This window comes from Diadema antillarum, unplaced genomic scaffold (assembly GCF_040938485.1).
Source record: "Diadema antillarum isolate AM-2024a unplaced genomic scaffold, OU_Dant_1.0 seq00001648_RagTag, whole genome shotgun sequence".
In the NCBI taxonomy this organism is placed as follows: Eukaryota; Metazoa; Echinodermata; class Echinoidea; order Diadematoida; family Diadematidae; genus Diadema; species Diadema antillarum.
This window is the reverse complement of record NW_027272349.1, coordinates 211,658-345,516: the sequence shown is the minus strand read 5'-3', so window position 1 is coordinate 345,516 and position 133,859 is coordinate 211,658. Positions and strand designations below refer to the sequence as shown.

At 38.6% G+C, this 133,859-nt stretch overlaps 4 protein-coding genes across 4 annotated transcripts; 1 reads left to right on the top strand and 3 right to left on the bottom strand.

The window, feature by feature from the left end:
- Window positions 1–2,407: 2,407 nt before the first annotated feature.
- Window positions 2,408–12,718, bottom strand: LOC139711345 (proteasome subunit beta type-4-like). The gene is made up of 7 exons (XM_071623244.1): window positions 12,571–12,718; window positions 10,704–10,910; window positions 8,969–9,115; window positions 8,467–8,548; window positions 7,460–7,576; window positions 6,059–6,147; window positions 2,408–4,537 (listed from the first exon to the last, which is right to left on the bottom strand). The coding sequence occupies exons 1-7, from the start codon at window positions 12,687–12,689 to the stop codon at window positions 4,525–4,527; spliced, it is 774 nt and encodes a 257-aa protein (XP_071479345.1). The 5' UTR covers window positions 12,690–12,718; the 3' UTR covers window positions 2,408–4,524.
- A 23,763-nt stretch (window positions 12,719–36,481) lies between these two features.
- Window positions 36,482–76,765, bottom strand: LOC139711349 (uncharacterized). The gene is made up of 30 exons (XM_071623247.1): window positions 76,724–76,765; window positions 71,558–72,122; window positions 70,623–70,802; window positions 70,079–70,158; window positions 69,714–69,814; window positions 68,915–69,030; window positions 68,384–68,487; window positions 67,732–67,857; window positions 66,630–66,771; window positions 65,844–65,972; window positions 62,084–62,298; window positions 60,320–60,410; window positions 59,168–59,322; window positions 58,550–58,690; window positions 56,496–56,618; window positions 55,774–55,960; window positions 54,755–54,973; window positions 53,967–54,219; window positions 53,237–53,290; window positions 47,839–47,947; window positions 45,638–45,787; window positions 44,567–44,687; window positions 43,898–44,054; window positions 42,125–42,145; window positions 40,042–40,094; window positions 39,481–39,635; window positions 38,906–38,962; window positions 38,203–38,307; window positions 37,294–37,489; window positions 36,482–36,724 (listed from the first exon to the last, which is right to left on the bottom strand). The coding sequence occupies exons 2-30, from the start codon at window positions 72,080–72,082 to the stop codon at window positions 36,482–36,484; spliced, it is 4,308 nt and encodes a 1,435-aa protein (XP_071479348.1). The 5' UTR covers window positions 72,083–72,122; window positions 76,724–76,765.
- A 3,780-nt stretch (window positions 76,766–80,545) lies between these two features.
- On the bottom strand, window positions 80,546–110,918 carry LOC139711341 (sulfide:quinone oxidoreductase, mitochondrial-like). The gene is made up of 10 exons (XM_071623239.1): window positions 110,792–110,918; window positions 107,891–108,013; window positions 103,341–103,526; window positions 89,994–90,218; window positions 88,272–88,469; window positions 86,058–86,264; window positions 85,512–85,695; window positions 84,911–84,978; window positions 83,350–83,528; window positions 80,546–82,765 (listed from the first exon to the last, which is right to left on the bottom strand). The coding sequence occupies exons 2-10, from the start codon at window positions 107,978–107,980 to the stop codon at window positions 82,705–82,707; spliced, it is 1,398 nt and encodes a 465-aa protein (XP_071479340.1). The 5' UTR covers window positions 107,981–108,013; window positions 110,792–110,918; the 3' UTR covers window positions 80,546–82,704.
- An 8,182-nt stretch (window positions 110,919–119,100) lies between these two features.
- LOC139711342 (cathepsin L-like peptidase) lies at window positions 119,101–130,427 on the top strand. The gene is made up of 7 exons (XM_071623240.1): window positions 119,101–119,180; window positions 123,290–123,560; window positions 124,718–124,873; window positions 125,849–126,055; window positions 127,488–127,680; window positions 128,292–128,400; window positions 129,207–130,427. The coding sequence occupies exons 2-7, from the start codon at window positions 123,312–123,314 to the stop codon at window positions 129,304–129,306; spliced, it is 1,014 nt and encodes a 337-aa protein (XP_071479341.1). The 5' UTR covers window positions 119,101–119,180; window positions 123,290–123,311; the 3' UTR covers window positions 129,307–130,427.
- The last annotated feature ends 3,432 nt before the right edge of the window (window positions 130,428–133,859 follow it).

The window sequence follows — 133,859 nt, the reverse complement described above, 5'->3', positions numbered from 1 at the left end:
ATACATGTATTCGTTGTGTATGTACGCATTGTGGGGGATTTACTTTGTCTACGCATCAGGAGGCCGTTCTAAGTTCCATCTATTGGTATATCCATCTACGTGTCTTCAATACTCCGTTATTGCTATCCAAGGTACTTGTACAGTATTTGTTTATCAAAACGAAAAGAACAATCATGTAAGGTGTCCTTGGTACAAAATTCTCGTGATGTGGGATTTACCACCTACTGTTGGTTGTATAGAATGTGTCATTCTTTTTCCGGGTGCACGTCACGAGACCGACACCCACGAGTCATACATCTCACAAGTCATACAGACACCAAATGTTAACAAGGCCCAAGAGACCGACACATTAAGCCCCGTGTTGTATCTGCCGAACTCGTGGGCTGTTTTTACCTAGTGTCGAACTCATGGGCTGTATGACTCGTGAGCTGTATGACTCATGGACCCCTTTTCAATGTCGAACTCGTGGGCTGTATGACTCGTGGGTGTCGGTCTAGTGGGATGACCCCTTATTTTTCCCATAACGCAGCATCCGCTCCACAAATTGTTGTCGGCGGGCTGCAAGCTGCGACCAGCGGTGTATATGTTAGTAAGAGCAAGGGTTAATGTTACGCAGATGTGGTGCAGTGTAAAGAGATTACTGTGTAGAACGTAATACTGTATCGATATACATTGAACTTGTAGGACAGAAGTAGACTGTAATTTGTATGTAAAGTCTTTCCGGCTCTATGTGAGATCAAAATGATTGAGTTTTACAGTGATCGTACAGTGAATCTAGTAGAAAGTTGTTCCGAATAGTGCATATTAATACAGAGTATCATCGCATATATGTAGAGATTTAAGCATCTTCACTTTAAATTGGTAGATTAAGAGATAATTAACATAAAATCCCATCCGATTCTTCAACTGCGATCAAAGAAATTTGAACACTTCGTCAAACCAGCAGTTCATTAGACAAAGAATAATGAATTAATCACTCCATTTAGATTCGTATTTTAGATATCTTGTTACTTGCCTATGTGATATATATGTCTGTAAATATGATATGAACTCTATCAGATCTAATCTCTATTTTGTCATCCGTGCTCCGAAAGGACAACTATTTTTGCAAAGACACTTTCTGTAATATATTCAACAGCTTTCATGTACATGTAGTTGTTATAATGTGAGTACCATTCGGTTTTCCTGTTGACCACTGTGAAGTCTTACCTTTGTTATCAACTTCTGTTTGTACAATTTGGAGAACAAGACCCTCACGAAGAACAATGATCAATAAATACAAATAACTTGAACAAACTCTTACCAATGTAACTCTATCTTTTATACATTTTGTATACTTTCAGTTCTGTAATGCGTATTTACCCTTCTGGGCATGACATGTTGAAAGTTTACATGTGTAACTAATGTTTTGCTGCTGGTGTCAAGGAGAGTAAGGGAATCTTTCTAGAGAACAAGCGTACTTTGTGAAGAAAAAAAAAATACGAGAAGCCAAAACAGCCAATGATCGGCGAATACTCAGTATATAAATTTGTGCCGCAGGACCCTCCACAACTGAAATATTTTTCTTTCCTTTGTATTGGAGACTCGTTTTCTTGTCTGAATGGATACGAAACGTCATATCTAGAGCAGAGTCATCTGTACAAATAGTTCGGTTATTTTCTTTGAAAGACCGCTAAGCATGTGGATTAATACTAGTAGAAAAACTTGGTGTCCACACAACGGGACAAATGACAAGAGTGCCAAAGCCCCCTTCTCTTCATCCCGAGAGCTGTATAGTGATTTAAATATCCAGTTTTCATTTTACTGTTGTCTTCTCCGCCCATTTTAAATTTCAAGAAAATTAATCAACTGTAACATCACCATACCCATGACTGTTTTTTATCCTAAATGTGATTTCTAATGCTCACTTTAGAGGCTGATCAATCAGGAAAGTAGCTAAAGCAAGGAAATCAATAATGAATTTATTTTAATGAAAAAAGACAGTAAAGCCCGTATAGAACGCTCACATTCAAATGACTGTTCAGTAGAGATGACAAAATTCTGGAATTAACGATATGACCTACCTCCTAAACACAGAAAGCAAACTGTTGTTCTTTTTTTCATAACATTACAAAAACATTACATGGAAGAAAAGGAATGAACTTCATCGCGGTGATCTCGACATCATGATATGTACATACTCAAATACATGCATTATTGACGTGCCCTATCTGGTCAGTCTGCTGTCTTTTTGGGCAGTCCGTTAAGTTTCCATCAAGCACTTTGAGTTATACCTGTACCTACAGTTGAAAGCAGACTCGCCCCTGGACTGAGTGATGAATGGATGTATGGATGGATGAGTTGATAAATAAATGAATGGATGAATAAATTATGCATCTATTGGTGGATGAGTGTATAAACTAGATTGATGAATCGATAGATTGTAGAAGCTGTAGTCATTGTCTATTCTGTTAAGCTTTCCATTTTGTTACACACACATACATGCATCACACAAACGCGATCTGAAGCAACATGTTCATATAGAGAACTAACTTTTGGCAATTACAATGCGTAACACTCTTCTCATATTTTTTTTTTCTTGAAACATTTTTCACAAACTACATGTAAGTCACATGAGAAGCAGAATAAACAATGCCTGCAGAAGGCCCAATTCACACTTCTTGTGAGATTTTACTCAATGAAACTGAAGACAATAAGATACAAGGGTACATTTCATACAAACATGACATATCTGGGCCCCGTTTTATCAAAAGATATAATCAATTATAAATTTCCTTACCACACAGGCTGCCATAGACTTATCATAGAAACCAACAATATAATCAATTATAACTCTTCATAAAACAGGGCTCAAGGCTAACAACTCTGCCATAAAAGAGGATTGATGTACATTTTTTTTTTCCTTTGTCCTCTTCACACACCCCAATTGACAATGTTCTTAATTTAATACAAAGTGTTATACATGTACATTGCATCAAGGTTGCTACAGTAAATTTAAGACATCTTTATCAATGTCTGGTTTCTAGGAATTCTGAGAGTTTATGTGCATCTATGGTGCAACATGTGTTGTTGAAGTCCATAGAATATATTCCCTGTAACTTGTAACTCAACCATTGATACAACACTCTTGAAACTGTAAGAGCCTGCATAAGAAGTCATATTGTGATTTGTCACAAAACATGCCAGAAAATTGTGTTCATTGTGTTCACTCTACACAACACCAGTCTTTGATAACACATGTCACACTTGACTATACACAGCCCAGTTACTGTCACACAGCGTCTGGATGGGCTAGTCATACTGCAGGCCGCTATTAGCAATCTTTAGATATGCAACACTCCTGGTTTTGCTGCGCCTCCTCCCCAGTCAAACAATAGGAATAGCTGTTCCACCCATTTGCAGAGCAATATCTGCTGATTTATCTATTTTTTTTTTAAATTTAAATGTTTTTTTTTTTTTTTTTTGCCTAAGAGCCGCATCATAAGATAAGTGTCACAGATGAAATGCTCGCTACTATTTACACCTGAACTGCATCTTTAGAAAGTATGCATTGATGTCAAAGGAGACATGAAGTCTTAAATGAATTTCCATTATATCTATCAGTTTAGGAAAGCTTGCTTGCTTTATTAGCATCCCCTAGGGAATGTTTTTAATCGCCCTACAGTGTACAACCAATGCACTCTGGAAATCAGGGACACTATACTATTTACACTTGGATTTTCTTACAAGTGAAAACATAATAGGCAATGGTAATAAATTCACATTTGTGTATTTCCAAAGATGCAACACCGTAATTTCACCTCCATATTGTACAAAATTGTTTGTCTATTTCGCTGTTATGCTACAAAAAAAAAAAACAACAATGAATATGACATACAGCAGCATGTCACTTTGGGATTTGGTAATGTGGTAAACAAAAGTACACAGTATCTATACAGAGCACATTTATTATTTATCACAATCAATAAACATTGAGAAGAGAACATGATTTTAAAGAGGTTGAAAACAAATCCTGGATATTTGTAAAGCTACAGTCTGTTAAATCGATCTGGTTTAAAAATATCACTAGCCTACGGTTAGTGCAGATATGCTGTCAGAGGGGTTATCTGATCTAAAATTGACGCATGTAAATACATTTCTCATTGAAAACCTGCAACGTGACCTTATCCTGCAGCCACTGAAAAATATCTGAATTTTTATAAGCAAAGTGTTCCCAAATTAAGGCTTTTTTTTCCCTTCTTGCTCAAACATTCACCTTGAAGCACTGGCTTACTGATGATTATACAATAAAACACAATGTAACTTATTTTATGTATTAGAAAAGTTTGACAAACACATACCTTACTCAACAAAGATATACCGCAATTAAGCTCTGTTTTTCAATATACCTGTACAAGTGGTCTGGTCACGAAATCTTGCCAGGTACAGACAAACTTGGTTTTATGGAAACAGCAACTATCTATGAAATACCACCTGCTTTAGCTTGCAGAAACCCACTTGCATGCCATCCACAGCCTGACAGTGTCATTCATACCCCCTGGCGGACAGAGAGAGAGAGAGAAAAAAAAAATGTGAGCTGAGGGCCAAATATATGCACTGATTTACATGTACATGTAGATCAAGGGGAAAAAAAAAAGTATAATATAAAACTGCAACTGAATGAGAAATCCTCAATGATAAAAGTGAATTGCTTAGCTGAACAGCAACTATGCTTTTACCACATGGCACAGTGGATGAATTTATTCCTTAGTAATTTGGTGATGGTAATGCAATTTGCAGCAGTTTGATTGTGCATGCTGTTTGAAGGATTGTACATTGGTCCAGATTAATTCTGACGAATATAAATCTTTTCTGAAGGAGCTTAATGAGTCTTATTTCTTTTTGCCAATGCAAAGGATGTTATTCTCATGGTCGGACATCCGGGTATTTTGCGTGTCACGGGGTCATGGATAGCGGTGGAGTGAAAACAAACAGTCGCGTGAGCCTGGAGGGGTAACGCTGTACGTGTTTTCTGCCGGGGCGCCCCGCGAGCATAGCGCTAGCGCAAGCTGTACTACTGTAGCTGTGCGGGCAGCAGGATTAGGCCCCAGGCCTACCCTAAATTAGGCCCTACCCCAGCCTACTACAGTACTAACGTTAGGCCTATAGACCTACCTGAAGTTTCTATGAGGTACTAAGTAAACGTAGATATCGGGGTAGGGCCTACTCAATGAGGTTCTACTGCACATCTGGCCATTTTCGGGTCGTTGATCCAGAGTCCTGCCGCGATTTCATACGGGCACAGGTCCAGTCCGGCTGCCTTCAACTTGGCAAAATACCGGGATCCGACCGATCGATCGACAGGATCCAGATTTTTAGAATATTGCTGGCAAGACATGATGCATGTATCTCATGAATAAATGACAAAATGAATACTAGTATGTAGTAATGAAAAACGGTCCCCATGTCTGCGTAGAGTTGCACATTAAACGCGTCGCACATGCAGGCACAGCATGCAGTATGCGCATTATGCAGGCTTAGCGCGTGCAAGCTGTTTGTTTTCACTCCAGTCAACCGGAAGTGACGTGTAGCCGACCGCAAGAATTGAATAAGGAATAATTCTTTTCTTTTCTCTTTTTTTTTTATTTATCTATTTTTATTTATTTGTTCCAACTAGAGTACTGCATACTATCATACAACAATTTTGTAAAAGTCAATTCTCCCAAATGGATAGCTAAATTGCAAATATTGCAGTTTTGATCTCAAGTTCTGAAACCACTCCATAGAACAAAAACAAAACGAAACAAATTGGCAGCCATATATACCTAAACATAGGTCATAATTCTACAAGTGCAAAAATATTTCTGACTATTCCACAATTAATATCGATGACCTTAAAGGTTAGAATTGGCACTACCAATGCCCCTCAACAAACATAATACAAATGAAAAATGAACACACATCAAAGTATAAAAGCTAAGTGTGGCTTCTGAAAAGAGACAATAACTTTCAAACTTGATAAAGCCCAATGACGCTCAATTACAAATAGAGAACACTATGTAATGCAGCTGATACTCACTCTACCATGGGTGCTATATCCCAGTTTGTCTGTGAGGATGCTGGTGGGTCTATTGTCACTCCCTTCTCTGTGATGACAGCAATTTCATACTGAGGAAAGCAAAGACAAGGCAATATGAAAGCCATAAATGCATGTGAAACTCTGAAAGCTTGAACAGAGTATGGTGTGGAGCTACTGCTATGATCTTTCTTCAAGTTGTGGCTTGCATTTTCATGATTTCATTCAACGTGGTGGTCACTGATTGCCAACTGCTGAAATTGGTCTTTTTACCTTAGAATTCCAGAAGGGGCTGACAAAGGTTCAGTAAGGCTACTTGAACTCCTGAATAGAATATAATCAGGGCCTTACTGTCTACATGATGCATGAGAGTATGAATTAATAATAAATGATTTCACACAGAAACTGTTCAAGGTCTTCAAATATAATTTCTTCCTAGGAAGACAAACAAAACTAGAGAAGCACTCTGAGAGTGCAGACCTCAGCCATGCAGCTTATTTCCACCACTGATCTTGTCTTCCATTAGAGATCACTGATTTCCACCCATACGTATGCGCCCTGAAAGTCGCCCCATTTCCCAATATAGAACCCTTTTGTTACGTCATCAACTTCCAGCTGCGCAGCACGCCTCACTTTAGCAGGAACTAGAGGATGCACTTTAGTGTGCGTATGAAACCTCACAAATGCGTAGCTTGAACTCCAGAGTTCATTCACCCTACCTGCTAGAATATCGAAAATACTTCACAAAATCCACAATTACCAGATCACTACCAAAATCTATTCATCTGTTACTTGTGTAATTCTCAACCTTTCCTGTAAGTTTCATCTAAATCCATTCACAACTTTTTGAATTATTTTGCACACGGACAAACCTAAAACAAACAAACAAACAAACAAATGTCGAAGAAAACATAACCTCCTCCCTTGGCAGAGGTAATAAAAACTTCAATAGCCTAGTACATGTATTTCAAACTGCACACAATATCAACAAAGTGAGTCATAATCTCTATGAATAAAATTCACTTGCAGACCCTTTTAAAATGCAAAACAAATATCGTACAGCTTCTACCTTTCGAGAGTATACCATATTCACACAAGTTTATCATCACACGAAGGAGACACTACTGCTATGGACCAGGTGGTACAGTGATAATGCCCTGCTATTTCTTTGCTTACAGTACATGTATTTAATTTTGTTGACAATGAATGATCCAACTCTGCGGGGCTCCATTTCATAATAAGTTGGTATGACAGCAACTCTTGCTGCACTGGCAAGTGCCTTCGTAATGACAAGAATTCTGCTTCCTGATTGACTGTTGCTACAGGAAGCTGCTATTCTCGCAAGAATTACTACCTTACTAACACCTTTTATGAGATGGGACCCTGGTTTCTGTAATGACTCACCCTGTTGAAGGACCTTGCATCCCTGTAGAAGAGAACTTTGAGGCATCGCTCCATCACTGCTCGTGCCTCCTGCTCTGTCATGCTGTTGTTTTTCTCATACGCTTCTCGCAACATGGGCTGCGGGGACGCAGGAATATTGAATGATTGAAAGTGATATTTCAAGAGAGACATCAAGGACTGTCTATAATTATGTGATTCAAAGGGTGAGTCCCAGTATGACAAAAACTTCATTGGGAAGAACAAATATGAACCCTCTGATATCGATCGCTCATATTTATCTTCAAGAGCTGAATACTCAGGAACAAATGAAAAAACCCAATTCAAATTAAATCCATGGTTTAAATTTAGTCTATGGATTAAAACAAGTACAAGATAGGCACACAATATTCATAAGAGAGTCAATGCAAATGCATTATTGGATGTCTCCTCTGATAACATCCTCAATATGCAGACAAAATTTCCATAATCCATGGACTAACTTTACACTACTTGTCAATTTGGGCCAAAGAATCCCACTGTTAATATGTGTATGTCTGAGCAATGTATAATTTATTCATGACTGACGGGTAACAATTAAAAAAATGGCATTTGTAACACGAGCTGAAAAAATTTTGTCCTTTATTCAAAACTTAAAATGCAAAACATGTACAAGGTTCTCACATTAAAGAGTGCACTCTTAACACACACAAACAGTTTTAATAACTAAAAAAGAATCATGAATAACACAGTAAATAATACACTGTTTTTAGCCTACATTTTATTTATACAAAATTTGTCTACTTTGCAAGCATTCATATCACAATGATAAACTAATTATAAGAAAAACTGGCAATGTCACTTAACCCGTTGAGGACGAGTCCCGAGTATACTCGGGCAAGTGTCTATGGAAAATGCGTGTTGTAGTAAAATCAAACCGTCCTCAACGGGTTAACACAAATTTATAACTGAGATGCATCACAGTGCTATGTGATGTTCAATAACAAATGATTCTCTTTCAATATACTCACCAGTGCTACGTATGCCCCAAAGCCACTAGCTACATGGGGGGATTCATAGGCCACTCCAATCTTGTCAACAAAGCCCAGAAAACTGGAAATAAGAAACAAAAGAAGTATGACAGCTTATCATGCACAAGAAATGTGAATGTGCTATATGTGTGTAACTACTAAAATGTGGCTTTTTTTTCTGCTGATATATTTGAATGAAAAAAGAGAGTGTTCGCTGTGTATAAAAGAGAGCAACACATCATACTGACAACATGACAATGGATGCAAACTTGAATACGAAAATTACAAATGATTGTAACGTAAGATTGCAGATTCACACTTTGTGCATCTATCAATAAAAATATAGAAAGGAACTCAGACAAATTACAGAAAAAGAATCACATTTTATTTCAAATATGGACCAATTCCTACAATTAATCTGTAAATTCAAACATACATAATGTGTCCTATTTATGAATGACCAAGAGATACACATTGAAACAGAATAAATGGAGATGCATACCTTTCTCCATTGTGGAAGCCACCTAGAACGAATGCATTCCAGAGGGGATTGAAGTTTGTTCTCCGGTTGTACATGACTCGGGTAAGCCACGAGAACAAGGCCTTGGGTGTGAAGCTATGTCCATCATTCAGACATTCATCATCGATGCTGTGGAGAGGGATGGGTAAGGGGAAAATGTTATTAATTTCATAATGAAATACACATAGCATGTTGCTTTGTAAAACATGAAATGCTTGACAGTGTACAACATGTACTGTTAAAGTGGAAATTTTCGTGCTCAGCCCAGTAAGAAGAGTTTCACATGTTTGTTTTTAATTCCGCAGAATCAAGACAGTAAGTTCTGGAACATACACCCGTATGGAAGCAAAAATATTCACATGCTTTTATTTTTGCGCTAGTTTCTGGTGGCGCAAAATGCGTGATAATTTCAACACCATGAAAATTTCCACTTTTACTGTACATGTGCATTGTCCTGTAAATTAATTTGCCTGGTATAACAATATTCCAAAAATTAGACAAGGCACTCACCTGCCTGCCAACAGGTAGAAATAATTAAATATGACAGCTATTCAGTGAAACTAATTGGTTTACTGGTGTATTGAGTTTATAAATATTCCACTGAAAGGTAAGTGTAGCAAGATATTCACTTCACATATTCTCAACATTGTATATTTGCACTTTCATGAATGGAATCAAATTTGAGAGCATTTGTTTTGCTAAGCTGGTCAAAATGGCCAAGCTTTCTTGTTGCCTGGTATGTTTAGAATTTGAGTACATTACAAACAAATTTATATCTACATGTATATTTTTTAAGACTGATTTAACAGGGCTCAAAAAGTCCATCAGGCCAGTAACGAAGCAGGTATTAGTGTACATGTACACGTAGGTGCACAAAACAAGATGTATAAGGTGGTGTAGTTCAGGCGTCCTTGTGCTGTAGGTGTGAAATTGATATCTATATCATACAAACGTTGTACGTATGACAGCTGGGGTGTCATAATCAAAGAATTGCCACGTCCTGTGGAACAAACCGATATTGGTGTGAATATTGTTCACTGTTGCAAACCACATTTGAAGGGATTATTTGCCAGTTCTTGGAATCTGATGTTATTTTGTTGCTGGTCTCGAAGATTATAATTTCAAAGGTGTAGAGGTACAATTTCTTCATAGTCAAAGGAACATCTCATTGTAGTTAAATGCAAAATGAACTGATTTTTAAATAGTTACAAGTATGCATCACACATACATGGTTTGTTTTGAATGTGCGTAGTAAAACTAGATGTTATTGGAAGGTATCACAAATGACCCCCTTTAAATCACAGTTCCTTCGGTATAAACTATACATTTCCCTTAAAAAAAGAATGGCATGTAATATAAGCACCAATTTTCTCAACAATACACTGTGAAACACAGAGTGCATTTCCATGACAACATGACATCACCAATAACAATCCTTCTAGTGTGCAAAGCTGTGGTTTACCTGAAACTTCCATTTTTTTTTTATATATCACTTACACTAAATGCTGCAAACTTATGAAACAGCAAGAGAGATTGTCAGCATCAACAGCTACAACAGAAAAGACCGATCTCATCAGTTACAATGATTTTCCTCCATACACATTTGAATTCACCAACTGGTACAGCACTCAAATACTGGCATGGGCACAATGTCTTTAATACAGCACTTTGCTGCCACATGACTTCATCACTCATTATCCAGATGCATCAGTCTTACATCTTTTGTTCCAAGATCTCTGTCAGGAACTGGAAATCGGCATAGTCCCCAGCTCCAGATATGACTGTGTTGTCATTGACCTTTGACACCCTGGAGATGTTTCTGAAGCGAGCAAGTGAGCCGTATGAGCCCAACATATCTGCAGCAATAATCACTCCTCCATTGAACTTCAATCCCAGAGTAGAAGTACCTGTTACCATGGGGTTCCTGCAGGAGTGGCGCAAAAGACACAGAGGTAGTGTATGACTATTTTTTCACCATGGATACTGGGGATTAATCAGACAGCCAGCTTTCAGAACTACACTAGTCTAGTCTTCACATTGAAGTTTAGTTTCTGCACTGATATCAGATTTTCTTGTGAATGGTTTGGTCAACAATCAGGGGCCTGGCTTTTGGGAATGAAGTAAGCTTTCTTTATAAAAAAAAAAAAAAAAAAAAAGACTTGCAGTCAAACAGATAAACATTTAACAGTTTATGACAAGACAGCTGGAAAAGTGAAAAAAAAAAGTTCTAAGAAAAGACAATGAGAATGAACGGGAAACCATTTAAAGGAAATGAATTTGTCTAAAATGGTAAGGAAAATTAGGTTATCTTTATCGTAACACTACAGCAGTGCATGATACAGTACTTCTAGCGTTATGGATGATGACATTGGCATTGCAATATTGCATTGCATTGTGTGTTGAAGTGGCTGTATCCAGCAGGCCACACAATCACACGCATGTGGCTGTATCCAGCCAGCGACTTGAGTCATGGATACAACCACACACACGTGTGGCTGGATGGTAAAGACACACATAATTTTACATGTGTGTGGCTGTACATATAGATACACTGCATGCATGATTGCTTTCTAATGTTACAAATGAAGTCTTTTCTGCTCATAAAAGTCATGCTCTGGCATGGCCGCAGACCTAGCCAATGGCCTGGCTGGGTTGAGATAATGAGTCGAGTTAGTCAATTTCCACACTAACATGTTAACAGTTAGAATTTAAGAGACGGTAAACCTGCTTGCTGGTAGCTGGTGGGAAAGGCAAGAAGGCTTCATTCATAATCATATTTGCCCAGTTAACTGTTACTCGCTAATTTATAGTAAACCGAGAATGAGTCACATTGCATTTGCCTTGGGATTGTAGTATAGTAAACACAAAGAGATTTTCCCCAGTGACTGCTAGAGTGCAGGGTCTTCATACGCCCTGGCCCTGTACCATTGTTTTGTGAGCACAAGGGGAGCATTGGATGACAACGAGGCGGTAGGCTCACCCCTTGTGCTAACACGCTAGCAAACGAGGAACTGAGGAGCTGCCAAAATCAAGTGCGTACTCGCGTAAAAGTTCAGAAGTTCGCGTAATACGCGCTGTAGAAATGATACTTAGTACGCAAAGTCCGCCATTGTTAAGTGGTATATGGCGGCCCCCATGAAATCACCGACTCCATTGTAGAGTACGCCCTCTAATGGTGGGGAGGAGAAAAATCTCTTTGAGTAAACATTAGTAGCACCCTGCTAAAGCTACATTGTCATTACCATTAACGTTAGATTCTAGGCGTTTTCACATCAGCCTGATGTTTTGAAATAGCGCGCTATTTTGCTGACCATTTTCTGCGAAAAATATCTCGAGCTTGGATTTTTATCGGGCTGATGTGAAAACGCCTAATGTAACGTTAACTTAAGCCCGCTGGGCGCACTAACTGCTAATTCACAGCACAATCAGACTTTGCACTTCAAGTTGGTGTAAGTGACCGGTTACCACATCTTCACTTGACGTAATACATGATGTAGAAATATGCAGAGTCATATCAAGAGCGTAGCGTACAGATGCAGTTATCACTTGAACTCGTAACTACAAAGATAGTTAATGTTCCTTACAGAGTACGTTTAGCTGGGCCAGAAGGTGTGCACTTAATTCCTCCAGGAGGATCGTAAAAAGCTCCGGGACGTGGTCCATTAGTCCAGAAACTCGAGCCATTCTCCCCTATCAGATCCATGTTTAGCTGCAACAAAACTGTACGGTTTACAATAAATAATCTTGTTTCAACTCTGATTGCTGCCCTCAACGATCAACTAGCAGGGTACGGTAAGATAGGAGATTTTGCCGAAGCATAACTCACTGGTTCTTTTTTTTTTTTTCTAATTCAGTATTTATTAGTAAAAAATAAATGCCATTTACAGCAAAGAATAAAAAATCAAGTGAATTACAGAATCACATAATAAAGGAAAAAATGCAGCATAACAAAATGGATACATGAAACATGCTGGTTCTGTTGCTACTGTTATGACAAGGGAGGCACTGGGGGCACACCTCAGTGGTCAACAGAAACACTGTCGAACAAGACCATTTTTTTGGCCTTGGTGGTGTATCTAAAATAATATAAAATCTGTATGCATTATACACCTACTAGTAGCTCTTCACTTTAAGCTGAAATAAAACAATCTAACTGAAACAATAAAGTTTGACAATGTTGCTACTCTGCAACTGATTGACAACTGTTAGTAGGCAGCATCACAAAAGATTATCCAATAATAATCCGCTGCTAAGATATGAGGCTGAAGGAAGCACAAACGATGTAAAAGGAAGGTGATGATAATGAGGGTGCGGATGAGGATGATAACAACAATGATGATATTGCAGTAAAATGATAATACTGTTATTTTCAGTGTGAATGATTCTTCTTCTTTATCATCTTCTACTATCATTACTTTACATGTAGGCCTATTATCAGTATAATCATCATCATCACCATAACGATAGGGCGTAATGGTAGTGAAATGATAATTAAGATAAAAATTAAATGGTATAATCACGGGAAAGTAATAGAGATGATTTGATAATGATTGATCCCATAATATAATCATTATTGCTTTAGTCGTACTGTGAAATTTTCTACCACATTATCATTGATGCTTTATTCACAGTGATGTCATTGTAATGTGAGTGTGTGTGTGTGTGTGTGAGTGTGTGGGTGCGTATGTGTGAGAGCGAGAGAGGGAGAGAGAGAAAGAAAGAAAGAGAGGAGAGAGAAGAGGGAGGGGAGAGAGAGAGAAGTGGAGAGAGAGAGAGAGGGGGGGGGAGAATGGGCCTTATATACAATGTAGAATCAGAGATATTTGCGCGGTAATGGATTGGATTTGGAGAGGGTGCATGTGGGTGTGGAGGGGTTAAGGTGTTTTGAGCAATAATGGAATTGGTAAATGTATATAATAAGGTTAGGAAGGATGGCTAGGGAGAATTTCATGGTAATGGGCGGGTTTGCCAGTTTCAGATATACCCAGAGATTCATAGAATTTCTTTGAATATAAAATATATTGTACTTCCATTTTAAGTTTTGCATTTTTGTATAGCAGCTGTACTATTTTCATTCCATTATTACAATCAAAAATGAAATGTGTGTTTAAATTATTACCTTGTTAAGTTTTATTTCCAAAGTGCAAATATATTACACACTGGATAAACTATTATTTTTGTTCATTGTGACCAATGATGTACGTTGTAGGCGTACAGTAATACAATTATCCCAGATCCAGATTGAATTTTTGGTGTTTGCTGTTGTTATTTTTTTTCTTCAATCAGATGAAATGCATCATAGGTTACCAAAGAGTCATCTTTCTGCTTATTCTTGGCAACCGTCCTGTAAGGGAAATTGTAATGCATGTGAGTATGTTACAGATGTCTGTGCGCAACTCAGTACATTTCTGTATGACTTAACAACAGTAGCAGCAGCAGCAGCAACAACAGCAACAGCAACAACAACACCACCAACAACAACAATCACAATCGGCTGCGATGTAGACAAACAATTTGAAAATTACTCAGAGCACATGAAAGAAGCATATCCACAGATTTTAATGCATGCACGGACAGAGACTCCTATACAACAATTTATTACAAGAATTCCACTACCTCGCATACAAATAAGACTATCGTAGATTATCGGTAAATAGAAAAACTCGTCCTAGGGTATTTTCCTGTAATTACAACAACAGTGATCAAGAGAGAGAGAAAAAAATGCAGCAATTTCTGTACGGATTTTGATACAAGTTATGTCTGATGGTACACTTCGGGAAGAGAATTGATAACAGTGGTGTCTCTAAATAAATAGTCTACTTCTGAATAGGTTGACATGTTTTAGGATTGCATTTTAACACAGATGCTTCTCAGTGAATTTAAAAATGAGCACGCCTGAAATCACAAATGATTTATTTTTCTGCTCGTGCGCAAAGTGGAACTGGCTAATTGAAGAGCACTGAATGTGTACAGGTGGAAGAAATAGCTTATGTATGTATACTATAGGTCCATAGAGGAAAACTATCCACAGCTGATCCATATCCATGCATTTGACACGTTGGTGAACTTGTTATCGGATCATTGAAAGTCTTTTGTTTTCAGGGAAGAATTTCACATAATACCTGTTAAACCAATATGCCACTGACCACTGACGCGTGGTAGACAGCAAGGGCGTACCGAGGGGGGGGGGGGGGTGTTTTGGGTGTTCAAACACCCCCTTTTCCAAAAGGGGGGTGTTTAAGGTGTTCAAACACCCCCCTTGGGCAAAAGGGAGGTGTTTGAGCTATTCAACACCCCTCTTCAGCAATGCTTAGATGTTGACAAATGAAACAAAAGCTGTCTTTACCGCTTTTATTTCCGTTTTGAATTCCGCCTTTCCTTTCTTTTGCGTTCATTTTCTCTCTCTCTCTCTCTCTCTCTTCCTTGTTATACATTATGGAGTTACATAATATCATACGCACTAAAGAACTCGTGTACAGTACGTGTTAATACTACGTTACTGCACCGCGCGCGAAGCTGACGCGCAAACAGAAAACCAAATCAAACAAGATAAAAACAAAACATGAATTCCATGAATTCCATGTTTTGTAACGCTGAAATATAAAAATTTTCGTCTCGCTCGCTGCGCCCGCTCACTAAAAATTTATCAAAAAAAAAATAAGAAGAACAAAACGTAATGATGACGTGGAAATATAAAAATTTCGGCTCACTCACTCGTAGTAATTCAGAGTATTTTTCCAAGTCCTTGGTTTGTTGGCATAAATCGTTATCTATGAAGCCGTCACTATATCTTGATTAGAATTGTAAGATTTAATAACCAAAAATTGATAAGAATTCCATGTTTTGTAAGGTGAAATACAAAAATTGTCGGCTCGCTCGCTGCGCTCGCTCGCCAAAATTTATCAAAATTTATCAGATTTTATATCACCCTCAAAAAAACCTTTTAAGTGCTCGAAAAAGCATATCAAGTGGACTTTTTTAAAGTCCCTACCGGGATGGGATTGGGGTTGAACACTGTTGGTATAAATCGTTATCTATAAGACCATCACTATATCTTGATTAGAATTGTCATTCGAAGATTTAATAACCAAAAATGACAAGAATTCCATGTTTTGTAAGCTGAAATACAAAAATTTTCGGCTCGCTCGCTGCACTCGCTCGCCAAAATTCTTCAATATCTATTACATTTAAAACACCCTCAAAAGACCCCTTCTATAAGTGCTTTAAAAAGCACATCATGTGGACTTTTTTTTAGTCCCTACCGGGATGGGGTTGGACACTGTTGGTACAAATCGTTATCTATAAGGCCGTCACTATGATTAGAATTGTAATTCGAAGATTTAATAACCAAAAATGACAAGAATTCCATGTTATGTATAAAGCTGAAATATAAAGATTTTCGGCTCGCTTGCTGCGCTCGCTCGCCAAAATATATCAAAATTTAGGGTTGCCTATTTATACATTTAAATCACCCTCAAAAGACCCCTCTAAAGTGCTTCAAAAAGCATATCATGAGGACTTTTTTACAGACCTTACCGGGATGGGGTTGGGGTTGAACACTGAGTGACTTTTTCAGAAATTAGGGGCGCAATTTTCGCGCTTGTCACGGGCGCCGTTTTCCCTAGATACGCCACTGACTACCAAGATACAGTCAGTATAGTAGCCTACTGGAAGCAGCAAGCTCTGGAAGCTCTGGGAGTAGCAAGTTACTTGCTACTCAATGTAATTAGTAATAGCACATGGACTTGGTAATCTTTAGTAATTGTAGATATGAATTTTTTCAATGACTGAAAGTTAAAACTGAAAGATAACTGAGTGTGAGTCTACAAATTGTGGTTGGATGACTTTATTGCGCCTAAAATTCATTAGATATCTAGGTCTAGGAACAGTGGCGTAACTACGGGGGCATGGGGGGGGGGGGGCACGTGCCCCCCCCCCCCCCATCCGCTGATTTAAAAAAAAAGAAAAAAAAAGAAAAAAGAAAGAAAAAAAACCTACGAAAATGGTAATTCAAGGGTTAGTAAACTGCTTTTGAAATCGACATGAAACGATGATCAAGAAAAAAAGATATTTTTCTAAGATATATATATTTTTCTAACCATATAATTAAAGAGGTATAACATTGTTCAAAAAGCCCGGAGACGACAAAAGATTGTGATTCAGCGTGATTCCTGGTTGGCATTTTGAATACAAGCAGGATGTGCGCAGTGTACTCAGAATATCGGAATGGCAAAAAGAGTCGCTGCAACGTTGCGCAATGTTTGATAGGTTGTACACATTAAAAATTGCTATCAAAGCTTGATCATTGATTTTGCAGTGTTGCTTTACATACTAGTCTATATCAAAATGCCTTGCATTGCCAATAATAAGACTTGCTATTTCCTAACTTTTCCATCTATATGAAACACACACACTCACAAACACAAACAAATTAGGGGATGCTCTATATAAAGTGCAGATTTTGGACATCCTTCTCCCGCTTGGTCACTTCGACGCCCCCTCGCTGGTCATACCTCCCCCAATCATGAACATAAACCGACACCCTTGACTACCAGTGGCGGATCCAGGGGGCGCACCGGGCGCCCCCTCCCTCCAATGCGAAAAAAATATACATGTAGCTACAAACGACAGTTTTTGGACGGTAAAATGTCAAAATTTTTAAGCTCGCTCGCTTCGCTCGCTCGCATTTAACCGTTATATGCCATTCTCCTGCATGTTACTGCCAGTAATTGCCAGCAGTTGCGCCCGGTGCGCCCCCCCCCCCCCGAATTTCCAAAGCGAAAAAATATAGCTACAAACGGCAGTTTGGGGACTGTAAAATGTCAAAATTTTCAAGCTCGCTCGCTTCGCTCGCTCGCATTTAATCGTAATGCCATTCTCCTGATGTTACTGCTAGTAATTGCCAGCAGTTGCGCCCGGTGCGCCCCCCCCCCCCCCCGAATTTCCAAAGTGAAAAAATATAGCTACAAACGGCAGTTTTGGGACTGTAAAATGTCAAAATTTTCAAGCTCGCTCGCTTCGCTCGCTCGCATTTAATCGTTATGCAATTCTCCTGATGTTGCTGTCAGTAATTGCCAGCAGTTGTGCCCGGTGCGCCCCCTCCCCTTAATTTCCAAAGCGAAAAAAATATAGCTACAAACGGCAGTTTTGGGACTGTAAAATGTCAAAATTTTCAAGCTCGCTCGCTTCGCTCGCTTGCATTTAATCGTTATGTCATTCTCCTGATGTTGCTATCAGTAATTACCAGCAGTTGCGCCCGGTGCGCCCCCTCCCCTTAATTACTAAGGCGAAAAAATATAGCTACAAACGGCAGTTTTGGGACTGTATTAATGTCAAAATTTTCAAGCTCGTTCGCTTCGCTCGCTCGCATTTAATCGTTATGCAATTCTCCTGATGTTGCTGTCAGTAATTACCAGCAGTTGCGCCCGGTGCGCCCCCTCCCCTTAATTTCTAAAGCGAAAAAATATAGCTGCCAACGGCAGTTTGGGGACTTAAAATGTCAAAATTTTCAGCCTCGCTCGCTTCGCTCGCTCGCATTTAATCGTTATGCCATCCTCCTGATGCTACTGCCAGCAACTGCCAGCAGTTGCACCCGGTGCAACCCCCTTAATTTCCAAAGCAAATATATATACATATATTACGGCAGTTTGGGGACTTAAAATGTCAAAATTTTCAGCCTCGCTCGCTTCGCTCGCTCGCATTTAATCGTTATGCCATTCTCCTGATGCTACTGCCAGCAACTGCCAGCAGTTGCACCCGGTGCAACCCCCTTAATTTCCAAAGCAAATATATATACATATATTACGGCAGTTTGGGGACTTAGAATGTCAACATTTTCAAGCTCGCTCGCTTCGCTCGCTCGCATTTAATCGTTATGCAATTCTCCTGATGTTGCTGTCAGTATTTACCAGCAGTTGCGCCCGGTGCGCCCCCTCCCCTTAATTTCTAAAGCGAAAAAATATAGCTACAAACGGCAGTTTGGGGACTGTAAAATGTCAACATTTTCCAGCTCGCTCACATTTTATCGTTATGCAATTCTCCTGATGTTGCTGTCAGTAATTGCCAGCAGTTGCGCCCGGTGCGCCCCCCCCCCCCCCCCCGAATTTCCAAAGTTAAAAAATATAGCTACAAACGGCAGTTTGGGGACTGTAAAATGTCAAAATTTTCAAGCTCGCTCGCTTCGCTCGCTCGCATTTAATCGTTACGCAATTCTCCTGATGTTGCTGTCAGTAATTGCCAGCAGTTGTGCCCGGTGCGCCCTCTCCCCTTAATTTCCAAAGCGAAAAAATATAGCTACAAACGGCAGTTTTGGGACTGTAAAATGTCAAAATTTTCAAGCTCGTTCGCTTCGCTCGCTCGCATTTAATCGTTATGCAATTCTCCGGATGTTGCTGTCAGTAATTACCAGCAGTTGCGCCCGGTGCGCCCCCTCCCCTTAATTTCTGAAGCGAAAAAATATAGCTGCCAACGGCAGTTTGGGGACTTAAAATGTCAAAATTTTCAATCTCGCTCGCTTCGCTCGCTCGCATTTAATCGTTATGCCATTCTCCTGATGCTACTGCCAGCAACTGCCAGCAGTTGCACCCGGTGCAACCCCCTTAATTTCCAAAGCAAATATATATACATATATTACGGCAGTTTGGGGACTTAAAATGTCAAAATTTTCAAGCTCGCTCGCTTCGCTCGCTCGCATTTAATCGTTATGCAATTCTCCTGATGTTGCTGTCAGTAATTACCAGCAGTTGCGCCCGGTGCGCCCCCTCCCCTTGATTTCTAAAGCGAAAAAATATAGCTACAAACGGCAGTGTGGGGACTGTAAAATGTCAACATTTTCAAGCTCGCTCACATTTAATCGTTATGCAATTCTCCTGATGTTGCTGTCAGTAATTGCCAGCAGTTGCGCCCGGTGCGCCCCCTCCCCTTAATTTCTAAGGCGAAAAAATATAGCTAATACAAATGGCAGTTTTGGGACTGTAAAATGTCAAAATTTTCAAGCTCGCTCGCTTCGCTCGCTCGCATTTAATCGTTATGCAATTCTCCTGATGTTGCTGTCAGTAATTACCAGCAGTTGCGCCCGGTGCGCCCCCTCCCCTTAATTTCTAAAGCGAAAAAATATAGCTGCCAACGGCAGTTTGGGGACTTAAAATGTCAAAATTTTCAAGCTAGCTCGCTTCGCTCACTCGCATTTAATCGTCATGCCATTCTCCTGATGTTACTGCCAGCAACTGCCAGCAGTTGCACCCGGTGCAACCACCTTAATTTCCAAAGCAAATATAATATATACATACATACATTATTATACAGCTGTATATAGCTACAAACGGCAGTTTGGGGACTGTCAAAAATGTCAAAATTTTCAAGCTCGCTCGCTCCGCTCGCTCGCATTTAATTGTACAGTTATGCAATTCTGATGTTGCTTCCATGAGGTGCGCCCCCCCCCCCCCAATGTCTTGACCCACGGTACGCCACTGAACACCCCCCTCTAAAAAATCCTGGGTACGCCTATGGTAGACAGTATAATCGGGGATTCCAGTTTTTTATATTACATGTATACCAGTGAACATCAAAGACTGACTTATCCTAATATTATCACATTGTCGTTGCACAGATACGTGTACTAAAATTAGAAACGAAAAGTTAATGTATTATGTTTGATGTAAACTCTTCAACTGGAGCAGATGCGGGAAATGCATCTTCAAATGCACCCTTGCGGATCCAAGCACATTTCCCACCATGACATGAGGAGAGGCTTACCCCTTTTTTTTTTCAAATGCAATTAAAGACATTATTGAAGCGCACTTTAATTTTAGACGTGTCATACGAGGTTGTACAACGACTTCAACCTCAGTCAAGCCATAGAGCTGCCATCAATTTCTTAGCTCAATCCGCTGATAAAAAGCACAAGTTCCCCTGCCATCGGAAACTCGGTGACGGATGTTGCTGACAGTCATGGTGTAGAAGGCGCAGACGCCATTTCTGATGGCGAAAGAACGGCAGGTTCTGTCACCAGCGCATAACATGGAGCAGCCAATCACGTTCCCCGTATGCAGAGAGAAGTGGGCGTGGTCCTTGAGGCACCCTCCGGTAGACTGGACTCCGTTGGTGTCGGGGATGAAATAAAATAGAGTAGACTCAAACTGTTTCCTGCTCCCAGATGGCACTATGGATGTAGGCGGAGGTTCAGTTGTTGTTGCGAGTGTAGTAGTGAGTGCTGCAGATGTAACCATGGCAACTGTTTGTGCAGGTGTCGAAGCAGGTGTGGTCGGAGCTTCATATGGTCCTGTTTGTGATCAACGTAGCGATTACTTTGAATGTGTTTTGGCAGCAACAATTACAATACAATGTAGTATCAATTCATAGTAACAAATGAGATTTATGTGACCTTTCTTTGCGAAATTAAGACGTCATAATTTTCATAATTACATTCATGAATCAAATCTATGCAAAGTGAAAATATTCCGATTATGATTAACGACGACATATACGCACACTAAGGGAAACAACTTTAGTGGTTCATGACGCTTTGTGTGCTGTGTGCATATGAGGTTCAAAGAAAGGCTACCTTTTCTTTTCTTCTGTTTCGTAACTTTCAGACTTACATGCACTCTTAAAGACCTATCGTATTTCTCAAACAAAAGACAAAAGTACGTTATAACTGTGCTGGTGGCGCCACCCCCCCCCCCCTCCCGATTTTGCGGCCCATATATAATAGGCCTAATGTATCATTGTATGTATATTATACGTGTACAATGCAGATGCATATTCGATATGCACAATGTATTATCATGTACACTGTTGGAGGGCAACTATTTCATAATTGTCAGATATGGAGAACGCAATGTTGCTTGTTAGGAAAGAGGAACTCTTCGTCTTTCCATTGATACCTTTTTATGTCGACAATTGCCATTCTTGACTGAGCACATGAACTTTAAAGACAACAATCATAAATCTCACTTTTTCCAAGTTTGCGCGTTATTGTGAAGGAACAAAGAACGTCTTAAACTGCATGGGTAAGATCTGTAAATGAAAGTGGCCAGATTGGTCAGTCTGTACGAATGTAGGTTTGTGTTTAGGGTTTGTGCTTAGGGTTTATCCTAACATTTTATGGTTCATAACCTTTAAAGTGGCCACCTGTCTGATAACGTCGTCACTCCCACCAAGGAGCTTCAAACACCTTGCTCCCACAAAGGCGAACACATAGTTTGCAGCGATAAACCATATCTTGAATAATTATGAAGAAAAAAAATGGATAATGGTTTAGCCTTTATGGGAAAGACCAAGTATTTAACAACGTGACCATGCTGAAATTTATTAACCATAAAAGGTTAGAAGAAACCCCTAGGTCCGAATTCACGAAGGTGGTACAAATGAAACCATGGTTTAAGCCATGGACAAAAACCATGGAGCGCCAAGTGTCGCACGGAATATTTCGTTACGAAATTGGGCATTTCGTCGACAAAATGACCGTTGCGTTAACGAAATTATCATTTCGGGGACGAAATGTTCATTTAGTTACAAAATGTTGTCATTTCGATACAAAATAATCATTTCATCGACGAAATGACTGATTTCGTAACGAAATATTCCATGCGACACTTGGCGTCCCATGGTTTTTGTTCATGGTTTAAACCATGGTTTCATTTGTACCACCTTTGAATTGAATTGAATTGAATTGAAGTTGAATTGAGAAGGTGTTTTATTCATCAATATCTATCGCAACCCGGAGGCTTAATTATACAGACATTGTTAACAAAGGGCCATGAATACATTAAAAATACTCACAAAATACAGTGTAGCAATGAAAAAAAAATGCAAAGAACAACAAAAGGTCAATCTTATTCATCTTAACCATTGCACAATGAGATCAACCTATGATACAAACAAAAACAAATATTACAAATACAATATCTCGTATCACTATTCTCAATGATTATTAAATAATAAAAATAACCTTCGTGAATTCGGGCCTTACTGCCTAAACACGAACCTGCAGTCGTGCAAGCTGGCCTGATGATAATATTGACCACTGTCATTGACAGATCTCATCCATGCAGCGAGACATGTATTGTACCTTCACAATAACACGCAAATTTGGAAAAAGCGCAATTTGTTATTGTTGTCTTTAAAGTTCATGTGCTCAGTCATGCATTGACATTTGTCAATATAATTAGGTATCAATGGAAAGAGCAAGAGTTCCCCTTTCCTTTCAACCAACATTGCACTCTCCATTGCTGACAATTATAAAATAGTAGCCTTCCACAGTTGGATTACTTAGTACCTTTTTTTGATACGCACTGCACGATATGATTATATATAATATATTATGATATATATATAGATATAATTATATATATGTATGTATATATATATATATATATATCACAACAGTAGGTCAATATAAAAACTCCGTTAGAGACGTAAATTTGACAAATTTTATATATATGTATATATATAACAGAAGTATAGGAACAAGTTCACGCGGTTGACTGCAGGTTCGTCCGTATTTATTGCAACTCTGAGTTTCATGCAACCTCCATGAGGTGCAATCATCAGGTTTCTGTCTAAAGCTCTTCCTTTGAGAATATCGAGCACTCTTCAGAGAAGGATAGAATCACCAAGTGTATATATATATATATATATATATATATATATATATATATATGTGTGTGTGTGTGTGTGTGTGTGTGTGTGTGTGTGTGCGTGTATTATGTGTATTATATATATATATATATATATATGTATATATATATGTATATATTTGATTATGTATATGTATGTTATACACGACTTTGTGATTTTAAACTGTGTTTAGCACCAGAATGTGGAGTTTGATTCGAATTCTTTACCTTCACATAGTACCTGGTGGCTGTCACTGCACTTATCATCGTACAGTTTATTTACACCCATTAGATATTTGACGCAGTTCCCGCCTCCCTGTGGCTTTCCGTTGGTCCACCAGCCTTGGTGACAAACAAGAAACAAAACATCGAGTATAGCAATTGCGTACGATGTTCCTACGGGTGCACGTCACGAGACCGACACCCACGAGTAATACAGCCCACGAGTCATACAGCTCACAAGTCATACAGCCCATAAGTTATACAGCTCACGAGTCATACAGCCCATTAGTTCGACACTAAGCTAACAAGGCCCACGAGGCCGACAAATTAAGCCCCATGTTGTATCTGTCGAACTCGTGGGTTGTTTTTACCTATTGTCGAACTCATGGGCTGTATCACTCGTGAGCTGTATGACTCATGGACCTGTTTTCATTGTCGAACTCATGGGCAGTATGACTCGTGGGTGTCGGTCTAGTGGGATGAGCCCGTTCCTACTTGGACCAACTGTAAATGCGTGTTACAAAGAGAGGAGGAACACACACTTTCAAGTTTATGTAAAAATACACATGGGTACGTGAACATCCGAACTAGATGAAATATTGATTAATTCGATAAGCAAGAGAACAATTTCTCACATTGATATGAACACAACAGTGAAAATTTGATCAAAATCGGATAAGACATTGAGATCCGAAAGTTGTGAAATGATGAAGTTTAGCAAATTTTCTCAAAATGCTCATTGAAGAGTCAATATGAATGATTATGCAAATGAGTGATATGATGTCATCGCCTAACAACTTGCCAAATACCCTGTAGTTTGCACACAAAATCTTAAAATTTTCAGTCTTTTTTTTTGGGGGGGGGGGGAGGGGTTAATGCGATAATGCCCCCACAGTCGCAAAATAAAGCTATAAAAAGTTATCAAATTGTTACGTAATTTCTGGTCGATGATTGGTTATTATTCAGTCACGTGAATACTACAGAGAGGATCAAAATGATTGAACAGATAATGTTGCGAGTAGTGACATATCATCTCGAGTAATATAATACAAATTATAATTTGAATGGTTGCCGAGGGGACGTATGTGTATTTATGAAGACCGATAATTGGCTATTGTTGTATAACACTTTGCAGTCCCTTGTGAGTTATATTTTCCCTCAAGACAGTATTTTGAGGAAAATATAACTTCCGCGAATGACAATGATCGAGAATAACTGGTTGTATTCATTTGTGTTGAAACACCAATGTATAAAAGAATCAAACATCTCACAGCGTCCTGCTGCAATGTAACTTTTCTACGATTATATTTCGACTTGAAAAAAAGAAAGATTAAAAAAGTACGTGCCATACCTCATGCTACGCTATGATATGCTATATGCTTACACCGTGTTCCCGGCGGCCACGGCAATCACGATTCAGGCCACCGTGGACAAAACGGGACGGACGTGAGACAATGTCAATTGAATGTGTGTATGTGTGTGTGTGGGGGGGGGGGGGAGGGGGCAGGGCGGGCAAACATGGCAGGCCATGATTATCGTGGATGCCGTGTCAGATTATAAACAAACAAACAGACAAACAAACAAACAAATCATCACGACAGCCTTATGGCGCTAATGAGAAACCTTTAGTAGGTCGTAGTAAAACGCGGTGAACGCAACAGAACGTGACGGCATGTAACAGGCCTTTGAAGTAGTTTACAGCAAGAATTTCGCGTAGGTATTTTTATTTTGTGTGTTTTTATTGAAGTTTTATTTCATTTCATGCAACTGGAGCTTGAGAGTGGGAGTGAGAGACCAACCTGCCGCCATCGATAGCTGAGTCCCGTCGTTGCACTCGAAGACGTCGTCTACCGCCTTATCGTCGCATCCTATCCATATGGCGTAAATATTTCGAGATTGTCCGCCAAGGTTGATGACGGGATTCTGCTGGACTATTGATTTGAAGAAATTCCACTCAGCTGGAGTGTTGGGTACGAAGAGCCGCGACCCCCCGCACCGGCCAGCAGCAGCGCCGCGACTCATTCCATTCACGGAGGCGAAGTAGTAGCAGCTCTCCCCGCGGATCCATGAACGTTCCGGGCAAACTGTTAGAGTAACGCACGAAATGAACGAACGTTTTTCAAAATCACCCCACATTTTGCATGAAAAACACCATTGATAAAATGGTAAAAGGCAGGCCAGTTCCTCGGTAGTCAAATAATCGATCATCACTTTTGACTGCTAGGTCCCCGATAAATGGGAATGTAATATTACTATTACTATGATTTATGACTGTATTCAATTTCTGTGGGTTGTTGGAAGGGAACACTGAACTAGGCATTTACTCTCCACAAATAGACACATTATACACACACTCTTCAATGGCATTTATTCATTTCCATTCAAACGATAATGACAATAATGTAAACTGTACAAACTGACAAAATCTTCGCATGATAGGGACACAATTATTCATGATTTCCTGTTAGTGCTCTATTTTGTTCAGTCAATACAAGAAAAATAAAATCAAAATTTGATAATCATAAAAACACTTAGTATCTCATTTGCTTAGTTGATAACAATATTGAAATGAAAATAAAATTGTCCTGCAAAATGGAATTGAATCACATTACATACAGCACAAGCTACCCCAATTCCGCACCCTATTGCCATCTTCCCCCGAGCCCGGCAGGTGTCTGACAGAGGCTTCTCCTTACCCTGGTGTAGTGAAATGAAAGCAGGTTCGTTAATAAGAAAAAAAAATTAGGGTGCGTACTAACGAACCTTCGGAATTAAGATCAGGTATACATTGCAGTCGATGCATTTACATACCATTCCCTTCCGACAGTTGATAAAAGTGAGACAATAAGAACAGGCCAAGGACTGCTTCGCCAAAATATCGGAGTACTGGTAGAGATGTAGCCATGTCAGATGTGACGATCGTCCACCTAGTCAAAGAATTAATCTTTCTTTTACTATTTTTTCTTTCAACAAGCGATGGGTGGGTATTGGTAGTAGCTCACATGGTGTATACTTCTTTCGTGATTGTGCTTCAACAGAAACGCTGCATCACCTGAGCCCGAAGTATACAGCAGAGATCGACAGGTGCAATTTTTAGGTTGTAGTGATACGTGCGAAAAATGGCAACTCCATGCATCTCGGCTGCTTTATACCCATCACAGTTACGTAAAGTAATGTAAAGGTCGAATGAACAAATATCTGACACAAGGGCAAGGACATATACTTTTATTAGCTTTCCTTTCAATTTTCTCCAAAGGTGAGTCAATAGCACCTTTGTTTCGTTAGTCTTTTTTTTTCCTTTTTACCTTAGAGTTGAGCGGACAATAGCTGGAGGGAAAGAAACAGGGAACTGAGAAAGGAACGCGTCCACCGTAACTCGCATAGAAACGCTCAAATGATTGCCAGATCCGTAATTACGCTGGCGGCTACGTTGATTTATTTTAGTAAGCTATCAAGCTATTTCTTTCAATTTGTTTCAATTAGTCACACAATCGTAAACACGATCAAAAGACGGATTTTTAATCGAACCCTGACTGACGCAGGTGATATTTCAAATTATAGGGAACTCATAGATGGAGAGAAAGAGAAAATGCACTTTAATCATAAACAGGATGCGCCAGTGTCCTTGGATTATGCCATTACCAATCAAAATCAGATGTGTGGCGTCAAGAACCATCTGAGTGTATTAGAAAAATTGGAATGCTTTTCGATTGGTCACCATGAACTTCATTAAATTCTCCATTGTGTAAATCATTCAATTATGTTTCGCAACTCTCACGTGCCGCAGAATCTTTTTTTTAATATATATATATTTTTTTAATCTTTGTGAGTGGGCCATCATCATTGGTGATACACAGTGTAGACCTATATACAAACTTGCATGAATTTGGAGAAAGGAGAAATAAATCCGAGGTTTTTCAAACATTACCTTCTAAGGGGCAGAATGATTTTCAATCAAAAGTTTTACATTAAAGTGGCATATGTCATGTACATCAGATTTAAGATGAACGATGTAGGAAGTATGATAACCCGCTTTCGAGAGAGACAAATTCATGCATGTAAGCGAAATTTGGGAGTTATTAACCACTACAGCCCTGTCGCTGTACACTTTAGTGCCCTGCTTCCCACGGCGTCTAGTCGGGCTAGGGAGATAAATGAAAATAATATTCAAAGCAGAATATGAGAGAAAGAATAAGAATACATGTATGTGTATTTGTATAGTCGACAATTTTAGTTACAACATGGAGATGACTAACAATGTACACTGTAATGTTTAGAAATGCACTATGTGGGAAGATTTTACAACCATTTTGTCGCAAACTTACAGCTTTTTTAATATTGTATAGGCCTACTCTACAAAATAATGCGCGATTGAAGGCTACAGTTATTGACTTTCCACGAAATGTGAAAATGCAGATAATTATATTTGCGAGGTCCAGAACTACTACATTTAGAGAAAAAATAGGAAAATTTCAGTATTAACAATAACGTGAAGTTGCGATATACGAACATACTTTTTGTGATACAGCTACATGTACGTTGAACGTGATAGCTGTTCCTTTTGTAAAATGCAAAGCGAATCTTGCCCATATGCATTCTGAAATTGTGTAGAGATATTAAACTTTTTATGACAGAAAACGATACAAACTTTAAATTTGACTGAAGCTGAAGACGTAAATTTGCCAGACGTTCATGAGGGATTATCTAGGAATCAAATGACCAGGCAAGAGAACGGAACTACGAGAGATTTTATGACAATCATCAGAGCGTTGAAAGAATAAAAGGAGGGGAAAGATTATACCAACGAAGAAAAGGACGATTAGGGTGACATTGGCAGAACTGGGAAATCGTACGATGTGACAAAATGTTGACTGTTGTTATTTTTGTGGGCCCCTACTTATTTTTCTCTTGTCAACCCCAGGAATCGCTCTTTAATGTGCTATCATAATCAAAATGTATATACATACTGTAGATCAAAATTCACACCAACTACACGGTGTAGTAGTGGTTTGCAGTTGGAGTGTAGACGGGACGTGTGCGGTATAAATTTAAAGGCACAGGGCAATATATTTCCGAACACAGGTACACGGGTGTGTATGCGTCTGCGTGGTGTGCATGTTCATATGCATGTGTAAAAAAAACCAAACAAACACACAAAACAAAACAAAAAAGCACAAAAAGTGTGCATGCGTGGTGTGCATGACATTAAGGGTGAAGGAAGGGGTTATCAGTTGGGTTTAAAAATAAGATGGGAGTATTTCATGGCATGTGGTTATATAATTAGGGAGCTTGACGATTAGACTTCATTTTTTTGTATCTTTCCTTGGTGTGCAAAACACACACACACACACGCACACACACACAAATATGTATATCATATACACATATTGACATATTTATGTATATGATATAAAAATACAAATGCATGTATGAATTGTGTATTATATAGGCCTACGCATCAACAATTTCCATAGGTGCATTTATTGCATATAGTAATACTCAATAAAGACAAAACACAGATATGCTCTTTGACAAAAATCACTGATTGGATTTTTTTCTTTGCACACATAGAAAATACAAATAACTTTATAGACATATCAACACTATAACATAGAAGAAAAAATATAACCTATGGCAGAATCTCTCAAACATTTTGGGGAAAATGGACCATTTTGTATAAAACATGTCGATTGTCATCACTGTCATCTAAGAAAGTTCATGTAAAATCACTTCACAGTTACACACGGATTACATGCACGCAGGAGGGGGATAAAAAGAATAGTATGTAAATTGCAACTGAATAGACTCGATTGGTAACATCCACTGTTAAGAATGATTTAAATCTATTTCCAAGGTCTGGTAAAAATTATCACAGATTCTACATAGACTGCTACATTGATGAATAAAAATGTACACATATAATTACATTGTTTAGATCAAGTTTAATAGTATAAAAGAACAAGAGACCCGCGGGTCTAGCGCTCACCTGAGTATCGCAAGTTCACCTTTCACGCAGTCACTAATCTAAATTATTCACAGCTCTACCAAAATTTGACCAGGCATTCTCAAGTAGAAGATGAAAATGTACAATAAGGGCCCAAATTTTTTTAAGATTCCTTAATTTGGGGGATTGGGGCCCCCTGGGGCCCTCTGGGTGGGGCATGGTGCCCATTTTGATAAATTGAGATCCTGACCCCCTAGGGATGCTACCTGCCAAGTTTGACGAAAATCCATCATGGGGTTTTCAGGAAGAAGATGACGATGTACAATTCAGGCCCCCATTTGGACCTTCCCAACCACCCACCCCTGCCCCCAAGAGGGGCACCCCTGGATCTCCTATGAACAAACTCGAAACTACAGTCATTAATGTACTCACTCATAGTATTATCTTAGCTCTATAACTTCTGATTCTAGAGAAAATTTTTGAAGATTCCTCCATTTGGGGGGTTTGGGCCCCCCTGGGGGCCCCCTGGGTGGGGCATGGTGCCCATTTTAACAAATTGAGATCCTAACCTCTTAGGGATGCTACCTGCCAAGTTTGGTGAAAATGGGTCACGGGGTTCTAAAGAAGAAGATAAAAATGTACAGTTTACCCCATTAGGACCCCTCCTCACCCCCTCCCCTGGGTCCCAAGGGGGGCACCCCTGATTCTGCCATGAACAAACTTGAAACTACAGTCATCAATGTACTAACTCATAGTATTAACTTAGCTCTATCACTTCTGGTTCTAGAGAAGAAGATTTTTAAAGATTCCTTGATTTGGGGGGATTTGGGCCCCCTGGGGGTCCCCTGGGGGCCCCCTGGGTGGGGCATGGTGCCCATTTTAACAAATTGAGTTCCTAACCCCCTAGGGATGCTACCTGCCAAGTTTGGTGAAAATGGGTCATGGGGTTCTCAAGAAGAAGATGAAAATGTACAATTTAGGCCCCATTAGAACCCCTCCCCACCCCCCCCCTCCCCTGGGTCCGAAGGGGGGCATCCCTGATTCTGCCATGAACAAACTTGAAACTACAGTCATCAATGTACTAACTCATAGTATTAACTTAGCTCTATCACTTCTGGTTCTAGAGAAGAAGATTTTTACAGATTCCTTAATTTTGGGGGGTTTGGGCCCCCCCCCCCCCTGGGGGCCCCCTGGGTGGGTCATGGTGCCCATTTTAACAAATTGAGTTCCTAACCCCCTAGGGATGCTACCTGCCAAGTTTGGTGAAAATGGGTCATGGGGTTCTCAAGAAGAAGATGAAAATGTACAATTTAGGCCCCATTAGAACCCCTCCCCACCCCCCTCCCCTGGGTCCGAAGGGGGGCATCCCTGATTCTGCCATGAACAAACTTGAAACTACAGTCATCAATGTACTAACTCATAGTATTAACTTAGCTCTATCACTTCTGGTTCTAGAGAAGAAGATTTTTACAGATTCCTTAATTTTGGGGGGTTTGGGCCCCCCTGGAGGCCCCCTGGGTGGGTCATGGTGCCCATTTTAACAAATTGAGTTCCTAACCCCCTAGGGATGCTACCTGCCAAGTTTGATGAAAATTGGTCTTGGGGTTTTCAAGAAGATTCATATTTTTTTCGCATTATGACCACAGTGTAATTCGCATGCATACAGACCTCGTGTTTATACCAAATCAAACTTCTGTACATTCTGATGAAGTCTCATCTGAATTATGTTTTGTATAATTTTCGTATTTATATACTTTATTGTGATATATGTGAGAAATATGAAAATAAATTGAAATGAAATGAAATGAAAGATGAAAATGTAAAAAGTTTATGCACGACGGACGACGCACGACGCACGCCGGACGCCGGACGAAGGGCGATCGCAATAGCTCACTGGAGCCTTTGGCTCAGGTGAGCTAAAAATAATAAAGAGCACACCAGATTTGCTAATATTTGAGCAACATCACACAAAGAGAAGAGTAAACAGTTATGATGCTGTTGGAAATGTATGCGGATTTGAGAAGCCAGAGTGGTGTCCAAATCATACCACCAGATAACGGGTCATGAGAAGATGCTGGTTCTTGCATAACATTTTTTCTTTGTGTGCGCAAAAAGACCAAAACTTTTGATGACCCTAACATTCACTTCAAGAGTGTCATTATTGTAGACATGAAGGGACGTTGCTTTCTCCTTATATTTTGAGAACAAGTCCCATCTCTGAGACAGATTTGAACTTTGTGACACTGATTAAGAAAACAAATGAGAAGTTCTTGGTATACATGTACACTAATCATGTGACATTATCAGGGCAACTCAACTGATTTTATGGAATGCCATAACAGCTTATTAACTTTCAAAGTTGTAACTTTCTTGATCTCTGTCCCATTTCAGAGAAATTTTCATATACCTGTTACCCTTCATTTCACAACTGCTATCTTTCTGGCAGATAGGCATATCATTTCTAACATGGATTGATTTCCATCAAAGTAAACTTTGGATAAACTTTTTGATTAGAGTGAGGTAGAATAAAATAGAGATAGAAGTAGATACATGTTAGTTCTGACATAAGAATCAGCTCACTGCTAAGTCTTCAGACATCATTTGCAGATACACAAGTATTCAGATAGATTCTGTGAACAGCACATTCTATTTGAATTAACAAACTGACACGAGGCAGATGCCTATTAAAAAAAAAAAGAAAAAAAAGAAGATGAAGTTCACTATTTATAGGATTGGATCTGACACACAATTTCAAGCACAGACCAGTCATGGGGAACTTCCCTCAAACATCCTCTATCTGTTTCCATTTTGAGACTAAGTTTTCATCTTTTCAAATCTTTCAATTGATTTGTAATCACCATCATGTGGATTCATCATACGATTTCAAGGACAGACAAGACATGAGTTAACTTTCCACAAGTATCCCTCAGTTGTGTCCTATGGTTCATTTAGAGGCAAAGTGTTCAATTTGTATCTTTCAAGTCAATTGATTTTTCATTATCTTCAACCATCACTTGGCTGGGTTGACTGGCAACATGAGTTTAGCAACATCCATGGCCATGCTCTCTCTGAAAAATGCTGTAAAGCCACAAATATTCGCAGCACAGAACTTTCACAAATCGGAATTGACAGAATTTTTCGTGGCATGAAACTCCATTGAATTGCCACTGACATTCATGTCATTTTGTAGACAAATAAACTTTTGTGTTGTTTGAAGGTTTGCATGGTGAAGCAAATGAGGGAGAAAGATTTGCGGTGACACCAAGTGTATGTAGTCCTTAACCGGATCGTTGTTTGGCAGAAGAGCCTAGAAAGAGGAGAAACTAGAAATGTCGCTACAGTGACTGGTTATACCCCCGCCAAACAACATTTCATAAGCTTTGGTCAAAACAACATTTCATAAGCTTTGGTCAAAAAACTGAGGAAGTAGTTAAATCCGCAAGATCTTTCCTTGATCTTCTGCCATTAATATGCCGTTACCATGGCAACGTACTTTCGGGTACTGTCGAAAAATGCGTCTTGCACATCTACAACCAAAGGCACACATCTGTACCAAGTTTAATGGAAATTGGGCAAAAACTGACGAAGTAGTTTGCAACACAAAATTTTCCATCATTTTGGCTCATAATATGTGAGCTGTTACCATGGCAACATACTTTTTGTCACTGTCAAGAAATGTGTCATGCTGACCTATATCCTAAGACAAACATTCAATATGAATTCCATGAGAATTGAAGAACACTGATGAAGCAGTTTTGCCATGAAGATTTGTACCCATTTTTGCCCATATGCCGTTACCATGGCAACGTACTTTTGGGTACTGTCAAAAAATATGTCTTGCACATCTACAACCCAAGGCACACATCTGTGCCAAGTTTTATGGGAATCGGTTGAAAACTGAGGAAGTAGTTCGCGACGCAAGATTTGCAACGGACCGACCGCCCGACCGACCGTCCGCTGATTCCTATATACCCCCTTCAAACTTCGTTTGGCGGGGGTATAATGAAGAGGGAAGCGACATATGGGGGTTGTGAAGAGGGCAAAAAGCACATTACTGTCCCCCACTCTTCACTTTTTGCCCTCTTCACAACCCCCATATGTCGCTTCCCTCTTCATTTCTCCTCTTTCTAGGCTCTTCTGCCAAACAATGATCAGGTTAAGGACTACATACACATGGTGTCATCGCAAATCTTTCTCCCTCAAATAAACTTTTGTGAGCACTTTACTTTCGCAAATCTTGGCTCCTTGCGAAATTTGCAAAGTACTTGACATAATATTCAAGACATATGATATATTCAACTCGTTAGAAGATACATTGTATATATATTACATCAGCATATTAGTAAGAGAATACGGGGTTTTCACCACATGTAGAGCATTTAGTGAAGTATAAAATTGAAAGCACAATCGGATTTGGTTAGGCTTTTATTTACTTGGAAATGATGTTTCGAAATATTCAGAGTCTGCATAACAAAAGCATACAAAGTGAAAATATTAACATTACCACTGCAATATATACAAAACTATGATCTACAAACATTATATTTATGAGACTACTTTGGAAAAATATATTTCTATCTATGTCACAACTCATCCAAGGGAATTTACACTGGAATCCTGTCCTAGCCAGCTAGGATAAGTGCTATATAAAGGAATGTCAGATAATTAACAAGAGGTACTATGCACATGGGGTGGGGGGGGGGGGGGGGGGGAGGGGGGGTTCAGGTCCAACAGAGGAGGTATGAGGTGAAACTGTAAGTGTATATGGATGTCTGTTTTTGGAATTAAAAGACACAGGTTATCATAGAATGAATGGAATGTTAACCCTTTTATTTTCGGGCATTCAAATTAAAAGAAATGCTTTGTCATGCAAAGAAAAAAAAAAAATTAAAAATCAGTCTGAATCATGAGTGCATGTATTACATATCCAAAAACCTGCACAAAGAATAGAGAGAATAGACAACATGACCACCAGAAATATCTTTTTCATATGGTGTGTCATAAGTTAAATAATGAAGTTTTAAATCTGCATACAGATATTGAGATACTGGCAAAAAAAGTCGGCTACATACACTTACAACAGATACACTGGCTAAAAACAATGGGGAGACAGTATTTAGTCGCTCAAACAGTCATGCAGTCACAAATTACAGAAAACAGAACATACTGACGACCATTTTCTTTTTTTCTTTTTTTTTCCAGAATGGGAAACACACGAAAATGTAGTACTATAAACATTAATCTTTGGACTTTTTTTCAACACACTGTCATGTTATCCACAGACGTGATACATATTTTACAAGGAACACACAGACAGACAGACAGACACACACACACACCTGCTGTAACACTGAATTTGTGCTTATTAGATTAGATCTCTAAAAAGATATTCAGGCACCCGTTATCCCATTTCATTATCATATCCTAATACTCTGAAATCTGCAAGGTGAAAATGTTTTGAGTTGAATAAAATACAAAAAATTGGACCCTGCTTCTATCATCAGCACTTCAGCCGATAATGATGGGACTCTCAACATGGAGGAAAATAACAATTGGGTGTAGGCAGTATCAACACACACATAACATTGTCAACTGTAGAAAACAAAGGGGAAAAAAAATCCAAATTGGTATATTTTTCAATCTCAGGAGAGAGAACCTAGGCCATGCTATTGGCTCTGGGTAAGGTGATTAAGTAGGGTAAAATGTTAATGTTTCTGTCAGTGGGCACTTGCCTGGTGACAGTACTATCACACAGACAACAGAGAATGTTAAACAAAAAGAAACAAATTTCATTTTTACCCTGGTATCACAGAGTGAAATATGTGAAAAATTTTTACACTGTGAAATATCCAATGTTTGTAGTACATTTCATATGCTGCCATCTGAAAATACTAACCCTTCCTGCTTAGGGGGCAATATACTATCAGGCATGAAAGTTTCGCACGAGGCTGCCCATACCACTGCCACTGATCCCCGTGCAGCACCACCAAGCACTTTGTCCACAAACTACTACACTGTGCAACTCTTCACCAGAGGTCGTCACCAGAGAAGGCAAACCCACAAAGCAATGGGTGCAAACTGGACTCTCCACTCCAAGAGATAAAGCTATTCAAGCAAACGGTATTGGTCATTCAAATGCCACTAAATATAAGGCACTGAAAATGTAACTATGGAAAGACAATGGAAAGAAGTGAGTTTTGCTGGTGGGCAGTGTTATAAAAAAAAGAAAGTTCAAGGTCCATTAATTAAAAAACGGGAAAAAATAACATCATGAGTTGATTTATATGTCATCAGCTTTAAGGCATTTCAAGCACTGACAAAATAACAATATATCTGTACACACAACATCATATAATGCTTCTCTTAATGCACATAATGGTTCCTGCACCTAATGGGAAGTATCATCCAATTTGTCAGTTTTAAATAATAGTCATGGGAATCTAACAATAGATAGCATGTTACAACACATAACAAAGAAAACAAAGCACACTAAAACAAGAGAAATACAATGCAGAAAAATCATTGAATGGCTATGTCCAGCAAACTTTCTTATTCTCAAATCTTCTTGGAGACTGTTTCCACTAATGCAGCCATTAAATTAGCAGAAACATCATGAAGTCCATAAATTAACAATATTATATAAATGCCTGGCAGTGAAAGACTATGCCCAGATAGTGAGCAAGAAAGGGGGGGGGGGGATGGGGGAAGGCATCAACTGAGGGTGCAGATCTTGCTCTGTGTCCGTGGGGACGCCGGAGAGGATTTTGGGCGGGGTGACATGCTGGAGGTAGCCCTCTTCTCCCGCGCACTCATCCTCAGCTGCTCTGACTGCAGCCCCAGCAGCTGCTCCTGTAGGTTCAGCATCAGCTGGTTGTTGTCGGCCATCTTGCGGCTCTGGGAGACCAGCTCCGTCCGCAGCTGGTTGATCTCCGTCCGCAGCTCCTGCTCCCGTTTCTGTGGAGACACACATAGCAGCAGTGGGGAGGTTACCTTCTTGCCTTGTAGCCCTATCCTCATACTCTATACAAACTAACTTTCACTCTTTGCATTTGATATTTAAATTACAATGCTTGAAAACTTCCAGTTACTCATGCCATGACATGAGAGCCATTGACCGGCATCCACATTGTTGGCAGAATTATTTGTATATCATTATCCAATCTTGGGAAACAGCATTTATTTTTATTCTTATTTTTCAGGATTTGTTCTTGGCAAACTAAGTATTTCTCCTCTGTTAGTCTGTCTTGAAAATATAAAGTTTCTTGAAATCAAGCAGCAAATATCTATATCTTGCAGATCATAAAGGGCAAGCCTAATATCTCTGCCTTAACATACTATCTCTGAAGAAATGATCTAAAACGCTACGCTTGCAAAACACATTGTAGCAAAGACTGCCATATCAATTACATTTTGAAAATGAATGTTATGTGTCATGTTGAGATATCAAACAGAACAGAACATTGCAGACATTTTTAAGGATTTCCATCTGCCTAGGAAATGAGAAAACCGTGGCTAATCCTGACCTCGGCTTCCTTCTTGGCCGCCTCCTCCACTTCCTCCATCTGTTTCTTCTTCTCCTCCTCCATCTGATGGAGGCGCTCCTCCGTTTTCTGTTTCTCTTCCTGCAGCCGCTGGACCTCCTCCTGCAACTTGACCTCCTTGACCCCTTCCCCGGGCTTCTTGGGTTTGTCCTTCAGTAGCCCGTCTATCGTCCATGAGCTGTCGGGGGAGAGGATTGAAGGTTTCAGGCTTGGCATTTTTAATAGACTCTTTGGAGTTTGGACAGGAAGTTTTGTGTGGTGCTGTCATGAGCCGGTAAATCAAACTGACTGATATTGGAAAAAATGCCATAGAATGGTGTTGCTGTCATGCTTGTGATAACATGTGATAACATAACACACAGATAGAGTCCAATGAGAAGAGACATTGGGAATTACATTAAAAACAGTTAAAGATGAATAAAAAGGGTGCCATGAAAGATATTGGTCTGTTTCTACATGTACGAAATAGTACAATTCTTCATTGACATAACCATCTTGGCAAGAATCATTTTGCTGTGATTAACAGCTCCAGTGCTCATAGGCATGAAATTAACACATGTATGGCCTCCATTAGTTTTCAATTCTGTCCATAATTCATTTTTGGTACATCAAAAATAAGAGTTTGTCTCCAACTCCAACTCACACACTAGGCTGAATGGGCTTAACCTACAGATGTTTTTATCGATACCAAGACTTTTTCACTCAGTTTAATTTGTTCGGTTTTGCTTTCTTTTTTGCTTAATAAAACACATAATCATAACCCAAAAGAAATAACTACTGTAAAATGTCTTGTTAAAAGAAAATAATGCCTCCGGTGACACTTCATGGCAGAGGCATTAAAAAAAAAAGGAAAAAGAGAGAGAGAGAAAGAAAATATTAAATGGTATTAACCTGGTTCTGGCCCTGCCCCGACCTATGCGTAACCTGTTGAGCTGGCGTTGGGTTCCGGGAACTGGGGGCTTCTGTTGTTTGTATGGACTGGCTTTGCTGGCATGCCTGTATGGAAGAAACATCGTTAATCATAGAATAACCTGATGAGCCACATCCAAAAGCAAATTATTTAAAACACCAGGTTCTTGCACTACATAATCACAACATTCCCTGATACCATGTCGTGATAAAAATGAATTGGTATTGTTAGCATACAAGAACATTCAAATTTCTGAGTGATAACAACTGCAAAATGATATCCTAGATCACCCAATGAATGTGCAACAGGTATAAATAGCAAGAGATTCACCAGTGAAGGGCAGTCTCCTTTAACCCTATGAATGCCACATTCATCCCCTGTCCATAGGTATGTGTGTGCAATTTGTGGAGATTTGACCAATTGGCATAGAAAGAGTTAAAGAGGAGTATCAAATAACTTAGAAGGCCTTCTTACATCTACACGACATCGAAAAACCATAAGATATGACAAGGAAAAAAGAAGGCTTTGTGTTATGCATATCACGATTTTCTAGATCTTGCTCCTTTCATTTGCATCACATTAGGGATAGTTTTTTTCACAAATGCAAGAAGCTGAATAGAAGGTGCGATTACACAACAAGGCAGAGCTCTGTGTGTGCAATTGTGTTCCCTTGCCGAAACTTACATTGCTGCTGTGGCTACGTATGCAAATTTCTTCCCAGGACTGTTGCCATCATCAGGCCTGCAAAATGTCAATAAATATTGGGCAGAAATGACGATGAATATCGAAACAAGCACTGCTCTGTCAGTGTTACACAATCTCCCTTGATAAAAGTGCAGCCTCCTTACCACACACTTGTTTCTCTGCATTATATGAGAATGTATAACACATTGTCACTTTATAGTTCATTAGCATCACATCACATCTATGCTGCAGGCTTACACTGTACTTAGCAGAGAGAGGACAAACATTGCTTTTACAGAGTCATCAACTTTTTTATATTAAAAAGAGCCAAATAATTACTTCAGTTGTACATCATTAGCATGGAAATTAAAGGGATGGCATGCACTGTAATGGTAATAAATCAGCCAAAAGTTAGATTCTTGTTTAATGCTATTTGATGCTGAGAGTTACTCTTGCTTTGGTCATTGTTAATGTTTACTTTCAGTGATGTATTAAACAACCAATGAAATGACAAACAGATGTGACAAAGATGTTCTATAAATGGCACCAAAAAAGTTCTGGCAGTCTTAACTTACATTCTATCCTTGGGCTGCCTGACCTCTGACCCTGAGTCACTTGACATGGGGTCACCTGTGTTGAAGTCAACGCCACTCTCTGGTGAAGTGATGACCTGCATCTCACCGGATGCCTTCTTGACCAGGACAGGAATGGCTTGACCATCAAAGCCACGCTGGACATTGAGAATTAGGAACAGATACCACTGAATTTATTATTGAGCTTAGGTGACCATGTTGATATATATAAATGCGCTGATCTTCAACTATGAAGGATGCATTTCTACAGAAGAAGACGTGAAAAGAGCTTACCATTCATGGTGTAATATAGAGACTATGTGTATACAGTGGAACCTTACTATAATAAGGCTGGATATTACAAAACCTCCTAATTATGTGATGACTTTGATTTTTGGCAATATATCATAACAGTACAATTTGTTACACTGTAAAGTAGTAACAGTGAATGAGCCATCACATCAGCTGTCATGAAACAGTGCACAAAATTTGCAATTTCTTGTAAAAGTAACAAGGTGACATAGAACACAGAACTCATGTCACAGGTTGGTCCTAACAACATACCTTTGTAACACTGTCCCTGTGTGTTGGCTGGTCAGGTTTTTTCCCTTGCTCAGCTGATGTGGAAAAAATACAGAAGGTGAATATCAATCAGAAGCCATATGAGGATATGAAGTAGCAAATATGACTGTGTTGACTTGAGGTACTGCACTCATCACTCAAATTTCCTTGTTCACTTAAAGGTGCATAGTCCCAGTAGTGTAGAGGGCGCTGTTGATGATACTGCCGATCACCGTCAGCATTGATACGAAGATTACCGAAGTTGAGCTGTCATCAAGAGTAAAGTGAGTAGGTGTTGCTAAGTAACGTTGCCTTCATTGTCTTCTCTGCGCATCGCGCAGTCTGTAGTAATGCCAGGGTGCGAGCATATGTGCTTGTTATTATGACATCACAAAAGAGGTTTGCTAAAGCTGTCATCCCCCTCAGCCGAATCATGAGCCGAACTGTGATTGGACCACTACTGTAAACGTCAATACTTTCGCACGATTAATTTTTCGCGCTGAGCAGCCCGAAAACATATTCGCGGGTTCTTAAATTCGCGCTCCGCAGCAAGTTAATACACAGTCGCTGTTTTCATCCAGCGATGCCAGCGTACGATAAGCGACATAGCGAGCGGCGCGAGTGCCAGTACAAGCGCTCAACTACATAGTGCATATACAATTATTTTACTCGATACATGTACTGTAGGACTAGTACTGTAGTCGCGGGGATGTAGCACACCAATCGGCCGTGGGCTCGGTGCGTGCGGTGCGTGCGATGATACTGCTATATGCGTAAACATGTCTGTACTACGTAGCAGTATCATCGACGAAGCACACCAGGCCGTTCAAAATGTGCATGGAAAATTGCGAAGATATATTCGCGCGTTTTTGAATTCGCGCAGCAGAACGTAGCGCGAAATCTGCGAAAATTAATGTAGTGCGAAATCCGCGAAAATTAATGTACCGCAAAAATTTCCACGTTTACAGTAACTACAGTGAATCGGACTTCTTCGGACTGGGGGAAGTGGGCCAAAGCGTAAGCGCTAAAGAGGAGTCAATAGCGTAGGTCTCTATAGGAAACTTGCGTCGTGTGCCCGCGTACGCATTTGACCAAAACACCGGGACCATGCACCTTTAAATGCAACTCGAAGAATTAAGATTCATAGGTGGTAGGTTCATAACAAATATCATGGCCCATCTAATAGTCTGAGCAATTTGGACAAAAATGAAATAACAGCCTTGCTTATTGGGCAGTAAATATCATTCAATGAAACTGAAATCAAATAGAGTGTTATAATTTCGTAAATTAGCATCCTCATAAAGCACAGCTAGGTGAATATTTAGAATCGTCCACACATGAAGGTGCCATTCAGAATGACTGGATTGTTATAACACATTGCATCAATAGTTGAAGAGTTTGTTCGCAAAAACCAATAAGTCCATTTTTTAAGATTTTGAAGTACGGTCTCTGTCATAAAGTACAAAATAATACCTTTTAAATGATATATTGGTCACTACATATAAAGGTACATTTTTGAAGTTACGGTCAAAAGAAGCAAAAATTTTCTTATTATTCTCTTTATTTTTCTTGACCTTTAATCGCAAATATCTCCATTTGGCAAATATGGACTTATCGGTTTTTGCGAACAAACTCTTCAGTTGATCTCATTCTGCTTAGATTCCCACTTATGAAATTTTGTGGAGTGTGACAAGGATGATACGTTACACCTACACTCATTGTTTGTTTGTGTGTTTGTTCAATTACATCTTAGAAGATGGCTAGATATATAGCCCATATTCAGATATGTTAAGCTGGTCTTCCATGGGGTCCAGTTTGACCAGTCCATTGCTGCAAACCAAATATTTTTCTTCAGCACTTACAGTAATTAAAAAAAAAGAAGAAATTGCAGGTGCTATCATTCACAGTAACAGTAATTCAACCCATTTATTTTGCAAACAGTGAAGCTGTACCAAGCCTGTGAGAACCAGTTTCATTACAACTTAAGGATATTTCAAGGAAGGGATAGGGGTGAATAAAGTTTGTGTAGTGCACAAAAAACAGCAACGTGCATAGACACACTGCAGCTCACACTCTTCAACTTCACCTTTCAGTTGCTTGAAATAAGCTGAATAAAGGAATAAGGGAAAAGGGCTTCAATAGTTTGTAACAAGAAATATGAAATGAATGTCATCAATATGTAGCAAACCAGTCCTTTTCTTTACCAGAGGATGCTAGATTTGACAGTCAAATTGTTAATCAACTATCTGATCTACAGCTAGTGATGACGTTTCACTACAAACATTATACTACATGCAACACACAACACCTTTGATGTGATGTGGCTGCTACACATTTGCGTTTGAATACTGAGAACCATGGAGGCATATCAATATACTGTGCAGACTGTGTCTTTATCTTTTTTCCAATCTTGGAATATCTTCTGATTTCCTACCATCGCTTTTCAAAGCCATAGATGCAGAAGCGAGGGTGAATCTCTCTCCTCATCACACAACAAATACCTCCGGGAATAATTCTTCCTGGTATCTCTACATCTTACACTTTCCCAGTAACAACTAGAAATATCACTGAAGGTGATTAATACCCCCGCCCCGTGACGACAGTCTTACCCAAGGAATGATCTTTCCTTGATCTTCTGCCATTTAAATGCCGTTACCATGGCAACGCAGCTTCCGACACGTCCGAAAAATATGTCTTGCACATCTTCCCACCAAGACTATTGTGTGTGCCACATTTCATAAGCTTTTGTCAAAAACTGAGGAAGTAGTTCAATCCACAAGATCTTTCCTTGATCTTCCGCCATTAATATGCCGTTACCATGGCAACGCAGCTTCCGACACGTCCAAAAAATATGTCTTGCACATCTTCCCACCAAGACCAATGTGTGTGCCACATTTCATGAGCTTCAGTCGAATACAGAGGAAGTAGTTAAATCCGCAAGATCTTTCCTTGATCTTCTGCCATTTATATGCCGTTACCATGGCAACGCAGCTTCCGACACGTCCGAAATATATGTCTTCCACATCTTCCCACCAAGATCAAGGTGTGTGCCACATTTCATAAGCTTTGGTCAAAAAACTGAGGAAGTAGTTAAATCCGCAAGATCTTTCCTTGATCTTCTGCCATTAATATGCCGTTACCATGGCAACGTACTTTCGGGTACTGTCAAAAAATGCGTCTTGCACATCTACAACCAAAGGCACACATCTGTACCAAGTTTCATGGAAATTGGGCAAAAACTGAGGAAGTAGTTTGCAACACAAAATTTTCCATCATTTTGGCTCATAATATGTGAGCTGTTACCATGGCAACATACTTTTTGTCACTGTCAAGAAATGTGTTATGCTGACCTATATCCTAAGACAAACATTCAATATGAATTCCATGAGAATTGGAAGAACACTGATGAAGCAGTTTTGCCATGAAGCATTTTGCCCTATATTTTACCAATAACATGCCGTTACCATGGCAACGCACTTTTTGTACCTAATTTCATAAAAATTGATCAAAAACTGTGGGAGGAGTTTGCGACGCAAGATTTGTACCCATTTTTGCCCATAATATGCCGTTACCATGGCAACGTACTTTTGGGTACTGTCAAAAAATACGTCTTGCACATCTACAACCCAAGGCACACATCTGTGCCAAGTTTTATGGGAATCGGTTGAAAACTGAGGAAGTAGTTCGCGACGCAAGATTTGCAACGGACCGACCGACCGCCCAACCGACCGCCCGACCGCCCGACCGTCCGCTGATTCCTATATACCCCCTTCAAACTTCGTTTGGCGGGGGTATAAAAAGGGATGGTAACACATATTTCCAGATGGTACCAATGACTAAACATTCCTTTGAGTCTAACCTTTGATGTCCTTGTTCTTCAAGTGGACCACATGCTTGCCACCCTTGCTGCCGACCTTTGAGCCGTTGGAGGCATCAACATCGCTGTCGTCAGCATCGTTTCCATCGCCCCCATCAGCCAGGGATTCTCTGAATTCCTTCTGCAACCACGTGGGAATCTGAAAATTAAGAAGACGAACAATCGCTTTAATACCAAAATGAAATATATCTGACTGCATGAAATTGATTTAAGTCAACCAATGTGACACTTGAGGGGAAGACAACAAACAGGAACAGAATGTAATCTCAGAAAGAATGCTTACAGCATCAAAAATCAGATCTTATTAAGCTGTCATTTCAACCCTGCTTTGTTTGAGTGATAGATCAGTAACCTGATTGATATATGACATCCATCCCTTGGTTTGAATGAAATACCTTAAACCTACTAGCCATTCACTTATCACTATTTCATATACCATATCTTTCAGTAACCCATCAGAGATAATGATAATAATGGTTGCCTATATAGCACTTTATCTATGAAAGTGCTCAATGCGCTTACAAGAAGTGAAAATGGGAAATAATACAAATAGGGAATAATCCATAACAAACAAAGAACATATAACAAAACAAACTACTTCTATGCAAAATTGAATTCTCTTTTCCCTCATAGGAATTTCTGGCAACTCACAGCTCCATTGGTGTCCAGCTCAGACGTCTCGGAGCTGGTGTATTCGTCTCCCGCGTCGTTGCTAAGGGTGGAGGGCTGTGAGGAGCCCAGGGCTGTTTCCGCTGTCAGGCTGTTACTGCTCCTGGGTAGATGACAGAGGCAGACAAAATAACATATTGTGTCATGACATTTGAAAATCACATTGTTGACTGACAAGCCTCCAAATACCATATTACTGACATACACCAAACTTTGACCAAGTTATGATCGATCATCAGTTGTGTAAAAATGAAACTAAATTACATATTTTGATAGAATTCTTTAAGACACGCACGGTGACATTTTGTAATATGTCCACCCCCCCCCCCCAAGCTGGGGATCTCACAAAGTTTCCAAATTCTACTTCACATCTAAACTCATCTTTGACCCTTAAACCAACCATCAAACGCTATTCTCTACATGGCGTCTGTTTTCATCAAGGTATTCAATGTGAAAAAGGATTAAGAAAACAACTGCCCAAACAATGAAACTTGAACTGCTTGAAGACCTATTCATATGTCATCACTTCAATCCAGCCTCCCTGGTACTGAAAGTGCGACAGAAAGCACAAAAATTCTCATATAATCACTTTTAGAATACCCAATAATGCTTGAAAGGCTTAAAGGGATCGTATAGTTTTGGTTGAAATTTAACTTCAGGTTTTTAACATTTTTTTGTGAGATAGTGAGAAACCTCTTATGAAATATGAAAGAGCATGTAATTCCAAGAGGGATTCAATGTTTATTTGATGAAAATTGGTTTTGAAATGGCCGAGATATCCAAAACAGAGCAATCCTAATAAAGTGTGGGACCAACATTTTATTACGATCGTTTTGTTTTACTTTGTTTTTTGATGTTTCAGCTATTCCAAACCCGATTTTTATCAAATAAACTTTGAATTCCTCTTAAAATGGTATGGTCTGTACTATTTCATAAGTGTTTTCTTGGTATCTCGCAAAATAAGTTAAAGCCCAATTTTCATCTCCACCAATACTGTACCATCCCTTTAACACTCAAGCTCTTCCACCAAGATCAACACTCATCTCCACTTACGCCTTCCTCAGGAGATTCCTCCTCTTCCTCTTGGACTTCTTCCTTGGCAACGGACAGCTCGTCTCCAGCTGGACAAAGATGTTCTCTCCCTGGCAATACACCTGACTCAGACTCAGTTCGTAGGATTCGTCATTACACTCCGACCCAAGTCTGAAGATGCAAGATATGTGAATGGCAAAATGATGGTTATCTTCGTACATCACTTTTCAACAGCTTGACTGTGTGTCATACTTGGCATAGCAAACTGATCCTATGCATGCAGTCTAACATCGCTACAAAAATTAGTTCGTATATGATGCTTGATGACAGAGTAGTATTGAAATTGAAATTGAAATTGAAATGGTTTATTGATATCAACATCGTCGCAGCCAAACCTACGGCTACGTATAGAGAAACAGTATGCGAGTAGATGAAACAAGTCTCTAAATTTTGCACGGACTGATGAAAAGTCTTCCTCTGTCTTGGACTTAAAGCCCAAACAAATTTCTGGTACGCCTGCAAAAGTTGTCAAATTTCGCTCCCAAATGTGAACGTATGCTTAGGAATGTGCAGGATAACGATGTTATGACAAGATATTCGATGGGTAACGATGAAAATGCGAAATATTAACCAAAAAGGTTCAGTCTCAGTACTTACCCGAACGGGGTCAGGCTAAACTCGGACTCGGGGATAACTCGGCTTTGCTTTGACGGCGGGATGAGTTGCAATGGTTGTCCCTCTGATTGTACAGTGTTGTCCTATGGGAGCGGCCTGTATAATCTAGCGCTTCGTGTTCTGGCTACTCGCAGTAATGGTCCGAGTTGTTACAACGCGCGCATCAAAAACCTCTTTTGCGCGTATGCAAAATTAGTGTGCGCCTATCAAGCACCTCTAAAACAATCAAAGGCGCTTGATAAACAAAAAAACAACTCCAAAGACCGCGCGTCTCAGCAACTGAGGTCCGCGCGCTGCAGTTTTGTTTGTACAGGATTACGTTAGCACGCACTTTCCTGTCCATTCAGTTAGGCCTCATTTGGTATTATGCAGTGGGCAGTGGAATGTGGCGATCACGAACTGCGTGTGAATTGTCTGAAGTAGGGTCGAATTTTTCCCGAGACCGAGTTAGTCTGGAGCCTTCTGGAATAAAAGTCGGTTTTCCTACTATTATTATTTTTCTCAAAATACTCCAAACCGACTCATCATTCCGGCAAACCGCGTCAGCCAGGTAAGTTTCTAAGTGGACTCTTTCGATATATTGCAAGAAAAAATGAAATGGTGCTAGACGGGTTCTCAAGCACTTACCGAAACTTAGTTTTCACTTTAAAGGCAGCCAAGCGTCATCCCTAATGGTACGTAAACTCCGAACGACCAAAGTTTGTGCATGCAATTGCGCAATGCCAGACTCGGTGCTATATCCATAAACGTGTGGGACAATGCTGCCACTGAGACACGTGTGTGTGTGTGCGCGTGTGTGTACGCATCATACACAAACATTGGCACCGCAAGCTGCGGTGATTGGAGGAGAGAGGCCAGAAGACGCGTGTGTGTGTACACATCATACACAAATATTGTCACTGCGAGCTGCGGTGATTGGAGGAGAGAGGCCAGAAGACGCGTGGCTCTTTTGGCCTCTCTTCATGCGCACGCACACTGAGAGTGTGCGTCCATTCGGAAGCTCTCATGGCTCGCTCGGACAGCCATTTTGGGTTAGGAGATTAGCACAGAGACCTCTCTTGTAGCCTAGCGTTTTGTTCGCTGACCCATTGAGCCAGCGTATTCTCATTCGGGGTCACTACATTTGATACAGAATTGGGGAGGCAGCGTGTTGCGTTCGTCTCCGTGCCGCACAAACCACTCGCCATGATTGAGTGCCTTTAAATTGTTTCCATGGATTTCACATTCAGAATGTGACTACAGAATGTATATGTCTGACACATTCACCAGGAATGTTTTTGTTTTTTTGTTTTTTTGTTTTTTAGGTGCCAAGATCATTCTGTTTTTTCTACATATCATCAAAATTAGCCAAAACTTTCAAGGATTATCTAGCTATAAAAAGTACCTTTGAGGGAATAATCCTCTTACTTTATTTCTTTTCAATAATTGCAATGCAGCTCTGTGGTTTTCATGTCAAGCTTCACACATGTTCTAGAATTTAACACAACTACTTGAAATGATAGTATCATATGGAACCACATGGGGCTACAGTACACTGTCAGACTTACTTAAGGATGGGCGTGGGCTGTAGGAAGAGCTCCGACTTATCCTGACTGTCTATACTCTGGTGACTGGTGGCACTGGTCATGTGACGTCGGACACCGCTACCTGAGCCACCTGTGGTTCCACATGAAAGAGAAACAAAACATTGTCATTGTCATACATAGATCTATATCACTCTGTTTCATGCATTAAAATATTCCAACTCTCACTCACTGACTTCTCTATACACAAAGAGATGATCTTGCTTTTTGATATAGAGCAATTTCCTGGGGAATGAATTCCTGCTCAACGGGTAATCATTTCAGATGCTGGATTCAGAAAAAATTGATTAGCTGCATAGATGAGTTCACTGGATTTAAAATAGTTTAACAACAGACTCTGTGTCTATTGCACATTTGCAATCTTAAATGATCGCATTACACATACAACATATTTGTATGGTGCATTCAGGCCATAGGATAAGCACACGTCTGAATGATCTAAGTAAGACATGACTCTAGCATATAAAGATACAATGAACTGGGATAAACATCCATATGAAAGACACAGCAAGAACAACAAATCATTAACTTCACATGTAGCATGCATGATCCATTGAGACAGAAAGTCAACAACAACAAAAAAAAATAATGACATATTACATTGGTAAAAGGGTCCACAATGATGCACACAGAATATGAACAACACAGTACTACACACAGCAAGAAAACATAGTTCATGCCATGAAAGGGCAATTCAATTCAAACACATACATACAACTTACACTCAGTTTGGCGGAGGATTGTTTTGTGGGGAAAGTAAGGCTTTGCTTCACCACATTCAGGGTAGACTAGATAGTCAGTAAATGGACTTTCTGTAGAAATCAAATGCAACCATCCTATATCCAATACAGAAAACATGGTTTCCTCCAGTCCACAGTAACACCGAAATAAAGAACATCATCAATGTCACATACCGACGAACAGTATCAATTTCTTCTCTAAGTGAAATGATTAGTACATGTCATGTATACTTGTCACACTGTAGTTTAGTGTTAATGTCAAATATTAGATTGGTTTGGTGCACGCTGCAGACAAGTTCTGAGTTTGCCATTTGGCCAAATCATAATATGCAGATGGTGTATTTCATGTAACAATGATTTTCATACAGCACAGATCAAAATTGTCACTAGCCTGCTGACTGATGGCTGGCAAAAGCTGTAGCAGTAACTCTGCCAAGTCTGGCAGATTTTCTGCTAAACCCTTCGATTATTATGATAATTGTCTATTAGTAGAATACATTGTACATGACTGAGGATTTCGATCTACTGTAAGGAACATATGGGTGATGAAGTAGGGTCTATAGTTAATATCACCATAATGAAGACAGCTCTCCCAATGTTTCAAAATACTAACAACAAACTACAACATTACTACAACCAAATGTAACACAGTCGAAATCATCTTAAACTTATGGGGGGGGGGGGATGATACAGGATTGAAAATATCTGGCTGTTTAAATCTTTATGCTGGCAGATCTGTAGCTAAGCTGCTGTGTATATTCGATAAAACAGCACTCTTGATGCAAATGAAGAATGAGCATAAGTAAACACAGTGCAACAAAGAATTTGATATGAAATATGACTTCGTTTGAATCATATGCCTTCCAATTAGTATAATGTTTATGATATTGGTAGCAAGGGATGACCTGATTTTGAAGATGAGGTTCTTTGGACAAACTATGTGATTTTCTGGTGTTATTGTGATTGTAAATGACCAATGATTGTGAATCAATGCTATAGGAAAATAATCACTAAAAAAGTTCAAACAACTATTCTGCACTTCACAAAGTTGAAATCTTTGAAGGCTTCCATGGTGGTAGAACATTGGGTGGTAGAAGGCTTCACGGTGCAACACGTATTCTTTCTGGAGTATGTGAGTGGCCCTGATAAGGGCCTACCCAATCCCGAAGTAGCTTGCCGAAACGTCGGGATTGGGTAGGCCCTTTTCAGGGCCACTCACATACTCCAGAAAGAATACGTGTTGCACCGTGAAGCCTTCTACCACCCAACTTCACAAAGTTGTCACTTGCCGGATATTGTTCATGGGAAACAAAAATAACCATCAAGATTTGTGTAGAGTTTTGGAGTCTATGAATTACTTCCGGTCAATCCCTTGAATAGAAGATGGGATAACATTTTGACTGATTGAAATACCTCTGCTGGAAAAGACGTAAGAGGAGATGACATGCCAAGACACTGTGTGAAAACTGTGTCGGGGCTTAAGACAACTAGCTGGACATTTAAAGGTTTACAGACAAGCAAGATTTCCATTGACACTTGGCTAACATCGTTTGCAACTGATATGCAAAACATGCACAACGTCCGCCATTAGAACCAAAATAGCACACCAATATCACACCAATACATACTCCGTTGCCAAAGGACACAAGAAAAAGCAAGGGGCACAATGGTAAAATAATTGCATGCCGACTGAACCCGATGAAAACATAACGCAGTGCTGATGATGATAGGCAAACTCAATGGAGCTTGTGGTGGAGGGGGCGGGGCGCATGAAGGGGGCATGGAACACGAAGGTGGTGTCTGACTGGTGGGAAGGAGGCTTACCGGACTTCAAAGCAAGACCCTGGACTGGCTGGTCAGCCATTAGCTCCTCCAGTGGCCAGACCAGCGGCACCGCTGTTTGCATGCATGCAATGACCGAGTCAGCGCAAATTACTGCAAGGACAGCGTGCATGCATGAGGTATATTGTATTGTGAAGTCAAAAGCCATTCAAGCGAACATTTGGGATGGATGGGGATGCTTTGACATTGAAGCAAAACAAACTTCACGTTTGCTTCATGAGCAAATTCGACTCATTAATGAGTGTGTTGATCATTGTTCACTTTAAGCGCCGAGCACTTCCAGGCTAGTTGTCTATGTTTGGCAAGTTGTTGTGCATGTGCAATATTTCAACAGACACAAAAATAATGATTCACACCATTTTTTCCTCTCCGGTTCTCAGCTAATGACATGAAACATTCAACATTAGTCAGATCTCTACACTTTCTACTGTAATATAAACTTTCTGAAGAGCTTGTGTACTTCACAAGTGAGACTGCAGAATCAACTTGTAACATGTCAATAATTGGTGAATAAACTTAAAAAATAAAATGTACCTCCACTATAAAATTAGTCTATGTGGGTTATAATACATTCTAACAAGAGAACCTGTGACTTATTCAAGATTAAAATTCATTAATTTAATATCTGACGGGCATAATTTTTTTTTTGCCTTCATCACTCATTAAGTTTGTGCGATATCTGATATTAATTAATTAAGTCTGATCAGTTTTTAGAATGCTAAGTCTCATAATCTCTAAGTCATCAATGTGATCTTGTAAGGTGGTCAAAGATGAAGAAGTGGAAGAAGATAATGATAATGAGAAGAAAAGAAAGAACAAACAATTTATCATACTTTCTGACATTTCATTACAACAAGCAGTAATACTGCAACATTGATGACATTTGTTTTAAAATCTTAATTTTAATCTATTATGACCTGATAATGACCATTTTTTCAGCCAAGTGAGATATCTAAATCATACGGACCTAAATACAGCCTAGAACAACAACTCATCTAGTACTGTTTTTTACATCAAGCGGTGAAGCGGCTGTAACGGTCGTCAAACAGAAAAATATTGCAATCTCACAGAACGGCACACTCACCAACGGGAAAACAAAAAAATGCAAATGAAAATAAATTCAAGGATAACTTTCACTTGTTCATGGCAAACACAAAAGCACTTCAACATGAGCATGTAATTCCAATTCTGTTACCATATGGCATTATACACTTTTCTTATTTTCTCTTTTATGACAGAACTGGGGAGGGTGTAAAGTGTTGAAAACTGCGGCCTAAACGTATCTGTCATGTAAGGTTGTGACCGGGACCATGCCTGTGATATTTTCAAGAACTTGCTTCCATACAAGTATGATTTCTGCTCTATGCATTCTTCCTGCTGCAAATATCGATATACTATCTTTCGTCAGTGCATTTCAGTAGCACAGCTACATCATATGTATCGCATGATTGATCCTAGAACATTCTCTATGATATAACACACACCTCAGTAATAGCTGTTAACATGCTTAATGTGGGCAAGCATCACACCACACACACACACACACACACACACACATAGATACACACTATACACACATAAATATAGATAGCTTCAAATACACACTCTAACATGAGGAAAAGGGGTTTCTACACAGCGTGACTTGTTAGAAAGGAATACAAACTTCCTGTCAATTAATTAATATTGAGTGAAATAGATTCACACAGTGATCAAACTAGATAGACGTGTCAAGTTATGGTTAGTAGTTTCCATACATGTAGGCTGTAATCGAATGTTGCATTCGTCCTGCACAAACCTGTGATCCTATTATCTGGGGAGGAGCTGTAGCTACCCTTGTCTCCGTTGGGCAGGAACACGCTGTCAGTGCTGTCGAATCGCTTCCGCCTGCCGCCTGGTGGTGCACTTTTGGCCGCTTCATGAGTTAAGGCATGTGAGAAATAAAAAACGGGTGTCAGGTATCCTACTATGTTCTCTTTTCTTGGGGGGAGGGGGGAGGATTGTTGTAAATTTCTGTTGCTTCTTAACGAATTGGTAATAGTTAGAGAAAGTTATTTTGTTTAGCTCAGAATATGCACAACTGAAAAATTTAATGACAGGAGGTACAAAACCATAAGCATCCAATGAAGAGGAAACAAAATATATGGTATTATGAATACCTTTACCCCTATTGCAATCATAACCTGATAAATCCAAGCACAGCTCATTTCCTATTGATAGATCTATTATTCCATTGCCATATAACAGTGTCAAAAGTGTTTGATCAATAGATAATATAGTAATGCAATCGAAATATCCGCGGTTGTAGTGTGATTGATATGAATATGCCTTCATTCCCCTGATCAGGTCATTGTATACTTTGAAAAGACTGTTACATTGAATTTATCACAGGAAAAAAAAAAAAAAAACACCATACATTTTGCACTGCTTGAAAACTGTGGTGATTTGTTTATAAGGGATCAGTTGTATATAATTTGACAGTGGCTTTCAAGAACATGTAAATCAGGATAGCTAAACAATTCAACAATGCCACAATCTAAGCAATAGCCAATGACGGAGTCCCTCTACAGTACCATTCATAGAGAATAAAGCTAACAACTGCCCAAGATATCCTCTGACTGCAGGAATGAAAAGTATCTTCTGAGATCTAGAGGTTATTTCAATGAATGCATTGATTCTAGAACAATGAAATGATCAAAACAAATCATTTTATGGTCAAACCAAAACAGTCAAATGTGTCACAGTCCTCTGTCAAAATCATGAGAAAGCAGTCATAGTCTTACCTTCAGCCCTGGGGGTGGATGGGGCACTGAGATTTGCAGAACCATCAGTCGGAGCTGTGAATGTGGGAAAACAAACAGTCACTGAAATACAATTCATAACTGCTGACCCAGTTGCAAAAACACAAATGAAACCTGCCTTAACTAATTTAGCATGATTAAAGCAAGTGAAAATGTAAAGAAGGATGAATAAAAGCTCCATTGAGCTGACAGAGTAACAGCCTGGAGGTATCTCTCTACCAACCAATGTTCCCAATCTCTGTCTCACATGGTCCTCTAAATTCTCATGCTTCACAATAATGAATATTCATGTATACAGGCATGCAGAACATACATATATCTAATAGATATCACAGGTAACCCAAATGCATGTATTCATAAATATTTATGCTTCACGATTGTGAATATTCATGAATACATGCATGTGGAACATACTGTATCCGGGCAATTACCCCCAGAGGGCAATTACCCCCCCCCCCCCCCCCCCCCCCCCCCCCCCCGGCTAAATATTGGTTAGTGGTAAGGTTAAAGTAAAGATTAGGGTTAGAGTTAGGTTTAGTGTTAGGAGTTTGGGTTAGGGTTAGGATAAGGTTCAGGATTAGGATTAGGATTAGGATTAGGCTAAGGCCAGGGGAAGGGTCTGGGGTAATTGCCCTCGACCCAGAACACACATTCATAACTAATAGATATCACCAGTAACCCCAAGGGGTGATCATGTGTCACAGATGCTCACAGGCTGTATCTGGTTTCTCCTCCCCGTCACTCTGTGTCGCCTCTATAATCTTCTCCATGGGGATTTTCAGGCTGCCCGTCGACCCCAGCGACCCTTTGCCATTGCTGCCCTCCTGACCTTTGCCCTGGTTCAGTTCCAGGCTGCTCTTGGTGCTGTCATTACCGGGGTCAGAGGTCAGCCATCCCTTGCCCCACAGGTAGAGGTGGTTATCGGTGGCTCCCGCTACCGTGTAATCCTCCCCACAAGCTACGGTCTGTTGGAGTACAAACATCACAATATGACCACACAATATCTACAAATGTACTAACTTCCTTTTTTACAACACATTCAAGCAACGCATAAGTTTTACTATACTTGTAAAAATTCTAATGAACTGTTCTTCTTAATCTGCAGGTTTTATGTTTTTTCTTGCTATGAAATAGATATTAGACCAATTTTTGAACAAGCGTTGGACATTTTAGGTATATGATCAGATCTATCCTTCTCTAGAACCTTACATCAAGCTCATACGTGAATTATTGTGTTCATAACAAATGAGCTCTCTGGATTGTATAATGTCTCTTCAAGGTATCATACACTTCTACTGATAAGAACCCTCCATTTCTTTCATCAAAGACATTTGAAATCAGCCTATACTTCTTTCATACAATCTGTGAGCCAACTGTATCCAGGTTTCACAAGCAACTTTAAGACCTCACAAAAGGATTTTTTTTTTTAAACAAAAGGGACAGTAATCATGACAATATTTCCCATTGAATCACAGTCTACGAGTCGACTGAAATACTGACTGTCACGATCTTGTCTCCCATGGTTTGGACCTGGGCTGGGGCTTCTCTAGGCTTGGTGTTCCCAAAGCCCAGTTGGCCATGATGGTTCTTGCCAAACATGTAGACCAGGCCTCCATCCATCAGTACAGCACTGTGGTGGGGTCCCACCATCATGTCCAGGACTCGGAACTTGCTAAGGGCCTTCACCACAGTGGGGACCTTCCTCCCTTCCACCTCCGTCTGGGTGGAGCAGAAAAGATGAGGTTTACTTTGTCTTCAACCATCATAGATGTTGCACCATCATGTACATTTATGGAAAATGTGCTATATAAATGTATTGTTATCATTGTTGTTATTAATATCATTATTACTATTATTATAATTGTCATTATTACTACCATTATTGTTATTATTATTATCATTATCATTATTATTATTATCATTATTATTATTATTATTATTATTATTATTATTATTATTATTATCATCACTATTATTGTCATTATTATTACCATCATAATTATTATCATTATTATTGTTATTATTATCATTATCATTATCATTATTACTATTATTATTATTGTTGTTGTTGTTGTTATTATTATTATCATTATCATCGTTATCATTATCATTATTATTACTGCTACTACTATCATTTCAAATTATATGGCAAGTCTAGTCGGTGACATGACATTTGCTGCTGCGACAGTTGCTCTGATCTTATTTTCTCCAAGGACTTAGGTTTAGGGATGTGATAGGATTTAGGTATAGTTTGACATAAAGATTGGGATTAGGGTTAGGGTTGTGCTTGTTGGTAGGTTTTATGTTTGGCTTTAGAGTGCAGATATTTCATGGAAGGAATTGTTGCAGGAGAGAAGGTCATAGAACCAGTCACATGATCTCTTTACAGACCAGTATTATTGTAACAGTCTACAGCTATTACTGTGCTTTGTTTTTTGAAACACATGGATGTCTTGCTCTTATTGTTGATGGAGAGTGATTGCATAATCCTCTAAATCATGCTAAGACTGTTGACCCACCTTTGTAAACATGTTTTTCATGGAGGCCAGAAAGCCCTGTCTGTTGTTGAGTCCAAGCTTGTTGTACATGTTGCAGCCACACGCCAGCAGGCAACCCATGTCCGTCAGAAGCATGGTCCCGTCAACACCACACTTGACTTCTTGGATGAAGACGGGCTCGCGAAGAGTCACCTCCATGGGTTCAGAACTTGGAATGGAAGGGGGAAAGTAACCTGTTAAGACACTAACCACTATGCAGAAAGGCAATGCAGATTGCCTGTGTTGAAATAAGTCTGTTATGATTTAAAGTCATGGCTTACTGAGCACACATACCCTGCAACTTCTCAAGCAGGCACAATACTCTCTAATCACATGGATCATTCTTTGATGATTATGGTTCAAAGAGGTTTCCTATAAGATACCTGCTGAGTAAGCAGAAGATGAGCTTTGCAAACTGTAGTAACTTTGCATTCATACTTGCATCAGGCTTGCATTCATTCTGATAATTCATGACATCTCATTATTCATTCTTGTGCTCATCAACACTAATTTACATCAGAACTACGTAAAATAGGCAAATGCATAACATAAAATAACCTCACTACCAAGAAAAGTAAGCTATCATAGTGCTACAATATCCTTGGGCTTATCAATAGCCATTACGACTGGAAATGCGCAATAATCCATATTCTTCCAAAACAGCAAGCAGTCTTTTTTCAAGGAGAGGTCACGGTTACACTCACTAGTCTTCCTCGTCACCAAGACCAAGCCTGCCGTCCTTTCCTTTGCCCCAGGCAAAGATTTCTCCATCAGATCCAGCCACCACCACATGCTCTGGGCCACAGGCAATGCTAGTCACATCAACACTGTATCAAACAAATCAGGAAAACCAAAAGGTGGCCTTTAAGTACACATTATTTGTAATGCTCCCTAAGGTGATACAATTACTTGCTTAAATGGATCCAGACAGTGGCGTATCTAGGGGGGGGGGCAAGGGGGGCACGTGCCCCGGGCGCCACTCCTTGGGGGCGCAAAAAAAAAGAAGAAGAAAGAAAAAAGAAAAAAGGAAGAAAAAAGGAAAAAAGAAAAAGAAAAAAAAGAAGAAGTAGCAGAAGAAGAAGAAACAACTCACCGGAAGGGGGGGAGGAGGAAGAATGGTGTGTGTGTGTGTGTGTGTGGGGGGGGGGGGGGCAGAAAACCAAATCAAAAAAAGATAAAAACAAAAAACAATGATGACTCGGACAAAATGACAATGTTTATTGTGTTCACAGAAGAATTCCATGTTATGTAAGCTGAAATACAACAATTTTCGGCTCGCTCGCTGCGCTCGCTCTCTAAATTTTATATAGAAGAAGAAGGTGAGAACAAAATGTGATGATGGCGCGGACAAAATGACAATGTCTATTGTGTTCACACATGTCATTTTATGTTTAGCAGGCAAAATGTTTCACAGAGCAGCGGCTGCAATTTCTTTCGTTCTGAAGCGATCGCCAATTGGATCAAAAGAAGGCGCCAACGGTTTCGAAAATACGGGGGGGGGGGGGGGCGCAAAAAAAATCAAACAAGATAAGAACAAAACGTAATGATGATGTGGAGATATACAAATTTCGGCTCAATCGCTCGTACTAATTTAGAGTATTTCTTCAAGTCCTCAGTTTGTTGGTAAAAATCGTTATCTATAAGGCCGTCACTATATCTTGATTAGAATTGTAAGATTTGAAAAGCAAAAAATGACAAGAGTTCCATGTTTTGTAAGCTGAAATACAAAAATTTTCGGCTCGCTCGCTGCGCTCGCTCGCCAAAATTTATCAAAGCAAAAAGGAGATAAGAATAAAACGTCATGATGACGCGGAAATATACAAATTTCGGCTCACTCGCGCGTACATGGGGACATTTCATGAAGCAATTTGTCAGATATTTCGTCTGACAAACTGTTAAAAGCTACTGAAATCCTTGCTTCTGATTGGCTGAGAGCAAATTTTGTCCGACAAGTTGTCGGACAAAATGCTTCATGAAATGCCCCCCTGATTTAGAATATTTTTTAAAATACTCAGTTTCTTGGTATAGATAAATCGTAATTTTATAAGGCCGTCACCCTCTTGATTAGAATTGTAAGATTTGATAAGAAAAAAATGACAAGAATTCCATGTTTTGTCAGCTGAAATACAAAAATTTTCGGCTCGCTCGCTGCGCTCGCTCGCCAAAATTTATCAAAATTCATTACATTTAAATCACTTTCAAAAGACCCCTTTTAAGGGCTTGAAAAGCATATCATGTGGACTTTGCTTAAAGTCCCTACCGGGATCGGGTTGGGGTTGAACACTAGTCTTTTTCAGAAATTAGGGACGCAATTTTCGCGCTTGCCCCGGGCGCCGTTTTCCCTAGATACGCCACTGGATCCAGATGAGCATGGTAACTGAATATGTTTGTAAGATTATGTAAATGCACACTGATGACATCAACGTCACATTGAAAATTGTGAAAAAAATACATTTTGAGCTGCTTAATGTTCAATATTTTACCTCCCTCCCCAGTTAAAGAAATTTTCATATGAATATTTATGGCACCTTATCAAATGTCTTACAAGTGCTGTACAGATCTGCTATTGTCATCTCACTGAAGACTACACACATTTCTCCATAAAAAAAATTTCCCTTGGAGAATCATTGCTCTTGCAAGTGATTATTAAGTGTCAGAATAGCACAAAAGGCAATTTCAGTGATATTTTATATATTCATATCAGAATGTAAAATGGTATAGTGTAGGGTGACAGTGAGGGGATATGAGGAGGTCTGACCTGAGTAATGATTCAATGAGACGTGGTCTGGAGGCACTGTGGTAGTCTCCGTGGCCCAGGCAACCAGAGGAGCCGTCTCCACACGTCATGACGATGCCGTTGTCGCTGCCAAACACACTGAATCCTTGGCCACATGCAACCCTGATATGAGTCAGAACAGATACAGAGGATGACAGACAGCACTTGATAGAATAGTTTGTTGTTGTTTTTTGACCAACACTTGGTAGAGCATAGATTCGCACAAAAATCAAACTGACAAGAGCTGGTATTTTCAAACTAGCACATCAACTTCCAAGTATATCACTCATCTACAATATTGTTTGGGTATTCTTCAACGTCTATATTGACATTTCACCAACACAAGAAAATCAGCATTATGGGAGTGACACACTCAAATAGGACAACCTCCCTTCCCAAAATAACTGGGCAATAATCTTGGTCATTCAAACATTCTACCAATTTGAATGGAACACTCATAGATATTTAAGTGCATGAGCAAGAGGAAGCATAAATACAAAAACACAACCCCAAAAATGACACTTGTCACAGTGAGAGAAAGAGGGGAGATGAAAGACTAATAAATCTCAATGTGTCACAGATTAAACCATTAAAACTGACCTTGTTATCGACTTCCCCTTGAGGGCCTCTACGGACGTGGGATTCTTCCTTGGTTCTAGGTCTCCATGACCCAGCTGACCTTTTGTCCCTTCACCCCAGCTATACACAACTCTCTCATAGGTCACCAGGGCTACGTGGGTACTGCTCACAGCAACCTGGAGGTCAAAGAGAGATGCAATGCTAATGAGTCTACAATACGACTTTGTCCCATTTCAGTAGGTGTGAGAAACCCTCCTGATGAATTATCTTGCCCTGGCAAATTCAATTGCACTCAAAAACTGCTACAGTGTAACTGTCCCATCTGAAGCTGTGCTTTAAAGACCCAATAGCATGGGGATTCATGGGTGGCCCTGATACAATACATACGCTGCCCTCTGGGATACATTTGAAAAATACAAATAGCACCAAACAGTAAATATATGCATTGAAGTGCACACTCACAGGTAACAGTCGACTCCAGTCAAGATTCTTCAGCTGTGTGTGTGTACTTACACAGAGATCAGTGATAAAGCTGTACACAGTTTGCCCAATTTCTTACGGGCATTCTCAAATATAGACCGATTCTGTGATGCGCTATGTGTATTTTTGGCATGCGCAGCGCCATTACTGCGGTGTCTTAGCCGACCCCCCCTCCCCTCTCCCCCCATCCCCTTCCGCGCGCGGAATGAAAAACTGATGCATGGTTGTTTTAGCCAGTAGGCGTCTCGTATTGAGTGCACGAACGCTTGCTTAGTGCGCGAACCTTTGTTACAAGTGCGCGATAAACATGTTGCCTGGGGGGTGGGGGAGAGGAGGGGGGTCGGCTAAGACACCTCAAAATGAGCTCATGGCTGCGTCCAGTGCCACAAATTGTCTGCTGCCCTCAACAAACCCAAATCGGTCTATATCCGAGCCGGGCCAGTCTTCCCACTCCATGATTTTCCCACACTACCGGGTCTTCAATCATAGTAATTCATTCTGAAGTGCAGGATGTGAATGCTCTAAGTCAGGTTAGCAGCACACACTTATGTACGACACTCCAAACCATTCCGAGGTCTTAGTGGGCGGATAAAATCATTGTGCTATGACACTGTACTCTGAAGGTCTTTCAAACAATACACACAGTCATTACGAGGGCAGCACTCTGCAGCACTCTGCCACTCTGACTCTGACCTGACGTATCTTGAGGATGGATGGGAGCTCCACCTTGACAGGAATGGGTGGGATTCCTGGCAGTGATGTGTCAATCTGGTACAGCACAGACCTGGGTCAGAAAGGCCAACAACACCATGTTAAGTTTCCCATAAAAATTGCAAAAATTCATGGTCCAATACATTATAGCATTGAAGCATTTTTAAGGCAAGTACACTCTGTATAATGCCTGCTGTAAAAGGGCTCAAAGATATATGTATCATTGATGTTGACATGAACTGTTTAAGTCATTTATGCAGCTTACTAGAGACGAGAGACACTTTGTCATTGTTGCACGAGTATGCTCCCAAAGGCATTCGGTGCCCTCTGTGGTGCTTTTTTTTTACCGCTCACCTCATTTGAATATTAAAATGAACTAGAAATGTCGCTACAGCGACTGGTTATACCCCCGCCAAACAACATTTCATAAGCTTTGGTCAAAACAACATTTCATAAGCTTTGGTCAAAAAACCTGAGGAAGTAGTTAAATCCGCAAGATCTTTCCTTGATCTTCTGCCATTAATATGCCGTTACCATGGCAACGTACTTTCGGGTACTGTCGAAAAATGCGTCTTGCACATCTACAACCAAAGGCACATATCTGTACCAAGTTTCATGGAAATTGGGCAAAAACTGAGGAAGTAGTTTGCAACACAAAATTTTCCATCATTTTGGCTCATAATATGTGAGCTGTTACCATGGCAACATACTTTTTGTCACTGTCAAGAAATGTGTCATGCTGACCTATATCCTAAGACAAACATTCAATATGAATTCCATGAGAATTGGAAGAACACTGATGAAGCAGTTTTGCCATGAAGCATTTTGCCCTATATTTTACCAATAACATGCCGTTACCATGGCAACGCACTTTTTGCCACTGCGGAAATATGTGTCTTGCACATTAACATTTTCAGATGAACATCTGTACCTAATTTCATAAAAATTGATCAAAAACTGTGGGAGGAGTTCGCGACGCAAGATTTGTACCCATTTTTGCCCATAATATGCCGTTACCATGGCAACGTACTTTTGGGTACTGTCAAAAAATACGTCTTGCACATTTACAACCCAAGGCACACATCTGTGCCAAGTTTTATGGGAATCGGTTGAAAACTGAGGAAGTAGTTCGCGACGCAAGATTTGTACCCATTTTTGCCCATAATATGCCGTTACCATGGCAACGTACTTTTGGGTACTGTCAAAAAATATGTCTTGCACATTTACAACCCAAGGCACACATCTGTGCCAAGTTTTATGGGAATCGGTTGAAAACTGAGGAAGTAGTTCGCGACGCAAGATTTGCAACGGACCGACCGCCCAACCGCCCGACCGACCGCCCGACCGCCCGACCGCCCGACCGCCCGACCGCCCGACCACCCGCTGATTCCTATATACCCCCTTCAAACTTCGTTTGGCGGGGGTATAATAAAGGCTCAAAAAATCATCTCAAAAGAAAAAAACAATATGGTGGCATAATAGTACACATACGTTCACATAATTTTTCATCAACATAGTTTAGAAAATTTTTGCATATTAGAAAAATGACAAAAATACACTTTGTCTCATGCAGCTGAAAGAGCAGGGCATGATATCCTACGTTGTACATCCTTCTTTGGCAACTGCATGTATGTAAAACAGAGCCTGCTACAAAATGCAATCTAACTTTCAAACAGAACCACAGAGTTCATGAAGTAACAATATTCATTTGTCACTCTTGAGGCGACACAAGGAGAGAATCCCCACCTTGTTCTCTTCTTGTGGGTGTTGCTGTCTGTGGAAGTAGCCAGCTCATCCTCCACGTCTGTGGTAGGATCCAAGAACTTCTCCAAGAGGAGAGGGACCTGGTTGAAGAAGAGCACATTGGCCGAGGGTCGATACTCCGGCTCTCTCTGAAGCATGTCCTGCACCAGGGCCTTGAACTCCTGGCTGTAATTACCGGTGACCGGGGTGAACTGGCCCTAAAATTTGGACACGATGTAACGAATCAGTTGCCATAGCAATAGACTATTTCAACATACATATTACATACCGGTACACAAAAAGAGCACAGAATAATCATGACTCCTCACTATGGCTGAAGAATATACTTCATAGAGCTGACAGAAATTAGATCTAGAGCTTTAAAAAAAAAAAAAAAAAGGTAGATTCATCAAATAGAGTGGTAGAGTGGATGATATCAAAAAATTGAAAGATGACAACAATTCTGATTGTCCATTCAGGAATAACTTACAGTTTATTTCAGAGACTCCAACTCTCCCGTTTTCGACGGGAGATCTCCCGCCGAAAACCCATTTTTGCAAAATCTCCCGTTCTCCTGTTTGAGATTTAATTTCTCCCGCCCTGGCTCAATGTCTCCCGTCGGAAAGGATTTCTTACTTATTGCTATGATCGTATGTTGCAAAAATAAGCCTTAGATAGCACCAGAGAATATCTATAACCCTAGGAACTTCGCACACATAAACTTGGGTCTCCCGTTTGCTAGGGGTTTCAGGCGGGAGAATCTCCAGATGAGAAAGTGCTTGGGGTTGGAGTCTCTGTTATTTGCATTTAAGAAATACAAAGGCAGGTATTTTATCTGATTTCACTATTGACAAGAAACACATGCTTTTCATTTGCACAGTCACATTTGTTTCTCCACATAGATCAGGAGGTAATTTCTGTAACTGCTGCCAAATCTCATTTCAACTGAGGAATCCCTAATTCAATTCCAATTCAAGAATCTCTGTCATGAGAATCTCTGCTATGTTTCAAAACAGTAAAATGAATTGAAAAGACCAGAGCAGGTGAACTATAAAGTGAAACTTGTATAATTGTGGCAGACGGGTTGCTATTAAAGACAGTCAACGCTGCTAGCTAGTGGACAGAGGGGCACCTTTGGTGAGGAAGTAAAATACAATCTAACTTACATGGGAAATGCAGCTGTTGTTCATTGAGATTTAACATACAGTGTCTTAAATATAGTGAAATAAAACAGAAAAATCAAACCAGAACCTACCTGTTCAGAATCTGACCTGTATTTAATCAAATATTTTTGAGGAATCTTACATTCCTGATATTCCATTCCTATCAACTGAAGAAAAAAACACATACATTCGTACATGTAAGTGTATGTCTACCTCAGACCTTGTCAACAGTAGTCACATTAATACCGGTAGTCCAAGCACAGCTTGCATACAAATGCAAAACCGGTGTTCTACTATAATCTCCCTCAAAAATAAATTATCGGTAAAATACAGATCAAACTCCAAAGAGGTGAGTTCTTGCTTAAAGGAACTATGATATAATGGAAATGTATGTTGACTTGTTTATGATCCCCTCAACATCACTGATGTGGCCAAATGAATATCTAAATATGTGCCATATATCTTATAATAATTTTTCTACTATTTTCTTCAGATTACTTAGATATGCACCCCCCGGGAAAAAAAAATCCTCTAAACCAAGATTCTGCCACTAACATCATCTGTCAGTCATTGTTAAAGTAATGATATGATTATCAAAAAGACATCATAATGCACCTTTCCCAAGACTGAGAATAACTTGCATCTGTTCATATTACTAATGACTGACAATAGACAATGCAGGGAAACATGCTAAATATGCTTGGTCTAGGGGAAGGTGCATTCCACTGACTTTTGTTAATTACACAAGTACTTTAGCAATGATTGACAGATAATGTCACTTGCAAAATCTTGGTTATTTTGTTTTGTTTTGTTTTTTCATGGGAATATCCAAGTATTCTGATGAAAAATAGTGGAAAAATTATCATTATGAAATATAAGGCATATCTTGAGATATTCATTCAGCCACATTAAAGATGATCAGAGTATTATGAATCAATACAAGGTAGTATGCAATTGCATTGCATACTACCTTTAATTTCTGTTACAATGTTGGGGTTGTGCAAATAAACTTTGTGTTTTGCTTAATGTGATTACTTGCTACTTCATGTTTACTCTGGATGTACTTGAAAAGTTCAATGTCCAACATTTGAACAATGCTCAGAGATTCAAACGTGAGAAATTAAACAAATCTCAGTAAATGCTGATAATAGATAAAATACTGTTCAAATGTTAGCACATGACTCAGCAGACCATGATTAAAAAAAAAAAGTAATCTGCATTTAAAGCTATAATATCAGGTAAGCATAGAGTTTCTGGGTGAGGACTAGTAATACAAAACCGACTCCACACTCACTCTAAATTTCAATGAAAAAAAAAATCTACTTTCAGAGATAACAGGAATACGTGACATATATATATATTATATATATATTATACTTTGTATATATATATATATATATATATATATATATATATATATATATATATATATATATATATATATATATATATATATACATATATATATATATATATATATATATATATATATATATATATATATATATATAAGATAATGTGGTGTTCTTCAGTTATGCAAAGAAATATCTTTAGAATGGAAGCTTACAAAGTTTAAGCTAATCCTGACTCTTATGGACATTAGTTAATGCATTTGTATTTAATAGGATTCCTGCACTTTGTGTTGTTTGCGCTGAAAATTGCTAGTGAACTTTGAGCAGTCAGAACAAGCAATCAATCAAAGAGAACAGATAATCCGCTTAACTGGGCTATTCTAAGCTACCATATTTACCATTCCCCTCTTCACAATGCATAGCTTTGGTGCTACTGAGCAAAAGCTCACCACCAACTCAAATTACGAGGACCCCTCAGTCATACTGGAAATGAACACTGTCACACCAGCTTACACAGGCCAAAATGAGCAATATCAGTTTTGATGAGCGTTTTGGGGCTGTGCTGGATCCATGAACACACAATTGTATCAAAGACACTACTGCAAATGTAGAAATACAGGGTACCACATAAACAGCTATCCTGTATGTACAGTTGTACAGTGAGAGGAATATTTGTGCAGATACAATGTAATATATCTACGATACATAAAAGTGTCCGTAACACATTTCCCCCTACACCAATTGAAACATGTTGCCTTGATTCTTACCCTTCCCCTGTATGTACGTTGTACATGTAAATTGTCCCACAATATAAATTGACAAATGCATATTTTGTATTATGTATAGCTTATTGTTTGATGGAAATAAAGAATAATTGAATTGAACAGACTTAAGATGCCAGGAACAAGTGTTGATATACACTGTACAGACTCTCTAGCACTACACCGTAAGCAAGTAACACTGGCTTTAATCTGATGCCATTGGTTAATTGTCCAAACAAAAACAAACAAACAAGAACTAGACACCTGAGGGCAACAGAATATAACATCATGCCAAACACCATAGACCCTATAAACCTTTGTGTTGATAAAGTTGATTTAAGTGGATGGACAGCAGTAGGTTGGCTCTGTGTGTCTGGGTACGCTGTTTTGAGGAGCAGTACAAGCAAATAATTTACGACAGAACTGGATGAAACAGCACAGAAACTGGACAGGTCAAGGATTGTAGGATAAGGAAAGACACTCTTACCTTCATGATCTTGTTGACGAGGGCTGGCAAGTTCGTTCCTTCAAACGTCCTCTGTCTGCAGGCCATCTCATACAATATGCAGCCAAGTGCCCAAATGTCAGACTTCTCATTGTATGGTTTGCCTTCACACTGTCAAATGGAGCACAAAAAACTTTCTATATTTCTTTATTTTTTAATGGATTGTTTTTTGTTTCACAATCAAATCAGATGCACATGACAAAGAAGTTCATCTTCCATACTTTGTTCATAGTGAAGGTACATGTTTTCTTGCTGTTTATTATGAATCATCCTAAGAATAAAACATAGGTAGGTCAAACAGTTTGTGAAAAGATATGAATGTATGTCAAGCTTATTTTCAGCCACAGTCTTCCCATGAGAGAGGACTGTCGTCATGTGTCGACATTTACTGGTCAAAATTTCATCAGATTCCAATCATAGGGTCTATGGTACTTGTTACTTTCAGCAAACAATTTTCTATGGCATGAATTTTGTGACAAATTGGGGCACAAAAGTGTTGCAAAGTCACATCCATTCCTTTTCTTACTACATTAGTAAGTCTTGTAACTTTCTTCAAACACCAAGTTGGCTGACAACACGATATGACCTATTTCAATATCCAAGTCCATTATGAGATAATGATATGATTTATGGGTAGAATTAATTTCTATATCAATTGTATGTGCCAGGTTCATGACAAAATATTTGTTTATTTTTTTAATGAATATATGATTATATGTATTGCTTTGTTTCTAGTTGCTCTAGGCAAGGAAATGTTGAGGCACTTACTATTTCTGGTGAGATGTAGTAGGGTGTGCCAAGAACTGTGTTTGCACCAGGATTGTTGGACGTCAATACCTTTGAGATGCCAAAGTCTCCTATTTTGATTACTCCCTCTTTTGTCAGAAAGATGTTGGCTGTTTTGAGATCTCTGTGGGACAGAAGAGGAAGGCAGCATTGTAAAACCCTTTTTATAGTAGCCTCATCTTGTCACTATGCAAGAGAGAAAAAATAATAATACGTTGCTTGCAGTGGACAAATTTCCAATGTGAACGTCAAAAGTTTACTGAATCCTGTACACTATCTCTCCACATTATCAGCTTTCTAATACTTTGAACTGATAACACTCTACTGTAAAACATTTGACTGAAGCATTTCTAAACATAGTATAAAGATTTGATAGCATAGTACCAAATACAGTTAAACCTGCTTGTAGGGCAGCAGAAATTGGGCCTTTATAGACAGGTTGGTGACCATTTTGATTTTGCAGCATAATGTAGATATATACACATAAATCAATGTTTATGTGCACGAATGCATGTATTTATGTGCAAATGAATAGTAATAAATAGTAACTGTTAATGTTTACTAAGCTTTTATGTACATAAAAGCAAGTGATTTTGATATTAAGCAATTTCTGTTTCTGTTGTTGATTTTTCTGGGTGGCCCTGAAAAGGCGTCAGTGGCCACTTTGTTTATGCAATAAGATAATGACCATGAAATACACATTTTTGTGGCTGCTGGCCTTGTTTTATTGGTGGCTGCTCAGACAGGTTTGACTGTATTTGTAATACCACATTACACTATTTTCACTGTTACAACTACCTATATCACATAGCCCATGACTGAAATCTATAATTAACTCACTCACATGTGAAAGAGCAGGCATTGTCAATAAAAAGAAGGAAAGACGGATCGTTGCAAATCAAAACTAGGATCCACTCATGATGCTTGTCTAAACTACTTTAGGTAGTTGTAAACTGTAATGAGGTGAGTAATCATAAGGATGTAGACATCAAGAGTTGTAAAAAAAAGAAGAAAAGAAATATAGACAGAAAGACAGACAGACAGACAGACCGGGAGAAAGCCAGACTTCAGAGTGGGTTCAGACCTGTGCAGAATCTTGTGGTCATGAACATGCTTGATGCCAGCGACCATTTGATGAAACATGGCCAGGATTTCTCTCTCCTCCATGGCTGCTTTCCCCTGGATGCTGTTTAAGTACTGGGCTAGTGTCCTGCAGAAGTGGAGTGATTGGAAGCATGTTGAAATCACATGTCAGAAAAGCATTAAATCACTCGGTCGGGGGTGGGTGGGATGGGCTGAAACCTCAAGGCACTGTTTGACTATGAGGTTGCCAGATTTTTGAGAAAAAAAAAAGAACTTTGAAGATAAAGCTGTTAATAGATGGCCAAATGGATGGAAAAAATAAACTCATCACAAGCATATACCGGTACTGTAATAGCTTTGAAAATAATGTTGACACTATCAACCAAAATATTTATAAATGAATATCGCCCTCCTCATAAATCATCCATTTATTTTTGACTCTATCGTACACACAGTATGGTAAATTTGGTCTCTCATTCATTTTCATTCTTTATAAGCATTGAGAATTCATTTTGCAATGCAAATATTTTTTCAAAGCTACATTTCTGCACAAAGAGCACACACGCTTTTCAAGCAATTAGGACCATGCAGCTCAGATTTTTTGAATTTGGAAGCATTGCTAAGACAGTGTCCCTAGGATGCTGGTGACTTACCCGCCATCGGCATACTCCATTTCAATCATGAGAGTCCCATCCTCCTCGAAGCTGTCATAGTAACTAATGATGTTGGAATGGTCAAGCATGCTGAGCACTCGAATCTGAAAACATATATGAAATTAAGGGGATAAAGCAAGTACATTCTACACATTTAGGCAGTAGATACTCAAAACTCAACTTGAATATATGGAGAGTAGAGGTAAAGTATGACAAGATGAGGTATGTAAGAAAAGCTAAGAAATAAAGTACAGATGGCTCGCATAAAGCATCAAATAAACCATCTTCACAATTTATGTGTTTAAACAGCATATTTTGAAAGACAGACACAGTAATAACTTTTTTTATGTTGTTTGATGTGTATTTCATTTCTTTCACCTCACAAACTTGTCCCACTTGGTTCGACCACACTGGGTGTTTCAAGCACATCTTATCTCATTTTTTTCTTTTGGTCAAAAAGCAGACAAAAAGAGAATACAAAGCAATTAAGTAGCCTTATCTGAAAACATGAACCAAAACATTTCAACACACCTCATTGAGTGCCATCTGCCGCTCGTTGGCATTTAACTCGTGCATGTTAATTTCCTTTAAAATGACGAGAGAGTCGTCGTCCTTTTTGCGATACAGCACAGCAGCACCATAGGCACCTGTGAGACAGACAGAGGAAAAACTTGTCACATCCTCAAACATTAAGATTTACAGTACATCAACCAGCAGGTGCAAAACCACACGTGCAAATGAACACAACATAATCACAGTTCCCATAATATCACACGCAAAAACCAAGATTCATTCATGTACACCGTTTATGCAAACAACGAACACTTACTTGTGGATATTGAAGAACACTTACAATCTCTTCATAATAATTCCTTAAGTGTATGTGGCCCAGCAACCCAAAACCCACCAATATTTGCAAGAAGTAATTTTCTAGAAGGCCTGAATAAATGCGTTTTGGGGTAACTTGGTGATTTTACTTTTTAGTCATATTCTGACGGTAACCTTCATCAATCTGAATTTGGAAGTTTTGAAGCATGGAAATTGGAAACCTCAAAAGGATGATTTTCCTTATCATAAAGTTCATCAAAGTAAACCACCCACTCTTGTCCATCATTAGTTTTGATGGGTTGGAAATATCCAGTCTTGGTGAGTCATTTTACATGCATATCATTTCACAGCGGGAATCTCCTCCTTCAGAACTTGACCTTCACATTAAATCTTACATCAAAACTTTTGTGAGTTCTGTGATGCAGGGTCACATATACAAACTGAAAAGATGACAAAGCAACATAAATGGATTTTGATTACATACCAGTCATCTCTGGCTTACCTTTTCCCACGGTTCTTATCCTCTCAAAACCTGCTAATTTCTGGGGCTGTGGGCTCCAGTTCTTCAACTTCTCTACCTTGAAGTACATCTCACCTACACATCTGTTCGACAAAAAACAAAATGACAAAAAAACAAAACAAAACCGAAACTGAAATAACAATCCTGCAAATTAATTGATATTGTGTTGTCCACATAAAGATCAATGTATACAGAAATATGTGACCACAGATATTGTATTGCAGGTTCTCCTCACAACACATAAAGACTTGGTACAATTTTAACATGTAATCTACTACTATTGTCTTTGCAATTATCCATAACATATAATCGGCTGGAATATAGATTCTTTGAATAAATCAGATTACCGGAATGAGTTGTCTGTGTTTCCTGTGTTTTTCATCGGTATGTCTGTTCCAAGAATTTCTTTGGAGATACCAACAGGAACCTGCAAAGGAAAGAAAAAATGTGAAAAATTCTGCTAACAATTTCTTTTTGTGTCATATACAAATTGGCAAACACACAGAATAAATTTTGTCCTAAATCATTGCAGAAAAAGTATAGAATGTGCATCCCTGGAACATAAACACATCAGTCCTAAAGAATATAAAGAAATATCATCATTGTAAATTTAAACATTATTCATCAAGCATTGTGTTGTACTCTACTGTGGCTCCTGTTTTGTCAATTCTTAGCATGGTCTTACTGAAAAGCATATTTTTCTTTTGTCTTCATGTAAACAGGGTTTACTCTTACAGAACAAACTGTAACTGTAAATCATGTATGTTCTATAAGAACAATGTTTCACAAATACAACATGTCAGTATAGCTCACATTCTATTCAGCCAAAAACCGAGCAAGAAAACATTTGTAAACATGGCAATCTGCAGGAAATAATTCCAAATGGCCTACCTCTATGAAACCTTCAAATATGGGAGTCAAAAGTCCTATGTCAGCTGGGCGTAAGGCGCTACAGGCAAGGAAGTCAATCCTGGCACCTGGACAAGACATGTCCAGGTGATGGGCTACCAGCCACTTGAAGAAATCCTTCACATTTCTACAGTTGTCTGAGCTACTGCCCGATGTCATCACCTGTATCCATTATTAATGCACATACACAAAACAAGTACACGCAAATGCACTGAATGAACAATGATTTCTCAATATCAACAAAGAAACATAACAGAATGGAAACAAAATGAATCTAAATATATTCACACTATGAGTCCTAACTTTTCAACACTATACACAATTAAATTTGCCTGTTTTGACAGAGTTGGTTTTTCGTTTGTGTATCACCTACATTGTTGTACAAACATCTGCATGCGATGGAAGATACTGCCCTGCACAGACCTCAGAATTCTGTGACTAAAAGCATTAAATGTCAATATCAGATCAGAAACCAAAGAAGCTCTTTATAATTCAAAATATTACTTGAAGTCATTGCAAAAGTACAGTGTACAGTGTAGGTGTTACAAAGAATTGGATTTGCCATTATAATATAATTATATTATTATATATATTCTGCAACCTGTAAATGTAAGAATTAAGCCAATATGGAGATGAACAGAAAATAGCTTGCTCACTTGCCTGCTTGCTTGCTGAGCACCATGTCCTGTGCGTGCAAGCACTTGCAGTCACAGCTACAGTAGATATCTCTTTTACTGAAACTAGGCATCAATGTATTAAAACTTGTGCTTTTTCTGCTCAACACACTCAATACTGCCCATTGGTAATTAATCTACAATTAGAAACTCTGCAAGGATTAAATCATTCCGTACAATGGAATTCATAACTGATTTCATTTCTTCTCCAAGACAATTGTACGTCTGCACAATGCACTTTACCTCTCTGCAGTCTCCACTTGAACACAAGAGGATGGTCCCTGGCTTGGTGTGAAGAATACAAGCAACACTTGATGCTTTCTTTCCGCCAAGTATTGTTGAAATGTCATTTTGAACCGTCTCCAGTTTCCCTGTTTCATACTTATATTGCACTAGCTTGACGTTGGGGAGTATGGCACTCACAACTGGCCCATGGTTCTTGATTTTGTTAGAGAGCAGCAGCAACCTAACTGGTGTGGAGCTTTCCTCTGATCCTGCTCCAGCAGAGGCAGAGCCAGTGGCATTTGCATGTCGGTCTTCGAGTGATTCTGCCCCGCTGCTGTTCTTTCCATTTAGCAAGTCTTTCTTGGTGGTCTTTTCCTCCTTGCTATTGACCTTTGCCCCTCCTGGGTCGAACTGATTCTTCTCAGATTCTGTGAGGGAGCCAGCTTTCTGTGTGGACGGTTTCTCGCCTTTGGCCACTGTGTTTGTAGCACCCTTTGTTGATGATCGACTTGCTGACGAGTCTCTCTTGGCTCGAACTGACATTATGACATTTTTGCACTTCGTCCATCCATTGATTCAAATCCTGCAATTTGAGGAGAAATGAAACACAGCCACCATTATGTTTATATATTAAAAAGGGCCCAAGGACTGAGAACACTATGGGGGGGGGGGGGGGGGGGGGAGGCAGCTTCGAGGGCTTCTAGGGGGCATGGTGTCCATTTACTCTATTACAATTACCAACCAAATACACAGTAGCCCACAGGTCTATTTTTTAGAAAATTTGACTATGACGCAGTTATAAAAAAAAAGAAAAGAAAAGAAAAAAGAAGCAAAATGTAAATACTGACCCCCAATTCAATCCCCACTCAACCCCTAGATCTACAATGTAGACCTGCAAAAGTACCATGTAAAGGCACATGGACCTGGTGGTTTAGTCGAATGCGTACGCGGTTTCCTACAGAGACCTACAATCTGTATGCTATCGACTCCTCTTTAGCGCTTACGCTATGACCCATTTCCATGAGTCCGAAGAAGACCGATCCACTGTAGTCAGTGGTCCAATCGCAGTTCGGCTAATGATTCGGCTGAGGGGGATGACAGCTTTAGCAAACTTCTTTTGTGACGTCATACTAAAGCCCCCATTCCACTATCACGATTTGGACCCCGATCTGTCCCGATCTAGCAGATCGGGAGAGAGCGGCAAAAGCGCACGGGGATCGGAAGCATCGTAGCAGCAGCGTGTGGAGGTCGGGGTTGGAGCGGGCAGTTTTTCAGATCGGGAAGAAATTTTGAACCGGTTCAAAATTTCTTCCCGATCTCCCCGATCAAAATTGACATATTTTTAATCGTACGGCAAGCGAGGAGAGCGTAGTGACAGCGTAAACGCAGCGGGGAGAGCGTAATGACGGCGTAAACGCAGCGAGATGAGCGTAACAAGGTCTTTCTGAGCGTAGTAACATCGGCAAAAGAACGGGAAGTAATTTTAGCTGTAATTTTCGAAGAAGAAGAAGAGATGAAGAAAAAGAAGAGAAGAAAGCAGCGAAGCAGCTACCCAAAAGGCGGAGAAAGAGAGACTGCACGTGATGCTGAAAGAAGAGGAAGAGGACATAACAGAATTTTGAAGAATATGAAATCATCTACAACTGGAGGAAGACGGACTATAAAAGCAAGGACATCAAGAAAAATCCTTTGAAAAATCAGCACGTCTTTGTTTATACAATGCATTGCTGCAAAAGAACCGTGAGTTGAGGAGGCTCTTCAAGTTCAAGTTCAAGTTGATTTATTTCACTTCCAACAAACAAATAATAAAAAATACAAAGAAACGCTCATATACACAGACGTCATGAAATCAGTACTACAATGCGATGAACAGAATAACGTTGTAAAAGAGATGCAGGCAAATTATCAACAGAGATACAAATAACAGTTACGTCACTGTGGTAAATGCATACAAAATATTGCTGGAAATGGAGGGGACTGCTAAAAAGCAGAGCTTGTAGTATTAGAATGCAGTCCCCTCATAGAGAAAAATATATAATCGCAAAAAACAACAACAACAAATTTCCCTAAGCGGTAGCAAAAAAAAAAAAGACAGACAGAGTAAATACACACATACATGCACACATACGGACGCACATTAACAAACACATGGCGGCTCTCTTGTAAGGAAAAAATTGATGAGAGGATAGAAAGATATAGTAGTGAAGAAGGTAGTAAGTCCGAGGTGGACAAGGGGGGGGGGGGGGGGGGGGAGGAGGGGAGAGGAGAGGGAAATGGTGGGTCATAACCAGGGCACTGGAGGCACAGAAGCACGGGCTCGCTGATGAAGAAAGAGTAGTGAGAATAACGAAGCAACAACAACTTTGAAAATCAAAAGTAAAAAAAGAAGAATGAATCTTCGAGGTCCACAGTATATTTCTTCGGTTCTGCATGCTAATAAGTTGACTGACTGCTGACCCACAGTCGAATCGGGGTACATCGGGGCACATCGGGCACTTTTCAGCTCTCTGAACGGGGTAACAGCGTGATAAGATCGTATAGATCGTTCAGAGCGTAGATACAGCGTGCATTGATCGGATAACATCGGCAACATCGCACTAACAGCGTAGCTACATCGTTCTAAAGCGTACCGGCAGCGGCAGAGATCGCAATGTCTAATTCCCGATCATCGTAGTAAGAGCGTAGCAAGCACTTGGTAGTCGTAACTGCAGCGTACTTAGAGCGTTCTAACATCGTACTGTGTCCAGATCGGCTCAGGTTTTACCCGATCCTTCCCGACCTGAGAAAATTGTCAAATCGTAGCGAGAACGGCATAGTGGAACGGGGGCTTAAGAAGCACATACGCACGCACCCTGGCATCACTACAGATTGCGTGATGCGCAGAGAAGACAAGGAAGGCAGCGTTAACTAGCAACACCTACGCGCTTTACTCTTGATGACAGCAGCTCAACTTTGGCAATCTTCGTATCAATGCTAACAGTGATCAGCACTATCATCCAACAGCCCCCCCCCCCCCCCCTCACCCAACGGGTCTATGCGCCTTTAAACCCTTGAAAGTACATTCACTATGTATTCAGGTTCCTCTAATTACAGCCTACTCAGTCAGATATTATTCCTCTTTTTCTTCTTCTAAATACTCCTCAACGTTCAATCTGGAACCAAACCAGGAGGAAGGGGGTGTGCAATGGCAATATTGCTCTGTTAGTCCTTGTCATGTACATAACATAGCTCAAGTCTTGGTTACAGGTAGCCAGACCAGTTGTGTCCCCGTGCACGACACTTGTGTACAGCGAGAAGGCTGTGTATAGAATCTAGTGAATAGGTTACGGGAAAAAGACAGACCTAGTTGCTTGTACTACTAGCAGACCTCTTTCTTTCTTGTTTTCTTTTTTAATGAAGTAATGTTAAACGTTAATAGTTAAATGTTAATCATCACACTAACGTTAGGCCTAACTTAGCCGCCCTAACATTACAGCCTGACCACAGGATTGATTTAAAAAAATAAATCTAGGTAGAGTAAAGCCCCCAATTTTCGGCCGGTCTCCAAAATCCGGACACTTGTCACTTATCACAAGCCAGCAAATTCTACTGTCACAACACACGCATATCACATCGTTTCACACACTGGCACACTCGTTCACCACAGGAAAGTGCCTGAGTCACCTCCAAAAATCCATCTAAAATCCCAAATTTTGCCGTCAAAAATGCAGAATCGCCGCAACTTTTCCAAGGCGCACGCGAATTACATGTATGTCCCATGTAAAGAATAAGGGTTGCCAAAAAAGTGCTAAAAATTGAAAAATTGCGCCATTCTGTTGCCAGATTTTTCGCTTATCGCAAGCTCAGAGTGTGATGGTATCCTCAAAAACACACACAAAAAACAAAATCTCCGTACGTGCCGATGCAGTGAATTAAATTACAGGGGCTGAATGCAAGTGCACAGTCACCAAAGTTCGGACAACGTCCCCGATGCAACCTTGCGCCATCAAGGTATGGCGCCTGCTCATTTTTCAGCGGCCTTGTTTGCGTATTGACATTGCGCGCATGTCCGAATTTTGGAAAATTGACAAGGCAAGGTGATAATATTTGGGGATTCTATGAAATTTTATGATGTACAATGTATTTTATTAACAAAATCAATATTGGGAAAAAGTAGGTTGATATACATGTATTTAACATACATTATTATAGAATCTAGATAGTTTATCATTTTGTAACGTTAGAGTATCTAACGTTATAGAACCTACATTGTATTGTCATTAAATTGAGTTGAACAAAAATATTGCAAAAAAGCCTAATAAAGTGTCCGAAAATTGGGGGTTTTACTCTAACAGTTAGTCTTAGATCTAGCTTTCTAAATTCTATCGATATCTAACAATAGTAACATTAGACTCTATAAACTGTAGTGTAACTGTTAGTGTTAGTGAAATTCTAACTCAGATGGTCAGGTCTAACAAGTGTTAATGTTACTGTTACAAAGTGTTAGTGTTAGCTAAATCGATTGTCTAACGTTAGAGCAACTGGGGCCCGTTGCATAAAAGTTACAATTATGGTAACTTTGCCATATCCAATGCAATGGTAACTACAAGCTACCATGGTAACAATACTCAACAGCCAATCAAAATCAAGAATTTCATGGAAGTTACCATTGGATGGCAAAGTTACCATAATTGTGACTTTTATAAAACGGTCCCCAGGTCTAACATTTTTATTTTGAGTAAATTTAACATTTAATAACATTATCATTACCAGGTAGGTAACCTACATACTACATTGTAACAATCAACAATTGTTGATCTGTGTCATTAAGTGTTAGAATATTCTAACTTAGCAGCAAGTAGCTACAAGTATGAGTTTTGAGACAGTGTTGTTTGTCACAGCCAAAATTAGGAAATTTAGACTCTAACGTTAATTCCGAGCTCCCAAGAATAAAGACAGTGACATCATGAACACGTATTCACTGCAAAAGCAGAGTTCAATGACAATAAATAGCCGTGATCATAATATCACGAAGAGTCGCGTTGCCAGGCGTATCTAAGTCACTTGCAACGGCCCGAATTCATCATATTAATAGGAACGATGACTCCCCTCTGTGCTTCCAGTAATTACTCCACTTGTATTTCAAAAGACAAAATTAAAAGAAAATTTCAAGAAAAATGTATTGCAACATGCAGTTAACCTCACCTTTCGCCTCCGGATTCTTGTTACTCTCACGACGAATTAGCGCAGTAAATATGCTTCATTGAAGTGACAATACTGGGTTCACATGCGCGTGTCATCACGTCAAAAGGTACGTGCCAAGCGGGCGATTAACGGTGTAGTGATAACTAAACACCTGTGCTTCCACCCTATCTCTCATATAAATTTTATTTATGCATGCTTCTGGATTACATCGACTTCTTCTTACTTTTTCTTTTGCTTTTGACTTTGTTTTTGCTCGTGTTTTTAAGAGGGAGGTGGAATACACTGTATATGATATCTTTGATGACTGGACAAAAAGACTTCAAGTTGGTTTTCAAAACTAATCCTTCTTCTTCAAGAATATCTTAAATCATGCCATAAGACAAAATTGCAGAGGCTGAATATTTCTTCTTTCTTTTTTTAACTGTGACAGATTGATACTCCGGGTCATGTCATATCTAAAAAAGAGGAGCTTAAGATCAACAATATTTGTGTAATGCATCAAAGACAAGTATAATGTGCACCAACATCTTCAAATAATATGGTAATCACAAAATCTGTAAGCTGTTCTCTCCACATTAAAAAGCAAAACAAAACAAAAACAAACTTTCTATTTCCTATAGTAATTTCATGAGGTTTTCAAAAAAAAAATCCTTTCAGTTGCATGGCAGGCAAAACCAGGTTGGGGGGGGGGGGGGGCTTGCCCCCCCCCCCCCCCACACACTTTTTGTGCACCATACAATGGAATACATAAGGTGTCATCACTTTGGGCCCCCCACTTTTTTTTAACCCGGAAGTACTTAAGTAGCACTAAATAGAAATAGATAGAGATCTTGAAGTGTGAATGCAGTAAGGTTATGTTTTTCCGCTGAAGACCTTTTTTTTTTTTTTTTTTTTTTTTTTTGCTTGTCAGCTGAAGAAACCCGGAAGACCCCCCCCCCCCCCCCACTCCACTTTTGAAAATGCTCCGCCGGCCATGAGTTGTTATTAACTTTTATTTTGATTGACATCAAGGAATAGATTTAGTACTTAATTTTAGTTATACAGTCTGCATCATTCATTGAAAATGAGCCTTTTACATGATATTCAAAAGTACACGTATCATTATTCAAACCCATTACTTCTTATGACAAAAGTACTGTTTTCTCTCTGTCCCCATATGAGCAGTAAGTGTAAAAAGAGAAAAGTGAAGACCTTATAGGACAGTTAATATCAAGATTTTTTACTCCCATTAAATCATTGCAATCTTAATCTATTCAGTGATAATGATAATGATGATAACAATAATGAAATAGCATGTGTGTGCCATCCACCTAATACAAAATCAAAGATGCAGATCTAGCCAGAGCGAATTATGTATATATTTTATATACATATATATTTACATTAAAAAAAAAAAAAATATATATATATATATATATATATAATACATATATACACACACATTAATTACTACTGTTGCGAACCAATGATTATTTTATTGGATTCTAAGCAGTCACCAAATGTACAGCAAATTTATGTATGTATATATATATATATATATATATATATATATGTGTGTGTGTATATATATATATATATATATATATATATATATATATATATTAAGCACTCTATAAATGTTACACATCATTATCATATAATTATATACATAAATTATATGATATACATGTACGTGTGTGTGTGTGTTCTCTCAACACTAATTTTTGTCCCCACTACACAAAAATGTTGACCGAGTGAATCTGAAATTTGGTGGCCCGAGTAGATATGTAGCAGCCAAAATAAAAGGAAACATATCAATTCATTTTAAATCTTGGTTGCTCGATTAGGCCACCAAAAGATAGCCCTTTTTTAGAGTTTGATCTGGGCCACCACTAATGTTTAAAGCCCTGTATATAAATATCAAATACAAACATATGTGTGTGCATGTGTGTTTAATATGTATACGTAGATACATGATTGTGCCTGTATGACATGTGCAGTGTAGTGGATAAAGTTTTGTGCTGAGCTAACCAAAAAAGTCGATGCAAAGGGTTTAAAATCATAAATCAATTCATCACCTATAATACGACTTTGCTCCAGTACATTGTACCTTTCTTTGCAAGATGAACAGAGAGACAAACATACACAAGACACACACGCATGCACACACACACACACACACACACACACACACACACACAAAACACATACAAGTACATTCACTGTCCAAGGGGAAAGAGGGGAGGGTGAAGAGATGACAGAATAACTCAGGGGCAGAGCAGTTATAGTTCAAAATAGATCTTTTTTTTTTTAATATAATCCCAAAAGATTTGATAGTACATTGACTGATTTAAACTTAGATCATATATATGGCACCGATTCACCCTCAAATGATATTTTGTGCAGCTGAATACTCACAACTTGGATTGACAAACATAGGAATGACTTAATGCATTGTAAGAGAGCATATCTGCACAAAAGGAAAATCTAGTATACGTTATAAAGAACCTGCTATGTTCACTTCTTCAGAAACTGGTTGAACCTAAAATAACATTTCAATCGTACATGTCTTACTCCTAGTACCTACACTGCATTATGTATGAACACCACTTAACTAGGGCATAAAACGCATGTCATCTGACTTCACAAAGCTGCAATCCACTCTGAAACAAGTGATGCAGCATGTCATTACAAACATATATTTACACTACACAATACTTATACTTTCTTTTGACTCATACAAAAAAGATACTTCGATTGCAATATAGACAAGTCTTCATCAACTTTAATTCATATCCTGTTTGCTGCCAGGTCTGGTTGAATTTGAAATAATGGCAACATAAATAAATTATCTTACCACTGCAAGGATACAGTTTATGTTGATAACTTCTATATGCACACTGCTATTTAACAATATAATATCTGCTAATAATATCATTTTTGTCTCCCTTAATCAAAAGAGATGTTCAACATTATTTGCTATGGAAAGCCTCTTACCAGTTGTAGTGAAATGTATTGCAAAACATCAACACAACTGCACTCCATTCATACGACAACAACCAACCACCCCCCTCCCCCCCCCCCCCCAAAAAAAAAAAAAATATGTTCTCAATGTGGCAGATGTACACACACCAGTGAATAGAAATGCATCCTTAGATGATGGTAATGATTTGCCTAGTACGAGGGTATTGTACCATTTCATCCATGCTCCTCAGTAATGTCTGATTACCCAGGTGCATCATATAAGAAACTTACTTGGATAGTATAAATTGCCATCATGTGTGCATTTAGTTTTTAAATTACCAATCCCAAGGTCAGCATGTTGAAAAATACTTTAATTGTCCATTGTCAAGCATCCAGAACTATTCACCATCCACTGAGACAAGTTTTTGAAGAAACAAATAATGAACACTTGTGGCTACTTCATCTCGTACCTCAGGCACTTTCAAACCGAGCTGTAAAAAAGTAAAATATGCTCGGTCCACCAAATATTTTCGTTTGTTCATAAAGCACACACACAACACCTACAAATGTTACAATTACAGCATTTTTCTCATTGCATCCACATCCGCCGACTGCTGTTAATAATCATCAATGAGTTCTAGACCAGAAAATCATGGTGATCACAAAAACAGATTGCCAAGAACTTGACATACAGATAATGCCTTTCAGTTACCATAATGACAGACAAAATTAGAGATGTTAGCATACTTACATCATAATATGACAGAAAATTGATAATGCCATATAAGAAAGGACTAAAAACAACATTGCAGCATATAGAATATCAAAGTACAAGCATAGTTTGCCTTGCTTTATAATTAAAGGCTGATAACAGGAAATCTTATTTCATTGCATCTTGTGACTACAATGTATGTCCAATAAAGATATCACAATCAATCTCAAAGACACAGCTTCTGTTGCTTTTCAAACTCACACACAACGTAAGTGCATTTCATTACCTCCGCAAAGGAGGTTACGTTTTTGCCAGCACTGGTTTGTTTGTCTGTCTGTTTGCATACAGACTCAAAAAGTTGATATGAATGAAACTTGCAGGAAAAGCTGATATGACACAAGGAACTGATGATTACATTTTTGTGATCAGGATTACCACCTGGATCCAGAATTCTTATTTTTTAAAATGATTTTCTTTATCATTGACAAACACAAACAACAAATGAGGGAACTCAAGCTGTGTGTATTTGGGGTGTACATATATTCCAGCATGCAACCTAATCACAGTTTCATTTTTTAAATGTATTTTTTGTTAGTAGCAATTTATCAGGTTTCATATAACAAAATCAGGAACATTTCAATAAAAATCAAATGCAAGTGAAACATGTGTACGTACATGACAGTAATAAGCCTCAGTGGCATATGGCAGTTAATGAATTGAAAACTTTTCAAAGAAATACATATATTTTACGCACACATCTTGAAGGTTAGGCATAATCTTCCAGAAAGTAAATTAAAAGGGAAGTTGAGGTGATTTTCATAATTTCACATCATGTAATACATAATTTGACAGCTCCATGTATAGATTTGTGGAATTAATTGTAGTCCTTGAGCAGAGAAACAAATACTCTGAAAACCCAATACAAATTACACTGAACAAGGTAGCGGTTTCACAATAACAATGCATGAGTAGGAGGCTCACATATTTTAGATATGTAGCAATACTATCCATTAAAATACCGCTTACTTAACAAGGCCATCTGTGTAGAATTTATGCAGTACTTTCTTTTGTTCTGCTTCCTTGAGCCCCAACTCATGCATTCTTATGGTGAAGCTGCTCAGTCATCATCCTTGTTCACTGTGAATTAATTGTAGTCCTTGAGCAGAGAAACAAATACTCTGAAAACCCAATACAAATTACACTGAACAAGGTAGCGGTTTCACAATAACAATGCATGAGTAGGAGGCTCACATATTTTAGATATGTAGCAATACTATCCATTACAATACCGCTTACTTAACAAGGCCATCTGTGTAGAATTTATGCAGTACTTTCTTTTGTTCTGCTTCCTTGAGCCCCAACTCATGCATTCTTATGGTGAAGCTGCTCAGTCATCATCCTTGTTCACTGTGATTTGTCATAAAGTTTGAAAACAATCTTATTCCTCACTCCAATCACTATAAATTCTAAAACTTTGTACCCAGCATAACCGATTCATAGTTGTTCAAATGTAAAAGTCTGAAAAATAGCCGGAATTCTCCTTTTAAACCGTTGAGGACGAGTCCCGAGTATACTCGGGCAAGTGTCTATGGGAAATGCGTGTTGTAGCAAAATCAAACCGACCTCAACGGGTTAATAACAAAAACTTGTTCACTGTATCGATGCATTCATTCCAGTATGTCCTTAACTTTCACAAGATGTTGATGAGAGAAAAAATATAGATACTGCTGATGACTACAGCAGCGCATGAGGTTTGCATGAACAATTCATACACTCATATTCATTCATCCTTTGGAAAATGTGAACAGATCTTTAATTCTTTAAAAATGAAATCAGCATTACTCACAGGAAAATTATGCCCGTTCACTTCATATTTGCAAACTTGTTTAAGTGTATACATAATCATGGCAAAAGTCATACAGTAGCAAAAAAATTGTTTTGGCAATTATCATGAGTTGTTTTGTACTTTTTTCTCTAGGCACATGTAGTGCGTTTAGGACTTTAATGTTTACAAAACATTACATACTTTGGAGGATTCTTCGCCCTACCACTTGCACTCATCACAATTCAAACTTTGTTGTAAACCAAGCTGCACTGAAAGTCATGCATTGTCTAAAATTCACTTGTTTCTTTGTTCCATCCTTTTAACCTTGCCAGGAACTGCAACAAACTGAAGCAATAACACTCCAGTGAGGAATTTTTTGATGTTACCATCATATTTTGTTTTTCATTGTTCTTTTTTTTTTAATGAACATAGTAGTCACGCATACATTGATGTATGAATATGACTCATTGTTTGAAGTCCCAGTGAAAAGGTCAGTTGAAATCACTTTGACATTCCAAGATGCATCATCTTCCTGTAGATACCAGGTCCGTTCCACAGTCCCCTGTTGAATGTGTAAAAACAGATGGGGATTTCCATGTCAAACATTTCATTTCAATGGATGGTGCAGATAATCTGCCCCCAACAATAGCCAGTTTTTGAAACGTCTGTCAAGAGTTTTTCTTTCATGTTTGTTCTTTAGTAATTGATGGTATGACAACCTAGCTATCAGATTAGGGGTCTGCACATTAAAAATTGACATGGTTACATAGAAGGCCTCCTAAAATCTTTTGCAATAAAACTTACCACATGCACATAAAGATGTATAGAAATAAGTTTATGAGTGAAATGACAAAAGCAATGCCAGGATAAATTTTTGTACATCAATCACACCAGGAAAAATGTCCAAAGACAAGATTTTGTCTATTGACATTGTATAAGAACTTGCTCAAATTAGTATATATCATTTCTTATATTTTCCTTATATGTTTATATGAGTAGGCATATATTATGCACTATTGTGAAACTCTATCTCTTGCAAAACCTATTCTAGTTTGTGGTATTTCCTGTCTGCTAGATGTCTTTCCCCATAGCCCTCTTTATATTACCTGACTTTGTTCATGTTTCATGTCATAGTCTCAAACTCACTTGATGAGTCCACTCCAATAGAGCTCTGGCATGATATCCTTCTTGAGGTGGTACATGAGCCTTCTCTCTTTGCCCTGGTCAAGGGGGAAGGTCTCCAGCGGCTCCAGGTTGAAATCAAACTCTGCTAGGATCAGCTTTCCATAGCCTGTCACCAGAGGGCAGGATGTGTAGCCGTCATACTGAAAGAACAATGAAATACAGAGCACTCCCTTTACAACAAACACTGTTATAGTGAAATTCCTGTCACAACAAAGCAAAAATTCAGGTGCCATTATCATCCGATCTATGTTTTTTATCGTTCATTTGTTCACTTATAAACATACCATTAAAAAAAAAAAAAAAAAAAAAAACCTGCTGGTCCCACGTGGGAGTTGACTGTAAATGGTATGGCATTATAATATGCCATACTGTGAAGTATCTGTACTTAGTGAGCATCCAAGCTACTTCAATCACAACTAGCAACCACTTTTATGTGTGCATGAAACTAAGTGAAATTCACATTACAACTCAAAACATTTTTGAGACTTCACTGCCTCTGCAGTCAGCATGACAGCAAATCCAACTGGAGTGCTGCTTTGGGCATCAGATTTCAGGATCCAGAACTGACTGAGTGGCACTCTTTTACTGACTAATAATGCAGCATGTAAATTATATCTATCTTTTTACCTCTCTACCTATCCATATATCTATCCATCAATGTATTGCTGACCTAATTCTACTTCTGTTACTCCTACTACATAACTACTACCAGATAATGATAATAAGAATGATGACAATAATAACATACATTCATATCAAAATGGTACTTTCTAGGCATTTACACTTCTCTAGTACACACTAAAGCTGCTTAGAAATTCTCGTAGTCCTAACTCCATTAGATCAACTAAACAAATACATGTCCAACTGCCTTTCACCACTGCGAAGACGTGACTGTTGGGATTTCAAACAGAAGTAGAAATCCATGTACCTACACATCTGGCATTTGTCACAATGTAATCACAAAGCTGAAAAGAAGAAGAAAGCCCTTATGTTCATTTCTATACTGATGACTGGTCTCAAAATCAGCAAAAGGACACTCTTTGCTTCCTTTTATGTGTACAGCTGGCCGTGTCACCTTCAAGGTAGTGTCATAGCTTCTGTGTAAGCATTTTGGTTGGTATTATGATATTCCATTTACAATAATACACTTATCCAGGTCTGGCAGTTTCTGCATATCAAGAAAACATACTCTAGCACAGTAAAACACAAACAAACACATACCAGTAATCATTTTGTTTACAAAAATCATACTTTTGTTTAAAAGTGGGAAAACTGCACATACTACGCATGCTAAATCATATATCAGAAACAATTATTTGTTCTGTAAAAAAAAAAAAAGGAAAGAAAACATTTTGTATAATTCTACATGAAAAATGAAACATACTTCACAGGGGCAATGGAGGGGTATCCCTTGCTCCCGGCTTGCAGCCCCCCCCCCCCCCCCCCCCCCCTCCTTGATAGAAATATTTCCTGGTGCTTGCTAAACATGGCAAATACAAAAAATATTGGCAGCTCTGCTCACCTTTCCCCTTGGTTCATGACCATGCATGACTGCAGGGATGGTGTTTTTCAAAATACCAGTCTGAGCAGCTGCAATGAAAAAAGTAATAATGTTAGAAAAAGGTACAATGTGCATGTCATAGACATTACTTGTTGCCCTGTAAAAAGGTCAAGGGTACTCATATATCACAGAGGTGTCTGGGAAAAAAAATGAGGCTTTATTATAAACTTTACAGATGGTTCTTGCATGCTTGTTCTTAAGATGCACATGGATGGGGCTGAGAATACTGTCATCATCTTCAGTTAAATAACATTTTCAAATAAAATTCCCATTTAACTGATTTCCCATGAAATTTATGACGTAAAAAATCATGCTAACCCCAATAAGGAATGTTGTCATATGTTTAATGAAGTACATTTAATGCATACTGAGAGCATGAAATAGTAAAATAAATGCAACTTAATGAACTCATGAACAGATTCTTCTCAGATGGGATTAAACTTGTGTTCTGTTTCACATTTTAAGACATTTATCACACCTAAAATTACCAGTGAAGAAAGAGTAAAAAAAACTCTCAGACCTCTTCAACCCATAGGTTGCCCTCAAACTGACTAAAACTCACCCACAGCAGCCGCAGTCTTGGACGTGGGGATGTCTGTACAGTCACCGATGCCGAACACGTTAGGGTACTTGGTGTGCTGGCAAGTCAGCTTGTTTACTGAGAGGAAGCCAGACTCTCCGACCAGCGGACTGGCCTTCAGGACATCCGGGGGCCCCATGGGGGGAGGCACATGCATCATCTCATACTGAAGATGGGTGCAGACATAAATGACATAGTGTAGAGTTGGTCAAAATGTTTACAAAATAATTAGTCGCTACAAGTTTTATTTATTTTTACATGGAAGACCACAGGCTTGGTGGTCAGTTTTGGTATTTGCCTCCAATTACGCGCTAAATAAAATTACAAATGAAAACAGAAAAATTGACCAGAAAATTAATATCATTTATTAGTGGACAATTACAGTAACTTGTTAGAGCAAGTGTCCACAATTGTACACTTATCTTTGTGTCATAGAGAGGTGTTTAGGATGTATGGATAGTACTCAAGTCTGCTGCCACAATCATCAAGATACCTGAAACACTCTAAGAAAAGAAACCACTGGCTTACCGGCATAGTGATGATCTCGCCCGTTTCATCAAGGCGGAAGTCTGCCTCCTTCTTGCCATGCCTTATCTCCACGAGGGAGTGCTTGAGGTTCACCTTGATATCCCTCTTTTTGCAGATCTCAATCAGGCGGGCCGCATACTTGGGTGCCCCGAAGATGACCGCCTGGGGAGTGTTGTACATGATGGTGGCCTTGTCTCGCTTCCCGTTCTGTCGCAGCAAGGGAATGGCATCATGGGAGAAGAATTGCAGATTTTGGGGGGAAATTTTCACAATACAACTTGCACTCTACCCATGCTTAATCTACAGTTAGGTTGTTAGGTTGATCTCACAGGTGACACATTATTTACTCCTGTAACAGTGTCTGCGGTCTTATTTTCTCCAAGGACTTATGGTTAGGGTTTAAGGCTTCGTCGATGTGAGAATCAGGATTCGGGTTAGGGTTATGTTTGTGTAGGTTTTATGATAGGCTTACCGTGCAGATGTATAGTATTATATGGGAGCAATGTCACAGAAGCAAATGTCATGGAACAGATCTCACATGAGCAAGAGGAATGTCAGAACTTATTTTCATGTAAGTCTGAAATGGATACTCAACGAGTTAGCAGACAGAGTGAGAGAAACAAGTAGACAGATGTACAGTCAGTATTGAGATAAGCTAAAGCTTCAAAACATTTGCTACATCACTAATCACTGATTTGTAAAGAGTTGCAGTGTTTTTAGACTTGCTGGTGAGATTTACACTATACTACTAAAAGGCTGTTTCCAAATCACAATTACATATTAATTTTATATCAAAATGAACTCATTTTGTGATCCACCAACGTATACTGACTTATAATCTTCTGCAGGTAGTTCAGTCATTCAATCTTCTTTGAACATTCATTCATTTATATCACTCCTAATTTTCCACTCACTGTTTGTTGGTGACTTGTTTTCATGTATTTTGTTTAAGACACACAGAATTAGATGCACTATAGCATTTCAACCACAACATCATCCATGAATGGGCAGTATACAAGAATCTACTAATAATTCCCAAGTACAATCACAACACTATCAGTGTTACCTTGAAAAAAAAATATCTACACATACATGTGAGAAAAACAGTATTCCATTTGCACAGTCACAAGTGCTTGAATGTTCATCCTGTCTGGAAGTGTGGTATGCAGAAGGTCATTGGGGCAGGAAACTCGTAACATCTTCATGATCATGTTACAAAAACAGGCTTTCAGAGGAAAACCATAAACTTATTTTATTTATTTATTTTTGCCTGTTAGTAAAAACCTGACAATGTCAGGATGTTGTTACACTCTTCAAATTCTCCAAAACAATATAATAAAACTTAAAATCTGTGGCACAGAAATTCCTCTAGTGTGTGGTATTCATGAGATCCTTGGGAAAGATAACTCAAGACATTTTCTTGAGTAAATAAAAGAATTTAAGCCTTACTGCAGGTTACCATAACATACATTTTTTTTAGGTGATACGCTAATGGTGAATCATTTCTGTTCTGTTTTTTTCTTTTATAGTAAACTCAGAGATGTCATGATGCTTTCACACTCTCAAAATGTTCTCATATTACCATAAAGTACGGTACATATTCTCTGTTACAATACATATATCAAATCTGACAAATTTAGGGAATTCCCCAGCTGTAGGGGGTCAGAAAAGCGGCGGTATTAATTTTTTATATTGTCAGATGATGCATTACTTTCCCAATGAACAATGCTCTGGGAAATTTCACATATAAGGACATCTACCACATTTTGTCAAAACAAAGACATGAAAGTGAATGCTGTCCCAACAACACAGTTAGTTTAGGATATCAAAAGAGCAGTGAATGTATGGGTGACAGCAGATAACTGAAACAGAAAGTTTATCTCTTTTCAAATATCAAAGTGCCAATATATCATGCTTTGAGAACTTCCTGCTGGCATTGTGGATAGTTACCATGGTTACGTGTCTATGCCATTTATAACTTTAACTACAACAATGTCCATAAGTCCTCCTCGGTTCCCACCACACACAGATTATCTAAAATATATTGTAAATATTCTAAATAACTATTTTAAATCAATACATAGGAATGACTTCTTTTATACTGACAGCTTGTTTATCTCACATGCTCAATCTCCTATATCTATAAAATGTTTTGTTTCACCAAACGAATCACAATTTTTTTAACTTGTTGCTAATATCGTGTGGAATACTTACCCTCCTGAAGTAGTCCTCAGTGAGGTACATGATTTTCTGTGGTGCCCCCGCACACTTGATGGGCGTGTTTGGGAAGGTGAAAATGGCATTGCCACTCTTGAAGTTCTTCAGGGCCTCGAAAGTTTTGTCCACTGTGTCGAAGGAGTAGTTACAGCACACCATGGGGTCTTCAGCCAGAGCCTCGGTCAAGCCTTTTAGCTTAGAAATAAAAAGTAAACCATACAACATAAGATAATATCATGTACTCACTACAGGACACTGCATTGTTTTTTTCCTCCATTAAAGGGTAATTTACCCAAAATATACACACCTGCATGTGGGCTCAGTGAATGCGAAATATGAATATAATACACACTAGGTGAAGGATGTTTGACTAAAAATTTTATGAGCTGTTCAAATTTTATGTCTTGTGCTCTCATCTCAGAATAAGAACACTTCAAATATGTGATATTGCAGTAAGGGAACCATTACGAAGAAAATATTAAAGATAATTCCACATATTTTCATTTTTCTAGCATAGTGAAAGATCTCATCACATATCTCTTTCAGAATACAAGGGGGGATAACATTATCCTAAATATAACATATCAGTAACAAGTAGAGGAAATTTGTACTTTGGGAAAAAAAAATCAAATTACTGTACATGGTATTCTCTATTTCTTTGCACTGTGGCATCAAGAAAAGTTGTAGCCTTCTCATCCAGAGATGACAGCACTTAAATTGAACCAAAACAGAAATTTGGAGATTATTTAATGCTGTCTGACGGTACAACCAGAACGCCGTGCGCCAAAAATATGTATTTTGTACTTGTAAAATTTGGGTTCTTTTATTCAAGCACATGGATGAAATAAAAATGGCTTTCAGATAAAAATAATAATTACATTGTATGACTATACATTATCAATCTTCTCTTTTAAAGGTATTAGCCCACATTGCAAACCCACGAAAATCAAAACTGCATAAAATAGGTCCAATATGACTTCAAGTACAAGTTATAACAGTAACATACCTCACCTGTTGCTCTTTGTCTATACCATTCGATAAAAGAGAGAAAATCATCGTTTTAAAGTCAATTTTCAAACCGGGTCAACCCAACCCAAAATCAAATTACGAGCGCGGGCTAGCTACGTACATGTAACTTACACATGTATCGCATGCATGTAGTACGTACGTGGACCGGAGCTAGCGAGCATATACGCATGCATGCGGTGCATTTTCATTTATTTTTATGAAAGTAATGGACTAATTGGAACGAAATTTTGCACAGGCGTTACTGCAATCATACCCAAACTCCATGCTAACTATGAGACCAATTGCTGCAGGTTTACAAATGTGGGCTAATACCTTTAAGGTATAACCTCTCTTAAGGTTTATCAGAACTTCATAGTATTGATTACATAGTCAAACAGTTCTTTAATTTTTTTTTAATTGAAACAATTTTCAGTACTCTACCTAGGAATTGCAAACGGACATACTGTGTGTAATTCTCATCAATGTAGTTGTGACAAACTTGGAAGTTACTCATCAAGGAGACTTTGGGATGAAAACTGTTTTTTTTTTTTTACACATACCACCTATGACTGACACATAACATGATTCTGCAGTGCTATTCTAATAATTCTTTGGAACACCTCCAAATGCCCTCGAAAGGACATCTATACGTATTCTTGGCAGTACACTACATGAGCGTTCCTGACAGAGTTTTGTATCTGGATGACTAACCAAGTGAAAATTCAGCTGCAGTCCCATTGCCACAACCAGGTACTCATACTCAAAGTTGGTCCCGCTCTCTGTCATGACCAGGTTGTTCTCTGGGTCAAAGGTCACTGCCTTCTCCTTCTTCCAGTCCACGGCTTTGGGCATGACCTGGGCCATGGCTCGCCTGGACTGCTCTCTGGTCTTCACCCCGCCCCCAACCAAGGTCCACATGGGCTGGTAGAAGTGGCTCTGTTGACAATGAAATTTTAATTCACTCATCATCAATACATCTGCATCACCCAGCACAAAGCATTCAACATCACTGAGAACACCATGAAAGAAATATCAAGATTATGTACACAAGCCTTGGGGTAAGAAGTTTTTAGTAATGGGCTGTCATGGAAATTTGCATCATTTAAACACACTCAGGTAATGCCTCTGGCAAAAAAAAAAAAAAAAAAACAATTTTCGGTTTCTTCTCTTTAATTTTTTTTTTTTTTTGGAGGGGGGAGGGTAGCACATTATATTGATAGGCTTTATAGTATAGCAGACTTATTCATATTGATGAAATTAATCAAATAAATATGGCAGACTTGTTTCATACTTGGTACAGGATTTGAACAGAGCTGTGACCTCCTGACCCCCAGACAGGCATCTTATCCACAAGACTACCGAGCTTCCGCCCGACAGCCAGTGCTGGTTCTAATCCTTATAGCATGCAATGCAGTGGCGGATCCAGAGGGGGGCGCATCGGGCGCGCACCCCCTCTTTATTTTTTGTTAAAACATAAGAAATAAAAACAAAAAAATGGGGGGGGGTGCGTGCGCCCTCTTTAATTTTGTATAGGCAGCTCCCTTTACGGAATTCCTGGATCCACCCCTGCAATGTGTACTGCGTAATTATTCAAATTTATGAAATTCTTGCATTGAATTGTTTTTATTGCAACTAAGCAAAAAGTTGAACTACAGCGACATAAATAAGCACAAATTAATCAGTGTTCACTGGAGTTCTGCCCGAGTATGTATGACCATGTCTTTTTATCATGGCTTCTCTTAAACATTGATTAATTCAGTGCTTATTTACGTCAATGTAAGGCAATAGGTCAATCAGCTGCAATATAAACTTGATGCAAGTGATGCAAGAATTTTGTGAATTTGATCTGGTGAGTGCATAAATTGAACGCTTGACCATTGCATGAAATGTCACTGTCCGAATCTGTCATGAGCTACAATCAACTAATCATCTGTGGATGTAATGAGCTGCCACTGGCATGCATTTTCTGGATTTAATGTCTGCCATCTCATTAATTTTGCTGAATTTGGAATACAACAACCCAATTACCACATTCGAAGCCACTGTGCAATGGAAAATTACCCTGCCTTGCTCCTTCAACTTTCCACAGCCAAGAACCTCTGCCTTCAGGTGAAAACACCTTTGGACCACTATGTGTTTACTTTCTATAAATCACGAGCATTCTGAAGAGCATAGCGGATTCAAGTGCATCAATGCTCATAAAAGTCGTAACTCATGCATGCTATAAAGACAGCGGCTGTATGTGACATTTATTGACATTTCAAACTGGCTTTACCTACAGGTATTATACCATCATACTGCATACTATACCTCCATCTAACATGCTACAATATACTTCAGTAATCTATAAGTGATCAATGTCATTATGACCTTTGCAATAGTTTGCCTAAACTCTAATCACTTAATTAGTTTGATCTCACTAGTTATTTCCATTGGGTTGGCTGAAAAATAATCAAATATTTCACAACAATTTCATGAGCATATGATTTTTAAGATATTCTCATAATCTTCAATAGTGTTTGCCCAAAATAGTGGATGTTGAATGCCTGACTTACATTGCAATGATGAAATCATACTATGATTGACACTGATGTTTTTGAATTCATGAGTTATTGTTATGATACTGTAAAACCAGAAATATTGCCACTGGCATTCAATGCATACAGTGCAAACAAGATCTTTTCTGTGCATTTTAATTTCATGAATCTTGTCTCTTGCAAAATCTGTGAAATTTAAATGAATCGCACACAAAAATTTCTGGTTTTACAGTAATTCCATCCCTGACATATGTTACATTTCCTGAACTCTAATCCACGACCTGGCCTACAGTGTACATATGATATCCCACAGTACATGAAGTTTGATCTCTTTTTTTTAAATGAAAATTACCCTCAAATACACATGTGGATTCCACTAATGTAGAAATATTAGCAGTACACAATTTGAGGAAAATCAGACAATCTATTCTAAAGTTAAGAATTTTATTTTACAGAATTTGAAAACTAAATAATGCTTTAACTTTGCACTGGCACATGTTAAGGGTAATACTTTTTCCCCCTGCCTTCTAAAACAGGTAACTCAAGTGGTCTTTAATATTGCCAGAAAAAAAAAAGAGAAGAAAGTACATTTAATTATCTTTTTACTTCTACTTTCTTTACATCTCTGCCCTACTGTAACACCCCAATTTGTTGTCATCTCTTGTCTTAGTGATGAGGGCTCATGGATTTAACCATACTTTAAAAATTCATAACTTTTGAATATTGTCTGCTTTTCCTGAAACCTCACTGATGTGTAATACCAAAGTCTCTGCATTCACTAAATCCCCACATATTATATTATTGGGGTATAAATTCCACTTTACATTACAGCATGGGTATAAATCCAAAACAAAGAAAGAGCATTTGGATTTAATGTTTAATGACCAAATGCACTGCAGGATTTTACACAGCACTTGCTAATTGCCTTGGGTAACCCCTGTCAAGGTGGATATTTTCACAAGAGTAACTTTCTGTGCTTGGGTAGGTAAGATTCTTTTTCTTTTTCTTTTTCTCTCTCTTTTTTTTTTTTTTTTTTACTTCCGCAGAATCAGGACATTAATAACTGGAACATAATATGTTATGTTAAGGGCAAGTCCAAGATAAGGTCCCCTCAGAAGGCAAAATTTCATCTTTGCTCAATATTGACATGTTTGGTATCATTGTGAAGCTTATGAGTTGAAGTTTTGATTTCCGTGAAGGAAAAAATGATATTATATAAATTTATGCAAATTTCAAGGGCTTAATTTGCATAAATGTGAAACACAGCGTTACGTATGGGACATTTATAAAAATTCATATTAATTCAAAGGAAAGCAAATAATATTTGATTAATATGTGGACATAAGAAGTTCATCACATAGTTTAACTTGGTATGAAAATTTAGGGATTATGCAAATGATTATGCAAATTAGCTCGTGTCCTATCATGAGATGTCCCATACGTAACAAAATGAGGTCATTTTTTTAGGTTTTTTCTGAAATTGATAAGGTTATTTGAATGCCCTTTTGGAAAGTTCTAATTTATTGTTTAGAGAAATTAAATACCAGAGAAAAAAAGAAAAAAAAGTAAAAGAAATATTTTTTATTAGGCATTGAAATAATGTTACGTATGGGACAAATGCGTTACGTATGGGACATCCTCATACATATTGCATGTGAATGCATGTAGCTAGCTGGGAAGGTCTCTCAGTACACAAATGGTCAATCATCCTGAAGAAAGCATCCCAACATTGTAGCTACTTTTTGAGTTATAGACACTTGAAACAATACATGAACTTGACTGAACAATTTTCAGAAAGGGGGAGTGGAAAATGGCAAAATACACAATGAAAAATCAGCATTAAAGGGATGGTATAGTTTTTTGTAGAAATGGAGATTCAGTTTTCAACATTTAAAGAGATGATTGGAAACCAATTATATGAATCACCTAAGAGCATAAAATCCTAAGACTAGAGGAATTTAAAGTTTATGTGATGGAGATCCAATTTGAAATGGTTGTGATATACAGAAGAATAAAAAGTAAAATGATTTTTTTTTTAATTGCAAGTGATACACAAATTGTCCTTATTCAGTTTTCAAGTAGCCACAACAAAATTCATGGGTATACATACTGAGTTGTGACTCGAATCAATGACCTGACTGCTAGACAGACATCATATGTCTACTCGATCACTGGGGTTCCACGCAGCAGGTATTGCTAATTTATTAAACTTAATATTTCTTGTGTCAAGTTGTTTTTTATTGAAACTAAATGGCAAACTGCCCTTCATCAATGCAAGTAAACACTTTAAACTATTCAATTTTTCAGTAGTAACTATCCTGATAAAAATAGGGCATACATACTCAGGTTGGTCATAAAAAAATATAGAATATGATTGAATGTGATCATGATGGTAAATATCTGGGGAATATTGTTCCCTTGTCAATCTGGATCAGTATTTGAGTGATTTCAACTGATTCCACCTCAATAATTATGCAAAAATTTGTTTAAATGGGTATTTTGCAAAATTATTTTGCAAAATACCCATAAACATGGTTCTCCACACACTAAACGAATAGGGGACAAAGGGCATGCATACCCAGGTTGGTCATAAAAATATAAAAATATGATTGAATATGACTATGATGGTGAATATTTGGGGAATATTGTTTCCTTGACAATCTGGATCAGTATTTGAGTAGTTTCAACTGATTTTACTTCAATATATATGCAAAATACCCAAAAACATGGTTCTTCACACACTAAATGAATGGGGGACAAACTGTCCCATACGTAACTGTCCCATACGTAACACGTCATGTCTGTCTTTAATTAGAACCTGTAATTAGAGCTTTTTGCCTAATGACATGAAACTTACCTGTGATAATCTTGAGTGTTGTGACTTTCATCACAGTGAGTTACAAGTTGTAGAATGATATACTTTCAGAGAGTTTTGAGGTTGAAAAAAATGTTAAAAAAACCAAAATTTTTCTGGTCCCATACGTAACAGCACATATTTTCTCTTCTAGAATATAATTGTCAAGGTCATTTTTCTCAATTTTTTACATGATTATACTTCTTCTAGATATCAATCACCATGATGAATTTCAATATGATCAAAGGCCATTAACACTATTTTTCAGGTCATAAAAGTCTCTGAATGTCCCATACGTAACGTGCGTGTTATCTTGGACTTGCCCTTATGCAAAAATATTCATGTACTTTTATTCTCACACACAAGTTTCTGGTTACACAAAATGTGCAAAAAAAAAATCATCTTTTTTCAGTAATAATCTCAGGCAAGTGAAATGAATTGGCACTAGCTTATGAATAGTATGATTTTTGTAATGCCCAGCTCTAATTGATACAGTATAATGACAGCACCACAGCTAAAGCATTGTCTCACACAGTGAAAGTGAGGCATAGTCTACGACCACAAAAGTTACACCACCGAAACAGGGCTACATAAGCGCTGTACACATTTTGTAGTGCAGGTTCTTGTCAGTCAACAGAGATGAAATTTGTAAATTCCTGGTGAGTTGATCTAGCTCACTCATAGTGTATATCTTCCCTATGATCAGTTTTTCTTTGTTATATGTACATGTTGATCTTTTTTATGTAATTTCGAATAGTGTTAACCCGTCAAAACTTTTCTGTCATTACATTTTGCATTTTGAACTTACAATTTTATACGTACCTTATGAATCATCAGATGTCAGGTTCTTTCCAGATTCCAGATTTAAGTATATTTGGAAACGTTCCAGATTTAAGTATATTTGGAAATGTATGTGAATCGCTTTTTATTGAAATACCAAAACCAAATAAAAGTTTGCTTGTAGGGGTTTGTTATCGGCCTCCTAATCAATCTGTATTAGAATTTAATGAAAAATTAGGAGAGTCTCTGAATATTATTGATAAAGAGGGAAAAGATTGTGTTATACTTGGTGATTTCAATGTTGACTTAAATAAAGTTGATAGTTGTAATATTGCAAGTGAATTTTTAGAAATATTAGTATCATATTCATATGAACCTCTGATTGAAAGTTCGACAAGAATTACAGAAACTTCCAAAAGTTTGATTGATAATATTTTTGTGAATAGCGTATGTAATGTATCATCTGGTTCTATTGTCTGTGACATTTCAGATCATTTTCCTGTATTTTGTTTTCTAAATTACTCATTTGTATTGCAGAGGAAATCAAGTTATATTAATAAACGTATCATAAATGAAGATAATATTTGTTTATTCTTGGAGAAAATAGATAAAGCTGATTTTAAAATTTTATCTGATGCTGATAAGATATCTTCTACATGTTCTGATCCAAATGTTCTGTATGATATGTTTGTCGATATTGTTTTGAACATATACAATCAGTGTTTTCCATATAAGAAAGTTTGCATTAAGAGCAATAAAAATGAATGGTTCGATGAAAATCTTAGAAAAATGTATCGAAAGAAGAATATATTATACAGGAAATTTGTAAATAATCCAACTGAATATCGTAAAAATGTTTATGTGACTTACAAGAACAAGTATATAAATGCTGTTAGAAATACCAAGAAAAGATTTTATACTCAAAAGTTTTTGAATGTGAAAGGAAATAGTACTGGAACATGGAAATTAATTAACAACATACTTGCTAAGAAAAAAGCTACGGTATCTGAAGATGTTGAATTCAAAGATGACTCTGGTATGATTTATAGTCAAGAGGAAATTGCTGAAAAATTTAATCAATATTTTGTGGATATAGGTAAAAAATTATCACTTAGTTTTGCAAATACTGATTTATCTGTTCATTCTTACCTCAAAGGTTCATATATTAGGTCACTTTTTCTGAAACCAGTAACAGAAAAGGAGATTATTGATATTGTATTAAGTTTTAAAAATGGTAAATCTCCTGGTTATGATTTTATAGATATCAAAGTTATTAAAAGAGCAATTCATGTTTTATGTAAACCTTTGAGTATTTTGATTAATTATTGTTTTGAAAAAGGGGTCTTTCCAAATGCAGGCAAGATATCAAAAGTTATTCCTGTATATAAAAGTGGTGCAAAAGATGATTTTACCAACTATCGTCCAATTTCATTGTTAACATGTTTTGCTAAAATTTTTGAAAAATGTATAAGTGTGCGATTATTGCAGTTTTTAGATAAAAATGATGTTCTGTTTAAGAAGCAATTTGGTTTTAGAGAAAAACACTCTACTCTTTTAGCAGCTTGTGATTTTTTATGTAATTTAAATCTTGCCTTAGAACAGAAAGAATCTTTATTGGGGGTATTTTTAGACCTTAAAAAGGCATTTGACAGTATTGATCATGAAATTTTGTTGTGTAAGTTTTATTTTTACGGTATAAGGGGGTCACCATTACAGCTGATGAAAAGTTACTTAGAAAACAGACAACAATTTACTACCTATAATTCATATTCTTCGCAAATGCAAACAATATCTTGCGGTGTTCCGCAGGGTTCAATTTTGGGCCCTATTTTATTTCTCATTTATATAAATGATTTGCCTGCTGCCTCATCTGTATTGCAATTTTTGATGTTTGCTGATGATACCAACATATTTTTGAAGCATAAAGATATTAATCAAGCGGAAGATTTGATGAATATTGAATTGGCTAAAGTTAATGATTGGTTTTCTGTAAATAAATTAGTTTTGAATGTTACTAAAACACATTTTATGAAATTTGATAATAGTAATTCAATTAATGTTGACACAGACTTATATATTAATGATACAAAGATAGAACACGTGAGGTCTGTAAAGTTCTTGGGAATTTTTCTTGATGAAGAAATGAAATGGAAAAGCCATGTTGCTCAAATTCTTAGCAAGGTTTCAAGAAATGTTGGTATCATGGGCAAGTTGAGAGATTGTCTACCTCAAAATATATTATTGTTGCTGTATAATACATTGGTACTCCCTCATCTTAATTACTGTATTATACTTTGGGGTAAGTGCAATAAGTATCTCTTAAAGCGATTACATAAGCTGCAAAAAAGAGCTGTTAGAGTAATAACAAAGTCATCATTTCTGTCTCATTCTAGACCATTGTCTATTAGATTGAATATTTTACCAATATATCAACTCTATGAGTATAATCTTGCCATATTTATGTTTTTATACAGTAAAGAATTATTACCAGAGTTATTTAGTTCATTATTTGTAAAGAATATTGATATTCATAATTATAATACAAGATCAAAATTTCATATTCGAGTTCCATATGGACGAACTAAATTTTCACATTCATTCATAACTTATCAAGGACCAAAATTGTGGAATGATTTACCAAGTAGTATAAAAGATTGTTTAACGTTGAATTCATTTAAAAGAAAATTGAAAAAGAACCTGTTGACAAAAATTTCATAGAATCTGTGGAGTTTTTTGTATCTGTAATGATATTTTAATTTGTTTCATTTTTCAAGTGTATCCGCTTAAATGACATTTAGATACCCCCCTACACACACACACACACACACTGTAATACTTTCTTTTATTTCTGTACTCATTGGGGATCTTACTTATAAATTTTATGGAATCTCCATAAAAACTTCTCATGATCCCTCCACAAATCATCCATTACGTTGTTATTTCCTTTCTTTGTAATTCACTTTGTGTTTGTTGAAACACCTTTTGGTGAATATGGTATCTTATGTGTATTGTTCTTTTACTTTGTATTCCAATTGATGTTTATTATATCACATTTTATGTATCCTTTGTATCCTTTTAATGATTATGTGGAAATAAAGTTGAATTGAATTGAATTGAATATCAAAGGTACGAGACTAACTCCTGCAGAGTACATACGAGCTGGAATGTGGATCTGTTTGAATCTGTTTGTACACAGCAAGGTAATAATTTGCCACACTAGCTGTCAGCAGCTCTATAAATGGTGGTGGCACCACAGTGGCCAGCATTTGACAGGATATCCAAATGCTTATAATTTGAAACTTAATGAATAGCTACCTCTCCCTCCTTGCTTGATTCTAAAAAGCTATGACAGTACAATTACTGCAGTAATAGAAGCAGAGGACAAGAAGAAACTCAGTAACTGTCATTACAGATATTTCAAAGAGGGGGTTATGTAATACTTAACAGTGGGGAAACAGCTTTGCAAGGAGTCAAATGACTAAACTGTTTGGTTTTCAAAGCTTTGCTTTCACAGTAAGTCAATAGATACAACCAGTACCCAGGACGGGAGACTTTTCGATAGCTGATCATGTCAGCGCTGTTTGAGACAGAATGATTTAAAGGGTATCATTCCAGACTCCAGAGTGAGAGAGATGATATTTTAAATAGGCATGGGGAAGAGAATGGAGGAAGGGGATCTGGTGGAGGTACCACTCAGGTGGGGAGGAGTGTAGGTGGGGCGTAAGAATGGGGAATGGGGGAGTGGGAGAAGTGGTGGGAGAGGACATCAGGAGGTGGTAGTAGAAAAGATAGGGAGGAGCAAGGTGGAGAGGGTAGGGTGAAGAGATAATAATGATAATGATATGATGAAAATTTAATATAGCACTTTAATAATACAAACATGTTTCAAAGCGCTATACAATTAATTTTAAAAGAGAGGGAGAGAGATCAGGGTTAGATTAAGGCCCCATTTCATAAAAAAGTCGACATGATAGCTACTCTTGCCAGAATGGCAACTGTCATGGTAATAACAAGAACCCAACTTCCGGATTGGCTGTCGTTATGGGCAATTGCCATGTCAGCAAGAGTTGCTACCATTATCAACTTTTATGAAATGGGGCCTTGGAGGGGATTGGTTAGGGGATAGTACAATATAAGGGCTTTTAACACTTGCAAATATTTGCTTAGTCCCATAACAACGGTGGGGCTAAGGGGAGGGGGCCTTAGCTCCACCATTGGTACCGGACTTTCCTTAGCCCTCTTTCTGTTTACACTTGTTTTTGCCAAAGTGGGCTAGCCCCGCCGATAGTCCCATACTATCTGGCCCTGCAAAATAGCAGGGTTAGCACCGCAATTGCGGTGCCAAGCAAGCGAGTGTAAACAGAATTAAAAAATAATCCGGGGCTAAGCGACGAAGACGAAGTCCGACCCCCACTGACCAATCAGAAACGAGGTAATCAAGTGCTGCCGGTGCGTGCGTGTACGTGTACAGTGCACAGCGTAATCATGAATATTCATACATGGTTTGGAAAGTACGGGACTAAGAAATACGAGTGTAAAAAGGTCAATTTTCTCCTTAGCCGCGGACAAGAGCTTAGTACGGGACTAATTGGCGAGTGTAAAGAGCTGAAAAAATTGGTACGGGACTAACGATAGTCCTGAGTCAGAGAAAGTACGGGGTTAAGAAACACAAGTGTAAAAAGGGCTTAGATGGGAGAAGAGGAGAGGGACAGGGAATAGTGGAAGGGAATCTGCTAGTGCTTTGAGGAAGGAATGGGAAGAGGAATAGTGGCGAGTAAATAACTGTCTACAAATCAGACATAACATTCAAACAAACGCAAGTAAAAAATAATCCAGCCCACCTTTAAAAAGCAATACCCATCATATCATGCACTGCACTTTACCCTGATCTAATTGTACCAACCAAAGTGTCATCTAAAAAAGAAGATGGTAGGCCCTATGATGGTAATGACATTGATCCTAACAAACTAGTTTTTTCTTTGTACGTACAACTACTTTTGCACAGAGCATATGACAACATAATGACTGCATAGCAGTATGAAATCTATGTTTCACAATATACATTCTTCCATATTTACACTGCTTTGTGAGTATCTCTTCAGGAATCAAATATAACAATAATTTCCCATGCATTCCAAGTGAAAAATAATTGCATTATTTCAGAAGCAAAAATTTATTTTAACCCGTTGAAGACTAGACTTCCTGAGTATACTTGGGCAGGCGTCTATGGGAAATGCGTGTTGTAGCAAAATCAGCCTGTCCTCAGCAGGTTGATATGGTTTTCCACACAGAATTTTGCTATCAATTAAGCTCTGCCACTATGGCAATGACTGGTGAAGGACCAACGTCAAACAAACAAGGAAAACAAATAGATGGAGAGAAACTTGAATAGTCCTTAAAGTGATGGTTGTATCCATCCTACCCAAAATATCTAGACTGCTTAAGAAATACACACAGATTTTATCCCTAAGAATTCTTCTAATTGTAACATTGATTTTCTTCTGTCACATACAGGCAGATCCAGTGTGTGCTTTCCTTGGCCCAAATCTTGCTCTTCATTTTCTACGCTTGCTCAAGATGGATTAAATTTTGTGGTAAAGGTGTAGGTTTACCAATGCAAAAAGGTAGAATAATTTCCTCCAAATTCGCACGTCCACCAACTGAACAAAGTTCATCTTGACTTTACATCCTCAGTCTAGCTTGCTCTAACCACAAAGGGGTACCTGACCCTCACAAAATTTAATAACATGGATCTATGGTGCAAGGTGACAAACATTCATTACAACAAATTTAACTGTCTTCTACTAAATGCTATTTGCATACTATCTATATTCAATCCTACCATATCTCTACTGATCTAGCCTAACTGCTTAGAGTTTAATAGAAAGGATGAGAATGTGTTATGTTTGCATAGAGTGACTGGCTGTGATAACACCCATAGCAGAACACATGCAGAGTGCAGCCCAATGTAAAATAGGTCCAAGGAATTCAATTCACCACCATACATAAGTACTAAACTTTAACCTATGTCTTGTGTGTTTTCAGTGCTGGTTTTTCAAGAAAATGCACCTTCTGTGACTGCACATATAGAAGGAAAAATTCCTTGATTGTATTACTGATACCATACAAGAAGAAGAACAACTCTCTCTAGTGTGTCAACTCCGGAGTCATGCTCTTGTGGAACCCAAATCCAGAACACACTCAACTGGCAGGAGTTTTGTACACACTGCAGTCAGAGTCTGGAACAGCTTACCAGAAGACATTGTAGGCATGATTAGTGACAGAGGGTCTCAGTCTTTCAAGAGTCACATCCACAACCACCTTCTGCAGATTGTATAGTATATTATTTATTATTAGGCCCCACTATTAAATTTCTTTTGTCATTATTTTTCTCTTCAGCTGTTGTGAACCTGTGATTAGGCCATGAGGTTGTCATGTATAGTGCACAGCATTGTATGCATGATTTTGATACTTAGTGTCACGCCTTGTGGACTATTGTTCACAATAGCATGTTTTATAAAAAAAAAAAAAAAAAAAAAAAAAAAAACGGCAGCTACAAGGACAAGCTCCCCTTTAAATGAATGGAAATACCTAGAACATGCCAATTATGTAGTGAGGTCTATCTATGCCTTTTCCCCCAATTCCCCCCTTTTTTTTGTAATGCAAGGCATTACAAAAGGCCGTTTCTGTTTCCAATGGGCTGAATGAGTATTAAGGGCAAGGACGCCACACTTATCATCAGACAGGTGCCTACAATATTGGGCTTGCCAGACAATGATCTTTACATCTGCTAGGCACAATGTGTAAGGAGGTCATATCCTGCAGCGCAGTAGCAAGCTGCCATTATGATACCATCTACACATGGCAGAGGCATCCTCTCTTTCATTCTTACATTGTAATTCCATGGATTACTGTACTTGTGACTTTAATGAATCGAAACAAACATAATTCACATCAATAAAGTAACTCTACCACTAATGTCATAATAATTTCCTTTCGTTTTTGACTTCCTCTTATCATGTTTTTATATAATCATATATCATAATTTGGACAAATAAAGAAATGAATGAATGAATGAATGTCTATGAATGGCATCTTGCATTTTTTTTTTTTTTTTTTTTTTTTTTGCAGGACCAACTCAGTCTAGCTGTGTTGCAGCTGCTACTTGTATTAAATGGGAATCACTTCATCAATACTCAAGAGCACTGCCACATGTATGGCAGAGTATGAATAAAAGATAATTTTCTGTCCTCTTGATTCCGTGAATGTGTCTTCAATTTCCTCCTTCATTGCTTAACCCGTTGATGACGGTCTGATTTTGCTACAACACGCATTTCCCATAGACCCCTGCCTGAGTATACTCGGGACTTGTCCTCAACAGGTTCATAATCATTTGATTAGATTCTGTTTTTCCTATCCTTACATTGATAAATGTCTTCTCTTACTCTTTTAAAAAGAGTGGTGTCTTATACTACTTGTGCAGGAGTGGATTTAAAGAAATGCTGATTATGCAGTATACCAGTGTATTACAGATTTATCAAGGCCAAGGCCATTACTATAACTCACAGAAGTCTCTTCATTTCATAAATTATTGGCAACTTCATCAATGTTGCTAAGCTACTAAAGCAAATGATCACTGTGATCAGAATATGCTCTACCCAGAGCAATCTCTTAGGTGTAAAGCTAGGCATGCACCCTGCAGTCCCTGCCATCATTAACCCCAACACTACCAGATACCTGTGCATAAACTTCATTCACATGGAACACAGTGGGTATAAAAGTGCATTAGGATGTCTGCACTGGACTGAATTCAAATCAAGGTTAACTTGTGTGTGAGTCCAGACTTTGACTCAATATACCACACTTCTCTCACGTTCATTGACTCACATCGGCTGGTTCTATGACAGCCACCTGGCTCCTGCCAAATTTTCTGCTCAAGAAGCTTGCGGTGGCCAGTCCACCAGATCCGCCTCCCACCACCACAAACTTGTAGCTCTGCTTCGCCACCGGTCCCGGACCTGGTGCCTCGGATGAAGAGTCTGCCGCCGGCTTAGCTGCAGTGCTGTAGGAGAGCTGTAGGGCAAAATATTAGTTATTAATAGTACTATTAGTAGTAATAGTATTCATTCAGCATTTGCAAGAGATAATACCAGTGAATATCAATCAAACAACAAACAGCAAACAAACAAACTAAGTGTAATTTTAATACAAGAGTACAAGAAATCAAGAGTTTCCCATTGGTTGCCAGGCAGGAAAAAAGCAATTAAAAGTCACAATGGCCCATGGGCCTTTCCTACCAAAATGAAAAAAAAAAAATAATAATATCGGTAATAATGCCTCCGGCGACACTTCATGGTGGAGGCACAAAAACATGATCATAGTGTTTGAAAAGTTTTACTTATTTATATCAATAAAGCAACTTTCAAAGTGCTTCTCTCTCTCCCATCCCACCACCCCCCCCCCCTTATGAAAAAATTAATATCCTGATGGAGTCAAGTATAGCATCAGTCTCCCATACAATATGTACTTCCTCCTTGATCTCTGTAGTAAATGCTGCCTCATATTCAGTGTTGGCTTTGTGCAATATTTACATAACATTTCAGTAAATCAAACTCTATTATTTCTTTAACGGTTCATGGCTACACTGATTTCATTAGGACATGCTTGAGAGAATACAATAGCTACATGCTGATCCGATAACTGATAAAGGCAGTAGGAGATAAACTAGCTCAATTTATTGTGAATGACTGCACGTAACATGGTATGAAAAGGTATGGCACTTATGAGATTATCACCACTACTGGGCAAGCAGAATGTGCCCCTCAAAGCAGTCGATGGTGTATTTACATGGTATGATATGAATCTACTTGTCAAAAGTGAACGACTGCACCAGATACAAAATATGTAATACCAAACAATCAACTATGATTTGTTTCCAGAATCTACTCATAGACGCGTGGTGACATCAGGCCTTATTTCACAAAGGTACTGGTAGTCTGTGGAAGAAATTGGTCCTGCAAATTTCAATCTATAATGACTGACAATTCTGAGTGCATGCAAGCAGAGATACATCATACATAAATTGATGAATGCAGGGTATAACAGTCCAACTTGTGATATTCACCTTGGTGTGGGTACTTTTTTATGGTTTCCAGCAGTTGGCATACAAAATTTGACAGACTATTAAATTATTTGATTGGGGACATATATACAATAATTGTGTGATCATTAAGGCTATGTTACAATAATAATGTCACAACAGATTGACTAGTTTTGCAATAATCAGTCTATAGATATTATTAGTATTTGTTACCCACATGAAAAACAACAAAATAAAACATAATAGTTAGCAATGTAGGTCGCAATTACATAATGTAAATGAGGGAAGCTGTACCCAATACTCATACCTTGTCCAGTCAAGGTAATTGTCTTTATTTCAATTATCTTTTTTATTCTGCATTCATCTATGATTCTTCATCTATACAATAACATGTGCATTTATAGAACAGATAGAATACATGTATGGTAATAGATTTAAAGGGATAGTACAGTATTGGTAGAGATGAAAATTGGGCTTTTAAATCTGTGCAAGATACCATGAAAAAACTTATGATATAGTACAGAGCATGCCATTTTAAGAGGAATTCAAAGTTTATTTGATGAAGATAGGGATTGGAATGACTGTAACATCCAAAAACAAAGTAAAACAAAGCCATCGTAACAAAGTGTGGGTCCCACACTTTATCAGAATTGCTCTTTTTGGATATCTCAGCCATTTTAAAACCAATTTTCATCAAATTAACGTTGAATTCCTCATAGAATTACATGCACTTTCATATTTCATAAGAGGTTTTTCATTATCTCACCAAAAAATGTTTGAAACCTGAAATGAGGTCTCAACCAAAACTGTATGATCCCTTTAAAGTAAAGATAGAATATAGATACTGGGCTAGAATATTAACAATACTGCCGCTTTGTGGCTAGCCACATACAAATGAAGAGGCTTTTCAATGAATTCCAAAATTTTGTAACATACAGCTGGTATTTGTACTTCATTACCTCTCATACCTTTATCATCAACATGATCAATCCATACTAGTACTGAGGCATACTAAATATGAATATCTTACCAATTACATTTTCTAGTGCACATAATTAGGGAATATATTTTCATTTACTTGCCTGAAAAAACCAAGACTATGATGTCTTGGATTGGTAGGTTCATGAAATCTATGTCAAACCACAATCTAATGCTAAAGCCTCCAATTAATGCAGTATCTGTATTATCTCCTGATCTAAATCCTTTCTGCCTACAACTTCAGCGTACACTGCAGACCTTTGTGCCTGGCCATGATAAAACTCTGAAGTTTTTGAACATAAAATGGTTCTACAAGTACAATGCCTATCAGAATATATATAAACCTGTATAATACTAATGCTTGTTTAATACGTGCCCATGGCATTGAGTTTGTGTTAGGACAAATTGTACATTTTTAATAGTTTCTTACATTTACCTCAAGGTGACATCACCTACCTTACATTACATCGCAGTCTATTATTCACTTGCTAGAAATAAGCAATATTGGCAATCTACAAACAGAATAGACCTTCAAGGTACTGTCTACCATTGGGAGCAGTGATTTAAAAAGCGTCTGATACCCCATATACTAAGGAAAAAGGGAGTTCTGAAGCCTCCTATAGCAGCCTTGAGCAGCCTTTCAGCTCAGTATACACAGACAAAAGGAGATCAGATCAGATCAGATCAGGTCGGGTTCTGAAACCACCTACAGGAGCTGGTTTCAGAGCCGGCTATAGCAGCCTCTGCTGCAGGATAAACGCAAAGGGGTTCGAGAAGCTGCTTTTTAGCCGACTCGGAAGTTATCACTGAAGGTCATCGCCTGCTACGGCTTACATGAACAACCCAGCAATCTCGACCAATCCCCGCTGAAGAAAGCCTTTCCACTTGCACACTTTCGCGCAAAAGCCTGCGCCATGTATCAGAGGGCAGGAACCGCTTGGGCTTGCTAGGGTCTGCTAGGGCTGCTTTTTACGAGCAGTATAAACAGACGAGAGGCTACTTTTTCAGAGTGGGCTTTCGAACCTCCTCGAGGAGGCTCTGAAACGCACTCGCAGTATAAACGGGGTATGAGTTGATGCCTAGGTCTATGTGTGGGTCAGTTGTATCATAAAACATCCTACCAAATATTTTTCAATAAAGCCTTTGAGAAAATATGAGGAGATATCACTATTTTTTCTCAATAAACCTAACTGCAGACAGTTTACCATTTTTTTATTGCTATTGTTTACATTTGTACATTTACCACTACTTAACATTGATTAGTAATTAATAACATTTTTACATTGGCTGTTTTTATCCCTAACTCACATTTTTGAAGTACATTGAAGCACTACAGCAGAGTTTTTGTTTATCTGCATATGGTAAATTGTGCCTTTAAAATGCTCAGTATATACAAAATCTTAAGTAAATCTAGTATCTCAGATATTGTATGGCATGATAATGCTCCAAGTGAACACTTCCAGGCTTTTTCCCTTTTTGGGCAATGCCAAACTAATCAACAGGCTACATTTTTACTCGACTGATGTCTAATACATCTCAGTTATGATTGATAATGGCTTTTAGTACCAGGCCTATTAAACCTACTTTCAACTCACTTGATGCCATACATGTATGAGGAAGTGCATCAAATTAAATCTATGCCTATAATTCTATTGAGCCAACCTCCACATTAACAAAGTAACACAACTCATTACATGACAAGAACATATTGATCAGCAAGCTATTAAAACTTTGCACAAGGTTAAACATAATTATAGAGAAACTAGCTAGTTAGTTGTGATTTTAGAATCTTGTTAGGGCACAAGTTCATGAAAACCTCCCAAGAGAATCAAAGAAACTAGTCTTCATGTAAGTATGGAGTCCTTGTAGACAAGTTTAGCTGCTGTAGAAGGTTCAGCAAATTTTGTACCTGTAGGCAGGTGGTTTCTAAAAGCAGGTTTTGCTGTGTCTTAAAGGGATGGTATATAGTATTGGTAGAGATGAGGATTGTGCTTTCAACTTTTTACAAGGTACTAAGAAACCACTTCAGAACTAGTATTGAGCATACCATTCTATTAAACAGGAATTCAAAGTTTATTTGATGAAAATCACTTTTGGAATGGCTGAGACATCCAAAAACAAAGTAAAATAAAGCGATCGCAATAAAAGGTGGGACCTACCTTTTATTAAGATTGCTGTATTTTTGGATATCTCAGCCATTTCAAAGCCAATTTTCATCAAATAAACATTAAAATTACATGCTTTTTAACATTTCATTACAGGTTTCTCATTATCTTACCTAGAAATGTAAGAAACCTTAAATCTTAACCAAAGTCTTAACCAAAACTGTATGATCTCTTTAATTGTTATGACGTCTTACCTTTGAAGGTAGAAATGCCGGACTGGTAACTCTTGCATGTCTTCCAAGAAACAAAGCAGCCATTGTGGATCCTCTGGCACACAATCCCATGGTTCTCTCCGCAAAGTGTTAGATCAAGAATTTCTGGCAGAGGAAAACAAGAACAAGACATACAAAGCTTACATCTTCAAATGTTTTGTGTTTGTGTTCGTGTTTTTTCTTTTTGGCACAATTTGTCTCAAGACCATTGCACAGAACCTGTTTTGAAATGAAACTTTCTCATTCATGTAGAGAATACCACATCTCATAAATGATTATGCCACACAATGAGCAAAATCAACACAACAGCTCAGCTCATTTTACCTGGAGCTGAGGCACTGTACAGTATGTTCCCCATCCCCACCCCACCTCCCCCCCCCCCCCAAAAAAAAAAAAAAATACAATGGGACTTACTGCAACAATAACCTTAAAAGTAGTGATCAATCAAAATGCAATTTCAGGGTATGAAACTACATCCTGCAGAAAACCCCATTCGATTTGCTTCAGTGGTCACAGAGAAATGCAGATCTTTTGAAGTCCCTTCACTCCAAGTTTTGTATGGAGACACATTGTCCATTGTGTTCACACCGAGGTTACAAACACATGGACCAAGTTGTTCACTGTATTCTCTCTCTTCAAAAAAATATACTGTAAAAGTGGTTTCTTTCGCGGTGGTTTTATTTTCGCACTTTTTGCGCTTTGAGGTTGAACCGCGAATTTAACATCAAGCGAATATGTTTTGAACCCGTTGCTTGTTACAACGCTATCATTACCGACCGCGAATTTCAACACACGCGAAAAAGTCGGCACCGATGGAAACCGTGAAAGTTTCTGTGCGCGAAAGAAACTACTTTTACAGTATATATATCTTTTGAAAATGTGACTGCTTGTTTATTTTCATTTTCAGCTTTTAAAGAAATAAAAAATGAATTATGACAAAAAAAGGATGTAGAATTCTTGGTTTTGCAAGCATTTGCAATGTGTTTAAATTAATGATTAATAAAATGAAATTATTAATTCACTAAAGACTGAAAGGCATTATTTACCATTTGCAGATGAAACAAAAACTCTGCTTCAGTGCTTCAAAACAGTTGCTAAATGTGAGTTAGGGATAGAAACAACCAATGTAAAAAATTTGAATTGATCAGTATAGTCAATGTTAAATAACTGTTAAACATAATGTGAACAATCGTTATAATAAAAATCTTTTTAAACCATCTACAGTTATAGTTTAGTGGAAAAAATAGCGATATCTTATATAATTTAGGTTTTATTACAAATTTATATGGTAGGATGTTTTGTGATTAACTGACCTACACATATGCATCAAATGTGATATCTCGAACATTTTTTATATCACTGCTCCCAATGGTAAACAGTACTTTTAATTGAAGTCCGATTCCTTTTTGGCTTTTTTTCTTTTTCAAGATGATCATGACAGCGATATTTACATTATTTTCAAATTTGTATACTCAAATATTGATGTAATGTTATGAACAAAAATCTAATTCATGCATGTTGGTTGCCCTGTCAGTTTTAAGCAAAATACTTACTTATATGGATATGGATGCCAAGAGCATCCAAGTGGTAAACTTGGGTGAAATGAACCCAGGACATGCGTTATGAAGATACACATTTCTCCATGACCACTATACCAAACTGCATGAGGTGTTCTGCAAGATGTAGGTAACAAGTTATAGTTTCATATGCTGACATAACATCTAGCTTCTTTAATTAGTTTGAAAGCCATCAATGTGAAAAGTCTGATTGTAACTTTTTTTTTTTTTGCGGGGGGGAGGGGGAGGGACATACAGTAGGATGTACCTTAACCATAGCTTTGCTTTTCCTCTACTAGCTTTGTCTTTACAGTGTATCAGTTTGATGTTGCCATGTTGTTGTTGTCACGCATGTTTTGTTTTTGTTTGTTCTCTGTCCATTTAAACAATTACACTGAACAAGGTAGCAGTTTCACCATGTAAAGAATGCGTGAGTGGGGGCTCGACATAAGAATGTCGTTTAACAAGGTCATCTGGGTAGAATTTATGCATGCATGCTTTCCTCTTTTTTGATATACTTCCTTGAGAGCCCCCACTCACACGTTCTTTTATGGCGAAGCTGCTATATGTCATCATCACCCTTGTTTATAGTGATTTGTGAGAAAACTTTGAAAACACTATTCCTTATTCTAATCACTATATATTCTGAAACTCACATGTACCCAGTATAACCACTTTAAGTTGTCAAATGTAAAAGTCTGAAAATAAGCTGGAAATCTCCTTTAATAGATAATTATATCACTTCTTTAAACACTTGTTGCAAAATAAAATAGTAAAACCTAAACATTGTAGAAAAAGGAGGTATTTGGTAGTCTCTGCAGGCTGAGCAATATGGTAAACCATCTGTTTGGTAACAATTAAAGAGACATGTATTGACAGGCCAAAAGTGTGGGCTGTATGTGTAAGTACCCACCATCGACCATCCCCCTCCCCCCCCCCCCCCCCCCCACACACACACACACACAAACACACTGGTAAGATGACAAAACTGAAACAACTCATCCTGTAGCACTCCAATCTCACACAAGGTGACTTTCATTAATGGAGCGGCTACTACAACTCAATAATGCAGGTCAAACCTTGATTCCTTCATCACTTAACAAGCCCATGGGGCCATGTACGTTTACCCCGCGGCCACGCAGCACACTTCCCCGCTCCGGCCCGGCGGGGGTCTGGCCGAGCCCGCTTCGGTCCCGAGAGCTCCCCCATCCCTCCTATTCTCCTACCCGTGTGACACATAATGGAGAGAGTGAATGCGCATAACTCTAAGTAATAGCAGTATCAAAACCAACACAGAGCTCATTCTAACGGCCTAGGTCCCACAAACCTTTGATAGTAACGCGGCAACGCATTCAAGCTGGATTCCAACGACCCGGGAAATTATTGCTCTTCCAGTCAAGGAGAACTTCAAGAACTTGAGATGGATACACAGTGGTGCGGAAAGGCCATCTGTTGCACAGATACACAGACAACGTACGTACGTACGTGTGAACAAGCAGCAAGTAGCATGATTCCACGACAGGTAGGTAGGGTTACGAAACCTACCAAACACGGGGCTCGGAGGTGGCGCTTTAGCACCCTTCATTTGGTCGTGGATGAGCCCACAGTGCTATAATATGTATATCTCTTATTGATGGTGATGCAGACTCAGAGAAACAATTTTTTTTTTTTTTTTTTAGGGGGTTTGAGGGGAATTCTGTCTTTGGCATATTTTTAAGGCAAAAACGAGAATGATAAGACTTCGATAACGGAATATTCAGGTATTTATCACAGGAAACTGTTCAGCAGAATCATTTTTAAATCAGTTCATGTTGTCCCTAGAAAATATAGGGGTCATATGACTGAGTTCATGTTTATGCCTCCGCCACGAAGTGGTGATGACTGAGTTCATGTTTATGCCTCCGCCACGAAGTGGTGCCGGAGGCATTATGTTTTCGGGTTGTCCGTCCGTCCGTCCGTCCTTCCGTCCGTCCGTAATCAAATTTTGTGGACAGGGTAATTAAGTTTACTCAGTTGAGGTATGCGAATGAAACTTGGCATGTATGTGTGTGAGGGAGTGAAGTTGTGCCTATCAACTTCTGGGTGCACTGTAGCACATGCTTAAGGTCAAAGGTCAAAAGGTCAAGGTCAAATGCTCAAGATTTCACTATTTCCCCAATATCTATGCAATGCCTGAAAATATTGTCTTGAAACTGTAGTGTATACAAGTTCTACCCAATTAAGATTCTCTGGTCAGAGTTTCAGGTCATGAGGTCAAAGGTCGAGGTCAAGTGAAAATGTTTCACTTTTTTCACCATATCTTGGAAGTGGTTCAAGGTATCTTCATGGAACATAGTACATATGCAAGTGCTGACTGGCAGTGACACTGATTATCTAGGGAATTTAGGGTCATTGGTTCAAAGGTCACGGCCAACTCTTCAAAATTTGACTATTGCCCTTATAGTTCTGCAATGCCTGCAGGATTTTTTCTTGGTGTATACATGTATTACCCAATAGAGATTCTCTGGGAAGTCTTTAGCCCTTTTTACACTTGTGTTTCTTAACCCTGTACTTTCTCTGACCCAGGACTATCGTTAGTCCCGTACCAATTTTTTTCAGCTTTTTACACTCGCCAATTAGTCCCGTACTAAGCTCTTGTCCAGGGCTAGGGAGAAAATTGACCTTTTTACACTCGTATTTCTTAGTCCGGTACTTTCCAAACCACATGAATATTCATGATTACGCTGTATACTGTACGTACCACACGCACGCACCGGCAGCACTTGATTACCTCGTTTCTGATTGGTCAGTGAGGGTCGGACTTCGTCTCCGTCGCTTAGCCCAGGATTATTTTTTCGTTTTGTTTACACTCACTTGCTTGGCACCGCAATTGCGGTGCTAACCCTGCTATTTTGCAGGGCCAGGTAGTACGGGATTATCGGTGGGGCTAGCCCACTTTGGCAAAAACGAGTGTAAACAGAAAGTGGGCTAAGGATAGTCCCGTACCAACGGAGGGGCTAAGACCCCCCCCCCCCCCTTAGCCCCACCGTTGGTACGGGACTAAGCAAACATTTAAAAATGTAAAAAGCCCTTTTTTTGCCAAAAAGGTCAAAGGTGAAAAGGTCAAAGATCAAGTGAAAGTGCTTCTTCCTCCATCTTGGAAGTGGCTCAAGTTGTCTTGAAACTTAGTACATGCATGTTCTGCCTGACAATGATTCTCTTATGAATTTTAGGGTCATAGGGTCGAATATCAAGAGTCAAAGGCCATGAGAAGATGATAACAATTTACTATTCAATACAGAAATTGCACCTTTTTCTCCATACCTTGAAAATTACTCAATGCATAAACTTATAAAAGGATCAAAGTCAAGGAAAAGTCCTCAAATGCCCAAATACATGCTCTCCCATTCGTCGATCCAATTAAACATACATTATACGTCAAGGAAGGTGAACATTCAACAGGTCATTTTAATATTCATGCCAATTATGTTAAACTGTCATCACACATTGTCCACATGTACTATATAATAGACCTATTGGGAGAATCATGCATTACTAGCAGCACCCGTGGAAATCCACGGGTCTGAGGGGGTTTATTTTTTTTTTCTCATAATACGATTTTGCACATTTTTATTGAAGAAATAAAAAGAAAAGTCTTCTCATTCTTTCGTTAATTGTGCTGTCTTCTAAATGACCACCCTTCCCAGAAATTTTATAATACATTTTTTGTAGTATATGCCAGGCGATCCGGTCCATTGGTAGGGATCATTCCCGCCACTACTTGCTTTTATTATAGAACTTGAGTTTCGAGGGGTTATTTGCACCCGTTGAAGTCCAACAGTTGTCTTGTTGCCCCTCACCCCTCCCCCCCCCCCTCACGCACACACACATTTCCACCTCCGCAGGGCAAAAAACAAAAACATTCAGGGAAAAATTACCAAAAACGCAAATGAGATTCCCCGAAAGTTCTGCCCACAGGTTGTTCCCGTTGAAACGGGAAGATATTAACACTATGACTTTGATTACCCCCTGCTCTTGCATCCACGCGGGCACCCGCGGGAATCCACGGCTGGTCTCAAGGCCTCGGTTTGTTTTGTGTTTTTTTTTTTCATGTTTCTTTTCCCCACGTTATGAGAGAAAAATAAGATATTTTCGTCTTCATAATTTTGCTCCCTCCTTGTTGTTTTTAATCACCAAAACTTGGCTTGATATATCATATCAATATAGAACTACATCTGCTTCAGATTGTACATTATCATAATTAATATTAGGCCTACAATTATTGCTCCTATTATTGTTATTATAATATCATTATTATCATTATCCTTATCATTATTATTATTATTATTATTATTATTATTATCATCATTGTTATTATTTGGGGAGGGGGAGATCATAGTCATCAGGTTTAATAGGCACCCGTGGGAGTAGGTTCTCACGACCTCGTATTTTTTTTCTTTAATATTTTTCCCATGTTATGGAAGAAAGAAGAATATACATCACTGCATTCGTCTTCATTTGCTCCCTCTTTTTTTGTCACCAAAACTTGGTTTGATAGACCATAGAACCACACATTCTATTTCCACTTGCAATTTTAAAAATAGGCGGTCGGCAAAGCGAGGTTTTCCTCTACGTCCGCTCATCTTATGAATATGTATGATTACAGCAGCTCTGCAGTAAACGAATGGACACAGCTGCGCGTGTAATCTGATATGTAAGGGTACGATCGGCAAATATATTTAGCCGCGTCCTAAACAGTCTGCGTACAATGACACCGGACTTGAGAGCAAACGGCGAGCAAACTAAATGACGTACCTGAGCTGCATATAGTATTCTGCAGTTGTGCAAAATACAATTACATAACCAACGTTCGTTGTTTTCATTTGGGGACACCAATAATGGCGAACTGTACGTAAATGCCCTTGTAGTCCATGTCACGCACACACAGATTCGTGAAACCATCGTCAATACATTCAGTACACGTAACAGGCGGAGGCAAAGGTACATCACAGAACTATATACACACAGTGTAGAGTGTGTATAGAGTTCTGCGAGGTACATTGTGTGTGTGCGTGCGCGTCCGCCGGAAGATGTCAGAGATTTCGCTGCACCATCATCTGTAGTATCCCCCAGTGTCTCTGCAAGCTAAAAGATGGAAGATCGAGAAAGCAGGAGGCCAGCGCAGGTTCCGTGAATATTGAAACGCTCGGCTCTTTCGTCACGCACAAAAATGCATTATGCATGTAGCTAATTAATTTTTCTTTTTCGTCCTCGACGTCGACACGGAGGCGGAGAGGGGACGAAACCCACGCCATTCGATGTAGGATACTCTCCTGCGGCCGACGGCACCGGTCGCAACTGCCCGGAGCCGACGGCTCGGGAGGAGATAGAGAAACCAGCAACGCCGAAATAAAACAGGAAATACATAAGGCCGCGACAACAACAACAACTTCGAGTATTATAGTATAGGATGGCGGAGGCATTATCCCAGTCGCCATAGCGACATTTCTAGCTTTTTGTCTAATTCGAATGAAACTTTTCAACCTGTTTGTTTTGGCTTATCGTATTCCATGTTCATAACGACAGCTCAGACTTTGTGGCAGTTTACACTGAGAATAATTATGATGGGCTTTAACAGCAATCTATTCACGAGTGAAACAAAGTACATTGTACTCAAATTCAAATAGAACAGTCTTCACCTGGTCTTGCCATCCGATTCCGTGACTTCTATTCAAAATGACGGTTGTCTTTTTAACAGAGAAGTATCTTTATAATAGCACGCTTTCGCTTTCGATCAACGATGTAGGCTTATCTCATTCTCGTAATGATATCCTCTTCCACAAACTCAGCGGCATGCAAGCTTTCTTTCTTTCTTTCTTTTTTCGTATCACCCAATTACTCCTTACTTTCGGCAAAAGTATAGATCGGTTTTTATTTCTTGTTGTTGAATAAAACGTCCGTTATTTATCATGGATATTTTTGTACAAAAGTTCTGTTCGCTTTAATTGACTTAACCGATGTTTTTTTGAAGTAGGCTCCACTAAAAATGGCCTAAACATCCATTAGATAACACAATATTTATTCGGGGGAACTGCTGCGTTACTCGGTAGCTGGTTAAAACTTCAATTTCTATGATAAAAAAAGGAATTGAACCCGGATGTCAACTTCCTATGATAGCTTGGAAGATGTGTGCTTTCGTTTTGCTGCATGTTTCCTTGCAATATCTTTTGTTAATCATATTTATTAGTAGGGCCTAGTTAAAAGGACACATGCATTTTGTGTTCAGTCAATGTAGGAGTTCCGTAGAAGTGCATACGAATGCATTGTGCTAATCTATTATATTAGTCGTTCCTTGCATACAGTATGTCCCAAAAAATTACAAGCAAATTTTCGTACTGATAACTTCCAATATGATTTAACTGTCTGAATGCTATTTCAGGGTCTAAAAATATAGCATCTTACCTATATTTTGCAGAAAACCCCATTTGATTTGGTTAAGTGGTCACAGAGAAATGTGGATCGCTGTAAAGCATGCATGGGTCTGATTCTTTCAAGTTTAGCACTTGGATGCTTTTGGAACTGCATAATGTGTGAGCACAATGGACAGAACTTGGAGGAAAGGGATTCCTGACATGCTCTACAAAAATCCTCATTTCTCTTCGACCACTTAAGCAAATTGGATGGGGTTTTCTGTAAGAGGTGGGTAATAAGTTATAGATTCATACCCTGAAATTGTGTTTGGATTGATTCACCATTTTTAAAGTTTTTGTTGCGGAGGGTCCTGTTGTATTCTTTTTTTTTGGGGGGGGGGGGGCATTACTTTACAGTGATTGACAGATGATGTCACTGGTAGAATCTTGGTCAGGAAGGTTTTTGTTGGCTTATATTCCAAGAAAAATGGGTTCCATTTTGCTCCTTTACGTGTGACACAATGATATTTAGCACTGCAATATTGTGTCACGCGTAAAGGTGCAAAGTGGAACCTATTTTTCTTACAATGTTAACCATCCATCCAAATAATGTGAAAACAAAATTTAGCAGTAGAAAGCTGCTATTATAAGATATGGCACATATTTGGTACATAATATACATAATTGATGATCAGGGTATTATGATTCAACACAGGTAAGCAGGCATTTGCTCGACATATTTTACTTTTAAGGTTAGATACGACGGCGATTCTTATAAAGGGACCTATACAGAGGATTCCGACGGCACTGAATACATTTGGTCTACTAAGTTATGTATGATTCATACCACACACGTCCGCATTAGTCGTTTCACTTCTACAATGGTGTGAAGTATCTGCAGTCAAGCACACTACAATATTTTCATGCCCAGAGAAACAAAAAAAATCATTAATACCGTAAGTCATTTTGTGGGAGCTCCTGACTTCAAATCTTCGAGTCGGGGGTGGGGGTGGGGGCTAACTATATGTGGTGAAGAAAGGCCTGTATGTAATGGTCTTATCTTTACAGTGCTCAACGCGGATGAAATATAACTCAATTATTATCAAGTTCAAAGTCGATCAGAAAACTTTAGTAACTCTATCATTCTAACTGTCATATTATGCAGGAAGTGGTTTGAGGAGATGCCTCCAAAACGAATTACCATATACGCTAGAAACTACAATTTTTTTTTTTTTGTTGAAATGCAAATCATTTTTCATTACAAAGGTATAAAGTATATAGATATCTCCCAATACACTTGATATTGTTAGGGGTTGTCGAGATCACAATCAGCCGAAATGCAATTCCTATATATAAGCATTAATTGCAATCATTAAAACTGTTGATAAACTTTTTTTTCATCTTACGGTATTAACCTTTTATTCTACTCATGTAAAGGAAAATTGTTTCCTATCTCCTTCTATTGTGTAAATTTTGTGCAAAACTAAAGTTACTAAGGCCCATCATTAAAGTGAGATTAACTCAGGAAGTCCTTACATCATGGAAGCGCAACATAGCAATTCATTGTCTCGTGCATTCAGAACTGCACCGTCACTGCACTCATTCACGCGTCAAGGGCACAAAAGGAATAGAACCGCAGTGGCGGATCCAGAGGGAGGCGCATCGGGCGAGCGCTCTCTCTTTATTTTTTGTTGAAACAAAGGAAATAAAAAGAAAAAAAATGAGGGGGTATGTACCCCCCTTTAATTTTGTAAAGGCGCCTCCCCTTTACGGAATTCCTGGATCCGCCCCTGGAACCGAAATGTATACGGGAACCAGAACAAGATTCCAATTTGATAAACATTAGGTCATTTCCGCAGTTCCCTCCAAACCACTCTCTATGTTTAGAAATTAATATCAAGGTGGTCTTACATAAGACAATGATTATCAATGATTCATGACTTACTGGAGAGGATGATTTGTTGTTGTTGTTGTTGTTGTTGTTGTTGTTGTTGTTGTTGTTGTTAATGACCACTTTCTAGTAGCTCTAGATCCATTGGGATTAAACACATTACAGTACCATAATGTAGAATCTGTAGAAAGGTTACATAATGGTGCCGTATACGTCTTAGCAACACCAACTATGCTTCAGGTAATCCCCCCTCCGAATCAAAACACCGTACTTTTAACTTCTTTAATGTTTGAGGAAAATGATTTGACAAGAATGTTTCTACACGTAGTGATTAACATCAGCGTGCAAATGAGAATTAGCTTTTGAGTCATGCATGAATGAACACAATCAGTAAAGACGTAAAGGTCACTTTTCAAAAGTCAATTCGTCAAATTCTGTTTCTTGTGCATGTTTAATTTTAAGTGCTGTTGTTATTTAATCATTCTATCTTTTGACCTCCTCATACCTATGTTAGCTGACTCTTTTGTTTATTTGTTTATTTATCTATCTATTTTTCATTCATTTATTTTCTTTTTTTTTAATTTTTAGGTTGAGCATATTTTCAAGGGAAATGAGTAGGAGGCCTATGCTGTATAACCCTCGACTTGAAGTGCAAAATCTAATCAGTCTGTTTGAAAGAATTCACATAACATAGCTACCAACACATAAGACCACAATCGCATTTTGTGTAACGAACATTGAGGTATAAAATAGTCGATGTGCCGTTTATAGCTGAGTGACAACACTTAACCGGATGAAGCAAGAAACGTTAAAATGTACCGCTAATGTGACATAGGTGGTCGGGCATAGACGGATAATAAATCATCATCTATCCCAACGTAGAAGAAAAAAGACCAAAATATCCAAGTAATGTTTGTGTTGTCTGAAAAAAAAAAACCAAACTTATATCCATTCGAATTCAGGATGTCTGTTTTACAAATCAAACGAGTACTTCTAATAGGCCTTCAACACACTATGACATTGGAATATGATACTGGTAGTTGGACACTTGACGTTCCATACAGAGTGAATTAGGTGTGCTTTCCTCTATTATGAACAGCCCGCTCTGCTTGACGTGAGGTTTGCCTGATCTCGAGTATACTATGCCGTATCAATAGAACTGTGTAAATATGAACAGAAATTATATTATTCAGTCTGAGTCTGCTCTGATCGTTGAACCTTCCATTGAACCTTCCATTGTCAGGTGATTCTATATAGACCCCTCGTGACTCTTTTAGGCGGAGTCATGTGACGAGAATGACGAGGATGGACTCCGGGTTTCTCATTTCCTCGTAATAATGCGTGTAGCACATGCATAAATATTCCAGTTGAGCAGTGGAAGTGTCATTCTGGGTTGCGCGCTCTCTTTCAACCATTCGCGTTCTGCCAAGAGAAAGGTAAGCTCGTTTCCTCAACTCTAGGTTCTAGCGTGATGGGCGTGGAATGCATTGACCTTACTTAAATTGGTGTGGCATGGTGATGGCCAGTTGTTTGTATTGTTGATGTTGTTGTTGTTTTATTTTATACCGACTGTGAGAATTACAATGTATAGTCGGTGTGACGACACCCTAAAACACCCATTGCCTTCCTGTTCTTTAATTCCTTTCATGCTTATCTAATCAGGGCAATTCACTGTAAAAACATCGGTGTTAGATTTAACTCCATGGGTATTAAATTTAACACCGATCAAGTGTTAATAGAGGACCACACCCACAGGTGTAGAAAATGCACTGTGATGGTGTTGAAAAGTGTTCACCTGACACTTCGTGGTGTTGACACTGTACCTGGTGATATTTTGACACTGTACTGGTGTTAATTCAAAAATGACACCACATGGTGTTGATTTGATATTTGTTGGTGTTAATATCAATGGTTTAACACCCGTCCAGCTTCAATAAGAGACCACACCAGCTGGTGTTACTGTGGTGTAAATTTATTTTCAAATTTTTTCAAAAATCTAATATTCTAATGTAAAATTCTTGATCGTCTTGTTTAAATTAAAAATCAACAAGAAGTGCAGTTACTAAGAAACTCTTTAAAAAAGAACAGTTTTATATTTGGAAATGACACCCGGAGGTGTTAATTTAACACCATAAATGAGCACCGAAAATTTAACACCAGCTCGGTGTTCACTATTTAACACCGGACTTTTTGCAGTGTTGTATTGTGGTGTATTGTATTGTATTGTATTGTATTCATTTTCCGCATATAATAAACATAAAAAATACACAAATGACAATCGTACATGTTAAGTGGGATACGTCTGGATTGCCCTGCAATTAATGATCGCTCAACGGACCATACAAAGAGTGTATATAACCAGAGGCTAAATACGCTGATAATCATGTCCGAGCTACTCGTATCGTGATTTGAGGGTTACGGTTATGGCATGCAGCATCCATCCATAAGAGCCGGGGTATGTACACCTATAGACGTCAGAATTACAAACTGTATTGTATTACTATTATTCTGTATAGAGTGATTGCGCAGCACATGGTCTTGTTGTAACTGCAACAATTCCTTTATTCCACTGCTGCATGCTTCGACAGCCATGATCACAGAGTAAAGAAGAGACAATGTCGGTCAAAGTATACTTTCTCTCACTTCTGCGTGTAGCAGGAAGCTTAACTATCTCATATAACTCGGAGTTTATTTTGCTAGATAATATTTACCGTACTTCCTCAATCAAAATGCGTTTATCTTCCTCATTGTCATATTTGCCGTAGTCTTTAGAGCAGCTCTGTAATTCCAGCCGTCCAGTTTGAACTGATTCCGTTTTGTGTGTTCAAGATTTTTCCGTTTTATAGAAAGCATGACTTCATATAAAATGCATCGATTAAAAAAAAAGAAATCAAGATTTCACATCGTTGGCACCAAGTTGATTGGGCCTTGTGAAACAATATTCAAATTTGCTCCAGGAGGATAACATGATGTTTGTGTATTTAGTTTGCGTTTTCCCAAATTTTGGGAAAATAGTTCGCGTCCTGGTCAGAGACTAATACAAGCGTAGCAAAAAGTAGAGTTAGTTACAACACGTTGCTGTATATCGTTTCTGAAAATTAATCTTCGTGTATTTTGTGGTCTCACTTCTCTATATCTATTTTTTTTTAAAGATGAACGCTAATGCCTTAGCGACCAATAGGATGAAGAGTCTAAAACTTCTCTTTTCTTTTCATCAGAATGTAATTTCAAGGCAATCAATCATTTATATCTTCCTGGGAGATTCCAACAAATCCCAGGGTTGGTCTAATTGTACGTCCGTTGACTGAAAAGCTAATTAATTGAGTAAAATTCTTGTGTTATTGTGATTATGGGCATGATGGTTAATAAGTGCTCAGTTGTCTCTGGCGACGGGTGATTATAAGTTACTCTACTTTCCTTGGATTTTTGTAATCCTGGTTTGGCTGGACAATGTCGGATCCACTTTGTCCCGGACTTTCCCTTTAAACATTATGAGAATCCATGATGATCCTTCGTAACCTGAAGACCACAAAGAAGGGCTCACTGCCACTGCCACTAGTTTCGACTTACACCGTAAAAACAGGAAGCTATTGACTTTAATAACGATAGAGTGAATAAAACAGGATCGGCAGAAGCTTCATTAATAAATGCGACAGAGAATACGAAAGCATCGGCTTCTTACAATTCTACATGGCTTCGCAAGTCAGTGAAACGATACGTCACAACCTGACAAACCCACTTGCAAATTACACGCCAGAGCTGGAGTCTTCAATGTTGGCCAACAAATCGAACGTGGTGTTGTTGTTGTGGTGGTGGTGGTGGTGGAGGTGGTGGTGATTGTTTGTTTGTTTGTTTTTTGTTGTTGTTTTCTTTTTAAGTGACTTGAACAGAATGGCTCAAGTGTGAGCTACATACATCGATCGCTCGCCGTCCAACTGGCGTCAATCGTGCGTCCGTCGTTGCGGGCATGCCTCATATATCCCAAATTAGTTAATGCTCATACCTTCTTTGACATTTTCATCTTATTCATAATAATAAGAATATAAAACTTGGTAGGAATCATTAGTGAGGGAGGGATGTATTTTGGTCAAATTGTAATTGGGGGAAGGTGCGCCCGGGACGGGGCCGAATTTACCCAAATTATAAGGGGGTTCACAAAAAGGACTGCAGTAATTCCTGGATCAAAGTGTTAAACAAGAGACCAGCGGGTCTCCAGTTTGACACCGAATTTCGTGTTTTGACAGTAAAAATCCAAGAAAGTTAAAATGTATTTATCATATTGGTTTTACGATTGTAATAACTATAACAGAAAATATCATACAAACAGGAGGTATTTTAGTTGCTTATAACTGTTGACATATAGGTTTCGACCAATATACTGTGTTGTGTCAACAGGGCAAATTTCAACGGGCTATAACGATTTTATCTTAGATATGTCCGATATAACCGAATGCATCATTTTTTGTTTGTTTGAAATTCTCTTTTTGACCAAGCCAGCTTGATCAGAGAGAGGCCTTTTACCTCTATAACTAACACTAAACAATCCAAACGACATTACAACATTCGCTGTTGCAGACTTTATCTGGCAGTGAGCTGGTAAATCGGATCGTTGCCGATGCATGTTGCTACAGAATAGCTGCTGTTCAATCGCATTGTCTAGTTCACTACTTGTCAGCGCATGATACAAAGTGCCGTCGAAAATTGTTAACTGTGCCATGCAAATTTCACGCCCTGTAGTGATCCTGGTCTCCTCGAAAATGAAAGCGAAACGCACATTCTAGCCTGCACAACACTCATACATTGAATGCAGTATGATACCACTCACTTTCCCTCTCTCTCCCCCTTGATCTGTAATTAAACTGTTGTTCCTTGATGTATTCTGTTGTTCAGGTGTTCTAATTTCATGTTGAAGCGTACATTAGAGCTCACCATTAACTTCGTGCAATGTACTCCTGCACATTTCAAATTCAAAATGCTTCAGTTACGACACAATGACATACATATTTACTACTTTGTTTGAAAAGGCAAATTGCACAGAGGAAAGCCCTACTTTTCTTTCTAGAGGTCTATTTGTTACCCGGTCTGATTCATTTCCGTGCTGCTTCCTCCGGAATACCACATAGCTGATTGTGACTGACCATTGTTGGTTTGACCGCCACTAACTTAGAGATGTACACCACCTAAATAAATGATCTATCCACGCAAGCAAGGAGACACGTGTAAGGATGACAAAGTGATATAAATAGGCCTAATGAGGGCATCATTGATGGGGTACCAATCTACAATAACTGTGGCATATTTAGTTTTCATTTCACCTTTGTTATGTTTGTACAGTTGTCCTGGTTTATTTATTTCTTCCAGATGATGGAATTTGCTGGAGAGCCTGTATGGGCAGCGGGTAAATAAACGCTCAAATGAAACCATGGGAAATATAATAATATAATGAAAATGAAGGTGCATATCACATTTTGGTTCTGCAATGGGGTGATGACACTTTGTGAAAAGCTGCTTCCTTATGTCCTCCGGAACTACTTTCAAACTACAGGTATCGCTTCCATCAACCAATCATGAGATTGCTTCTGCTCGCACTGGTCTGCGTCTCCAGCGCCCTGGGGGCCTTCGTACCCTCTAGAATCCTGGACGAGGATTGGGCGGTGTGGAAGAATCTTCATGGCAAGGCGTACGGGAGTGTCGCCGAGGAGGCTGAGAGGAGGATGGTGTGGGAGGAGAACCTCAGCATCATCAAGAAGCACAATCTTGAGCATGACATGGGCCTGACAACCTTCCGACTTGGCATGAACAAGTTTGGCGATCTGGTAAGAATGCCACTCTATGGCACTCTCGTCTCGTCACATCTTCCATTCAGAATTGCCGCGATCACATGCATGCACTGGCAAAATATCGCGAAGTTAAAGATTGAGACCTTTCAGATGTCTTGCCAGTGTTACCGCAGCTAAAATGTGAATGCAATGATAAACTTGTGATTTGGTCTGTAGATGGTTCTATCAAAAGCAAAATGAACAAAAAGTGTGAATACAGAAGTGGCGTCGTAGGGTTTGTTTTTTGGGGTTTTTTTTTTTTGTTGTTGTTGTTCAATTTTGCAGATATTTCCAGATGATATGTTTCTACAGGTATTGACGCTGTATAAATCTGGTCTTATATAGGGTATTTCAACTGCTAGAGATCCACAAATATTTTGAACAAGACACCCCATAAAATGTATTGATATTGTAAGCGTTACTGTAGCAGATTGTTAGCAAATGTCATCCTCTGTGTAATATTGCAACTGCTGATCTATACAAATTTAACAGACATCTCAGAAAAAAAAAAACAAGAACGAAACCAGCGGGACCTCGAACCTCTATACCGCTTTCCCGGGCAGCGGCGCTACTGCCAGACTAACCCGGGTTGACGGTATAGTGGCACGATGAACTTGGAACAGTCGTAATACCCAAGCTCTGAAATCCGATCGCTTGTTATGTTCAATATTCCAAGGCGGACAAGGCGCGTTAAATGAAAGAAAGAGATGATTAATGCATAAAGGGAAAATGTGCTGTAACAGATTGATATCAAATGTCATCCTCTGCTTTAATATTTTCAAGATCACAACTCATCTACAATTTCAACAATGATTAATGTCAGAAAACGAAACAAGTGATTAATGTCGGAAAAAGAGAAACGAGCGGGATTCGAACCTGTCATTACTGCTTCCGGGCAGTGATAATGTAATATTCGATCATGCTGTCTTGTTTTGTTTTCTTTCATTGAGAGGCCGTAAAAAGATATTTAACATTCTCTAGTACAGAAAAATACTTTCCGCTGAGGGTCAAGTAACAGTACTTCGCACTTATGTTGGATATTGAACTATTCAGCAAATGAATTGCTCTGTGAAGGAAGGATGTTATATTTCGCTTCAAGGAAATCTGTAAGAAGACGCTTAATCTCTTCTTCTCCATCCTTTCTTATGATAAAGACAAACGCGGAATTTGTAGCCTCTTGGACTGGTCTGAAGCAGGGAACACCCAAATCCAACATGCGTGCCTCTACGTTCTTGCCTCCCAACTTCTCAGCATTGCCCAAGAAAGTCGACTGGAGAACAAAGGGCTACGTCACACCCGTCAAAAACCAGGCAAGAAAATAATCCAGGTTCACAGTTGAGAAGAGCAATAGAGCACTCTTGTTCTTTGATCCATTTCAACATCTTTTTTTTTTTCAGTTTAATAGGTTGGCATGGTTGGCAAACTTGTAGTTCATATCTGCCTTCACAACAACGACAAAAAAAAAATGAGATTACGCTTTATATAGAATATTAGAAAAAGAGAGGCGTGCTACAATCTTGAATAGTAGTTACCTATACTTGTTATAGAATCTTGTCAATAAGGCATATTATGTTCAGAGACACATAAATTTCTGAAATTAAACAGTGCCATGGAAACATAAAGGACATGCGCTTGTTAGTGATCAGTACGGTCTGTGGGGTCGACGAGTTACAAAGGTGAAGAAGTTTCTGTCAAGGAAAGGCGTGTTTAATGAATAACCTAAGGGGTAGCTTTAATCAGGCGATCTCGACATCAACCTAAATAACACTGAAAATTGATATAGGTTGCTTAATAGTGACTATATACATTGAAATGTTTCGTTTCGTAATTACCCATTTTATATCTGTATGTTCACAGGAAATGCAGTCTTTATGTCCGTTCCATGATAAAAGGGACATGATCGGAAATGGTTCATGACATGTGTTATTGTGTTATGCCAAAGACCTTTTAGTGACACATTTGAAACAGTAATATAGAAAGCGATCAATGGCAAATGTCTGAAATCAAAATGTCACAGTTATACGCAAAGGTGCTCCACGGGGAAGGTATGGGACTAAAGGCCAGTTTCACTAAGATTTGGGGAAATTCTACCCTGAAGACTTCACAATGAACTCTGTTCAAATCATCTGTTCTATTAAATGCCTTCGCGTACTTGAAATGAGTGCACATAATCATTGGTGGCTACCTTTGCTAATAACGAGCAAAGAACTTTGATTGTGTTTGTGCAAGATTGGTCTGCGGCCGTAGATGGCTAAATGCAGTAACCTCGGCACTGTTCTTTGCAGGAACAATGTGGATCCTGCTGGGCTTTCAGCGCTGTCGGCTCCCTTGAGGGACAGCATTTCAAGCAGACTGGTAAGCTGGTCAGTCTCAGCGAGCAGAACCTAGTGGACTGCTCTGGACCCGAGGGCAACGATGGCTGCGAGGGCGGCTGGCCTGTCTGGGCTTACGAGTACATCAAGAGCAACAATGGCAAAAAAAACCCTCCCAAGGCGTAATTCACGCATGCACTTAGCATATAGCACACCTCTGAAGTATACTGACGCCTTCTACTCGATCATGCCGTATTATATTTCACGAGTGGAACTCTGACATTATATTTGTTTGTCGTTCTTAACTTTGACACCAAAGCTGTAAGGTCGTCCGCCAGCGGTATTCCACTTATCATCCATACTAATATAAAAATATGTCAACAATATAGCAATATAATAGCTAATTTTATCACAAAACTCATGGGGAAAAAAAGAAAAAAACCTCGGGTGAGTGAACCATGGTGAAATGACGTAAAATCAAGCTCAAACCAAAAAAAAAAAAAAAAAAAAAAAACGGTTATCACATTGCAGTTCGATAGAGAGAATCACGATAGAGGTAATAAGGCTCCCTATGATACTCCGGACTCTTGAATGGGAGGTTCCGGGTTCAATATATTATCTTCTTGGTCCAATTAGTCCTTGGATAAGGATTATGTCACTCTTGCATCCATGTGGTAATTTCGGGCTAACACGATGGCGGTCCCTGTAGAAACAAACAAACAAAACACACACACACACATACACACACACACACACACACACACACACACATTTCTAACCTTTTAAAGACCGAAACATCATTGCAAGCGCTGTAATTAATGAAAATCGAACTACCAGCGCTAGTTTAAGACTGAAGATCTATTATCATTATCATTGGTAAAAGCGGTACGATTTGGCGTGATAGGTACATCTTTCTCACTTTTATTATTGTCAAGTTCATCTGAGGTCAATATGAATCAATCACTATAACATTTAGTAATTTTAGGGGATGATCTTGCTTATCTACCTCAAAGACAGCTGAACAAAACGAAGAGTAAATACACTGCGCCACTTTTAAATGTTCAACGTAATGTCTCTAGCAACACCAAGCTTTATACCAGCCTAGTCGCTCACTCCTTTTCTTTATACCCTTCCTATCTCGAAAACGCGTGGCTATATGTGTCTGTGGGCTTTGCCCCTTGGTGTATGCATCGAAATAATTTAGGTTTTCTCTCTCTCCCTCTCTCTCTCTTTCTTTCTCTCTCTTCCTCTTCTCCCTATTTTCTGTACCCTTTTTTCACACTTTTGCTTTCTTTTTTTCTATTTCCGACTTTCCAAGTTTCCCGCACTCGTTGTAGTTGTAAGTTTTTTCACCCCCCCCCCCTTTTCTTCCCCCTTCCCCCCTTTCCCTCAGAGGTACCCACATGTTACAAGCATAATCTTTTGAGTGGGTACCTCCACTTTTTTTTCACAGAGTGTATAAATAGAGTGTATGCTTTTGTTTTGTGCTAAACATGCAGACATGAACATGTTGTTAGCCCTGTCTGGCTATGTATATTATCAACGACTCGCATGTCAAAAATGTATCATATTGTTTCTAGTACATTCTGTTGGGAAAAAAGTGAAAATAAAGTTTGAATTTGAATTTATTAATTTAAAGGACGAAAGCTGCCATTTCATGACGTCCGACGTCGGGGCCACAATCACCGGCTTCACTGAAGTAGAGGCGAAGGACGAACACGCTCTGGAAGAGGCCATTGCCAACGTTGGTCCTATCTCTGTGTGTATTGACGCTGCTCACTCATCATTCCAACTGTACACATCAGGTGCGTCTCTTTGTAAATAAAGGAGTATTATCATACTTCCAGTACCATGTTATCAATATCTACTCTTTAGTGAAGAAATGCTGATACGATACTGGTGAATGCCTCAGATACTGTAGTCATGCACAGTTTTTACCACCTAACCCAGTTCTTATAATAATTCGGGAACCAGTCGCATATCTACCGATACCCTTATTGCCATTGTGTAGTTAAGAAGCAGTGGTAGATATGAGCAAGCCATATATCCATGTAGGAAGACGCCTCTCCCGCTGGCAGACGCAGAGAACTTCAAGTTAACATTTACAGATAACAGAGTAACAGAATAGAAGATACTATGATATTAAAGTTTTGGAATTATTATTTTGATGTCTCATCAATTTAGAAAAAATGCTGAACAGTTAATGCACAGCAAATATCCTACAACGTGATTCTTATATACTTTACAAAATTATACCGCGCCATGGAACAACGCACAAAGTGCAAGCAGACATAAAGAAAAAAGAAGAAGGGATGAATCCCACTTAGAGCTGAGTAGTTAACTGTGGTGCAAACATCAAGTCGCCTGAAGATAAGTGTGTGATAGAACTGAAATTCCCGTGATTCCCTTTCTGCAGGTGTATACAGCGAGCCTGACTGTTCGTCAGAAGCCCTAGATCACTGTGTTACCGCCGTTGGCTACGACGAGACTGCTGACGGACAAAAGTATTACATCGTGAAGAACAGGTTTGTTACATTGCGTCGACACTGGTGTTGCTAGACATAATTCTGACGAAGCTGGCTGAGTATCATTTTCTAAGTGTCAAATGAGTTGTGTCTGTAGGTTTCTTTCGACGAAACTGATCAAATTTCATATAACATATAGTTCATGTTGCTTGAAGTCGTCGTTTGTAATGAATCTGCATTATATATCATCACTACAATGTTAATTAAAACAGAATGATTAACGGTCAAGTATTATTGTTGGTTATCAGTGAATATTTGAACAATAAGGGAATGATTTCTATAGGCTTGGAATTGTTGGTGTTAATACATCTATAAGTTATATGAATGGGTGAGGCCGAAAACTCATACACGATCATCTGATTGATCTCCCCTTTATGAGTGCACAGGCGCAACTGAGGATAATCCCGGTGTTTAAAAAGTTACTTTCACCAATTAGTTTTAAAAGTTGGTTAATTTGTTTTCTGTGGGTACTTCTCCACACAGCACAAATTAAGACCTTTGATCATGAGTTTTACAGACAAAGCAGAGAAGTATGGATATTCTGAGAAAGAGATAAATCAAATTGTTGGAAGTTTATATCAATCAAATTTTGTCATTTCAATACCATCTTTTATATTCCAATGTCTTTCTCTCTCTTTTCACTTTCGTACGCCTCTTTCTCTTTTTTTTCACATCTGGATATCTTTTTTTTTTTCTCTCTCTCGTTTTCTCTCTGTCTTTGTCTGTCTGTCTTTCCGTCTGTCTCTCTGTCTTTGTCTGTCTGTCTGTCTGTCTGTCTGTCTGTCTATCTGTCTACTTTCGTGCAGCTGGGGAACTGAGTGGGGCCAAGAGGGATACATCTGGATGTCGAGGGAGAACGACAACAACTGTGGCATCGCTACCAACGCCAGCTATCCTCTGGTCTAAGCTATCACCATGGTGACGCGGATAATCTATATCTGATGAGAACGAAATAAATGGAAGACCCACAAGGTGTAAAACTCATAGTGTACAGACTCCCTAATGATGCATTTAATGCTGCAACCCTTGAAGGGTAGATTAAACATCAGGTCACACACATGCTGGGATCAAACAGTTTACCGCCAGTAAAAGCTGAAATAAGATTTCAACTCGACCGTTCTTTGGGTACAACCGTCATGTTATACGTGTTCGCTATTTTTCAGTCTACTGATTTGCTGGTTAACTTGAATTGTAAGAAAACAAAAACAAAGAAACAGAATGTGCACATTTTTGATAGAAAGAAAACAAGAGTATGGAATATTATGTCCCTATGCAGTGTTAGAATAGATGTACAATGTATCAGTATTGTTAATAGCAGAAAAGTGAATATAAGTTAGTATCTATGTTAAGAGATACCTTCATATCAATATTGATACCTCACCCAACGGCATTATTTTTATCTGCATTCTAAGTATCCTTTACCAATTCAAGAGTGATTTCTGTCCAATGGATAAAGTGGAAAATAGACTGAAATATTGAAAGCCTCTGCAGGTTTGTCTATTTTTTTAAATCTCAATCAAGCTTGAATTGATGTGAGTTTTGATTCATGGTGGTAATGTTCATTAAAGATACAAAATTAAACTACTGCATCTGAACTTACTGTTTAAAATTCCGAGGACGGTTTTATGTCCGATCGTGGACTCTTCATCAGATCGTCTGGTTTGGTGGCAGGAAAACGTTGTTACCGGTCTGTGCAGACTCCGTGTCGATGCCGTTTGGATGCAGTGATTTAATTGTGTACCTTTGATAGTAACATTAAAAGAAAGAAAATCATCCGTCCGTTTTGTAAAGCGGTAAATCATGATGATTAGAATATAGTCCCTCGCTCTTTAACAACGGCAAACAACCAAAGACGTATCAGGGACATGTCATAAGTGTGTCTGTTTGTTTGTTTGTTTGTTTGTTTGTTTAAGAGTATGACATGTAATCGTCCTCTGTGTTTCTTTGTGGTTGAATGTTCCGTGATGTGTGTGTGTGTTTTTTTATAATATTTGAAAAGCACTAATAAAATTATTACGAATTGATGCAATTTGTTTAAGAGTATGTCATGTAATCGTCTTCTATTTTTCTTTGTGGTTGAATGTTCCGTGATGTAGTGTGTTTTTATAATAATTTTTGCCGAAGCACAGTGCGTTGATCAAAATGCATGTATATACATATATATATATATATATATATATATATATATATATATATATGTGTGTGTGTGTGTGTGTGTGTGTGTGTGTGTGTGTTTTTGTGAGTGTGTTTGTGTGCCTGGTATTTATAGGTTAAGATGATCATACAAGGCACATTTAATTTCTTACTTTTCCATAAACTGCATAATGCATACGTTAATCGTACACGGAATCGCATTTGCTAAAAACACTCGCATTGCAAAAATAAAGCTTATTTAATAAATAATAATAAGTACCATTTATAAAGCGCTTATTACAATGTTTCTTAGCCCTGAGCGTCTCGAAGAAAAAATCAGAAAAGAGAAATTCAGTCATGGAGTAGATACTAATTGTAGTACGATGAAACACAATACAAAATACATAGAACGAACGTATAAATCAATACAGATTACATGTCATGTGAGAACAGATGAGTTTTCAGGAATGTTTTGAAGGAGTCTACTGTAGGAGCTTCACAGACGTGGATGGGTAAGTTGTTCCATAGTGTAGGTGCAATAACACTGTTGCACCGTTGCCATAACGGGTACGGGTGCGCGGTGCCGATGTGAGTTGAAGGTGTGCAGCGGAGTGAGAACGAAGGCGTCTGGTTGTTGAGGAAGTAGATATAGTCCGGAGGGAAACCAAATGATGAAGATAGGATGGTGCTAAGTTGTTGACAATCTTGTAGGTGAGGAGTAGAACTTTGAAGATGATGCGGTCGTGAATTTGTAGCCAGTGCAGTGATCTGATGACAGGTGTGATATGTTCATGCTTCTTCGTGCGTGTGATGAGACGTGCAGCACTTCTGGATCCGTTGTAGCGGAGCAAGACAGGAGCGAGGAAGACCAGCTAGGAGGCTGCTGCAATAGTCCATGTGTGAAGACACAAATGCATGTACCAGCTTTTCTGTACTCGACTCATTAAGGAATCTCCTTATTTTCCCAATTTTAGCAATGCCAAAGGAAGCCGATCTGCAGACATTCCGAATGTCACTTCTGTTTTTTTTTTACTACAATGTATAATTACTATGTGGTCCTCCTCAATTGTTTTATATTCTTTTCGATACATAATATTCTGTTTACCTTATTCTCTGTTGTCAAAAGAAGTGTAACTTATATGTTTTGTCGAAAAAATGAAATAAACTTTGAATGCAAGAATACAAAAAAAAATGTGGTTAGTGAGAATGAGATGCTTATCAAGAGTAATACCGAGATCCCTCACACAGTCAGAGGAAGAGACGCATTCTCCAGTCAAATCCACAGAAGGCTAAAATCCCGGTTGCTGCCTAAACTGGGATGAGATGAATAACAACTTAGTTTTGGCATCGTTCAGTTTGAGGTGGCTACGCGAAGACCATGACTTAATGTCCATGAAACAATCCTGAAGTTTCTGCATGGAAGCAGCCCGATGGTTGTCCTTAGCATTCATTATGACATACAACTGATATTTTAGGAGTTAATGAGAAAATGTTTTAAAAAATAAAAATTAAACCCCAAAAAGGGGAAGTATATATATGTATTATATTCATATATATGTATAGAATCAAAGATAGAGGGGGGCACCAATAACATACTCCACGTCATCCATGCCTTTGTGGTTTTTGTGTGTGTCTCAATATCTCTTCTCTTTATTCCAAAATAGCTCTGCCATTATCGTCACCCTAGAACTGCCAGTTTTGCCCATTGATAGACCTACAACCACCAATCAGATTATGCGTCCATGTATTTGTGCTACAAAACTACCTTGTAGGCCCTTCTATTCCTTTGAGGGAAAAAAATCCGTTTACTCAATATCATGGCGACGTACTTTGAAATTGCTGTAATAATAATAATAATAATAATACAGACAATTTCTATAGCGCCGTTCTCCACTTTGATTAAATGCTCAAGGCGCTTTACAATAGGTACATCAAAGCAAACAGATTGAAAATACAAGTACATCACAGTAATAGAAGAAGATGAAGAAGCAGAAAAAAAAGACATGAAAGTCTGTCTTCAAAAGACACTGGTCTTCAAAATGCACTGCTAAACAGATAGGATTTTAAATTACTCCTGAAAGATGTTATAGAGCTTGAGTCTTTCAGCTCACGAGGAAGTGAATTCCACAGTGTTGGTCCAGCGTGAGCGAAAGCACGTTCCCCCCAAGATTTCCTAGAAAACGGAATATGTAAGAGACCTGAAGTTGAGGATCGAAGAGTTCGTGAAGGTTGGTATTGACGAAACAAACAAACATTGTAATCAGGAGCTGTTCCCTCAATAACATGATAAACCAAAAGAAGTATCTTAAACCGAATACGCTCCTGTACAGGCAACCAATGAAGACTCTTCAGGATAGGTGTGATATGACTGCGTTTACTTGACAAAGAAACAATACGTGCAGCGGCATTTTGTAGCTTTTGTAATTGGGCAATTTACGAGTTTGGTAGATTGAAAAACAAACCATTACCAAAATCAAGGCGTGAAGAAATAAGTGCATGAACAAGTTTTTCCGTGGCAGAGCGAGTCAAATACTTGCGAATAATACCAATATTGCGCAATTGATAACGGACTGATTTAGAAATGTTGGTGATTTGATCGGACATAGCCATGTGAGAGTCAAACATAACACCCAGATTGCGACATGACTTTGACAGAGGAATATCATTACCTACAATCGAAATACAATTAATATCCAACTTATTCAAGTGAGATTTAGAACCAAAAAGGATAAATTCACACTTGCTGTGGTTTAGAAACAATGAGTTAGACCTCATCCAAGCATCAATATCAATGATGCAATTTTCTAGACAGCGCAGTGCATGAGATGCTTGGATTTGATGTGGTGGAAAAGATACAAAAACTTGTATGTCGTCTGCATATAGATGATACCGAACAGAATGCCTTTGAAATATTTTCCGCAGACCGATCAAATAGATAGAAAAAAGGGTGGGCCCGCCAACAGAGCCTTGAGGTACACCACAGCCTAATGGCTTTGAAGACGATGTGACACCATTCAAAAGAACAGACTGTGAATGGTGTGATAGGTATGATTTAAACCATTCGAGAGCTTGTCCCTGGATACCCAAACTTCTAAGTGTATTGACAAGAATTCTGTGATCTACAGTGTCGAAGGCCGAAGACAGATCCAACAAAACCATTGCTGTGACGGATCCGGAATCCATTTAACTAGAAACATTTATCAAAAGGGTCTCCACACTATGGTGAGGGCGATAAGCCGACTGTAAAGGATCGAATAGACCATGTTCCAGCATATAGTCTGAGAGTCTCGAAAACACAACTCTCTCTAAAATCTTGAACAAAAATG

Coding starts and splice junctions, on each gene's coding strand:
- LOC139711345 (XM_071623244.1), bottom strand. CDS start 12,689: ATGGATCTGATAGGGGAGAATGGCTCGAGTTTCTGGACTAATGGACCA. Junction 10,911..12,570: donor GGCCCAGCTAAACGTACTCT/GTAAGGAACATT, acceptor CCACTCCTGCAG/GAACCCCATGGTAACAGGTA. Junction 8,549..8,968: donor GGCTTCCACAATGGAGAAAG/GTATGCATCTCC, acceptor TCTTATTTCCAG/TTTTCTGGGCTTTGTTGACA.
- LOC139711349 (XM_071623247.1), bottom strand. CDS start 72,082: ATGTCAGTTCGAGCCAAGAGAGACTCGTCAGCAAGTCGATCATCAACA. Junction 62,299..65,843: donor TCGTCAACAAGATCATGAAG/GTAAGAGTGTCT, acceptor TCCAAATTTTAG/GGCCAGTTCACCCCGGTCAC. Junction 44,055..44,566: donor AGCTGGACACCAATGGAGCT/GTGAGTTGCCAG, acceptor CTTAATTTTCAG/ATTCCCACGTGGTTGCAGAA.
- LOC139711341 (XM_071623239.1), bottom strand. CDS start 107,980: ATGGGATTGTGTGCCAGAGGATCCACAATGGCTGCTTTGTTTCTTGGA. Junction 84,979..85,511: donor CAAGACTGCGGCTGCTGTGG/GTGAGTTTTAGT, acceptor TTTTCATTGCAG/CTGCTCAGACTGGTATTTTG. Junction 83,529..84,910: donor GTCATGAACCAAGGGGAAAG/GTGAGCAGAGCT, acceptor TTGTTCTTTCAG/TATGACGGCTACACATCCTG.
- LOC139711342 (XM_071623240.1), top strand. CDS start 123,312: ATGAGATTGCTTCTGCTCGCACTGGTCTGCGTCTCCAGCGCCCTGGGG. Junction 126,056..127,487: donor GCAAAAAAAACCCTCCCAAG/GCGTAATTCACG, acceptor GTGAAAATAAAG/TTTGAATTTGAATTTATTAA. Junction 127,681..128,291: donor ATTCCAACTGTACACATCAG/GTGCGTCTCTTT, acceptor CCCTTTCTGCAG/GTGTATACAGCGAGCCTGAC.